General features: G+C 36.8%; 3 protein-coding genes across 10 annotated transcripts in view; 2 read left to right on the forward strand and 1 right to left on the reverse strand.

Moving 5' to 3' along the window:
* Positions 1-8,838: 8,838 nt before the first annotated feature.
* Positions 8,839-43,410, reverse strand: LOC126814363 (lysophosphatidic acid phosphatase type 6). 4 transcript variants are annotated; one of them, XR_007677564.2, is made up of 12 exons: positions 43,033-43,410; positions 35,307-35,441; positions 32,678-32,799; positions 32,166-32,254; positions 31,192-31,350; positions 29,986-30,056; positions 29,687-29,787; positions 28,966-29,055; positions 28,602-28,770; positions 22,798-22,933; positions 19,416-22,147; positions 8,839-15,403 (listed from the first exon to the last, which is right to left on the reverse strand). XR_007677564.2 is itself a non-coding variant. In XM_050539442.1 (12 exons), the coding sequence occupies exons 1-11, from the start codon at positions 43,276-43,278 to the stop codon at positions 22,071-22,073; spliced, it is 1,395 nt and encodes a 464-aa protein (XP_050395399.1). In that variant the 5' UTR covers positions 43,279-43,410; the 3' UTR covers positions 15,446-19,569; positions 22,031-22,070. The 4 variants fall into 4 exon arrangements, 3 of the variants coding, with proteins under 3 accessions (XP_050395399.1, XP_050395398.1, XP_050395401.1); XM_050539442.1 differs by lacking the exon at positions 8,839-15,403 and having other exon boundaries at positions 15,446-19,569; positions 22,031-22,147; XM_050539441.1 differs by lacking the exon at positions 8,839-15,403 and having other exon boundaries at positions 15,446-22,147.
* A 14,906-nt stretch (positions 43,411-58,316) lies between these two features.
* LOC126815757 (neogenin) lies at positions 58,317-92,447 on the forward strand. Of its 3 annotated transcripts, none has more exons than XM_050541667.2 (29): positions 58,317-58,518; positions 61,200-61,505; positions 64,159-64,496; positions 64,698-64,848; positions 65,681-65,788; positions 66,676-66,906; positions 67,070-67,228; positions 67,359-67,483; positions 68,257-68,431; positions 69,414-69,559; positions 70,634-70,808; positions 71,584-71,909; positions 72,407-72,548; positions 74,968-75,069; positions 75,276-75,492; positions 75,689-75,775; positions 78,956-79,290; positions 79,824-79,971; positions 80,625-80,726; positions 80,954-81,148; positions 81,573-81,662; positions 82,413-82,706; positions 82,891-83,001; positions 86,828-86,941; positions 87,650-87,838; positions 89,254-89,373; positions 89,622-89,720; positions 90,838-91,074; positions 92,079-92,447. In XM_050541667.2, the coding sequence occupies exons 1-16, from the start codon at positions 58,464-58,466 to the stop codon at positions 75,726-75,728; spliced, it is 2,796 nt and encodes a 931-aa protein (XP_050397624.1). In that variant the 5' UTR covers positions 58,317-58,463; the 3' UTR covers positions 75,729-75,775; positions 78,956-79,290; positions 79,824-79,971; positions 80,625-80,726; positions 80,954-81,148; positions 81,573-81,662; positions 82,413-82,706; positions 82,891-83,001; positions 86,828-86,941; positions 87,650-87,838; positions 89,254-89,373; positions 89,622-89,720; positions 90,838-91,074; positions 92,079-92,447. The 3 variants fall into 3 exon arrangements, with proteins under 3 accessions (XP_050397624.1, XP_050397623.1, XP_050397622.1); XM_050541665.2 differs by having other exon boundaries at positions 58,344-58,518; positions 75,276-75,488; positions 92,079-92,441; XM_050541666.2 differs by lacking the exon at positions 89,254-89,373 and having other exon boundaries at positions 58,337-58,518; positions 75,276-75,488; positions 92,079-92,444.
* A 34,339-nt stretch (positions 92,448-126,786) lies between these two features.
* LOC126815330 (magnesium-dependent phosphatase 1) overlaps positions 126,787-130,535 on the forward strand; it is a 6,751-nt gene continuing 3,002 nt past the window's right edge. Inside the window, exons 1-5 of one of the 3 annotated variants that reach the window (XM_050540915.2) lie at positions 126,787-127,080; positions 128,029-128,117; positions 128,530-128,590; positions 129,445-129,555; positions 129,819-129,926. In XM_050540915.2, coding sequence (XP_050396872.1) covers positions 128,060-128,117; positions 128,530-128,590; positions 129,445-129,555; positions 129,819-129,926 — 338 coding nt within the window. In that variant the 5' untranslated portion in view covers positions 126,787-127,080; positions 128,029-128,059. Of the gene's footprint in view, positions 127,081-127,263; positions 127,423-128,028; positions 128,118-128,529; positions 128,591-129,444; positions 129,556-129,818; positions 129,927-130,535 lie in introns of those variants that run through there. The other 2 variants (XM_050540917.2, XM_050540916.1) reach the window with 2 other exon arrangements.

Here is a 130,535-nt window from a genome sequence, read left to right on the forward strand (position 1 = left end):
TTCTGTGGAGAGTGTATTATATCAACAAACGTCACGTTTGGCATTGGGTTTGGGGAATTACCAGGGAATTTTATCAAACCAGCAGCCTTGAGACACAGGGCTGCCGACAACCAGTATCGCAGCGCAATTTGCGATACATATTTTGTCCGTTGCTAATCAAAAATTAAAATCTAACGTTTTTGATTCGCAGTAACTGCGAATCAATAATATGCCTGTCATTTTGGATATTGACACAAAGATTTATCCACATTTCTCAACACTTTAACGCGTATAAAATATCAAATAAATTTTATAAACAAAACGGAATTCTCCGTGTGACATTTTCTTCTCGAACTACCCAGACTCAATTCATGATACTATATAATACAGGGACATAACTCTATGAATCGGGACTATTAAACCGGAAATAGGGAATCGAGTAGTACCACTCACGTTGCGAGACATGTCATTTTCGAGTAATTATATCAGTATTCAATTTGAAAAAAAATAAATTCAGTTTATCCCCCACGTATTGTAAATAAAATATAAAAAAATAAATACGTGTAAACGTATTGTAAAGTGAGAAATCAAAGTAAGAATTCCCGTAAACTATTATTGTTTATATCGCGTGCGTCTAGTTAATCGAGATTATTCGTAAAATACCGCGTGCTTCCGATTGAACAAAAATAATAACACACGATAAAAAGCAGACGAAATTGTTTTCTAACGAAGAAATAAGAAGCCACTGCCAAGAATTGGCTCCAGACATAAGGCCTAACAAAAGTCTACATTCATTCAGAAATGTTCACAGCTAGCTGTAGAAGTGCTAACATTCTAAAAAAATCTTAAGAATGAAATCTAATCATTTGCTATCAATTAAAATTAAAATAATCTTGTTATTTAGGTGTTTTATGTTGATTTGAAACTGAAAAACTGCTAATCAATTTTTAAATTTGCTAATCAAATTTGGCAAAATTGGACTTTTTGATTAGCAGTGCTGCTAATCATCTGTGAAAAATTACCGACAGCCCTGTTGAGACAATATCTCTGCTCATTTAGGTATATACACTCTACAAAAGAGGCAATTTAGGATTTTTTTGTAAAAGCGACACGTTTTCCCGTTTAAAGTAAACCGGCAGCCGCATCGCAAATGTATGGGCGTAGGTACATATCACTTACTGTCATACAGCCGAGATTAGATGTAGGGTAACGGAATCCGTCGAGATTTGCCGAGTGATCGTAAGCGGCACAAAAAACTGCGCATAAAATGATGACGTGTACCCGACACGTGAGCCTTGGCACAATAGGCCTACTAGCAATTAGAAATGGAAGCTGACCACGAACTCCGTGCCGTTCGCACAGATCAGGGCAATGAGGACGTACTGTTTTGTGCACACTCGGCAAACCTCGGAAGATTCCGTAAGCCTACATCTAGCCTCGGCTGTATGACAGTAAGTGATATGTGCCTACGCCTATACATTTCCGATGCGGCACCGGTTTACTTATAAGGGAAACTTGCCCGCGTTTAGAAAGAAGTTCTCAAAATTGCGTCGTTCGAAGAGTGTGTAGAATTTTCAGTGCAAATTTGTCCTTGTTTAAAGAAAATCGGATAAACTTGAAAGAAAAACAGCTTCAAACTTTGAAAATTTTGTAAGATAAAACATTCTTCAAATACGTCGTCATCAATGACGTCATTGGTCGTCATTGACAACGCCATTGTAATCCGGGAACTTGAAAGTAGTTCTAATGGCGGACTTTGTCATACAGCCGAGATTAGATGTAGCGTACTGGAATATGTTGAGGTTTGCCGAGTGGTGTTGTGCAGTCAATGGAAAGTTGTACACTACGTCATCGTTTAGTGTGAAGTCGCTTACAACAATAATTATTTTACAAACGGCGTGGTACGGTTGCGCTTTGTAAATTTAACTATATGTTTAGCTAAATATATAATTATTTAGCTAAATATATATTATTTAGCTAAATATATATTATATAGCTAAATATATATTATATAGCTAAATATATATTATTTAGCTAAATATATATTATTTAGCTAAATATATATTATTTAGCTAAATATATATTATTTAGCTAAATATATAAATGTTTAACTAAATATATAAATGTTTAACTAAATATTTTAACATTTAACTAAATATATAGCTAAATATTCATATATCATCAAATCTCTTGCTTTGGTCTTAATATTCAATGCTAAATGTTAAATATGAAAAAAGAGACAAATCAAGAAATATTTATATATATTACGTTAAATATTGAGTTTTTGTTGTATTTTTAGTTTAAATATTAAAAGTGAAAAATTTGCACAAAAGTCGAGATTTAACTATATATATAACTTTAAATTAAATCTAATGTTTTTTGCTATATAAAAAGCTAAATAATTAATTTACAAACGGCGCCCCATAGAAACCCTCCCGAATTGAGAACATTATTAAAAATTTCCACTAAGCAGGGCATCAGAACGTCTTTACAGTGTATTAAGAGTTCATTTTGGATAGTATCGCAAGATGAAGGGACGTTAACAACTGAGGGACGTTAGCCCCGAAGTTTTTCTTTTTATTTACATAATGGACAGTCTGAGGCTATTATCAAACTTAAAACATAGCACCACAGAGGTACAAATAATGGACAGTTTTCTAAAAGAACAAGCTATAAAATAATGGATATATCCAAAGTACACAGGTCTATGAGCTTGCATGAAATCAAGTTCAATGATACATTGGGATCCAATCTCGGCAACTACTGCTTCCTGTCTATATTCAGCTCCATCAAGATTCCCGTCTTAGCCCAGTTTAGGAGCAAAACAGTAGGACGTTAAACCCCATTTCATTTCATTTCATTTCCATCAAGATTATAAATGAAAATGGACTTTCCATATGATTTCAGTGATTCACCATTGGCAGCTTTTATGACGTGTCCAACTGGTGATAACTCTGGTCGATTTGAGATGCTCTCATACAATCTCAATGAAACGATTGTCAACATTGAAACGGTATCCAGGAGACAATAAGCGAGATTACCACAAACCTTAGCGGCTATATGAAGACCAGGTTCGTTTGGTTCACGGAACACCGCTGAAGATATTTGGCTCTTTATCTTACGCCTTCTTGAAATTCCTCTAAATTCAGCTCTCAGGTTGCGACAATGACGAACAATATGTCCTTTTCCTCCACATCGAAAGCATGCCGGCTGGTTACCAAAACTTGCTCCGTCTCTCTCCGTTGCGTCAAATTGGTATATATCTGCTAACTTCTGTGTGACGTTCTTTAGGTTGCTTACCATTTTGGGTCCTTATTTGCTCTATAATACTCTTCAGCTCGCAAATCTCCTTTCGAAGTTTCCCGGTCTCTGATTCAGTCTCTTGCCCGACTTGGTTGTTGAACTCGATTACCTGCATATATAAAAGCTTCATATTCAACTGAAATCTGCATAGCTTGCTTTAAGTTCGATGGTCTTGTTGCTGAATTCTCCAGACCAATTCTCTATTCTCTTGTAGCGAATCAAAGAATGCATCTCGTGCAAGGAGATCTTGTAGCTCTAAAGTAGCAGCAGGGTAGGCTAGGCTCACTTTTCTTCTAACTGCCTGCCCCAGTTCTGGGAGGGTCTCTTCAGTTTTTCTGTGCGTGGCTCTAAGCTATCTGTACACCTGGGTTTGGTTTGGAGGTAGAAATCATTTCTGAGAGCTTCCATTAATCTTTTTTAATTTCTTCGCTCTTCCGTCGGCACCGATGGCAACACAGATTGTACACTGCCCTATACAACTCCGGTCAAGTACAAAGCCTTTTCTGTTTCATCCCATCCATTCAATTCAGCACAAGTCTCGAAATGAATCTAATAATCCATAATAGAGCTCGTTCCATCAAATGGCTGAGGAGTAATCATATTCCTTCTGTACATGCTAGGCTTCCTCTGTTCATGTTCATACCATTTGGTGTTATTAAATTCTTTTATACTGCTGCTCGGTCCAGAAATAAAATCGCGCTCGTTTTTACTGAGCTTCAGCATTTCAGGATATTGTGTGTCTATAATTACTTGTTGATCGCCAGTTCTCACATACTGCAGCTTCAGAGCTGTTCCTTGGAGTCGACATATCCGACTGTTGATATACTAGCTCTTTCTTCTGTTCGCTAAAACCAAGATCAAATCTGAAATTACTCAGAAGTCTGGCTATCTGACTCCATCCGATCTGGCTTGTCGATCTGTATCTCGGGTTGTCTATCTGGATCCGTTTTGGGGTTTGTCAATCTGGATCTCACCTCTGCCACCAGAAAACTTATGTAGTTAACTGGATCTCTGGATAGAGCGGATTACTGTGGTAGAGTGCGCCCGGCTCTACCCGTTAGTTCCGTCGAGGGTTCACTACTGTAGAGGTGTGGGAGTAGCCAACCAAGTAGCTGGCTCAGAAATAGTAACACCAGATTAATCAGCAATGTTAAAGTTCTAAACAATTACCGTATTTAAACATGTTTGAATGTTTATTATTATAGCATATTTATAGTGCACCCTTTCATATAACATGTTCAGGGGCACTTTACAAAGTGACAATGTAAATCACACATAAACAACAAGATTATGGGCATGTTAACGATTGTATACAGAGTCAGTTAAAAGCCTGATTAAATAAATGTGTTTTAAGTTGTTTTTTAAAAGAATATATAGATGTACAACATCTTAAACTAAATGGTAGATTATTCCATAAAACGGGTGCTTGATAACTAAAAGAGCGCTGACCATAAGAGACTAGTTGAACAGTTTTGGGCTTTAAAAGTAGTTTATCTGATGTACGTAATGTTCGGCCAGGTGTATAAAGTTCTAAAAGATCTGAGAGGTAAACAGGAGCTAAATTATTTAAACATTTAAAAGTAAGTAATAAAATCTTAAAATCAATTCGATATTTAACAGGTAACCAGTGTAAATTATACAAAACAGGAGTTATGTGGTCACATTTCTTAGTTAAAGTAACAAGTCTAGCCGCAGTATTCTGTACTTGTTGTAATTTATCTATAAGCTTTAAAGGTAAACCAACTAAAAGTGAATTAAAGTTATCTAATCGAGAAGTGACCAGAGAATTAAAAGGTCACTTAGTGGCCTCTACAGTTACACATTTACGTATTTTACCTATATTTCTAATATACTATTCAAAAAAAGTAGGGGATATTTGATTTTGGGGGCATAATACTAAAATATGCAAATGACTACGAAAAAAGTCACTATAGAACCTAACAGAAGAAACATTTCCAGTTACATGTGACGCCCAAACGCACCAATAGCTACCGCATGGAATGCAGGTGATGCTTGGGATCATCATGGGGGTCCAACCCAAGATTTGCACGACTCTGACTTTGAATGTTACAGTCATTGTGGCATTGAATTCCAGGGTGGAAACATCAGTTTAATTGTTTTAGTGACCAGAAAACAAATTTTGATATGCGTCGGCTTACCCAAAATGAAAGGTTACGTGCCCTTGGCATGCTACAGATCGGCACAACACAGGCGGTTGTGGCGCGGACGATGAATGTTTCTCAGTCTGTCATAAGCAGGCTATGGTCCAGATACCGTGATACACAATCTGTACAGGACAGACCACGCTCAGGTCGACCAAGGGCGACAACTCAAGCCCAGGATCGATTTATCCGTACCTTGGCCTTGAGAAATAGTGTCATCACAGCAAATCAGATCAGCGCTCGTCTTCAAACAGACACTGGTGTGAGAGTGAGTGACCAGACGATTCGGAATCGACTGCATAGGGGTCACCTTCGCGCCCGACATCCTCGCGTGATCCCTTGTTTGAGAGATCATCACATTCAGGCAAGACGTCGTTGGTGTAGGGATCGTCAACACTGGGATAATCGACGCTGGAGCAATGTGATGTTTTCAGATGAGTCAAGGTTCACTGTTGATTTTTTGGACAGACGTAGGAGGGTGTGGCGTCGTCGAAACGAGCGCTTCCAAGACGTTAACGTCAACAGACATGATCGATTTGGGGGTGGTTCTGTTATGGTGTGGGGAGGCATCACTGTTGCTGGAAGAACGGCTTTACATGTTGTTGCAGGGCGTGTTACAGGCCAGTACTACCGGGACAACATCTTGGCAGTCCATGTTGTGCCGTTCGCACGACGTCATGGCCGCCGTTTCATCTTCCAGGATGACAACGCAAGATGTCACAGGGCCAGGATCGTTACAGGTTACCTCCAACAACAGAACATCACCTTGGCCAGCACTGAGTCCCAACCTCTCCCCCATCGAGCATGTCTGGGACATGCTTGGACAGAGGTTACGTCAACGTCAACAACGTCATGCCAATGTCCAAGAACTTGCTGCTGCGTTGCAACAGGAATGGGACAATCTGGACCAAAATGACCTTAGACGTCTCATTAGGAGTATGCCACGTCGGATCAATGCTTGTTTGGCAAACAGAGGAGGATTTACCCGTTACTGACTTGGTTGTGATGCTGTGGTAACTTTGCTGTTTGACCCCGGGTATCATTTTACCCTTATAATGGTCAGTCTGTGCCTTACTTAGTCTAACGATCATTTGGAATAAATCGATGAATGTGAACTTCATTTCATTTTGTCATTTGTTTCTTCGTCAGTTTCATTAGGTGACTTTAATAACACTTAAAAATCAAATATCCCCTACTTTTTTTGAATAGTATATTAAAATAGCACAATTTACAAATATTATTTACTTGAGCTCCCATAAACATAAAACTATCAAAGATAGCGCCAATATTACGAGCAGAATAAGATGAAAATATATCACAATTACCAATAACAACAGTGGGGTTATCTTGTGCAGATTTAATCAATTGATGCCTTGAACCTAATAACAAATATTCGGTTTTATCATCATTCAATTTTAGAAAGTTCTTTGACATCCATTTTCTAATTTCACTAATACAGTTCTCAAGTTGCAATTTTGATAAAATGAAAGAAGATGGACAATTAGGTGTAAATGAAATATATAATTGAGTATCATCGGCATACAAATGAAAGCTGAGACCATATTTTCTGACAATATCTCCTAATGGTGACGTATAGAGGGTAAATAAAATCGGACCAAGAACAGAACCTTGGGGAACCCCAGATGACAAACCAGATTCAGACGACGATTTGCAATTAACTTAAATACACTGTTTTCTACCCACAAGATAGCTCTCTAAAAGATTTAATGCAGAGCCACAAATACCGAATTTTATATTGAAGTCTACGTAGAAAAATGGAAGGGTCCACGTGTCGAAAGCAGCAGATAAATCTAATAAAATTAAAAATGTACATTTTCTATTATCAATTTCCATTAAAATATCATTTGAAACCCGGGTTAAAGCTGTTTCGGTACTGTGAAATTGTTTATAAGCACTTTGAAATGGTTCATACAAACAGTTATCATCTAGATGGGCCTTTATCTGAGAAGCAATACATTTCTCCAATATTTTAGAAATAAAACTTAAGTTAGAGACTGGCCTGTAATTTTTAAAAACATTAGGATCCAGTGTAGACTTTTTAATTAAAGGGGTAACATAAGCTCGTTTGAAAACGTTGGGAATAGTAGCGGATGATATACAAGAATTAATAATATTGGTAAAAACTGGAATAACTTCGTCTAGACAGTCCTTAAGAACAGAAGTCGGAACAGGATCAAATGAACAAGATTTAAGAGCAGACGATTTAATTAGCTTTAAAACAAAAGATTCACTAACCAAGTTAAAATTTTCTAAATAAACAGAATTTTCTAACTTATCAAAATCATGAGCGTTAAAGTCAATAGTTTTATTTAAATCATCAAGTTCAGTTCGTATTTTTATTTGAAAGAAATCAGAGAATAAATTTGCAAGTTCAGTGTCATTATCATTGTCCGGGAGGATAGTACGCTCAGCATTATGGTCCAAAAGGGAATTCACAACTTTATACAGGTCTTTTTGTCTGTTTTCGCCATTTTCTATTTTATCAGAGTAAAATTTAATTTTAGCATCTTCAATTAATTTATTCACATTGTTTTTTAAAGATTTATAAATCTGTTTATGGACATGTAGATTTGTTTTCGGCCACAGATGTTCAGCCTTATTACGGTCCCTTTTGGCTTCTAAAATAGAATCATTAAACCACTGCGTATTGGGACGAATAGTAAATGTTTTCGTTTGAAGAGGAACAAGCGAGTCTAAAATTTCAGCAAGCTTTGAGTGATATTGGGTTGCCTTATCTTGTATATCTTGAATGCCATTGAAATTCGAGTTCACTATTTCCGCTTTAAATTTATTTATGTCAAATGATTTAAACCTTCGATATGTTAAAGTCTTTCTTGTTGGTTGTGGTTTCTGGATCATAAGATTAAAAGTTGCCGGGAAATGATCAGATATTAATTTGTCCGAGACAGAGAGATTATCCAGTTTAATATCAGGTGGATTAGTTATCACCAGATCGAGAATATGTCCACCGTTATGAGTAGAAGAAGAAACATGTTGTGTGAGAGATCTATTATTCAGCATATCACAAAAATCAACCGCGGTAGAGTCGTTGGAATCATCAACATGAAAATTGAAATCTCCCCAAATAATAGTGCAACACTTAGTCATCATCAACTGGTCCAGAAATAATCCAAATTCTTCCATAAACTTTTGACACAATTTGCTATTGGGCGGGCGGTAAATTGTAATAATCCTAGTTTCCTTGAAAGAAAACTGTAGAGAACAATCCAAAATTTCAAAAGAATCAAAACGGTCATGACGGATTTTCTTACACTTAATAGATGACTTAAATATAAGTGCTACACCTCCTCCACGTGCAGCGCGAGGGCAATGTTGTATAGAATACCCATCAGGTACTAAAGCTGCGATTGTCGATGAGTCCGAACAGTCATTACCCATAAAAACTGATAAAGTACAACATACATGTCCTTTTAACCAACATAGTTGTATCAATACAGATTACGTGTAATAACAATACAGTTCTAACTTGTAAAACTATACTTTTATTGTTAATTTACCAATTTTTTTTACAGTAATCCCATGTTACCTCACTAATACAGTAAATTTATAGTATAAAAACATGCAGTGGTATTTTTACAGCGTTTTCACTGTAATTTTACATTTATTTTTAACAGCGTGTCTACGGTTCTATGCCGTCTATGACTTTCGTTGTTTTTTTTTTGCAAAATTCAAATATTTTTCATATATATTTAGCCAGGTATGCCGCTATTTTTTCATGTGTTGCAGGGTGTGCCGTTGGCAAAAAAAGGTTGAGAACCGCTGCTCTATGTATACACTTCATTGGCTCTCAAAATGGCTCTCTCAGAGCTCGACAATCTTAACGCTCCTACAAAAGGGCTCTCTGTGACGCTCCCTATCGGACTCTCTATAACGCTCCTAAAAGGGCTCTCTGTATCGCTCTCTCTATAACCCTCCTAAAAGGGGCTCTCTGTATCGGGGTCAAACTCGTCGGTGAAATCGACTGGAGAAATAATCTCAGTTTTACCTCTGCTGATACAACTCGACTCCCCTGCTACTGGGCAAGACATGTTGTTGTTGTTGTCTATTACAGATTTAACGTCCAATACAATGAATATGATACTATGGACAGGTTGATTTAATTAAATTATTTACACTTGAAAAATTGTTAAAAACACAAATTAAAAAAAAAGCAAAAAAAAAGGGTCCTCGGATACCAAAAGTTCCTTAAAGCACACTTAAAAATTCGCCGTCATGAAAAGAGAGGGCGAGTCATCAGAGCGGATAGAAAAACCCCCGTGGGGAAAAAGAATCCGCTGGCTTTATGCGGAAAAGCGAAGTGCTCGAAGTAAAAACCACATAGCTGGACCCGTAGATTTTTTACATATTAAAAGTGTTCGTCCAATAAGTTCCATATTGTTAAAAATTAATGAGTTCAGGACTTAAAAGTTTAAAAGTTGTAGGCATTACATTAGAGTTTTCCTTGCGTAAAAAAGTTACCTGAAAAGAAAAAGAAGAGTCAGCAGCAACAAAGACAAATTGAACCATTTATAGAAGTAAATAAATTTTTAAACACATGTTAAATTAAATTGATTGATGTGCACTGTCATTGTTAATAATGGTTATGTAGGTCCCTATTCCTGTATTTTGTCATTATTTTTCCTTAGTACATGTATATTATTATAGTAAACTATACAGCAGGCTGAACCGCTCTACTGTCCTATAGCAATAGTTCCTTTTTTGTAACTAGATATGTAGTCCCCTATCTTATTAAAGCATCCAAGTGGCTTAGGGGTCAACCTGGTCTACACAACCAGTTATCTTTCTTTGACTAGTGCTATTTTAACGCAACTAATTTAACAGTTAATTCCCGATTCTGCTATGAAGTTTGAGATAGCTTCATAAATTTTATATGACATATTCCGAGGGGGGAAGAGTACATTTTGGAGGGTATATTGAAGTTTGGCATTTTCCATTAAACGTCTTTTCTTTTCCAATTTATTGTACGCAGTGATAACATGATTAACGGTCAAATTGTGGCCACATTCGCACTTCACTGGGTTGAATTTATGGTCGGTAATTAAATCTTTAGTTCTTAATCTTGTGAATAACACACAAATTTTGCGCGATGGGTGATTAATCTCCGTCTGTAAAACCAGATCGTTGTTTAAATTGAATCTAAACGTATTTGCTAGGGCCAACTCAATTTTCCATTGTGATTTAATTTTAGTTTTGACGATGCTATTAAATTCCTGAACGCTATATTTTAAGTATTCGGTCTCGCAGAGGCCGAGTCCTTTGCGAGCCAGATTGTCTGCGGACTCATTGCCTGCTATGCCAACATGGGATGGTATCCATGTAAATTCTACGGTTTTATTTTTGTTTCGGAGGGAATAAACACTTGCTCGAATATTCTGAACAATTTCTGGTCTAGGTGTTTTTTTGTCATGTATTATTGACTTTATGCTGCTAAGGGAGCCTGACACAATGACTGCTCTTTGAATGGTGGATGACACGAGCCATACAAGGGCTGCGGATATTGCCTTTAGTTCTGCTATATATATATATAGCCTTTTCGATATATTAATATTAAATTATTGGTAGTGTTTGGATCGTGAGACCCGTCCGTGTATATTTTCACATGCGATGACCATTTTCTGTTCACGAATTCCCTTGATAGCAATAGAGCTTGTTGGGGATTTTCTTTTTTCTTGACAACGTTACCTAGGCTTATGGCATAGTTTGGATTTAAAAAAAGTCCATGGGACTTGATACGAAAATACCCTGTCAGTAATCTGATAGTGATCTAATCTTAGGTTTTTTAATAGATATTTGCTCTGTGACCGAACGACTGAGTCTCTGATTTGACATTTCTTTTGAATTTTCTCCTTGATGTTTTTGTACACTTAAATGTTAGACAGCTGTCCCCAAGATACTGTAACTTGGCCCAGTATCTCAATGTCAGTTCGTTTCGCCTCCATTCGAATGATATTTCAACTACTTCCTGCAAAATACTTTCCCTTTTTGTGCCAAATGAAGCTTTCGTTGCTATCCTTATTGCCTGATATTGTAAACTGTCTAGTTTAGCAAGAGCTGTTTTATTTGCACTTGCAAAAGCGACACAACCATAGCCACATATTGATCTTATCATGGACCTATATATCATTAGCAGGGTCGTTTTGTTTGCTCCCATGATATGCCCGTCATACATCTCATTACGTTAAGAACTTTGTCCTCGTTTAACAATATTTTCAATATGTGGTATAAAAGTCATTTTGCGATCAAAGGTCACCCCATGAAGCTTTGCCTGATCTTTAAATTTAATTTGGCTATTGTTCAATTCCAGTTTCATAGATGACACTTCCCTATGATCCCTACAGAAGAGCATGCGTACTGTTTTACTTTCAGATATACGAAATCCCCAGTCATTAGACCATTTCCACAATTTGTCTAAGGCTTCTTGCATTCTCGTTCTAACCGTACCGTAGTTATTCACTGCGTGCCAGATTGAACTGTCGTCAGCATAAACCGCTACGTCAATAAGTTTCTTAATGTAGTTATTAGACTGAAGGTCATTAATCATGATATTAAAGAGGGTGGGGCTTATAACAGAACCCTGGGGTGTGCAATTTCCAGTTCGTATTTGTTGCTTATTGAGAGACCTACATTAACTTGTATTTGCCTATCGCTTAGAAAATCATCGATCCAGTGGAACATTCGTCCTGTTACCCCTAGTCCATGTACTTTTTTGAGTAGGCCATCCACCCAAACTAAGTCAAATGCCTTGGCCAGTTCGACGAATACTGCACATAGATAATTGTTCTTTTTAGATAGTGAAGTCATGATGTCACGCTGTAACCTTACAATATGATCAATAGTGGAGCGCTGCTGTCTATATCCACTTTGGTTTGGACTGATTGATCCATTACTTTCACAGTAATAATTTTGCCACTTAAACCTTTATGCATTTCCTCTAGGCCCGAGTCTAGGGTAAAGGGTGAGTTAATTTCTTTGTGTTCATCTGCAGAGTTACGCGATGGTTTATTGCAATGAAATTCCGACTTTTGTTTTAAGAATTTGTCGTTGTGATTTTTATCGCTACTGCCATCAGCAAATGTTTTTGCTAACAGCTCCGCCTTTTCGCAATTTGCCATGGCTGATTGGGATTCATAATTAAGCGTAGGAATATTTCTAGAAAAACATTTGCCGCTTATTGCGTGTATTTTTTCCCAGACATTTGAAATTTTAGTTTTATCATTAGTACTATCACAGAATGCCATCCAATGCTTTTCTTTTGCCTGTGAAATGACCTGTCTGGCGTTTGCATCGCACTTAGTATACAAAGATTTATTCTCTGAGGACCAGACGCGGAATAGTTTTTTATGTGATTTTTTCCTTGCATTTACGGCTGTTTGAAATTCTGGGGACCACCAAGGTTTTGAGGCGCCTTTAGTTTTCCCATCTGTTGTTCTGGGAATTGAACCTTCTGCTACACTTAAGATCGCACGCAAAATATTATCGGTAAATATATTTTTATATCATCGTGTCTAACTGCGCTTGGGCCGATTTCTTCACAGTAGTGTTGAAAAAGAACCCAGTTTGCGTGTTGAAGTTTCCATCTTTGTTTGCACGTGACTAGTTCTTTGTTTACGTTCGAGTTTATTTCAGTTAAGACTATTAGATGATCACTACCTAGCGTATTATTTATGACTTGCCACTTACAGTTTAAAGCTTAACTGGGAGATGTTAGGGTAAGATCAAGGTGGGTTGCACCCACTTTGTTGCCAGAACCGATATATGTTGGGTCACCGTTATTTAGTAGAACCAAATTAGAATTTTCAATGAAATTATTCAGTTTATTCCCGGCATTATTATTAAGAGGGGGGCCCCAGGTGGAGTGGTGACTGTTAAAATCTCCACATATAATAATGTCTTTAGTTTTTAATTGATCATATATTTTTTTGATACGCTTCTTCCTCAAAGATTTTATACGGATTATAAATGTTAACTACGGTTATATTGTGTTTGTCGGTTGTAGCTAATTCTAACCCGATTACCTCTACTTCACCAGAGTCATTTCTAATAAACTTATATGAGAGTTGTTCACTCACGAATATTGCAACGCCCCCAGAAACCCCTTTTGTGAGATTAATACGATCTTTCCGCAAAAGTGTGTACCCATTACGTTTTGGGCCCTTCTGCTTTGGACCTAATTTTGTTTCCTGTATGCATATTATGTCAATTTTGGATTTGCTAACCAGGAGGTTCAATTCTGTCAAACGTGGTCTGACAACATTAGTACTTATTATAAGTTATTGGATTATTTGACCGGAGAGGTTTAATTCTTATTAATGAGCCAGTTTGAATAGTCGCTAGTATTTTTCTTCTGTATTTTGTCATTAGCTTTAGGATTCTTCTTATTTTTATGTACATGTCCTTTATTCGATGTCGCCTCGGCATGAACAGACACGACCGTTGTTCGTTTGGGTACTTTCCTTTTCAATGGGGATTTGCTTTCCCTTCGTTCGACTGGGTCTATGGTTGGGCGATTGTTAGATACTTTCTTCTTTTTTGCCGCATGTGAGATGTAATCATCATCTGAGTTGTCAGATAACATGTCCTCACAAACCTGAATATCCGATTCAGCTTTCTGAGTATTGTTAACCGCTTGAATAGGGATTGTGCTATCTATTTCTAGATGGTTGTCAATAATAAACCTTTTTGCACTCTGTTCAATAATGTTAATAACAGCTAGAGTCCTTGTCCGTTGAGTTATTTATACAAGTAATTACACCAAGTGTTGGGGTGTAGTAATTATGCGATTTGGTTTATCGTTATCTAGATTTAATTTATCAGTAAATATATTTTGTCTCTCAACGCCCCCTCCTCGTGTATTCCTGGATGACGTTAAAAATAAGTTTGCTTCCTTAAATGAAATGTTTTTAGAGTATTGAATTTTAAGAATTTCTGCTATTTCAATAAATTTGGTGCAAGTTTTGTCAGTTGACTTGTGGTTTTCGCCACAGTTTGCACATTTTAATATTTCAGATGAGCAGGTGTTACTGGCGTGCGAGTCTGAACATTTCTCGCACGCAGTTTTCACCTTACAATGAGACTCATTATGTCCAAACTTTTGACAGTTTCTACATATTTTGACACTGGGAATATACGGGTATACTGTTCTAATCTGAAAACCTAATTTTACTTTTTCCGTGACCTGACGTGACTTGTACGGTTCCTGATTTTTTGCCATCTGGGATTCTATACCTATGTACACTTATTACTTCATACCCATTGGATTGAAGGTCGTCTAAGATTTCTTCGTTTGTGTATTCACATGGGATAGCATGTACAATACCCTGCACCTGAGATAGGGGTGGGGCTATTACCACATCTACTCCGTTTAGTTGTTCGATCTTGCATGCCATTTCTGCATCAATGGCATTTTCAAACGCCAGTCGAACGTTCCCATTTTTCAATATTTTAATTTCGGGAGTGTCTTTTATTCCCCATTTGCTTTTGATTTCGTCGCCGATCGTTTTAGTTTTTGAAAGCTATAGATTTTGTATAGTCTTTTGGCTTAACGATGACCACTTCGGTGTATTTATTAGTGATTAGTTTATCGGTATGTTTACGACTGCCTACCGTTTTAAAACAGTTAGGAAGTGGTGTTTTTAAAACACATTCAACATAGCTTGAACATTTTGTATTCATGGCCGCCATATTGATTCTAAATTGACAAATAAAGTCTTGTGAATAACTCGAAATTTTAATTGAGATTTCGAAGTCAAATTACTGAAACAATAAGCCGCCCGCTTATAATATTAGTAAATGTTATAGGTTGTAGTAAATTTGTACTTAGCTTGTCGTAATGTTGGATTATCTTTGACCTTTAACATCGTTATTTGTTCTTATGGTTCTCCCCAAAACACTCCAGGTCTGCTAAATCAACTACCAATCTGTTAAAACAACAAGGTACTAAAACATTAAAAGAAACAGTAAAACACAACCATCACTTTATTAAAACAACAATATCAATTTGATTAAAACAAAAATGTCAATTTGATTAAAACAAAAATGTCAATTTGATTAAAACAAAAATATCAATTTGATTAAAATAACACATTTTTATAACAAAATCAGATTGATCTGAGTGGTCTCCAAAGAAAGCAATTGTATTAAAACAACCAGCACTTATATTTGTTGGGATGAGTGGGTTTTTAAAAGTTAAGATGAGTGGTCTTTTATCTTGGGATGAGTTGTCTTATATTGGGATGGGTTGTCTTTAGATGAGTTGGCTTTGGGATGAGTTGTCTGTATACCTCCTGAATGTTTCATGACCTCTACAGTGGATACTTGGGTTCAACACAAACTATGTCTGGACAATATACAACAACATTTCATTTTGGGCATATACAATGCCATATGAGCATAAATGCTTAAAATGCATTTAAATAATTATGTAAAGTAAAATAGAATAAAACACACAGATCTGTATTTAAGACTTATTATAACATACCAAACAAGCACAAAAAACAAATACAAATTATTCATGATACTTTAATATTCAGTGTAAAGTCTGTCTTTTTTACATTCTTAATTCACATAACCGTATATGGAATTTCAAAAATAATTTCTTGTGTTGTTTATTGTAGCACATTATAAACCAGGGATGGGGTTTCAAAACCATGCTAGATATGTACATTAATTATAACAATATAAAAACAAGCGGTTGCCATGCAAGATACATTCACATTTTGCAAGAGATGGATATGGAACAAGCTAAAAACAACAAAACAATTTTGTGTACGTTCAGAGGTCATATCCAGAAAGTTACGGTCCGATACGCGCAGGTATTGAAAGGAACACAGATCTTTGGTTTATAAACACATAAAAATTGTGACCTCTAGACGTACCACAACTATTTGCGTACACGGAGCGTTTGTTTTGTCGGGCAGTTTCGGTCCGATTTTCACGAAATTAGAACTCAGCCATCATTAGGGTGTAACAGTGATCTATTTAAACGGTTTTTAAAATCTGATCAAAATTGTGGCCTCTATAGAGACCACAAGTTAAAATCAGGGGCCATAATTTTGGAAGTTCAGTCCAATATGTGCGAATATTAAAAGGAACTGAGATCTTTAGGTCATAAACATATATTTTAAGTTTCATCAATATCGGATAAAAATTGTGACCTCTTAAGAGTGTCCACTAGCTAAAAATGTTATTTTTCATACAATCAGAGACCTTAATCCATGAAGTTACCATCCGATACATGCCAATATCGAAAGGAACCGGGATCTTGGGGAAATAAACCTATATTTCAAGTTTCGTCAAAATCGAATAAAAATTGTAATCCGTAGAGTGTCCACAATCAAATTGTGGACGGATTGGGGCGACGACATCATACGTCCCCATGAACACAGATCTTTGGTTTATAAACACATAAAAATTGTGACCTCTAGACGTACCACAACTATTTGCGTACACGGAGCGTTTGTTTTGTCGGGCAGTTTCAGTCCGATTTTCACGAAATTAGAACTCAGCCATCATTAGGGTGTAACAGTGATCTATTTAAACGGTTTTTAAAATCTGATCAAAATTGTGGCCTCTATAGAGACCACAAGTTAAAATCAGGGGCCATAATTTTGGAAGTTCAGTCCAATATGTGCGAATATTAAAAGGAACTGAGATCTTTAGGTCATAAACATATATTTTAAGTTTCATCAATATCGGATAAAAATTGTGACCTCTTAAGAGTGTCCACTAGCTAAAAATGTTATTTTTCATACAATCAGAGACCTTAATCCATGAAGTTACCATCCGATACATGCCAATATCGAAAGGAACCGGGATCTTGGGGAAATAAACCTATATTTCAAGTTTCGTCAAAATCGAATAAAAATTGTAATCCGTAGAGTGTCCACAATCAAATTGTGGACGGATTGGGGCGACGACATCATACGTCCCCATGAACACAGATCTTTGGTTTATAAACACATAAAAATTGTGACCTCTAGACGTACCACAACTATTTGCGTACACGGAGCGTTTGTTTTGTCGGGCAGTTTCAGTCCGATTTTCACGAAATTAGAACTCAGCCATCATTAGGGTGTAACAGTGATCTATTTAAACGGTTTTTAAAATCTGATCAAAATTGTGGCCTCTATAGAGACCACAAGTTAAAATCAGGGGCCATAATTTTGGAAGTTCAGTCCAATATGTGCGAATATTAAAAGGAACTGAGATCTTTAGGTCATAAACATATATTTTAAGTTTCATCAATATCGGATAAAAATTGTGACCTCTTAAGAGTGTCCACTAGCTAAAAATGTTATTTTTCATACAATCAGAGACCTTAATCCATGAAGTTACCGTCCGATACATGCCAATATCGAAAGGAACCGAGATCTTGGGGAAATAAACCTATATTTCAAGTTTCGTCAAAATCGAATAAAAATTGTAATCCGTAGAGTGTCCACAATCAAATTGTGGACGGATTGGGGCCACGACATCATACGTCCCCATGAAAATGTGGCCGTATAACTGTAACAACCATGCATTTATAAAGACTTTACAACTCAACACATTATCACATATGAAACACATTAACGACTTCCTGATAGTTCTCATTCTTAAATAGTGACTTGCGTCCCTGAAGAAACACTTTTCCAATAGCTTGGCTAACATCGATCTTAATTTATCCATTTGATTTAGAATCATTTGCTCAATAAAGATGATCCAAACATTTCATTTATTGCGTTTCTCATTTACTAAATGCCAGTTAATATACCTTTTCTGATAGTAAACAAATGAAAAGTATTCATAAACAGTACTCTTGAACATTTGAACAAACAAGAATACATGTGCAATGTACTGAACATAACTTGATTTTCCACCTCCTATATACCATCGTTTAGGGATATATTCAAACTAAATAAAATGCTGGTTGAATTGTGTATATTTTCATTAAAACTGACAAGGCACAATCAAAGAATTTTAAAATATCAATGTAATGAGTTTTTAGAAACGTCAAACCTATAGTTAAGATAGAAGTTCTTGTATTTGACATATTTAAAAGAATTACTGGTATATAGGATAGACAAAATTCTAGAATTCAAAACAATATTTTTCATAAATATTTATCAAGATTTATTGATTAAACTAATTATAAGCAGTCATATTTAATTTGAAATCCTATCATTTTGTATGAAAAATCATTTGTTCAATTATCTCCCCTGTTTAGAACACTCATCTAAGTTTGTGAAATGAAATGGGGTTTAACATCCTAATGTTCTGCTCCGCCTGGGCTAATGCTAATGAACACGGGCATAGGCCATACAGTGTGCTACAGCCTACTTTTATATCGAATTTCAACTGCCAAGGGATCTTTTACGTGCACGCCAATGTGTACACAGGATCTCAATTTTTCATCCCATCTGAACGAATAGACAGCTGTCCTTGTCAGGCTCCCCCATCCTACACCACTGACAAGGGGAAACCATACCGGGTCTAACTTTGTTCTCGACTCAACAACAGCATACATGACACATATATAATATATAAAACCACAATAATAGGTTCAATATAATGCTTTAGAGATTAGACTATTTCAAGAAAAAATAATTTTATGATGAGCATTTTAGAATGTTTTCGTAAAAGACTGGGTTAAAATGACTTTATTCGGTCATTTTTAAATACAGGTACTGGTAAAGCTTCTATCAAAGTAAGTTTGTCACTTCCACAATTTCCTAGAATTTCAAATTACATTAAGAACTCCTGACACAGGAAATCATATAATATATTTAATTCCATATCGGTATAACATTAAAAATACACATATATACCTTTTAAAAAGTAAACAACAATATACTCTATATTTAAAAAACAATTATAATAATATAAAATGAATATAAGGCCAATTATATTTTATCTAACAAGATGGGGATGGCACCAGCTGCCCCAACTCACCATGTTCTCAAGGACTGGGTGTTACATCGTATTTTCCCATTAAAAGGTGTCTTTATCCACTGCAGACTTTTTTACTTGATTTCTAATGTTACAAACACATGCAATGGAGATTGAAGTTGAAGCTTTCAGTAGAATAAAGGCTGTGAATTCTATCCTGGATAGAGATGTTTACAATTACTCATGGCAAGGGGGGGGGGGGGGCTATTACTTTGATTGATATGGTACTTTTTAAAATGAAGAGAATGAAATATAAAATGGCTGTAATATGACAAGAGGCAAAGAAGGCTAGACGTTGGGTTTGTTTTGCCAAAGTTACAGATAAAATATTAACAAAATAGTTACTGTCTTTACGGTATAAGGAATAAATATGCAAAGTTCCAAGATGATCCATTCAGAATTGCAGTCTGTAGACGATAAATACAAAAATTGGGTGAGGCTCTTCCCTTGTTATTGAAATGATTGATATGCTGAATTTGAACAAATCTGTTAATTATTGCAAAGTGTAGAGTAATTACAGATAAAAACTAACAAAAAAGTGGGTGTGGTCCCACACGCCTGGGGGTCGGGACATGGACCAAAATAAATATTTGCTATCCTTACAGTATAAGGAATAAATATGCCAAGTTTCAAAATGATCCGTTTAGAATTCTAGCTTGTAGAATAAAAAAAAATACAAACATTGGGCGTGGCTCTGCCCATGGAGGTTGGACATAGACCAATATATACTCTTCAAAAAAAGTAGGGGATAATACAAAACTGCGGAAATGCACTGCTGTTTTTATTAGAGGTAACCATGAACATTAACAGTTCATATGGGCAGCTTATCTGACGGCTCCATTTTACTCGAAAAGAGATACACTGTCAAAAGTGAAAATGGACGTTTTTGATTTTTGTAATAATGAGTAATTGCTCCACCAATCCTCAGACATTCAGCAATTCGTCGTGGCATGCTCCTAATCAACCGTCCAATCCCGATTTGGGGCAATCTGACCCACTCCTCTTGCAGTGCCACGGCAAATTCTTGCAGTGTTGTCGGTTGACATTGACGTCGACGAACACGTCTGCTGATCAAATTAAACATAACACACTAAAGCAAAGATATGCTAAACAGTAAATTTTATGCACGAACCGATCGGAAAGCAAACATGGATAGGAAAAAACCAGCAAGAGGCAGTTTTCATCAACCCTTCCTTGAAGTGTCAACTTTGACAATGAATCCCTGCCACGTGTATGGCACGATTGCGTGTCGCACATGCAGCTCAGTGGTTATGATTGGGCGATAAGTTCTTCATTTGTGAACATGCTCTCAAAGCATGTCAAGTGTCTATGACTATTTATCATATCACAACCTGCATAGGTATTTGCATTTCAATATCCCCTACTTTTTTTGAAGAGTATATATAGGTAAAACCCTATGCTGGATCACTCCGAATTGGATCCAAATCTGTTAATAATTGCACCTGTATATCATTTACAGACAAAATATCAAAATATCAATGGGGGGGTGGGACCTATAATAAAAGATAGGTTGCCAGGCAACGAAACATACGCCCACAGCAGCTAAATCGTCTGGGCAGTCAACACTATTTTTACTTTTGTTGGTAATGAAACATTAATAATACACTAAAATCTGATTAAGAGTAACAACTCATTAAGTAATTATCAAAAAATCATTAGAATTTGTTTGGCCCATGCTGACGTTTAGTATACAAAACATTTAATATCATGGATTTAGCTGTTCAAGTTACCAAAAATCATTAAAAATCAATATACTTGTTCGTCTCAAGACTCTGTGTATCAATCTAAAGTCAATCGAAATGATTATATATAGGCGTAACCACGGTGTAAAAATATAACTATGGTCTCTAAAGCATCCACAAGATTTTGCAAAGTGATTAAGGGCCATAACTCTGACAGTAATTATCGGATAGCGTTGAAAATCAATAGGCTTCTTCGTCTCATTACCTTAAACACTGTGTATAACTTTAGCCTCTAGAGCGTCAACAAGATTTTTCAAAGTGATCAAGGGCCATAACTCTGGCAGTAATCATCTGAAATCGCTGAAAATCAATAGGCTTCTTTGTCTCATGCCTCTAGAGCGTCCACTGCAACCAGCAAAGTTCTTATTTTATATTCATTGATATTATCTAATAATACCATAATGAATTTGAAAAAGGGAATAAATACTAGTACACAAATCACAGGGAATATTGATTATTTAACCTATGGCAATATAAATTATTTTTTTAAATACACTTAAAATACAGATGTGACGTCACCCTTTGATGTTGGTGTACCATTATTTCAAATAATCGTACGGGCAACTTGCCAATCGTACATTATCTATACTAGTGAAATATTGGACTCACGTGACGTATTTCACTATAAAAGCATGTGCGGAGTGTCTGTATTTTAAGTTGTTTAATGGTCTCGTGCTTAAGACATTGCGTAATATATTGTAAAAACACTCGGGCCTACGGCCCTCTTGTTGTTTAAATATATTACTTAATGTCTCGCTCTCGACCATTAAACAATATATAATCATTGAACATTTCAATTTCCTAAGACTAAACTTTTTTAACAAAGTCATAAAGAGCACCGATCAAAGGTTATACCATTTGTTACAATTTGTTATTTTCCTAAAAGATGCTATCATTACATTCCTGCTGGTTTATCAGAGTCTTCTTTATCTTCTTCATCTTCTACTTCATCTTTCTCATGAACTAGCAGAGCTTTATAAAAAAAAAAGGGAGAAAAAATAAATGTACATAAACTAGAAACACATATGGTGAAAACTTAAAAAATAGGCAATTCTTATGTATGAAGAAACAGTTATAAGCCTGAGGGTATCAGAGTAAAAATTGTATAATAGTAATAAATTTATTATCAACACAATATACATGTTTATAGAATTACTAGAATTATAAACAACCAATGAACCAGGCTAGAAATATATGTAATTATAAACAAACAGCCTGGCTAGAAATCTATATAATAAAAACACACTAACAACGTGGCTAGAAATTATATATGTAATAATAAACTCAACAATCAACCTATAGAAACAATAAACATCAAGACAATTGAGGAAGGCATCTAAAAACACATGTAATGACACTAGAAATAATTATTAACTTTTATGTGTCATTACAAATTAGAAAATATCTGTAAACAAACAGCACAGATTATTCAATTAAACAAGAAAAATGAACTATAATTAGTTATGGTCAAAGTTTTAAACTCACATTTTCCAGGAAGCTAGAAACAACTTTGTAAAATCATATATTACTAAATGTTTTTTGTATACTTTTTGTATATTTTTCAAAAACTTTACACTATAGTGACATACTATATCTATGCCATACAGTATGTGTTCCCTTACCATTTGCTATTTCTTCTAATATTTTAGATTTACATATTTTATCATATTCTTTCTTCTCTATAGTCATAGGTTTCATATTCTCTTTAAATTCTTCATATGGAACCAAAACCTTTGTATTTCCTCTTGTAATTTGTTCCTGTAACAAAGATTTATTAAGTTCAAAATTAAAAATAAAATAAAGATGTTTTACGATAAAAATCAAGCATTCTTGTTCCAATATTTCGTTTTAAAGTAGGCAAGTTTTTAACTCAATATCATCCACTGTCTTTGACATTGGTCAATTTAAATCAACATTGATGTTGCTATCTTACCGTGAAAAGATGGGCTTCCGATATCCAACATTTACAACAAATGAAAATTTTAAAATTGGCACATAGAATGCTTTATAGCGCCATTTGTAATGAAGCAACTTGATGAATGAGGCTAAACATACAACAGGAGAATACTACCAGTGTAGAATGAAATAACCAGACGCCAAATACTGCCATTCTTCGCATATTCCTCCGAACATAACTGATTAGAAATTACGGTAAAAACAGAAATGACTGAATGTAAATCAGTTTATATACATTCATATCATAATAATACAAGCGTTGCCACCCATTTGTTTCCATTTTCAGGTGCCAAAGAATAGGTATTTAGCTACTTTAACAAGCCAACAGTGAGGCTGATGTCCCAGGCCGAAAACCCAAAATAAATAGATACACATAATTAATGGCACATTTATTTTTTTTCAAAAGTATCAAGCAATCAAACTGATTATCAACTATACACTAAGTTTCATCACTCTCTATCAGATAGAATCAAAGTTATCCTGTCCCAAAGCATCGACCAATGAAATTGCTTAGCTAAGCTTAGCTTTAGCTTGAAATGTTAATCATTGAACTCAGTCAAGACATTCACTTAATGAACATCTACATCAAGTTTAAAAATTCTACCTCAATTAAAAGCAGAGTTGTTATGTTCCAAAGTCTTGACCAATCAAATTGCTTATCGTTCCTTAGTCAAGATAATGATCAATCAGAACGACAGACCCACCCTAGCTACCATTTAATTTTCGTACGTTAGTTACGTACGGGTAATGATATAATGAATCTATATTCAAGAGTTTCATCACTCTCACTTAATTATAACCAAAGTTATCGTACCCCAAAGCATCAACCAATCAGATTGCTTATCTCTACTTACAGTAAGCAGACAATGTTTATCATCGAACTCCATCAAGGCATTCACCTAATGAACACCTACACCAAGTTTGAACATTCTAGCTCAATTAGAATGAGAGTTTCTGTGTTTCAAAGTCTCGACCAATCAAATTGCTTATCGCTCTGCTTGCCCTGAGCAGAAAATGCTCATTATCGAACTTAGTCAAGGTATGGATGTAATAAAACTATACACCAAATTTCATCACTCTCACTTGATTAAAACTAAAGTTATAATGGTTCAGAGACTCCAATTTCTGTCCTTATAAAAACTGACCCACTTATCTGTCTGATTGCCTCTTCGAGCAATTTTATGAAGTGAGCAATGTTTAGTCCCTCACATGTGGTTTCGGATGTCGCAGCAAGGTATTTTACAAACATGTATTGGTATGTAAAGCCGAGTAAAAAATACTCTCATTACGCACTTAAGACTTTCGTGTTTATTTAATAGCGAACGTGAGCAAAAATTTCGATAGCACTCTTTGATTTAATTTTTGATTTGGGCGATGTGGGTGATTTCGGTACAGAGCTAGCTGCAATAGCTTCGTTTCATTTCTAACTTTCAAAACCATGAGCGTGGCAAGATAAACTCATTACAACATTTTGGGATTTACTTTTATTTAGTGGTTGCCACCTTCGTTTACTTGGCGCTCTTTTTATTTTAGGAAATAAATATTTGCTAGCTCTAAATACGCAGAACTATTTGAGACCGGAAAATAAACGAAACAAATTTTTATTTGTAGTCTTTATTTTCCAGACACTTTTTGGTAACTTGGGTGTAAATTATTTTCATAATCATAGTATCTTATATAATTATTGTGTAGACTTAAGCCTTGATCGACAGACTTAGTTGTTTTTTCTAGATCTGAGACTGAGCCCTGCAAGATGGCGTCCACTGATGAATTGCTATCCAGCACTGGATTGAACAAATACCCCTATGATTTGAGGACTGTAACCAAACTACCTATAGGAAAAATCACAAATAGGCTTATACTAGGCATTGTTAATAAATTCCTGACAACTACGGAGCATCGGTCTATCATAACTGCTTTACATGACGACTGTGTGACACCCCATTTTTTCCGGGGATAGCGGAAATAGAGGGACTCGGATACGATGGCTGATTTAGGACACGCAAAAAAAATAATATTTCGAGCGCTCGAGATATTAAGTCGAGCGCTTGAGATAATTAAGTCGAGCACTCGAATTAATGTAACCGAACACGTCTCAACTGATGTTTTGAATTGTATAATTTTTTGCATAATTTGATGATAAACTTGCAGAATAAAGATATTCGTTTGTTCGTTTTTACAGCCCATCCAAAGCTGCAGTGACGTCGCACCCCCCTCCCCTCACACACACACTCCATCCCATGCTCATCACCAACACTAAATATTTCTCGTTATATTTATCCCTCCCTTTCCAACAAGGGGGTTATATCGCATATTATTATACAAATCAATAATTGTATATCGAGGTTACAGAGTTTTGCTAGGAGAGACTGACATTTCCTCTTATCTAGAAGCTCAGGTCTGATCCAAGGTCATTTATTTCATATGTAGGAACTGATCATTGCCTAATTTACACTGGCGCAAGTGGTGAGATCGTGCTGGACAATCCCCCGTCCCCTGCCGGTCCTTACACCTTTTTCTACACTAGCTGGAGATTCAACATCCTCTTCCACCCACCGGGAAACCTTTATCTTATTAAATTCAGGGTCCTTGCTGTGGGAGGAAACACAAGGACACAGAGTAAAACCACACGATTGGAAGGCATCTCATTAATTTGGAAGGGGGTAGATATAATGGGAACTATTTAGTGGTGCTGATAAGAATGGGATGGAGTGTGGGGTGTATCCCCTTCCAAGTTAAGGTGTGAGTAAGGTTGGATGTGTGAGGGGTTGTTGCGCTTCAAGCTATAGCTCGTCAGCAACCTCGGGATTGTAGTTCTGGGTTGTCACTGGTTTGAGTGTATGTGACTTGATGTTACAGATGATAACGTAGCAGCGGTTATATCTGCATGTTTGGCTGTCGCAGGACGAAAATCTAATTACACTCCATGTGAGTAAATGCTACCATATCACACGAGAGAATGTTGTCCTAATTTTGAATTTGTTGTTAATATATTATTTAATTTCCACTGTAGCATTATAAACAGTTTATATTAAGACATTTGAAGGCGTGGGTGTATTGTTAAAATAACTAAGCGTTTGCGCATGCGTACAGATGTCAAATTCAATCATCTCATGGAGTGTATTCCGTTACTTTGCAACAAGGAAATAAGCTATGTTTTCGGACTGCGATAAAGACTTATTCGTTTCAAGGGCATTACGATTTTTTACACGACCAAGGGACATAACTTGTATTGTGACGAAGAGATAAATGCCTTGATAATGGAAGCCGGGAAGATTTTGAAGCATTAATAACAAATTTCCAAATGGTTATATCCTCAAAAATCAATTGTGGTCAGACGTCTATTGCTGATGAATGAAGTTTTTATGGCAAGTCTTATCATATAATGTTAAAATAATCCTGAAATAGTGTCTGTTTGTTGTAAAATATTTTGAGCATGAACCACTCTACTAAAGTAATCATGTCCCAAAGCATCAAACAATCAAATTGCTCATCTCTGCTTACTCTAAGCAGAAAATGTTCATCTTCGAACTCAATCAAGGCATTGGCCTAATAAACACCTGCACTAAGTTTGAACGTTCTAGCTCAATTAGAAGGAGAGTTATTAAGTCCCAAAGTCTCAGCCAATCAAATTGCTTATCACTCTACTTACCCTGAGCAGAGAAAGCGCATTATCGAACTTAGTCAAGGTATTGATGTAGAGAAACTGTACACCAAGTTTCATCACTCTCACTTAATTAGAACTAAAGTTATCGTGTCCCAAAGCATCAAATTGCTTATCTCTGCTTACTCTAAGCAGAAAATGCTTATCTTCGAACTCCATCAAGGCATTGACCTAATAAACACCTACACCAAGTTTGAACATTCTAGCTCAATTAGAAAGAGAGTTATTGTGTCCCAAAAAGTTTGACAGACACAGACAGATGAACCCATTTTAATACCCCCCTGCTTTCTTCGAAATACGGTGGACAAAAAGTCCAGAAATATACTCTTCAAAATAAGTAGGGGATATTGAAATGCAAATACCTATGCAGGTTGTGATATGATAAATAGTCATGGACACTTGACATGCTTTGAGAGTATATTCACAGATGAAGAACTTATCGCTCCAACAGAACCACTGAGCAGCATTGTCAAATTTGACACTTCAAGGAAGGGTTGATGAAAACCGCTGCGGGCTGGTTTATCCTATCTATGTATGCTTTCCTATCGGTTCTTGCATAAGATTTACTGTTTAGCGTATTTTTGCTTTAGTGTGTTACGTTTAATTTGCAATGAGATGTCTTCAACATGAGAAACGTCTACATGCTATTGGCATGCTTCAAATGGGTTCTACACAGCGATCAGTAGCCAACATGCTTAATGTGTCACAGTCTGTAACAGTAGACTGTGGAACTGGTACCAACAAACACACAATGTTGATGATAGACCTCGTTCAGGTCGTCCTAGAGCCACTACACAAGCCCAGGATCGATACATTCGTACATAGGTCCTGCGAAATCGAGGACAAACGGCCAATCAGCTTTTTGTAAACTTGTACCAAGTTACAAGAATTCGAGTTACACGCAAAACAATTAGAAATCGGCTACACTGCGTGTTGTGCCTCCATTAACTCGCCAGTACATGGTAAACAGGCGTCAATGGTGTAGGCAGCGTAGAAATTGGGGTAATCGTCGATGGGCGCGTGTAATGTTCTCAGATGAGTCCAGATTTACTCTGGATTTCACCGATAGGTGTGCTCGCGTTTGGAGGCATGTAAATGAGAGTCATGCTAACTTTAACGTCAGACAGCATGACAGATTCGGGCGTGGATCTCTTATGGTGTGGAGAGGAATCACCATGACTGGCAGAACGGACTTGCATATTGTTCAAGGAAGGGTCACTGGTGTGTACTACCGTGACCACATCCTGGCACCGATAGGTCTGCCCTTTGCTCAACGTGGAGGTCGACGTTTCATCTTTCAAGATGATAATGCCCGTGCCCACCGCGCTCGTGTCGTGAATGACTACCTTCAGCGTCACCATATTGTCCATATGCCTTGGCCAGCCATGAGTCCTGACCTTTCCCCTATAGAGTATGTCTGGGACATGATCGGGAGACGTGTTCGTCGAGTGAAATGGGGCCGTCAGATAAGCCGCCCATTTTAACTGTTTATGTTCATGTATAGGCAATTGGCCTGTTATTAACATACACTGGTTACCTCTAATAAAAACAGCAGTGCATTTCCGCAGTTTTGTATTGTTTCTGAATATCCCCTACTTTTTTAAAGAGTATATATTCAGAATTTGGTGTCACTAATTTAATAAAAATATTTTTTTTGATGAAAATAGATTTCGCAATATATTGCAACATGTATTGCAATACACTTGGATGTATCGCAATATATTACAATACGATTTTAGGTTGCAATACAAAGCCCTAGTATGAAGTTAATAGTTGTATTCCCAAAACAATAAAACCTTCAATTACCTTTCCACAATACAAGACTTTCACCCAGTGCCGTCCATTACTATCTTCATATAATTCTAGTCTTAGATCTGCTGCAAATGGTGGCCATGTATGATCGAAAATGTCAAAAGATGCCAAGAGAGCGACAAGAGTTGAATCATGGGTAGAATAAAGACACATCTTGTGTTTTCTAAAATATAATCAAACAGGATTATGTAATAATAATATTATCATACAGCTTTATTAGTTCTCATGAGACAATTAGAATTTGAACATAAAAGTATAACATAATTTTGAGCTCAACAAGTGGGCACATTTACATCTACATATATATTTTTTATCGATGGTTAGAAGGTAACAAAAACAACAATATCAACTCAAATACCTTTTGCCCTGTACTGTTTCTTCCATTCTATCTAAATTAGCACCAACTGCCAAACCTGTAGTTAGTCTTAATCCTACTTTTCGCTCTGCTCTAAATAATAAAACCCCAAAAACATTAGTTGCCAGGCAATTAAGGATAAACCCCCAAGCAAGCATTGTCATCTGGGGTGTCAAACTGGTCCTACAGTGGATCTTACTCAATCATCTTATAATTGGGAAGGGGTTTGCATATGAAATTGAATATATTCGTTTATTGAATCAGATTTTAATGAGAGGTCATCTCTAATACAATCATAACAATACAATAGCTGCGCATATATCATAGATGCTTGCAAGTTTTGAAAATACAGAGGTTGTCTGTGAGGTCAGTTACAATCTTATAGGTAGGTTTACTGTAATAACTGAAATAAAATACAACTAGGTTTGTTTTTTATTTGAAAAACCCCACTCTGTACAACATGCATGTGGTTTTGGAGTAAAAAATCCCACAATCCTGATTGTCTTCTTCCTGGATTATAACTTCACAATCATAGCCTACTTTATGATTAGCTGAAAGATCCCGGTAAACTTTGTATTTAAAACCTTGAAAACTTTAGCTTACTAATTAATGATGATCAATGACATTGAGTAAGTATTTACAGCTTATAGCAATAATGCTGTATGCTTACATAGATCTAACATATATAAACTTAAATTAAAAGTTAAAAATATTACAAACTTACTCAGATTGTCCACAAAAAGCATAGTACATCATCTTGATAGCATTTTTTTCAATCATATCTAGAAAGGGTTTTATAATATTTGGCATGGGATAACCATGGGTCTGTAAAATAAAAAAAAATAGTGTGATGAGTGTTTAGATGGGTTAATTCTGAGGGGAAGACTCTTAGAAAACCTTTTCCTAGTGCTGTACTTGAGGCTCTGTGGTACGCAGAAATATAAATTTTCATTTGTCCATAAACCCAAACAAATTAAAGCATTTCCTATATACATTCTATTTACAAGTGAACAGTATTCTTACCACTCTAGCAACAATATCATCTCTTACAAATATAAAGTTCAATTTTCTACTACCATGTTCAGAATCTATACCTGAAGTAGAAAACAAGTATACAATCATTTAATATACGACAAAGATTTAACATTGGGATTCCCTTAATATTGCAAGAAATCCAGAAAAAATTCTATATTCAGTTTAGAAAACATTCCTTATTGGAGTAAACCATAATTCACTAAAAATAAAATAATACCTACACCACTCTAACTTGTGATTGGTTTCGATTAAATTCCCCTTTAATGACTAAAGGTGTCATGACTGTTATGTAATCAGCTAGATATTTTTACACATCCCTTTTATTTGATAATGATTTTTATTACAGTAAACTTTGCATAAGTAGGATCTAAATGGACTGACCAATTTTATCTGAGTTATGCGAAGATCCGAGTTAGCCGAAGATCTAGTTCAGCTCTGAACGTAGGTCTCATTATCACACTGTACGTTCAGGAACCGTCCTATTGAACCCTGGGCAACTTTTTACTGCTAAACGGTGGTGTGTCAGTCTCTGTGAATGCCTGAACAATGCAAAGGAACATTTTAGTGAGAAAATAAGACCTTGCTTACCTCGCTAGAGTCAGTATGTGGGGTGGGGTACGGCTTTACGTAGCTTGACCATATAAGATGAAATGAAATTTAGGTAAGCTGGGGTGGGGGAAAATTAGAATCGTTGAAAAGCGAGAAACTTCAGTCAATTATTGCTTTGCCTAGCCCAATTACAATCAAATTTTTTCAAAAATTCCAAATTCGTTTCGTCTTATATGGCCAAGTTGTGCGCTGCCCTGTATTTGGATTTCAATGGCGTCAGCCAGGCCGTTTGCCGGAGGGTGACATATTTTTTACAGCATGTTGTGAACATATTGCCGAACCGACTTAGGCGAAGGAAAAAAGCTGGAATTAGATCAAATGGACCGAACATTTTGATCCAAGTTGAACGAAGATCCAACTTAGGAAATCTGATAAAAAAATTAATAAATTTAATAAAAAAAACGTGCAGGATCAAAGGGTCCCAACAATTTCATCTGAGTTGAGCGAAGATCCGACTTCTACAAATCCGACTCATGCAAGGTTTACTGTATTTGATAATGATTTTTCATTACTTGACAATGATTTATCATTACTTGATAATGATTTTTCATTCATAATTTGTATCACTATTTAAATAGATCTTACCAAGTATATTTTCCAGTTTTTTCCTATCTTCCTTAAAGCCAGGAATATCATCAAAATGTATCATGGAAGCATGATTTATCTGGCGTACAACTGGACAATTATGACCATTAGGAAATAATATCTCCGATTGTGTACGAGATACTGGGATAGTTATGGGACCTGAAAATATAATAATATTGGTAAACCTTAATCAGATTTCTGTATCTACTTAGCTCTTGTTTGGAATCAAATTCTGAAGAATACTTCTGTCCATTTCAGAAGGTCATTTTTTTACAAAATTGTAGTCTACAATAAAAGAAATAATGCTACCCTCTCGAATAACACAATATTTATGGATAACAATTACTATGGTTTATTTCACTGCGACGTTTCAACAAGATTCCACAAGTCGTTATCAAAGTGAAATAAACCATAGTAATTGTTATCCACAAATAGTGTGTTAAGGGATTCGATTATGTTCCAATTACTACTAAATGCCATTCAAAGAATGCTACCCTCTGTTCAGACATTTTTTAAAGACCACATCTGAACACTGAGTGATCAATTATACATGAGGTTAATACAGAATAATGATGGTAGTTTTTGTTATGGCCTTTTAACTCAAAGATGCATTATGTAAAAGCGATAAATGTTCCTATTGCAGATCCTTGTTTTGTCTTCTAATGTTATAATGGATTAGAACACCCGGTGGATTCCAAAATTTAACAATAAAATGGATAACTGAGATGTAGTATTATTATTACAATAATAAACACTCTACATCACATCTTGTCAAAACTTCAAACACTTATCAGTTCGCTTAGAATAAAGGAATTTGAATGAAATTTTCAATATATTCATTTTTAGGATCTATTTTTGAACTATTATAGCAAGAACGCTCTGTATCTAAATCGTACGTAATGCATCTTCAATCAATGTTTTATTTAAAAGAATATAATCCAGAATTTTAAATTATTAATAAAGTAAATAGTTACCTTTGGCATTTAATTCTTCACTACCATAAAGACCAGCTAATACACAACGTAGAGATGCTATAGTACGATGTATGTTAGTGGATCGAACACTAGAATAAATAACAAATTCCACTTAAGACACAGTCATAATAAGAGAAAGATATATATACAGGCCAAACAGATAATATTTATTTAAAAAATCTGAATTTTTTAAAATTTTATCTTTTTGCTTTTATTTTCAAAAGGGTTATTGCGCACAAAAATAAAGGTATTCACAGTTTACAGACATTCACTGTTTATAGACATTCACCGTTTATAGACTATAGATATTCACTGTTTATAGACATTCACTTATATAATTATTTTAACACAGGAAATATGAACGCAGAACGCATAATAATTACTGGTAATGAAATGTTTTTATGTGATGACGTGGTGGTATTTAAAAACCAGAATACTTTTTTTTAAGGCCTTACAATAATTGATAACTTACTTTTATTACATCTTACAATATTTAAATTAAGTAAACTTACTAAATATCATCTGGATCAAATTCTCTAGGAAGAAATGAAGCATAGTCTTGTCGCATATTTCTACCTAAATCAAACATCTGCTCTTGACCATAACATGTTAAAGAACCAGGCAGACCTCCACCCTTTAAATAAAAACAGTCGCTGCCAGGCCGGATACGCCCACATTTTGCAAGAGATGGATAGAGAACAAGCTAAAAACAAACACGATTTTTTGTACTATCGGGGGCAATAATCCAGAAAGTTATGGTCTGAAATGCGCAAATATCAAAAGGGACTGAGATCTTTGGAATATAAAGGTATGTTTTAAGTTTCATCAAAATCGGATAAAAATTGCAACCTCTAAAGGGTCCATAACCCTTGTATTACATACTTATACACAATTTGCGTACAAAGAGCGGCCATTTTGTCAGGCACTTTCATTTCGATTTTCCCAAAATTCCAAAAAAATCAGGGGCCATAATTCAGGAAGTTACGATCCGATATGCACGCATATTGAAAGGAACCAAGATCTTTGGGTTATAAACATGCATTTCAAGTTTAATTAAAATCGGGTGAAAATTGTGACCTCTAGAGAGTCCACAACCTTGATATACCATATTTTTACACTATTAGCATACGAGGGGCGGCCATTTTGTACAGAAGTTTTGGTCTGATTTTCACGAAATTCATACTCAACCATCATTACAGTGCAATGGTGATATATTCAAAAGTTTTTTTAAATCGGATAATAATTGTGACCTCTAGAGAATCCACAAGCTAAAAATGCAATTATTCGACCAATCAGGGACCATAATCCAGGAAGTTACGTTCAGATATGTGTGAAAATCAACAGGAACCAACACCTTTGCGTTATAAAGATGCATTTCAAGTTTCATCAAAATCGGATCAAAATTGTGACCTCTATTTGCATACAAGGGGGGGGCCATTTTGTCTGAAGTTTTGGTCCGATTTTCACGAAATTTGAACTTGACCATCATTAGGGTGTAACGGTGATATACTATAAGGTTTTTTTTAAATTGGATAAAAATTGTGACCTCTAGAGGGACCACAAGCTAAAAGCACGATTTTTTGTACAATCAGGGATCATGATTCAGGTTGTAACGATCCGATATACGTGAATATCGAAAGGAACCAGGATCTTTGGGATATAAACATGCATTCCAAGTTTCATCATAACTGGATAAAAATTATGGACTGTAGAGGGTCCACAAACTTGATATACCATATTTTTACACTATTTGCGTTCGAGAGATGGCCATTTTGTCCAACAGTTTTGGTCCAATTTTCACGAAATTCGAACTCAACCATCATCAGGGTTTAACAGTGATATATTCACATGTTTTTTAAAATTGGATAAAAATTGTACAATTTTCGTACAATCAGGGGCCATAATTCAGGAAGTTACAATCCGAAATGCGCGAATATCGAAACGAACCAGGACCTTTGGGCTATAAACATGTATTTCAAGTTTCATCAATTGAATCAAAATCGTGACCTCTAGATGGTCCACAACCTTGATATACCATATGTTTACACTATTTGCATACGAGAGGCGGCCATTTTGTCGGGCAGTTTTGGTCTGATTTTCACAAAATTTAAACTCAACCAACATTATGGTGTAATGGTGATGTACTCAAACATTTTTTTTTTAAATCAGATAATAATTGTGACCTCTAGAGCGTCCACAAGCTTAAAACGTGATTTTTCATACAATCAGGGTCTATAATCCATGAAATTATGGTGCAATACATGCCAATATCGAAATGAACCAAGATCTTCGAGAGATAGACCTATATTTCAAGTTTCGTCAAAATCCGATAAAAATTGTGACCTGTAGAGTGTCCACAAACAAATTGTAGAAGGACGGATGTCTGAACGGACAGGGGCGACGTCAATATACGTCCACATGAAAATGTGGGCGTAAAAAAAATGATTCTTCGTACAATCAGGGGCCATAATTCAGGAAGTTACGATCCGATATGCGCAAATATCGAAAGGAACCAAGATCTTTGGGTTATAACAATGCATTTCAAGTTTCATCAAAATTAGGTAAAAATTGTGACCTCTAGTGTGTTCACAAGCTAAGAATGATATCTTCCGTACAACCAGGGGCCATAATCCATGAAGTTATGGTCCGATACATGCCATTATCGAAAGGAACCAAGATCTTTGGGAGATATACCTATATTTTAAGTTTCGTCAACATCGGATAGGGGGTTGGATGACCGAATGGTTAGCACGTGCATGCTGTTTCATAACGTCTGTCATTGAGTCAACTGGCGTGGTTTCATGGGTTTTCTCCGGGTCCTCCGGTATCCTCCCACTGCTAACCATGTGTTGGTCCCGAAATGACCTAGTTTGTGTCGAGTGGACGTTAAACCCCATTTCTCTCTCTCTCTCTCAAAATCGGATAAAAATTGTGATCTGTAGAGTGTACAAAAACAAATTGTGGACGAACGGACGGACAGGGGGGACTTCATAATACGTCCACATGAAAATTTGGGCTTATAAAATATAGATAGGACATTGTTAGGCTACCAGCAACATTTAAAAGTAATACAATTTCAACGGATCATCAGTGAAGTATCAATGATGATCTACTGTCACTTCAAAATTGTTGTTTAGTTACCTTAAGCCTTCTTTTTTCGTAACTTCTTTGAATAGGTGAAACTTCTGGTTCTCCTCCAGCATCCAGATCAACAACTTGAATGTCAAATAATGTCTTTGTTACATCTCCTAATATATCGTTTTCACTATAACTGACCTAAAATACATATTGCAGGCCTTCACGTCAATAAATTCCTGGAGAGTCAAACCAGCGGCTGCCAGGCAGGATACGCCCACATTTTCGAGCGATGGATAGAGAACAAGCTAAAAAGAAAGTGATTTTTCCTACAATCAAGGGCCATAATTCAGGAAATTACAATTCGATATGCGCAAATATCGAAAGGAACCGAGATCTTTGTGTTATAAACTTACATTTCAAGTTTCAACAAAATCGGATTAAAATTGTGACCTCTATAGGGTCCACAACCTTGATATACCATATTTTTACGCTATTTGAGAACGAACGGCGGCCATTTTGTCTGTCAATTTTGGGCCGATTTACACGGTGATATAATAATACGATTTTTTAAATCGGATAAAAATTATGACCTCTATAGGGTCCACAAGCTAAAAACGTGATTTTTTGTACAATCAGGGGCCATAATTCAGGAAGTTACAATCCGATATGTGCGAATATCGAAAGGAACCGAGATCTTTGGGTTATAAACTTACATTTCAAGTTTAAACAAAATCGGATAAAAATTGTGACCTCTATACGGTCCACAACCTTGATATACCATATTTTTACGCTATTTGAGAACGAACGGCTGCCATTTCGTCTGTCAGTTTTGGGTCGATTTTCACGAAATTCAAACTCAGCCGTCCTTAGGATGTAACGGTGATGTAATAATACGTTTTTTTAAATCGGAATAAAATTATGACCTCTATAGGGTCCACAAGCTAAAAACGCAATTTTTTGTACAATCAGGGGCCATAATTCAGAAAGTTACAGTCCGATATCTGGAATATTGAAAGGAACCGAGATCTTTGGGTTATAAACTTACATTTCAAGTTTAAACAAAATCGGATAAAAATTGAGACCTCTATAGGGTCCACAACCTTGATATACCATATTTTTTCACTATTTGAGAACGAACGGCGGCCATTTTGTCTGTCAATTTTGGGCAGCCGTCCTTAGGGTGTAACGGTGATATATTAATACGTTTTTTTAAATCGGATAAAAATTATGACTTCTATAGGGTCCACAAGCTAGAAACGCAATTCTTCGTACAAACAGGGGCCATAATTCAGGAAATTACGGTCCGATATGCGCGAATATCGAAAGGAACCAAGATCTTTGGGTTATAAACTTACATTTCAAGTTTCAACAAAATCTGATTAAAATTGTGACCTCTATAGGGTCCACAACCTTGATATACCATATTTTTACGCTATTTGAGAACGAACGGCAGCCATTTTGTCTGTCAATTTTGGGCCGATTTTCACGAAATTCGAACTCAGCCATCCTTAGGGTGTAACGGTGATATAATAATACGTTTTTTTTAATCGGATAAAAATTATGACCTCTATAGGGTCCACAAGCTAAAAACGCGATTTTTCGTACAATCAGGGGCCATAATTCAGGAAGTTACTGTCCGATATGCGCGAATATCGAAAGGAACCGAAATCTTTGGATTATCAACTTAGATTTGAAGTTTCAACAAAATCGGATAAAAATTGTGACCTCTATAGTGTCCACAAGCTAAAAACGTTATTTTTAATACAAACAGGGGCCATAATCCATGAAGTTTCGATCCAATACATGCCAATATCGAAAGGAACCGAGATCTTTTGGAGATAAACCTATATTTCAAGTTTCGTCAAAATCGGATAAGAATTGTGACCTGTAGAGTGTCCACAAACAAATTGTTGACAGACAGACAGGGGCGACGACAATATACGTCCACATGAAAATGTGGGCGTATAAAAATTGTGACCTCTTTAGGGTCCACAACCTTGATATACCATATTTTTACGCTATTTGAGAACGAACGGCGGCCATTTTGTCTGTCACTTTTGGGCCGATTTTCATGACATTCGAACTTAGCCGTCCTTAGGGTGTTACGGTGATATAATAATACGGTTTTTAAAATCGGATAAAAATTGTGACCTCTATAGGGTTATAAACTTACATTTCAAGTTTCAACAAAATCGGATAAAAATTGTGACCTCTATAGGGTCCACAACCTTGATATACCATATTTTTACGCTAGTTGAGTACGAGCGGCGGCCATTTTGTCCGTCATTTTTGGCCCGATTTTCACGAAATTCGAACTCAGTCGTCCTTAGGGTGTAACGGTGATATAATAATACGTTTTTTTAAATCAGATAAAAATTCTATACACTCTTAAGACCAACTAGAAATCAGCCTGATTTCTTCTTGTTTAGGAATTTGACCTCAAAGATAATGGAAGTTTGTTGAAGAGAATCCTGTCATCAACTTCTCAAAGATAATAAATTGTCGCCCAATTATTATCTATTTAGATGGTGCAGTGTATAAGTGTCATATTACACTGCTCTATATTTAGAATATAAAAGCTAGATGATTTGGAAATCAGGTTCTGTGGGATTTTCAATTGAAATTAAAATTAAAAATGAATAAGAGAATAAAAGAAAATAATCCAATTGAATGTAGAAATAAACAAATTTAATAACAATTTAATAAAATAATTATATCATGAAAATAAAATTGATTCAAATATTACATAAAGTAATAATTAGCTTATTTAATTAGATGTAGCATCTTGTTTTAGCCAGGGTATACAAACATAAATTTCAAATTTAAACCAAATCGGCTAAAAATTGTGACCTCTACACTGTTCACAAGCTCAAAACGTAATATTTCGTACAATCGGGGGCCATAATCCATGAAGTTACAGTCCGGTACATGCCAATATCGAAAGGAACCGAGATCTTAGGGGGATTAACCTATATTTCAAGTTTCATTGAAATTGGATAAAAATGGTGGTGGCTTGCCAAACTTAAATCACATGATGTCATCCAACGATAAAACCATCCGAAACAGGCAGCCTTTTTTTTATGCAATACTAAATAGATCTTCTAGAAAAAAAAAACAAACTTCTACTTAATGTAGTTTAATGTAAAACTTCAGATATGGTGGATCACGTTGTACTTAAATAAGCAAAACTGTCAATATTTTCTTCAAAACAACGATTGATTATTGTTATTTGTTACATTTCTGCCACATCCAACTGGCTTTTCTGGACATTTTAAAACGGAATAGGGTTGACGTCTTTACGTCATGAAAGTGGGGCTAAATATATATCACATACAATAGCTAATCAAAATAGAGAACCTTTACGGGTCACGCATGACAAATGCACTGTAGTTATATGAATGTCCATATCGATTTTGATAAAAACACTGCTTGATTTCATAAACTTTACTGACAATATTTGCAGATACCGAAAACAAAAGTTGTCTCATTACATTGGGCTGTATATGTTTAATTAGAACTAATAATAGTATAAAAATTAACTTATATTTAAGATTAAGATGTTACATGCTTTAAACATACATTATACAAGAGCTAAATCTGCCTTTTGCAAGTCTTTATTTAGGCTTCAGATGTTATAGAATTTAATAATTAGACCTTTATTTACGTAGCAATTTTCTTAATCAACTCTTAGACCCTCGGATGGCTTGGATACAGCTTGGATTTAAACAGTCGTCCATTTAAAATTAAATCAACAAGCCAACAGTGAGGCTGATGTCCCCCGCCGAAATTGCAAAATAAATAGATGACACATATTAATTAATCGCACATTTATTTTTTTCACTTAGTTTCATCACTCTCTATCAGATAGAATCAAGATTATCTTGTCCCAAACCATCGACAAATGAAATCGATTAGCTCTGCTTAGCTTCAGCTCGAAATGTTAATTATTGAACTCAGTCAAGACATTCACCTAATGAACATCTACATATACATCAAGTTTAAACATTCACCTAATAGACACCTATGCCAAGTTTGAACATTCTACCTCAATTAGAAGGAGAGTTATTGTGTTCCAAAGTTTCTACCAATCAAATTGCTTATCACTCTGCTTACCCTCAGCAAAAAATGTTCATTATCGAACTTAGTTAAGGTATTCATATAATAAATCTATACACCAAGTTTCATCAATCTCACTTAATTAGAACTAAAGTTATCGTGTCCCAAAGCATCAACCAATCAAATTGCTTATCTCTGCTTACCCTAAGCGGAAAATGCTCATCTTCGAACTCCATCAAGGCATTGACCTAATCAACACATACACCAAGTTTGAACATTCTAGCTCAATTAGGAAGAGAGTTATCGTGCCCCAAAGTATCAACCAATCAAATTGCTTATCTCTGCTTACCCTAAGCGGAAAATGCTCATCTTCGAACTCCATCAAGGCATTGACCTAATAAACACATACACCAAGTTTGAACATTCTAGCTCAATTAAAAGTTATCGTGTCCCAAAGCATCAACCAATCAAATTGCTTATCTCTGCTTACCCTAAGCGGAAAATGCTCATCTTCGAACTCCATCAAGGCATTGACCTAATCAACACATACACCAAGTTTGAACATTCTAGCCCAATTAGGAAGAGAGTTATCGTGTCCCAAAGCATCAACCAATCAAATTGCTTATCTCTGCTTACCCTAAGCGGAAAATGCTCATCTTCGAACTCCATCAAGGCATTGACCTAATAAACACATACACCAAGTTTGAACATTCTAGCTCAATTAGGAAGAGAGTTATTGTGTCCCAAAAAGTGTGACGGACAGACAGACGGACGGACAGACGGACAGACAGACGGACAGACAGACGGACGAACCCATTTTAATAGTCCCCTGCTTTCTTCGAAAGGCGGGGGACAATAAATGGCGGAGCAAGCTAACATTTACCGTTAGTCACTAATGTCACTACCGGAGACTGGTGATGAAAGGCCTGCCAGGCAAGTTTACCATAGCCAATGAGAATGTTACTTGATGACCGAGAATATGTGGGTGGAGTATATCGTCTGCAATTCTCGTAGACGGTGCAGACTGCCGACACAGTTAATGCCTATTTCTAGTCCAAACTTCCAACAGTGACAACTCCGTTCAGAATAAAGTAATTTGACTGAAATTTTCAATATTTTCTTTTTTTATCATCTATTTTTGAATTATTATAGCAAGAATGGCCAACTCTTTATTAAACTCTTAAACATGCATTATGCAAGAGCTAAATCTGCCTATTGCAGGTCTTTCTTTAGGCCTGAAATGTTTTCTAAAGTATTAATTAGACATTAATTAACTGATCCAGGCCTTAATCAACTCTCGATGGCATCAGATTTCTCCGATATTAAATAGATTAGAATGGTTCAGCGATACTTTGATTTAATCAAATATGGGGGACCGAGACTTAGCTTCGATCAACCAGTACGGTGGTTGAAATTATTGCACACGTCTGTCAAACCTTCAAAGGCTAATATCTTCGCTTGCAATAGAGTAATTTGAATGAAATTTTCAAATTATTCATTTTACATCATCTACTTTCGAACTATTATAGCAAGAATGGCTAGTTCTTTATCTAAATCTTACATAATGTATCTTTAAAGGAGCTAAATTGCTAATATTTGGGACCTAGAAATTGACACAAATGGATCGCAACGCATATAATAATTATTTTTAATATGAATGTACATAAACTGATTTAAATTCAATCGTTTCCGTTTTTACTCTAATTTCAAATCAGTTATGTTTGGCGAAATACGCGATAAGTCTCAATAAAATGGCAACCTCTAGCGTCTAGCTATTCCAGTCTACACCAATAGTATTTATTGTGCATGCTCTCCAGATAAGAATCTGATGTCACCGTTTGACACGACTTGTGGAATATGTCTAGCCTCGTTCTTCTAGTCCCTTGTTACAAATGGCGCTGAAATGCATTATGGTACACGATTCTTGTACCAACGGTAAAATGTTTATTTTGTCTAAAATATTGGATATCAAAAGCCCATCTTTTCATGATAAGATAACAACATCATGGTTGATTTAAATTGACAAATAATTTGTGTTTTCAATTTTGATGGCTTTGAAAGATATTGAGTTAGAGACTTAGCTACTACTAATGTATCTTTAATAAAGAAATTAAGTTTGCCAGGTGAAACTAAATGCATCCTATGTAGCTAAATGCATCATATTGCAGCTATATAAAAAGTGATAGGAACTGTCAGCGGACATCGTCCGATCGGAGACAGTTCCTAAACAGGGCTGCCGACAACCAGTATCGCAGCGCAATTTGCGATACATATTTTGTCCGTTGCTAATCAAAAATTAAAATCTAACGTTTTTGATTCGCAGTAACTGCGAATCAATAATATGCCTGTCATTTTGGATATTGACACAAAGATTTATCCACATTTCTCAACACTTTCAACGCGTATAAAATATCAAATAAATTTTATAAACAAAACGGAATTCTCCGTGTGACATTTTCTTCTCGAACTACCCAGACTCAATTCATGATACTATATAATACAGGGACATAACTCTATGAATCGGGACTATTAAACCGGAAATAGGGAATCAAGTAGTACCACTCACGTTGCGAGACATGTCAATTTCGAGTAATTATATCAGTATTCAATTTGAAAAAAAATAAATTCAGTGTATCCCCCACGTATTGTAAATAAAATATAAAAAAATAAATACGTGTAAACGTATTGTAAAGTGAGAAATCAAAGTAAGAATTCCCGTAAACTATTATTGTTTATATCGCGTGCGTCTAGTTAATCGAGATTATTCGTAAAATACCGCGTGCTTCCGATTGAACAAAAATAATAACACACAATAAAAAGCAGACGAAATTGTTTTCTAACGAAGAAATAAGAAGCCACTGCCAAGAATTGGCTTCAGACATAAGGCCTAACAAAAGTCTACATTCATTCAGAAATGTTCACAGCTAGCTGTAGAAGTGCTAACATTCTAAAAAAATCTTAAGAATGAAATCTAATCATTTGCTATCAATTAAAATTAAAATAATCTTGTTATTTAGGTGTTTTATGTTGATTTGAAACTGAAAAACTGCTAATCAATTTTTAAATTTGCTAATCAAATTTGGCAAAATTGGACTTTTTGATTAGCAGTGCTGCTAATCATCTGTGAAAAATTACCGACAGCCCTGTTCCTAAAGTAAAGGAACTATATTAAAGTACCTAAGTCTCTAGCTCAATATCATCCAAAATCTTCAACATTGAAAACACGGTTTATTTGTCAAATTAAATCAACATTCATGTTGTGATCTTACCGGAAAAAGATGGGCTTTTGATATCCAATATTTAAGACAAAATAAACATTTTACCATTGGTACACGAATCGTGTACCATAATGCGCTTCAGCCCCAGTTGTATCAAGAGACTCGAGGGACTAGGCTAGACACATTGCACCAAATCAAATGGCGTATGTAGACTGGAATAACCAGACGCTAGAAATTTGCACTCGCTTGAGACTGCTGGCTTATTTCGCCGAACATAACTGATTTGAAATTGGAGTAAAAACGGAAACCATTGAATTGTAAATCAGTTTATATACATTCATACTACCGGTAAAGTATTATATGTGTTGCGACCTACTTTTGTCAATTTCTAGGTCCCAAATGTTAGAGATTTAGCTCCTTTAAGTACCTGTGCTAGGCCTACAGGGGAGTAGATTTATTTATTTTTTTTTTTGGGGGGGGGGGGGGTAACAAATTGAAAATCATATGACTGTTACCTCTCCTAAACTTGGAACTACATGTATAGGAGTCCTTGCGCCATGTCTGAAATACACTTGAACATGTTTTAATTTCAGATCACTTCGACCATTTAAACCTGCATTATCATCATTATTGTTATTCACATTATTATTATTGTCAAATTCCGAGGCCCGAACAAAATTAAAATGTTTCTTAAAAAAATAACATATCCCTGAACTTGTTGCTATTGCGCCTGAAATTTTAAAACCGTTATTCCACTGCATGGTTAATTTCTCACTTCACTGTAACGTCAAAAAATGTCACATAAAACTTCAAGGTATTAAAATAAAAGAAACCTTGAAGTACACGCGTGTTTACAATTCGAAATCCCTTTCTATCTTTAAAAGCAGCAGATAGATAGCGGATCCAAGGGAAGAAACTGATGCAATCAAAATAGTCTCGAACACCTAGAGCATGTTGAATTCTACGTAGATTCTTTAAATTGCGAAATATCGGTATTTAAATTGAGTAACATAAATTAATGTTAGAAAGTTCCTGGAATACCAGTCAAGAAACAATCATTTTAGGCGATGTTATTATTGATTTGTGTAACAGTGTAACTGTAACACCAACATAATGATTATTGATTGAACCGACCTTCCTTTTACAGATTCATGAAATTTCGTTTTAATTACCGGTAGGGCCTACTCTTTTTATCTGAAGAAAGAATTTTTTTAACTAGAATGACATGGCTCCGAATTTACCGGATAGATGGATGAAAAATGGATAAATTTCAAATTTTATTATAATAGTTGTGGCGCTTTTATGAAATATAAATTCATTGAACATAGGCGTAGGATCTCGAGATATATAGGCGCGGTGCAGATTCGGTGAACCGTCCATTTTTCGGGTAATATATTTCCGTTTTTCAGGCACAAACATCAGACTGAGAATGGGGAACATTAAGTTGTTTTTTGCTTAAATTGTAAATTTATATTGTTGTGTAATAGTGTAATTGATTAAAAATAAACAACCATCACAGTTTTGTGGAAAATTCGTTTGAGTTTATGATTGATTCATTGTGAAAATTCGGGTGACAAAGAAAATTTTCGGGCAAATCTGTAAACTATTGAACAAGTATTTTGCGCCGTTTTCACAGTAGCCTACCTAAATTTTCTGACGAAATTGTTTGAGGAAATACATGTATCAGGTTAGGTCTAATTTTTAGAGGTGTAAATTCTCTCTTCGGATATACTAACAGACTTCGAATGATTCTTCAATTCTTTAATATACCGGAACATAAATATACATAACATATATCGTCATACAGTACTGACAGGCCAGTTACCGCATTTAGTAAGGGATCCTAACTAGTGACTCCTTCGATGTACAAATTTTGTTATATTTATGGAAAATCAGATAATAGGATAAAAGCAACTGTTGTAATTAAAACAGACATGTCGATAGATGAACAATGCATAACCTGTTAAACAATATGATAATCAACAAAAACAATAGATGGAATTAACGTCGTTACCCAATGACGGCTTGAAAAGTGGTGACAGGTTAACGACTTGCTAGCCAGTTGATCTTAAAGTGGTTAATTTAAAAAACATTAATTGTCTTAGCGATTGGTAGTTCAGCTCTGAACGTAGGTCTCATTACACTCGCCCTGAACGTTCAGGAACCGTCCTTTTGAATCCTTGGCGAAAAAATTTCACTTCCCAGTAAATTTTACTGGACAACTTTTTACTGCTAAACGGAAGCGTGTCAGTCCCTGTGAAGGCCCGAAAAATATAAATGAACATCTTAGTGAGAAGATAAAACCTTGCTTACCTCGCTAGAACCAGTACGAGCGCACAACACGCTGTTAAAAAATACGTCCCCATCTTCTAAACGACTTGATAGGGTAACGCACAAATTTACGAATTCGGCCATATAAGATGAAATGCAATTTAGGTAATCCTGGGGTGGGGGGGGGGGGACATTGAAATCTTTGAAAAGTTGAAAATCAACGGCCGAAAAACTCTCCCTGATTATGAAACCCGGGGGACGTGGATATGATTCGAATCTTGGTGCGATGATTCGAATCTTGGTGCGATGAAAGGAAAAACTGCAAGAGGAAAGAAACCAGAAACGAAATAAATTCGTTCGGCGGACCGCTCAGCGCGGAAGTGGTCTGAACGCCGAGCAGTTTAACCAACATCGAGTCTTGCTTCGCAGATTGACTAATCCGCGAACACGACCCGACGTCAAACAGCGACTTCTCAATCAACAAGGTGGTGCCTTCGGTGTATTTATTGCTCGGTATGTCACTCACAGCAGCTTTAGCCCCCTTGGTATCTAAACTATGGGGGTGGGGGGGGGACAACAAGGTGGTAACCATCCCTTCCTTAGAGCGCACGGTAGAGCGCGCGCTTTTGTCTCCGACGTATCTAATATATTTGGGGGATAACCTGTTGAACAGAAAGGTATAAACAGGAAATTGGAGAATGGCACCGAGCTCAGCCATGGAGACACTGCGGTATCTATTGAACACTGCACCTAAAGACCGCCTTCTGCTGGAGACCCAACCCATCGTCGACGGTGTGTGCGAGTGTATTGGAAACCTGATTCGTGGCGACGTTCCTGTGACCAAGAACGAAATCAAGTGCTTGAAAAAGAACGTCCCCTTGTTACGACGTTTGGGCACGTCTAAAACACCCTGGAAGACACGTCGGCGACTTCTGAAGCAACAAAAAAGGTACTTCTTCACCCGGTTGTTCCGGTCATTTCCGAAAGATGAAATTCGCCAAGAAAATGAAACTGGTGCCCTACGACGAACCCACCGACGTCAGACCCATCGAAGTCAGACAAGTCGAACCCGCGTACGATCGAGATCCACTGCAGCAGGCTGTCGAGAATGTTCACTAAGACATGCAACACGTGTTAAACGATCCCACACTGACCGACGAAAATCAAATGTAACGGTACGGACAGTTGGGGTCACGGTGGCTAAGTGGGTAAGACGCTGGCTCGCTAGCCTGGAGGTCGGGTGTTCGATCCCTGCATTGACCGAGAAAGTTCATCCAGATTTTCCGGCGTGGTTCCCCCTTGTCAGTGATGCAGGACGGAGGGCCTGACAAGTACAGCTGTCTAGTCGTTCGGATGGGACGAAAAACCGAGGTCCCGTGTACACATTGGCGTGCACGTAAAAGATCCCTTGACAGTTGGAATTTGATACAAGAGTGGGCTGTGGTACCGCTGTCTGGGCAAAATTTCCCTCATAGCACACTGTATGGCTTATGCCCGTCTTCATTAGCCCAGTTCGCAGCAGAATAGTAGGACGTTAAACCTCATTTCTTTTCATTTTTGTTACACCGTTATCAAACGATGCAAAAGAAAAGAAAACAGGTCATTCCCTTGTCGGACGAGAAAATATCCGACCAAAAAGAAGAAGGGGCAACAGCCGTGGTCTCGGAGACGCCCATCCTAGAGTCGATCCACGGAGTCTTTCAACATCGGGATTGCCTTTTGTTGAAACACATGAAAGAAAAAACACCTTGGTCGTGGAACGAGGACTTGGAATTGCTTCGGGATGGAGTACCCGTGCCCAGGGGTACCCGTGCCCGGTACCAATGCCATCGAGATCGTGAACGATTTGGTTCGTCGTCGAAAGAATACCCAGGTTCCATTGGGATGGTTTGGCGTGATGCAAAGTTTAAAGGCCATGAACGTACCGCACGAAGCCATCGGCAATCAAGAACTATGGAACGTATTGTCCACGCCATCCTAACGGATCCCCGTTCCGCCGCGACCCCCGCGAAAGAAGAAAATCTCAGGTACGGATACCCCTACTACGAGTACACCCACTGGGCGAGCCAGATCTACGAGTACACCTGTTCATAGCCTGTTCATATGGCAATCTACTGAAACATGGAACAAAAGCTGAAGAAAGTCTATTACGACCCGAAACATTCGGCCGCTTTCGGTGGAGTCCTGGGTCTCTCGAAAAGCTACTGGCGTGTCCTTGGATAAAGTCAAGCCATGGTTGAAACAACAAAGGGCGTACACCTTGCACAAACCACTGAAAAAGAAATTCCCCACCATCGTGGCTGGATAGGTCATCAGTGGCAAGCCAACTAGAACGATATGTCCGCGTTAGCCCAACAGAATGAGGGATACAAGAATTTGCTGTGCGTCATCGATGTGTTTTCCAAGTACGCTTGGTGTTGCCCCTTAAAAACAAGACGGGAGACAATTTGGTGGACGCCTTTCGTCGAATCTTACAAAGTCGACAACCCGTACGACTTCAAACGGACAAAGACACCGAATTCCTCAATCGAAAAATGCAAGCTTACCTGAAAAAGAAAAAAAATCATTTTCTCGTTACACACAACGTCGAAACCAATGCCAGTGTGGTGAAACCATTTCAATGGACACTGAAAGAGCGCATGTGGTGATACTTTACTCATCGACAAACACAATGGTACATCGAGGTGCTAGACGAACTGGTTCGGGCTTACAACGCCAAACGACACCGTACCATCGGTATGGCGCCCAAAGACGTTCGTCGCGAACACGAATGGATGTTGACAACACCTCCACGCCCCATCAAAAAGAAAAAGAGAACAATGAATATCGGCACAACCGTACGCTTGACTTTACCGAAACACGGTGCCTTCGATAAAGGTTACTGGCCGAACTGGACTCTGGAAACATTCAACGTCGCACCCAACGTCGATCCCGGTTACAAACCTTTAGACGAAAGAGGTGAACCCATAGCGGGTACCTTCTATCCCGAAGAATTACAAGCGTACCCAAATTGGTGAAATGGCTCGGCTATCCGGCGAGTTTTAATTCCTGGATCGATAGGACCAGTATCCAAAACGTATAAATGGACGATCACCTACACAACACGGTCGGCCTACGCGTTCATCCCTGGGATAATTCGAGCGAAGAACCCGAACAAAAGGTATGCCTGGAACGCCTAGCTACATGGACTCATCGTACACCCCCCACCCCCAGCGAAAAAAATAGTCGGTCGCAAAATAAATGCAGTCGGTCGCAAAATAAGTGCAGTCGATCTCAAAATAAGTGCAGTCGATCTTTAATGCGTGTAGTACTAGCCAGTGGTTACTATATCCACTTTACGGCAAGTTCACGCCAATCTGGTTGAAATTAATTCAGCTATCTTCATTCAAAGTCGTAAAAATAGACCTCCCGTAAAATAGGCTTTGCCAATTATCGAAAACACTCTTAATCCCCTCAGGCGCCAGTGACGTCACAGTGACCGAATGCATATTCGGAATGTTTATTCCTTAATTACCTATATAGAGCCGGCGTGTGTATTCTTTAACGCCTGAAGGATTCCTTAATCCCCCTAATTAAAAAAAAAAATCACTCACCAAACGGCACCAGGAACTCCATGTATGATCCCGTGCAATTTTCGCGCCGTAGTTTAACCTCATTTACTACTACCTGAACATCCCGTTCGTCACCCTAACTCCAAATATCCCCCGAAGCGCGTGGTGGTCTTGGACATTGTCATTCCTGACAATCGCACCAGTCACGTCCTAGACAATCTGTTCGTAAACGAAAGCCTGCCGAGGAGACTGATCGTGGACATGGTAGGCAACTTGGCCTACGACGATGCAGAAGAATACAAAGTCGAGTTCACCAAAGCCTACCTGAACATCTTGTTTTAGTAATCGACCAGTTTTCTTAAACATAAGAATTTTAGATTTACCAATATTTAATGAAAGACACCAGTCTTTGCAAAGGTCGTCTAATTTATAAAGTTTTGATTGTAATCCATTTTTACTAGTAGATAAGATAATCACACCATCAGCATAAAGTAAGCAATGGGTAATGCTGGGTCAAAGAGGTACTGGGTCAGGGCAGTTGGAAAAGTAATCTGGCAAATCATTAATAAAATTTTTAAAAAGGTTAGGGCTTAAATTATCGCCTTGTCTAACTCCGAGATCCAAGGAGAAAGAATCTGTGAGCTTGTCCAACATGAATTACCGTGTCAAACGCTTCTCTGGAGTCAATAAAACCCGCAAACAGTTTCCCCTCCTTTGATTGACAGTATTTTTCTGTCAGAATTTTTCAAATGAATATATGATCTGAAGTTCGATGATTTTTAGAAAAGCCAATTTGACACTCATGTATGATGTTGTTAATACATGGAAATTTATTCAATCTGTTATTTAGCACCCCATTAAAAAGTTTACCCAAATTACTAGTTATAGAAATTCTTCAATAGTTGGACGGATTATCCTGTTCACCACCTTTATGCAATGGCATAATACAGCCATCAGCCCAACATGATGGATAGGTTGATTGCAAAAGACACATATTAAATAATTTCTCGAAGCATTTCCCTAACCTAGACTTGCTACTCTGCAACATTTCATTGCAGATTAGATCTATACCGGTGGCCTTATTGTTTTTAAGTCAGAAATGGCTTTATTAACTTCATCTAGAGTACTTTTTATTTATAGTTGGTTGAAACATTTCTGTTTCTCTATCTGAGAAAGTTCAAGACCAAGTATTTTGATACAATTAAGACACGAAAGTGATCAAACTATGTCTGTGGTTTTATTTGGTTATCATTGTTGGTTTTTGTCCCATCCCTTAATTCTGAAAGTAAATTCCAATAAGATTTTGGGTTGGTGTTATGTCGGCACTGCGTATCAACTGCAGAAGGCCGGACCAGAATATGGCGTCGACGTGGCCAGCGTTATTCTGACCAATGTGTCATTGAACGAGACTCATGGGGAGGTTCAAGCATACTGGTTTGGGTGGAATCGGCCTGAACCAGAGAGTGGGTCCTGTGGTGTTCCAAAATCTTGGTCCAGGTAGAGAAGGCGGCATCACAGCAGTGCGCTACATCGATCAAGCTCCCAGACCCCACGTCATACCATATTTCGCACGTCATCGAAACAACGTTTTCCAGCATGACAACGCCCGTGCCCACACCACCAGAGTTACTCGGGACTTTCTAACTTTCTACAGTAGAACGGTGTCAACTTTATGCACTGGCCAGCCCTTAGTCCTTAAACCCGATTGAACATCATTGGGGTGAAATTCAGAGTAGACTTAATAACGTCGTACCGAGACCAAACACACCCGATGGATTGCACTAGGCTTTTCTGAGAGTGTGGTTTCAGGTGCCAATAGCGTTCATCATGCGTCTGGTCCACTCCCTGTACATACCCTGCGCTGCTGTTATTGACACTCGCGGTGGAAATGAAATGAAATGAAATGGGTTTAACGTCCTACTGTTTTGCTCCTATACTGGGCTAATGAAGACGGGCATACGCCATACAGTTTGCTATGAGGGAAATTTTGCCCGGGCAGCGGCACTATCGCCTACTCTTATATCGAATTCCAACTGCCAAGGGATCTTTTACGTGCATTCTAATGTATACACTGGACCTCGGTTTTTCGTCTCATCCGAAGGACTAGACAGCTGTCCTTGTCAGGCCCTCCGTTCTGCACCACTGACAAGGGGAAACCACGTCGGAAAATCCAGATGAACTTTCTCGGCCAATGCACCCGACCTCCTGGCTAGTGAGCCAGCGTCTTAACCATCTAGCCACCGTGGCTCCCACTCTCGCGGTGGACACACCAGATACTGGTGTATAGACTGTGTACAGACTCTAAACCTTCACGTAATGCCATGGAATTGTGATGAATTAATCACTAATGTGTCAACATACTGTTCACAAAAAATTGCATTGATCCATTTAGTAAGTCGTTTTCTAGAATGATTTGATTAAAGTGCCTCTCTGATTTTGAAATAGTACTGACGGGTTTTTTTTTTGCTGTTTAGTATATAATTAATGAAATGATTAAACATTCCTCTAGTATTCTTATTGACCACTACCTCAAGTTCTTTAATCTCATTCTCTCGTCTGGACATTTTCCGGACAAATGGACAGAGTCATATTTAATACCTGTCTATAAGAAGGGAGACATTCATAATGTTAATAATTACAGAGGAATTGCGTTAGCTAGCTGTTTAGGCAAAACGTTTTTGGCAATTATTAATCAACGACTCTCCGAGTACCTAGAAAACAATAACATTCTTGATAAATCCCAAGGAAGATTTAGACCAGGAAAAAGAACAATAGATAATTTATTTATGTTAAAGACTATTATTAACCGAAAATTATACGAAAAGAAAAATTTGTATCTATGTTTTGTCGATTTCAAAAAAGCATTTGATTCAGTATGGCGAGCTGGACTTCTCTACAAATTAGTTAAACATAATATAAACGGTAATGTATATAATATTATACAATCGATGTATCATAAAACAACTTATAAGATAAAATCTAATGATAAATTATCCGAGGTAATTTCTTCGACGGTTGGTGTCAAGCAGGGTTGTAACATGAGTCCAACCCTGTTTAATATATATGTTAACGATCTACAAAACTACCTTCAAAAATCAGCTAGCACCCCGCTGCTTAATGGTCAACCGTTATCCCATCTTATGTTTGCGGATGATTTAGTTTTATTGTCCTCTAATGAGGCTGATCTACAGAATCAATTAAATAATTTATCCGAGTTCTGTTCCGATTGGCAACTGAAACTTAATCCAAATAAAACAAAAATAATGACGTTTCTTAATTCTAAAATAAGTAAAAAGCAAAATTATATATATAAATTTTATTTTGAAGAATTTGAACTCCAAAATACCGAAACGTACAATTATCTTGGATTAACGATTACTAATAATTCTAGCTTTAAAACCGCATTTTTTGACCAAATGAAAAAAGCCCGACGAGCGTGGTATGCGATAAGACAGAAACTATGCTGTATTGAATCCCTGCCCTCTACAGTAATGATAAAACTTTATCATTCTATTGTTAAGCAGATAGCCCTTTATGGGGCAGAGATTTGGGGTTCATACGTTATCAAAAACAAAAACATAATTAAGATTGACAGATGGGATAAATTTGAAGAAAACAGAAGTACGATCAACATTTGTAATTCCATTCGCAATATGCCTAAGCGTGCTAGTAACATGGGATGTCTAGCTGAATGTGGTATCCATCCACTATCTCTGGACATATATCAGCGTATGCTTCTTTACTTCAAAAGATTCTTATCGGATAATAAAAACAAACTCCTAGACACGTCATTTGTAGCGGATTATGAACTTTCTTGTAAAACTGCTGGTTCAAGAAAATCATTTTGTCATAGCATAGGGATTTTAACCAGATATTTTGAACTTGAACAAAATGACCTAAAAAATAGTGACATAAAATCTGCCACTGAAAAGAAATTTGTCGATCTTTTCCTAATAGTTACTGATCAACAAGAAAATTCGCAATCGATCCATAAACTTCGGACGTATGGAAAAATTAAGCCAGATTTTTATGCGATACCGTTCTATCTGCACTTCGTCAAATCGAAGGCCCATAAAATTGCGTTGACTTCGATTAGGCTTAGCACACACCATCTCGAGATAGAGCGTGGTCGGTATAAAAATATTCCGCCACATGCACGTTTATGTAATCAATGTAATAATAATGAAATAGAAGACGAATATCATTTCATATTTGACTGTAATAAATATAACAATCTTAGAAATTCAAAATTTACGCCAATTTTCAAAAGCAATCCGCACATCTCGTGCAATATGATTAATGTTTTAAATCCCCCAAACGAAATTGCCAGTCAGGTTGCTTCATATATATATATAAGTGTCTCCAAGAAAGAGCATCAGAGTTACCTGTTAACCAACACCCCAGTTCAATATAATATGTTTATTATACTAATACTTACGGTAGAAATAGTTTGTTTATTTTTCAGGCTAGTTTAGATAATTTTCGTTTTAGTTCTATACTGATTCTCATTATACCGACCATCTTTTAATGCTTATAGACTTGTTATATCACATTTAACATCCATAAAGGATCACCCCAGATGTTATGTTACAATTGTATGATTAACTTTTGTTTAAACTGTGTATGCTGTCCTTGGTGGATGCAATGATACAATAAAATCTTATCTTATCTTATCTATAAAACAAAACCCAAGACCCCCCCCCCCTCCCGAGGTCACAAATAACAATACATCTGCAGTTGAATGTCTTACTACTCTTCAAGAGAGATAAGACTAGCAACAATATTGCTTTAACTGTAAAAAATACTATCCTAGAAATGTTCTTACTGAAGTTAGACTTTGGCCCAATACCAAAAATGACACTTATAAATGCATTACGGATTTTAGTAAACTAGATATTTTACATAATCAATATTCTTTCAACAGGAGTAATGATATTAAAGATAATGTGGAAATAGATACACTACCTAAATTCCACAAAAACCCAGTAAAATTCGGGTACATAATATCCTCTAGCAACTGCCAAACAAAACCATTGGCTAAAACAATTACCAAAAGGCTTAAACTATGCTAAACCCAACATTAATAGTGATTTCATAATTGATAGAAATAAACCCATCGTAGAAACTTTAGATAAATCAATCAAAAACTTAATGCAAAAACAATAGAAACAAAAGATAATTTGGAATGGTTTGTGGATTACGCTTTTAATGAAGCTTTCAGGAAAGGCAGAAACTTGATGATCATTTTCTCAGAAGATGCTACATGGATTACAAAACGTCGCAATGCCGACACTGTAGTTTTTGATAAAGAAAAGTTTCAAAACATTATACATTTTCTAATTGACAATGCCATATTTGAGGTTGGGGATCAGATAATACAGCAAACTATTGGTTTACCAATGGGAACTGATCACGCCCCATTTATGGCAAACGAACATTTATATAAATATGAATTCTGCTTTCAGAATCATAAACGAAAATCGGATTACAAAGTAGCTACAAGTTTAAACTATACCTTCCGATTCATTGATGACATAACACCTATCAATGATAACGGAACTTTCAACAAATATAAATATGAAATATATCCCCCAGAACTTATACTATTCAAAAAAAGTAGGGGATATTTGATTTTTAAGTGTTATTAAAGTCACCTAATGAAACTGACGAAGAAACAAATGACAAAATGAAATGAAGTTCACATTAATCGATTTATTCCAAATGGTCGTTAGACTAAGTAAGGCACAGATTGACCATTATAAGGGTAAAATGATACCCGGGGTCAAACAGCAAAGTTACCACAGCATCACAACCAAGTCAGTAACGGGTAAATCCTCCTCTGTTTGCCAAACAAGCATTGATCCGACGTGGCATACTCCTAATGAGACGTCTAAGGTCATTTTGGTCCAGATTGTCCCATTCCTGTTGCAACGCAGCAGCAAGTTCTTGGACATTGGCAGGACGTTGTTGACGTTGACGTAACCTCTGTCCAAGCATGTCCCAGACATGCTCGATGGGGAGAGGTCGGGACTCAGTGCTGGCCAAGGTAATGTGGTGATGTTCTGTTGTTGGAGGTAACCTGTAACGATCCTGGCCCTGTGACATCTTGCGTTGTCATCCTGGAAGATGAAACGGCGGCCATGACGTCGTGCGAACGGCACAACATGGACTGCCAAGATGTTGTCCCGGTAGTACTGGCCTGTAACACACCCTGCAACAACATGTAAAGCCGTTCTTCCAGCAACAGTGATGCCTCCCCACACCATAACAGAACCACCACGAAATCGATCATGTCTGATGACGTTAACGTCTTGGAAGCGCTCGTTTCGACGAAGCCACACCCTCCTACGTCTGTCCAAAAAATCAACAGTGAACCTTGACTCATCTGAAAACATCACATTGCTCCAGCGTCGATTATCCCAGTGTTGACGATCCCTACACCAACGACGTCTTGCCTGAATGTGATGATCTCTCAAACAAGGGATCACGCGAGGACGTCGGGCGCGAAGGTGACCCCTATGCAGTCGATTCCGAATCGTCTGGCCACTCACTCTCACACCAGTGTCTGTTTGAAGACGAGCGCTGATCTGATTTGCTGTGATGACACGATTTCTCAAGGCCATGGTACGGATAAATCGATCCTGGGCTTGAGTTGTCCCCCTTGGTCGACCTGAGCGTGGTCTGTCCTGTACAGAGTGTGTATCACGGTATCTGGACCATAGCCTGCTTATGACAGACTGAGAAACATTCATCGTCCGCGCCACAACCGCCTGTGTTGTGCCGATCTGTAGCATGCCAAGGGCACGTAACCTTTCATTTTGGGTAAGCCGACGCATATCAAAATTTGTTTTCTGGTCACTAAAACAATTAAACTGATGTTTCCACCCTGGAATTCAATGCCACAATGACTGTAACATTCAAAGTCAGAGTCGTGCAAATCTTGGGTTGGACCCCCATGATGATCCCAAGCATCACCTGCATTCCATGCGGTAGCTATTGGTGCGTTTGGGCGTCACATGTAACTGGAAATGTTTCTTCTGTTAGGTTCTATAGTGACCTTTTTCGTAGTCATTTGCATATTTTAGTATTATGCCCCCAAAATCAAATATCCCCTACTTTTTTTGAATAGTATATATTAAATAAAAAAAATTCTGGCACTATAAATGCAACTGTTCTTGACCTGGATATTAAAATAATTAAAAATAAATTTAATGTCGGTATTTTCGACAAAACAGACAAATTTGGCTTTGAAGTAGTAAAATACCTGTCAATTTATAGTAACATACCAGATATCACGCTACATAGTGTTTTCTATTCAAAAGCATTACGATTTTTGACTATATTTAACGATAAAGAACTATTTATTTCCAGAATAAAATCTCTTTACTCTAAGTGCTCTGCCAAAGGCGGTACACAATTACGCATTTTAAAAGAAATTTGTAAACTTCCATTTCTTCAAAATACCAAGTTTGACATTTCTTATAAGTATATTACCGAATACATATTGGATAATGATCCAATTTAATATTTATTTTAAATTTTCTGCACTTTCCTAATCCTATCTGGATTATCGACCTTATTTTATGCCTTTATATAAATACATGTTCATAGTACGATTTCGTCAGCGTACCTGTTTTGCATTTCTTGTAGGAATTTACGTATTGTATTTTGAGCAATTACATAGTTGAATAATTCCGATTAGTTCCTTTTTATTGTGGTTTTTATTACATTTTCAAACCTTGACGTCTTAGCAACCTATCGCCTTTTACGTCACATCATTCAGTCAGCAGACGGCTCTCTTTCGAGACGCTTTACATTTTCTCATTTGCTTCTTTGTATACAGTATTGTTTGTTATTTGACTCTGTTTTTTTTTGTGATAAATGGAACATACGCCCTAAATATATTCAATCCCTCGATTCTATTGAATACTAAAAATGTTTCTCACTTAACTTACAATTTTTGTTTTTTTGGACTGCCTGTGTTTTTTTTATACATTTCACCGATACGGTTACTTGTATAGGTAATTTTTACTTCAATATGTTTACATTCATATTTCTTGTACATATAGCAGATCATGACTCATGCTGGCATTACACAATGGTTTCTCTGGGTTATCTTAGATTCAATGGATTTGTGATGAGGTCATAATAATTCATCGAAATCTATCGTTTATTACCATTTTAGGCGACCGAGCTTTCTAGAATCGTCACTTGGAAACTTCTAGAAACCATAGAAACTTCTGGAAACGGTGTTTAGAAATAATTGGAAGGTTCTGGAGGGTTCTAGAAAAAGTTGGAAAGTTTTAGAATTTCCTAAAACTATGTAAGTCGGACCAGACTAGTCCGAGAGCAGAACTCTCTCAGCACTTCGTACAGAACTTGCTCAGCACTTCGTACAGAACTTAACGTTTTTCGTGAGTTTCTGTTTGAACCACATGGCCTGGGTTCTCGATTTATTGTCATTTCGTGCTGTTGCACTTATTGTGCTGTTTTGAGCGAAATTATCTCTTTTACATTGTGCTGTTCTTAGAGACTTGATCTCTCTGTTGTAATCCAAGTTTAGGATTACTGGTGTAGATTTTTACCAGATTATACTGATTCAAGGATTATTCATCCTGTCAGTTTTGGATCATCAAGTTCCTGTGTAATTCTGCCAACCTAGGAATTACTACGACAGCGCCGAGAAGACATATGTAAAGGACTGTTTACAAACTACTACCTCAAAGCAGTAGAAACACCGAGAGCAGAGAAGATTTCAACCGAATACTGGTAAAATTGGACTGAATACTGTGAGTAATCCTGTACATTGATTCTGATCAACGCTGTTATATTCATACTTCTACTCATTTGTCCCAATATCATTTGATCCAAAAAATCGGTTGTGTAGATTTGTTTGTGAATCTGTAAACTACCATCGATCAGGGCCGTAACTAGCTCAGAGCAACGAAGGGGGGGGGGGGGTGTTCTCAGGGGTGCTGTAAATTGACGGACAATGTATATCTATGGTCGACAATTTTTTCACCGGGGGGGGGGGGGGGCGAAACTCGATAATCGGAGATTGTAACAGATTGTTTTGGAGGGCTACTCAGAAAATAACATTTACATTATAAAACATGTTGTATTGCCTTGTTCGCTCCTGGTGTTGGCCGAGAAAATTCCTCTGGATTTTCTGGAGTGATTTCCCCTTATCAGTGGTGAAGGATGTGTACACATTGACGTGCACGTAAAAGAACCATTGCCAGTTGGAATTCGAAATAAGAGTATGACGTAGCACCGCTGTCCAGGCAAAATTGCCCTCATAGCACACTGTCTGGTATATGCTATTCTTCATTAGCCTATAGCCGAGTCCTACTACGACAAGGACCGATAGGAGGATTTTATTTATGTCAAGATCGCCTAAAGTATTGCAAAAAGTGACCGACAAGAAAAGATAAGTTATAGATATGTATATTATACACATAATATCTAAGCCTTTAATGATTTCGTAAAATATTCACAAAATCACGGATAAGTGAAATTGACGAAAGAAAGGCGCTTGTCGGTGATTAGAAGGATCGACCCATTCGGTGCTTGAAAAATAGGACATTAAACCTCATTTCATTTCATTCACTTGTTGTAAAATGGGATACCATTTTGAGCGTACTTTGTTCGGATTTATATTGTTACAAGAATTAAAATGCACGCATCTTCCATCTTTAATTATAACTCGTATATCTATATAGATGGTTATCTTCAGCGATAAGTAATTATCTTATAAACATGCTCATATCTGCCATCTTTTGTTGTCTTACCATTAACACTTATATCATAGTCTGTTAGCTTGGTTAGTTCTCTTTCACAACTTATTTACATCGACTGGCTCCTTTATCGTAATACTGAATGGATTTCAAGTGCTCCTTGTAAACACACAGTTTCCACCTCGTTTCCGATTGTCCTAGTAACCTTTTAGACATTTCAAATTGCAGGATATATACAGCTTCCCAGTTACTTCACAGCAATACTAGAACTGTTCTTTAATCAGTAAGATACGTTTTTGGACACGAAGTTTATGAGTTGTGCAGGAATAACCGTTATAATTTAATAGGCAGCTAATATATCTATTTACTGACGGAAAAGTACGGGTGATGGATTTACATATCTACCAACTATTTATTGTATGTTTAATATTGTTGTGTGTCGGTAAGATTTCATATTATATTATTTTTATACTCATACACAATGCACCCCCCCCCCCAACGCCATGATCATAAACAAAGTCTTGATTGTCAGTCATTTTAATGAGTGACGTCCATTTTAACCGATTAGATGGCGTGGATAGTATAATCTGTTCAATATCTCAACCATCCGATGTTCTAGATTATAGACTCTTCGTGTGAATAGATGTCGAAATAATAATTCGTAAGACCTGCAATAGGCAGATTGAGCTCTGGCATAATGCACCTTTAACTTGTCATTTTTATGTTTGGTACATAAATAATATACACTTTAAATATGAAAAAGAAAACCCTAATCCCTGGATAAAAAAACCCAACAATAATTACAAAATATATTTATTAAACCCTTAAATTAGAAGGAAATGGAAACGGGTAATCCACCGAATTTCATACTGACATCATGGATCATTGTAAGATTTATTGTAAAGACATTTTTGACAGGTAGGACCTACTATCGACTGTTGTTCAAACTGTGTCACTATCGACTGTTGTTCAAATTGTGGTAATATCGGCTATTTGTCAAACTGCGACACCATCTACTATGGTTCAAACTGCGATACTATTTATTGCCAGAACTGCGGTACTATCGACTGTTGTTCATACTTCGGTAATATCGATTATTGTTCAAACTGCGGTACTATCGACTATTGTTCAAACTTCCTTTCGTAACAAGAGAATGTATTAAACTAAGTATACCAGTACAGGTACCCGTGATTGCCAGAATGCCATACAATGTAAGAATACACAAATAAATATCCCGGATCTCACTGGGTACATATACCAGGGGTCACACGTTCAGGATCTTCCAGCTGCATGAATACAGTCAAAAGATTTAGCAGAGAAAGACCCCGTTCTTGTCACCAGAATTAGTGGCAGATATTCCTAGCAACAAATCAAACATTGAACTACTAAAAACATTTTTTTATTATGAAGATGAAGAAGAAAAAATAGATACAAAACAACCAAAAACAGAAATGTTGTATCCTGAAGTTAAGGTGCAAAAACCAAAACATTGATGTTGCTCAAAATAGCAGACGACTGAATCACAAAGTACATAATCTGTGAGATTAAGTCGGAATAGATGATCACGGAATTTTTTTTAAATGGAAATTTGATTACCTCCTAGAAAAAAATTGTAAGACGATGATAGAGAAAACAGAAGAACACCCCCCCCCCCCTACCAAAAACAATGCACATTTAAATCAGTGATTCTCAACCAGTGTGCCGCGAAATTTTGAACGGTACACTAAGAAAATGGGTAAAACCACGTAACCCCAGTTGAGTATTCACTGGTGTCTACTGGTAAGTTCATAGCTGTGTTTTTCTTTATTCAGTTTGAGTCATTCTATGTGTCTTTGACTTGAATGTGTTTACGGTTGTATGCCGTCTATGACTTGCCATGTTTTTATTTTGCAAAATTCAAAAATTTTTCAATATATTTAGCCAGGTGTGCCGCTATTTTTTCATGTGTTCCAAGGTGTGCCGTTAGAAAAAAAGGTTGAGAACCACTGATTTAAATTTATACTATTGTTCGATTATTATTTTTGACTCTTTTGTAATTAAAGTTATAAATTTTTAGTTATCTCCATCTTTCTTTCCTTTTTTTGAGTTTTTTTTTTGTTGAAAAAGCGAAATGAAAAAAAAAAGGTTTTTGACATCTGTTTTTTTTAAAGAGAAAGCTACATTCTATTCGAAGTCATTTAAAACTACACTTGATTATTGGAGGTTTTAGCATTAAACAGCAATGCCAGTATCGATACGGCTATAATTCTTTTGAGTCAAGTTTTAAAAACTATTGTGCAACATTTATATACAAACTGATCTTATTGAGAACGAGTGGTGATTAGTATAACAGTAAGAAAACAATCCCATAACAGCAATAAACAAAATAGGATCAAAGAACAGAAATAGCTATTGAATAATATTCTTTAACCTTTTATATCTAAAAACGGAGACTGGCGTGGTCATCGCCAAGAGGAGTTTCGGTTAGGTTTGTGTTTTAATATAACATATTTTATAGTCTCCTCGTGTTGACGGAGAAAGTTCCTTTGGTATTTTCTGGTGTGGTTTGCCCTTTTCAGTGGTGAAAAATAGGGGACCAGGGGCCTGTTTCACGAAATTTTAACTAAGATAAAATCCAAATTTTAGTAATTTGATTGGATAAAATTAGATTTGATTTTAGTGCTTAGCCAATCAAAATTGAAGTATCTACTAAAATTTGGATTTTATCTTTAGTTAAGATTTCGAGAAACAGGGCCCTGGCAACGAACGTATACACGTTGACATGCACATAAAAGAACCCTTGACAGTTGGAAAGAGATAAAAGTAAGCGTCGTTGTCCGGGAAAAATATTCCTCATAGCATACTACATGGTGTAGGCCTATGTCCGTCTTCATTAGCCCGGATCATGCAAAAAAAGTATGACGATAACCCCATTTTATTTATAAGATAATATTTTAAGAGAAAAGTGTCACCCATGGTGTTCTTATGACTGCCACGAATCTTGTAATTTGTGTGGCTTATCCGATGCCGTTTTCAAATACAAATTCAACAATCGGTTTGTTAAATTTGCCAGCTATCCATTTCGGGTACATGTATATTGTTTTTATTTGGTATAGAACTAACTTGATCTTATATCTATTCCAGACGGAAGTCGTTTATCGAAACCCCGCAGACTGAAAACAAAAGTTATATCTCCTACTGCAATAAAAGTACAGTGGAAAGATCCCAATAATCATAAACTTGTTTCAAATTTAATATATAAAGTGAGGTACTCTAAAACACGTAAAGGGAAGGTGTATAAAACTATAAATACCAAAGATAAGAGTATAGTTATAGAGGAATTGAAGCCAAATACAACTTATCAATTTTCCGTGCGGGCCCAGGAAGGCAAGGGTCGTGACAGAGTTAGTTCGTGGAGTTTGACAGCATTAAATAAAACCCTGAAACAAGGTAAGTAAATATAAAGAATAATTTAATACAAGGATGCATTAAAAAAAACTTTGTAAAAAGTGTAGTTGCCTGGACTTGATTAAAATCCTGATCTAACCGGTCAATTAAATCTCGAAACTTAATAACACACTCGGTAATTGTTGATAAAGTACTAAATTATTTAGAGCTTTAAGGTAAACATCTTTATGCGCAACTGTCTATCAGTGCAGTATTATGACGTGTACGTGTTGGTTTAGGAGCTCCAAAGTTGAATGCGAAATAAATAATGTTCAAATGTGAGTTATATAAAACCCCACTATTGCACACTGCCTCTGGGGTGCGCATAATAGATTCTCCGACGCTCAATGTTGTGATTCTAACCTGTCAATTATAGGAATATATTCTTGAAATATTGCGGCTGTCACTTTTCTAATAGTACGTCCAGGGGGACCACAACAAATCTTTTGTGCTGACAGACTGAATACAGAAATTATATTAATACAACACTACTAATGTTTGCTACTCAAACTACCATTAAAACTTATTTCCTCCATAAAGAGGTTGCTTCCGTTAAAGCTCCATTATGTTTATAAATTTTACACATACTGTATTTACATATTAGAAGTATTTATGTGATGAATTTCTATTGAAAAGACTGACTCACAAGTCCTTTGACATACTCTCGGTGTTGAATATATATCTGTTGGTTATTAGTTTACGCTATTGCAATAGGGTATTCAAAGTCGAGGTCAATAAATACAAAATAGTGTAATATGGCTGAGTTTTATCAGGGAAACGACAAGCATCACTTATACTACAATACTAGGCAAACACAGAAACACCATTGTTATTGAAATAGATCTGTGATGATAGAACCCACAGGCAGTTCTTTGATGAAGGCGTTAGATTTTAACCACCAGTCTCAGTACCAGCACTTTGGGTGTCAGTAATAGACTCTTAAATCGTATACATTCTAGTGTAGTGGGTCAACTGAGAAATAAGTATATTGACGACTGAGGTATACTATTACATATTTACGGAAATTAACGACGCGATATTTAAAATGGTAATATTTGTCGTATAGTTTGAATGCCATCAGATTTCTGGTTTCGGTCGGTATTGAGTTTCATATCCAAATGAGTTACTCAATTGTCGATTGCGTTGTTGTCTTTAATCTCTAGCTTACCTAGAATGATTGCTAGAAAGATCCATTTTTATCTTGCAAATGAAATGAAATGGGGTTTAACGTCCTACTGTTCTGCTCCGAACTGGGCTAATGAAGACGAACATACGCCATACAGTGTGCTATGAGGAAAATTTTGCCCGGACAGCGGCACTACGGCCTACTCTTATATCGAATTCCAACTTCAAGGGATCTTTACGTGCACGCCAATGTGTACACGGGACCTCGATTTTTCGTCCCACCCGAACGACTAAACAGCTCTCCTTGCCAGACCCTCCTTCCTGCAATACTGACAAGGAAGAACTACGCCGGAAAATCTGGATGAACTTTCTTGGTCAATGCACCCGAACCTACATGCTAGCGAGCCAGCTTTTTACTCACTTAACCACCGTGGCCCCTTTTAATCTTGCAATTCTGACAGAGGGCTTGAATAAGGAGGCATGAGTACTAGTAAATTAAACCTATATTATCACTGACTCTTAGAGGTATTCAATGATGCATGTACTACATCATCTACCTACGAATGAAATTGAATTGTAGAATGGCACATAGTTATTACCCATAGGAATAGCAGTTACCTCCATGGGGAAAATCCCTTTTCGAATTCCACGCACAGCGGTGCATCTTTCTTGAGAACAAAGTGATTTTTAACAAAACAAGTAGAGGTGTATTGCACAATTGAACTTGATATCAACTGGTTTTATGTTTAGGAAAGAAAACACACGGTGAACTAAATCGTTTAAAGGGGCTAAGTCGCTAATATTTGGGACCTAGAAATTGACACAAATGGGTCGGAACGCATACAATAATGTAATATGAATGTATATAAATTGATTTACATTCAATCGTTTCTGTTTTTACTGTAATTTCTAATCAGTTAGGTTCGGCGACATACGCCAGTATTCTCAATCGAATTTCAATCTCTAGCTTCTGGTTATTCCAGTCTACGCCGATAGCATTTATTGGGCATGCTCTCCAGATAAGAATTTGACATGACTTGTGGAATACGCCTAGCCTCGTTTTTCGAGTCCCTTATTACACATAGCGCTGAAACGCATTATATGGTACACGATTCGTGTACCAATTGTAAAATGTTTATTTTGTCTTAAATATTGGATATCAGAAGGCCATCTTTTCCCGGTAAGATCACAACATCAATGTTGATTTAAACCGACAAATAAGTCGTGTTTTCAATGTCGAACATTTTGGATTATATTGAGTTAGAGACTTAGCTACTTTAATTGTGCCAAGACAGCAACTTTACGTCCAACTTTCCTAGTAGGTATTTGGGACCTTTAAGTATTGACGCCACTGTTGAATAAATATTATCACAGTATTTCTGACATCACTCCATTATAGATATTTTTGGACAGAGATTATGTGGAGCATAGAAAAGACCCAGCTATATAGCATTCCTTGAAGGTTTTTGTAAAGCTTTGTTAGGACTGCACATGGCCTGTAAAATTTCTTGTTCGATTTTTCTATTTTAAGTATCTGGCACGGCTTCAAAGCTAAAGGCTGTTCCTTTGACATCCACGTCTATATTACTGACATGGAAATTACCTCCCCAAAGAAACAGAACCTCTGGATTTTATGTATTATGGTCAGAAGTAGACGAAGATGCACGGGAAAGTCGAGTAGCGGTTTCCAAGCAATCGAATTCCTCACTCTTCAGGGACTTGATACCAGATTGCTTGTACAGTTTTCGTGTGGTAACGTTAAAAGCAAACGGTGTAGAAAAGAGCACACACAAAATATATGCGCGTCCATACCAAGCTCGACCTGCTCAAGCACCCCGAAATGTTTCTTTTGCGCTTTTAGAAAATTCGGTAAGTTTAAGTATGAATACACCTTTAACTGTAATGTACAGACATCGATTTTCTAGTCATATATTGGGTTTTTACGAAATACAAAGCGCTTCTAAGAAGGAAATTGTGCTCTTTAATATACTAAACTTGACAAATAAAGGCACCATACATTAAAATGCTGATGGTGCGAAAATTGTTTTCTGTATTATCATATTTCAACAGGTATTACAAGTGACCTGGTTACCCCCACCAGTAAGACAGAGACATGGTACAATATTAAGCTATAAACTACAATATACCAGAAAGGGGGCTAGAAGGGGTGATATATGTACTATAACTAGTTCTGATAAACCACGGATATATAATCTTACAGGTAATTATTGATCTGTTGTTTACCTTAAATATGCATTATGTAAGATTTAGATAAAGGGCTGGTCGTTCTTGCTATAATAGTTCAAAAATAGATAATGCAAAATGAATATTTTGAAAATTTCATTCAAATTACTTTATTCTGAGCTAAGTTATTACTGTTTGTAGTTTTTACAAGATGTGTGTATTAATTGTTTATTATCGTAACCGCGGTACTGGTTATTCGAGACTTAGTCTCGCTTCTCGATTTTTTAAAATTAAATCATTGAATGGCCGAACCATTCTAATTTACTTAAAATTGGAGCCATCCGATGGCCGAGAGAGTTGATTATGGGCTTGTCGTGTTAATAAATGGCTAATTAATAATTTATATAAAATTTTGAAAGGCGTAAAGAAAGACCTGCAAAAGGCAGATTTAGGTCTTTAATAACGCACCTTTAAAAGGGACATAAAATGGTCACACAAAGGTGCTATGTACATAAAGAAATTGTTTACCACAAATATCATTAAATTTCATTCATAATTCAAAGAAACGTCTCTAATCAAATATGGACCTGCCCTAAAAACAATTTTGACATTTATATAAAACACTCTAAATTTTCCCAGTGACATATCAGTGACCATATGTTTATTAGGAGTGTGTGTCATATCAATATAAATTCGAGTAAGCCATTAGCCAATAATACACCTATATAATAATAAACAAAGGTTGCCAGCTTATGTAAGAAACCGGGTTCTCAAATAATGTATTTGTTATTGTGGGAGTTTATCTAGTAATCTATAATAATACTACAGTAGGCCTATGTTTTATACGGACATTGCTTCTTTTACTTCAGAATTAAGACGAGGTGAGACATATCGCATAAGAATTGCTGCAAGAACTGTTAACGGAACAGGACCTTACTCTAAATGGGCACCAATAGACATTCCCCTGAAGTGGAAAGGTAGGCTTGCATAACCGAGAACTATGAAATTCAATCCATGTCTCTCCAATATAGTATACAGCGAATGAATCGGATGATCCACTGAATTAATATACGTTTACTAAATTACAATCGTCATTGCTTATGGTGGTATATTAGATTCAAAATTCTAACGTGATGTCGTCTAATCTCTAACTTCTATTCATGTAATTTTTAACTTCTATTCATGTAATTTCTAACTTCTATTCATGTAATTTGTTTTATCCAACTTCTTTATTTTTATTTGTTCAGTCTTAATTTGAATTCTATTTCATCTTGTTTCTATTATTTAGACGAAAAACTTCTTCATTGACGCTGTACACGTTTATGAACATCCAATAAATTTAGAACTTTTACACTTCTGCGTAGCAACCATCATTACGAAGTCGTTTGGTGTCGACACTACATGCCCAGTTTGGTGATTGAGCACCTGATCGGGACCACTATGTATGGTTTAATGTTCGAGAGCGAGACATTAAGTAATATATTGATACTGCACGAGGCGTTAGCCGAGTGTTATTTCAATATATTACGCAATGTCTTTAGCTCGAGAACATTAAACAACATAAAATACAGACACTATCCCACACGTGCGTTTCAATGAAATACGTCACACGAGTCCAATATTTCATCTAGTATAGATAATGTACGATTGGCAAGTTACCCGTACATTATTGAAAATAATGGTACGCCAACATCAAAGGATGACGTCACATCTGTATTTTAAAAATTACATGAATAGAAGTTAGAAATTACACGAATAGAAGTTAGAAATTAGACGATAGCATGTTAAAATTTTGAATCTAATATACCGCCATAATTGCTTACGTCTGTTATTTTATCAGCCAATTGCATAGTGATTCTTCCAGGGAGCCGAAGAAAATCAAGTAAAAAGAACCAAGCTGATCAAAAACAGAAAACGATACCTATACCCACAACGACCACGGCAAGATCACCTAATGATGGTTATCCTGAGATGCCAGAAGGTTTAAATGCCACAGCTTTGTCTAGTACCAGTATAAAACTAAGTTGGAATATACCATCGTCGCCAGCCTGTTGTCCTATTGTAGCTTATACAATACATGTTACCAATCTCGACAGTATGTACATGTGTTATCTGTTTGACTAAAAGAAAACCTTGAGACTAGATATGTATCTTTTTCTACTTTTTCGCTATGTTAAAATTGATACTCTGGACAAAACATATCCACGCAACACTCGACTCAAATAATATTATGTAAAGTGTTGTGATTGATATTGCAGACCTTAAAGATGAAAAGGAGTTGGTTACTGGACCAAATACAGTAGAAATCATAGAAGATCTTGATCCATCAACCTACTATGGTTTTAACGTGACAGCTTTTAATACACAAGGCGTTAGTCATGATTCAGAAGAAATAATACAGAAAACAAAAGAACCGGGTAATTAATTGAATAATGTCCTACTTCCTTTGAAATGCAACAATCTTAAAAATAAATAGAAATGGAAAGTTTTTTCTAGTCACGTTAAGTTTTATTTCTTGTAACCCATGTTTTACTTCTAATGTTTTAGTTCCACCACGGATTGTAAAGATTAACCATTCTGATTCTGTAGAAGGTGGTATAGTAAATATAACATGTATAGCTACTGGTGACCCTTTACCATGGGTATCATGGCATAGTACCAACTCTACAGCAGTAAGTAACATTGAATACAGTTTAGAATTCAATAACATATATATATATTTACCGGCAATTCATGGAGTGCAACTACCCGCTAGAGCATATTTATTATATAACTAATTTGGGGTTTTGGACAAACTTCCAGAAATCACGTTAAATCGAAATGATGTGTAAACATCTGGGCTAGTCATTATTTCGACGATTTAAGCGTATGATTTGATATTAGGAGAACAAGCTTTAGGCTTTGAAAAATAAAAAACTGAGCATTCCATTTCTTTGCAATAGAAGGAGAACGCCCCGTGTATATATAGTTTTTTAAGCTTGTATTGGAATGAAAGCCCACAACTTCACACTTAAATTTAACAGAGATCAATCGACCTACAACTCCTTAAGCCAATTCACGCCCGTCAAGAAAGAAGCAATTTATAAGTTACTTCTGTAGCAGTCGGCTCAACCATGTTTTGTTAAATTTAGCTATTGCTCTATTAATTGTATTAAATTTGTTCAGTAAGTTATACTTTTAAATCGCCGACTCGGATCGATTATCATTCTTATTTATTTTACAATATATTGTCCACTCATGTGGGGATTATAGCGTCTCGTCTAATCTCATTCAGAATAAATATAACAATATCACGAAAACTACAGTCTATTTACTTTACAGGACTATACTCATTTAAAATCATTGTAATCAAATACTCTAAATCAATATACAACGATATGAAAATGTCCATAGATAATATTTATTCCAAGTCACATATAACGGATAAAATCTTATTGGATTTTAGTTTGCCCAGACACATTCTGAGATTAAAAGTTTCAATAATCGTCAGCCAGAAAAGGGAACTAATGAAATGACTGTCATGTTTCAAGATGTTAGTACTAGACAAGCTGGTAAATATATGTGTTTAGCCAAAAATATAGCAGGATCGGTCAACTCTACTTTAGATTTACAAGTCAATGGTAAGTGGACAATCAATAACAGAAAACTTTATCTGACAACAAAGAGAACAAATTCATTAACTATTGTATGCCATTTTTGTACCATTTAATACTTTAATATACTTATTCATAGAGCATGTCTTCAAAATATTAGTGACTATAATAAATAAAACTTCAACGATAAAGGGTGGCTTGATTTTACATGCAAACATTTCCGTAAATGGATCTCACTACAACTACCACCGCCATTCTTTAGCCGATTCAATGAGTGAGGTCAGAACGACAAGTTTTGTTAGAATTGCGTCAGTATTAGTGTCTAGCTGCGCCCCTAATGTGATGTCCAGGTTAATAGCAAAACAATTACGCTTTGAAAATATATTAATTTTTGAAACTGAAACCAATGCTTAATTACATCAATTAGCTTGTTCTAATTACATGTACATGATTAATTGTGATCCAGGCACTGTTTTGACCTCAAACAAATTTAGAACATTCTCTCAACTTTAAAAATGATGCGAATCCAACACTTGTGCCCCGATCGCTTTTCCCTAGTGACAGTTTCCCATTGTTTAACATTAGCCCCGATAGGACAGGAACATTATCCTTACATGTAAAGTCGTAGATAATTTCCTCTAAATGTTGGCTATGTTGTCGCCGAATATCATTATTCAGATTTAAGAACCCCATGGTTTTATACAAAACACTTAGGCATCAAATTTCTGGAAATTATCGAAGCGGGATAAGTGGAAGCCATATTGAAATTGGTTTCCAGTAACACTAGTGTTGTCTGAAGCCCCTAGCTGTAATTATCTCCCATTTTGCTGGACACTTTATTTGAGATCAACAGTTTAAAGTTGTTTGTGTTATATTACATCAAAAATACCTACTCTAACACTACTTTTAGTCTCAACCGTTGTTAAATTGTCAGTGATAGTCGTTTCATTTCAAGACATTTGTTGTTGGTTATTGTATCTGGTTTTTTTTAAAAATTTTTATTATACAGTCCCAGTAAGATTTACCAAGATTGAAGGTGGTATTGCTATGATAGAATCGTCTGTAAATCTGACATGTGCTGCGAGTGGTGTCCCTTTGCCCTCAATAACTTGGTTAACTCCAGATGGTTTGGAAGCCTATACAGATGAGAGGGCTGTGAGTAACATTCCACGGGGACCATTTCATGAATAACCTGACAGTGGTTCTTTACTAGATGTAAATCTCTGCAATCACGAGATAAACAATATTTGTAGAGTTACCAGAGAAGAATTTTCTGGAATTTTCTAAGTCTTCCTTCTGGTTTTAAAGATTCTGTCAACTTGTTTGATATTAAATATTTCGGGAAAAAGAACAATAATTTGCAAATAACTGAAACACGAGGAACTGAGTTTAAAATTGATCTTATAATTTTCGGCTCCCCAAACTATGAGTCCATTGAATATCTTGGGCTGTATAATACACCCCACGTATCATTATAGCCTACTTTTGTATAAGAATATTACATACTATGGTGTGCTATCCACACAAGAAAAGCTCAAATCTAGCGTCTATTCGTTTCTATTTCTATTCTCATATGTATAGTAATCAGTTGCTGTTACCTTAATAAACAGTGTACTTAACGGTATCGTCGAATACTATAATACCATTATAGCCACATTCTTCAAATGAGAGGGTAAATTAAACTTCCCCAATTCAATTAATAATTCATTTTTTTTTGATACTTTTAACGTTAGCACATTCACTAGGTTTTAATAAAATCACCGATAAGAACCGACAAGGGCGGTTTGTTGTCAGTAGCTCCCACGGTGTTACATTCTACGCATCAAGACCAAAATTTCAATGATTTGATAAAAAAAAACCCATAATAATTGGAATTTTGACAAAAGCGTTCCTACTAGTTACCGACAAGAGTGGTTTTTTTATTTGTTTTTTTTTCTTTTGGGGCGGGGGGAGGGGTAGTAGCGCCCTAACTATTACAAAACGTGACCTACAAGGAAATATATGGTAAAAATTTTAAATTTAATTAAAAATTAGAAAAAAATTATGGATAATTGAAATTTTGACAAAAACGGTCTTACAATATAAGTGAAGACATGGGTGGTTTTCAACTTGAACTCTTGTCTTGAGAATATGGTATAGCTCATGTCGGGATACAGACTCCGCGTTGATTTCAACTAGAAACTGCATTAATCCTTCATACTTTCTTTTGTTTTATTTTGGAAAAAAAAGACTATATTTGAATGGATTGAACGCGAATCAGAGTATGAACATGTTGGTACTTTGGAGGTTTTGTATAATGTTTTACGTCTAGAGGATATTGTCATGGCGGATGGTGGTAACTATACTTGCCTAGCACAGAATGATGTCAACTTCTCCAGGAGAAAAGCTGAACTACAGATTGAAGGTAAGTAGCTAGGCAGACTGGCTTCCAGTTAATAGGAGTACATGTACTAGTTATCCCATAATACTATTCTAATTTGAGTAAAACTCACTTCTTCGGTGGACTTTTACACACGTCACTTAATTGACGTGAACATCCGATTTGAGCCAGCGAAAAGAGATTATTTCCACCAGATCTGAACGGCAAATCACACCACTACGTAACGTGGGATAATTCCGTCAGAATTTAAACACGAAATGAAAATAAAACGAAACGAAGTAATAATATTGCACAGTCTACATAATAGGCCGCATAGTCTGTTGTGCTGCATGCTCTGTGCATACTCTAAACCCTAAGAAAGCTATATGATGATCTGCATTTTACTTAAGAGTTACCGGAGCAGATCGGCGACAATCTGATTTACTAAACATTGCCTTTCTAATGACAATCTGTGAAAATATCAGATGTTTAGACCAACTGGTTGTCCATATACCCCACGTCATCGACGTCTCCTTGCTTCGCAAATATATCATTTTTAACCACTTTCTTGATATAAACAATGGACGTCATACAGTCACGTCGCGATCTTTAAAATGAGCGTTCAATTACTTGAAATTGAATATATTTTATCATTATTTAAGACAATGCTAGAAAAATTATATTCTTTCAATAATATATATGTATACTATACTAATGTACTAGCAGTAGCTAGGTATCTTATAGCATTGTCGTCCTTTATATAATTCCCCCGTGACGCCCCACATCTACACATGATTTGCAATTCTTCGAATATTTTCAGTTCCGCCTCCACCACCAGTGTTAAACCTGCAGGTCTTTCCTGTATCACCTTCAGTAGTTCTAGTTTCCTGGACGAGACCAGAATATAATTTTACCATTACCTCTTACAAAGTTATTTATCGTAAAAAGGAGTCTGGAGTAGAGGAATCTATTGATACTATGGAACAGTCGTGTCACATCAGCGATCTCACAGCGGATAAATTATATAAAATTAAAGTGTTAGCTTTTAACAAAGGACACGGAGATCCGAGCAGAATAGAAATCAGAACTCTGCGAAACAAGAACCTACAACCAGCCAACGTTTCCGCCGTTGCCCTAAATACCTCGGTAAGCATACAAGATCGTTCCTGAACTATTTATACAAATAATGTGAAATTTAATAATGTACTTGGTTAACATATATAATATAGGTATACGCGGTGAGTTAAGCGGTGACTCTCTAAACAGAAGGTCTCGGGTTCGCACCCTGTGTTGGCCGAGGAGGTGCCTTGGGATATTCCGACCTGGCTTTCCATCGTTCGAATGGGACGGTAATCCGAGGTCTCGTATACACTTTGACGTGGACGTAAACGAAGCCCTGACAGTTGGAATTCGAAATAAGAGTAGGCTGTGGAGCCTCGTAGCACACCATTTCATTTCATCTTCATTTCTTATATAATATCAAATTATGGTTGTTAACTTTCATTTTGTATGTATTTAGTGCCAAGTTGACGATGAGCGTAATACTCACGCCTATCTCAAAGAAAGAAAGGTGAAGGCGCCCATACACCCACATATGCAACTAAAATTACTTGTCATCTATGGAAGTAGTCGTTCTATTTCAGATAATTCGACTTGATTGGGAAGCCCCCTACGGTATCGACAGAGTGTATATAAAAGGCTATTTTATATACTATAGAAAAGAGAATGGTTCTAATGAAGAGAAATTATACACCCATGGCAGCAGAAATAAACAATTCCTTATAGGTAATAGCCTATTCATATAATAAAGACATTATACTTAACAAAAAACAGTAGTTGCACTGTCTTTCAAGTGCACATAAGATGGCCGACATTACTTTTCGGTATAGCCAATGGTTACTATTGCTACATTCGTTACCGCTTGGAAATATCGTGTTTCCCACTAGGAAATAGTAAATACCACACTTGTCGTGTTTGGACAAGTGGGAAAATCAACATGGCTGTCATTATCCATTCAAGGATTATTAAAACTCCTAATCTGTGAAATTTAAATCGCTAAAAGGAATATCAGTCCAAAGACGTATCCGTTCGGTTCAGTATTTACAAAGATATGATGAATTGAAAATTTATTATCGTTCGGCATCTAATGCACACGATAAAAACAAGCCAGTGTAACCCTAAAATATTGGTCAATCTTTTGATGGGCTTATTTTAAATCCAATTTAATTCAAGCTAGAATATATCTATTTTGGTTTAGTTTTCTTAATTAAATGTTAAATAATCAATCTAAGAACAATTTATCGTACATTAAGCCGTGAAAAATTAGATAAAGTCTATTGTCGATTAGCGGCACGGTCAATTAGCTTAGCATAATTAATTGTTACGGTATGTAGACATTTTAAATTCAAAGAAACGTAGGACTTTAATCCCGAAAAGACCTAGTTTGTGCCGATTGGGCGGTAAACCACAGTTACTGAAACATTTGTGTTGATATAGTCCGTACGGTCCTAAAACCCGAACTGCCGTACGGTACAAGAACAAGTTAGTACAAAATGGAAAGACGGGTATTTTTCTCGTTTTCTGTTTAATGTATTTCTTGTCATTGTTCGGAAAATGTATCCCAATATGTAAAATTCTATAAATCACGTATTCAGATAGATATACACATCCACAACAAACAAATAACTACAAAAATAGTAATTTACCGTTCAAAACGTTCAACTTTGTAACTTTGGCTGCCATATTGTTACGACATATGTCGTGAACTCGGTATATTTAGCTACGCCAGTTCTCAAGTAGAAATCATGACTTCCGAACCAGTTTTTATAGTTACGAACGCTATTTACCAATTCGTTAGTCGTATTTTCCATAAAACCGAGGAGTAACGAATACAGCATAAATCCACTTTACGGCAAGTTCACACCAATCTGATTAAAATTAATTCAGCTATTAACGTTTAAGTATCCGGCACTCCAAAACGCTTTCAATTTTTCTATTACGACCTTAATCCGATTGATTGGCTAGTGACGTCACAGGGACTACACATAGTATATACATTATCTATACAATATATCACTGTCTGTACAATATATCACTGTCTATACACACCACCAGTTGACTAGTGTCTATTGAGGGTCCAATTAAACATACATTATGCAAGAGCTAAATCTGCCTATTGCAAGTCTTTATTTAGGCTTCAGATGTTGTAGAAATTATTAATTAGACCTTTATTTACGCGACAAGCTCAAAATCAACTCTGTAGACCCACGGATGGTTTGGATACAGTTTGGATTTAAACAGTCGTCCATTTAAAATTAAATCAATAAATGGCGGAACAAGCTAACGTTTACCGTTAGTCGCTGATGTCACTACCGGAAACTGGTAATGAAAGGCCTGCCAAGTGAGGCTACCATAACCATTGATCATGTTACTTGATAAACGAGAATATGTGGGTGGCGTTATCGTCTGTCAATCAAACGATCGCCAATACTCATACACAGTGCAGACACAATTGATGCCTATTTCTAGTCCAAACTTCCAACAGTGACAATTCCGTTCAGAACAAAGTAATTTGACTGAACATTTTCTTTTTTATCATCTATTTTTGAATTATTATAGCAAGAATGGCCAACTCTTTATAAAACTCTTAACTAATGTATCTTTAAGGAATAAACATTCCGAATTCACCGTGACGTCACTGGCGTCTGGGGGGATTAATAGTGTTTTCGATAATTGGCAAAGTCGTTTTTACGGGAGGTCTGTTTTTGCGACTTTGAGTGAAGATAGCTGAATTAATTTTAATCAGATTGGTGTGAACTTGCCGTAAAGTGGATATAGTAAGAATTGGCTATACCTACCGAAAATTTATGCCGGCCATCTTATGAATATCTTATACTAGTGCAATGTCATAAACAGCTGGCTTCATCGTTAAGTAATTCCAACCTAACTTCTAAAATAAGATATTATTGAATTTAAAAACTAGGAGATACACACTTCCTATTTCGAATTTAGATAGATGTTATTGTGCAATAGACATGCCCTGAGATCATTAGGACCCAAGATGTTAAGGAATTAGTTCGTAATGAATCACCACAAACTAAGAGGGATGTTATTGCCCAAAAGATGATGAATTTCAGCCAATCCGAATCCGAATCGATGAAATTTCAGATTTGTGCTGCAATAGCCATAAACTATTATATTTCAGGTTTAGGAAAACAAGATATCTACTTTTTACGAATTGCAACATTAATGACTTGGGGTGATGAATTTCCCTCTCAGTGGATAAAAATAAAGAAATCGGCCCAAGGTTTGTATATAATATATTATATCTCTAATAAATTTGATACAGAAGAAGTATGTTTCGAGAAAGAAAATATATGTCGCATGTTTACAAAATATGTCTAATATGCAAATTTGTATTACATTATTGTATGTACAATCCACTTTCTACCATTCAAACATTGGGCCAGTGTATGATAATAGATCTTATGCTTTTTTGATATCTCTCAACAGAACTGCTACCACCTCCAGAACCAACCAACGTGTTCATTACTCCAGCCTCCGAGAAAGTTCGTATTACCTGGCAGTCACCTGTCGGTAAAGGACAGGGTCTGAAGGATTTAAAGGGTTATAGAATTGTGTATGGACCAAAGGACGACACTACTGCCAAAATTAAGAAAATTCGGGTATCCAAATTTGCTACAAGGCACACAATAACAAGTCTCCGTAGGTATTAAATTGACGTGTTTCAGCCGAGTAAGAAATCAATTGTTGGATTGCAAGGGTAGTATTCGTGAATGTTAGCTAGTGTTATAAGAACATGTTAACAAAGACATCTTTTTGTAAGCAGTATTTTGATATATAATTCACTAACCCAGATGATCTTTAATTTAGATCGTTACATCTTATAATACTTTCTCTTATAGTTCCAGGGACGGCTTATATTATATCTCTACGGTCATTTAATGATTATGGCGAGAGTTCTCCGATTTATCTACGAACTACTACAAAAGGTTGGATATTTATTTTCGTATGGGCGTATATGAAATGTGCCTTTTTGAGGTGTAAAACTCGAAATAATTGGGCTGTACTGTACTCTTGTTCCCTTTTTGTTTCGGGTATTGTTTACATTAACAGTACACTCTAACAACATCAAGCTAGATTGTTCACTTATATTTCAAAAATTAAAAATATGTACTATTTAATGTAGAAATTGTTATGTAGATACATTCCCGCTTAAAACTGGGTGATTTGATGATATATTTGGACTAAAAACATATTCAATCTAATTAATCTGGGGGGAGGGGCTTGGATGGCCGAATGGTTAGCACGTGCGTGCTGTATCATAAGGCCTGTCATTGAGTCGACTGGCGTGGTTTCGAACCCCCGGTTGTACGTGACAAGAAGTAGGGTCGCCTGCCCAACCTCGTGGGTTTTCTCCGGGTCCTCCGGTTTCCTCCCCCTACGCGCAAGCGAATTATTGAAATAAAATTAAACCATATGTTTGTCCCGAAATGACCTAGTTTGTGTCGAGTGGACGTTAAACCCCATTTCTCTTCCTCTCTCTAATTAATCTTTCGAAATTTTGGTTCAAATCCTTCTCAAAACATTATATTCGCAAGGGAATATCCCTGCTATAAAAATATATATTAAAAGAGGTCAGGTTTGTTTTACGTGACTTGGCTGACGCGGTACCTAGCAACGGGAGCGAAGCAAGAGGAGAATTCATTGCATATACAAGGCGATGTTGTCTTTAATCGCTGTTCATTTATTATAGGTATCGAAGCCTAATTAAATTCTCGGATTATCCACTGCCCACGCCTTTTTCCGCGGTTTTTATCCCAGAACCTGTTGTACGCGTAAGCTTACCATCTAGTTTATCAAAATATACATCAAACGCTCACAAACACTGAGAAATCAGACAATCTTCGCGTGCAACCTTTGGCGTCACTCGAGCAGACATCCCTAATCGTCGCGTTGCCGGTGAGGGAAACCATTACATTTTTGTCCTGTGTGCGCTCCATGGGGAGGTTTTCTAGTAAGATTGGATGTTTCTACTTTCCATATATTATCCCAAAATTGTCATACTTTTATTGGAAATAACCACCCGATAAATACTTTTCTGGGAGGTTTCTACGACAAATATATCAGGGTTATTATTACTTTACTATCTGAGAAAAATACAGGTGGCGAGATTAAACCAATAGAAGCCATTCAAAATTAGAAATGTCCAGAACGTTTTTATTAGTAAATGTATATATACTAAACAGCAAAAAAAAAAACCCCAAAAAAACAACGTCAGTACGATTTCAAAATCAGAGAGGCACTTTAATCAAATCATTCTAGAAAACGACTTACTAAATGGATTAAAGCAATTTTTTGTGAACAGTATGTTGACACATTAGTGATTAATTCATCACAATTCCAAGACATTACGAGTAGGTTTAGAGTCTGTACACAGTCTATACACCAGTATCTGGTGTGTCCACCACGAGTGTCAATAACAGCAGCGCAGCGTCTGTACATAGAGTGGACCAGACGATTGATGAACGCCATTGGCACCTGGAACCACACTCTCAGAAAAGCCTGGCTGTGTTTGGTCTCAGTACAACGTTATTAAGTCTCCCCTTAATTTCATCCCAAAGATGTTCAATCGGGTAAGTCCGAACTAAGGGCTGGCCAGTGCATAACGTTGGCACCGTTCCGCTGTAAAAAGTCCCGAGTAACTCTGTCGGTGTGGGCACGGGCGTTGTCATGCTGGAAAACGTTGTTTCGATGACGTGCGAAATGTAGTATGACGTGGGGTCTGAGACCTTGATCGATGTAGCGTACTGCTGTGATGCCGCCTCCTCACCCTGGACCAAGATTTTGGAACACCACAGGACCCACTCTCTGGTTCAGGCCGATTAAACCCCAAACCATAAGCTTGGACCTCCCCATGAGTCTCGTTCCATGACATCTGCAGTTGATACACAATACCGACTCTCATCTGTGAACAGAACAGTTCTCCATTGCCTGTGTCGCCAGTTCTAGTGTTGTTGGGCACACTGTAGACGTTCATGTCGATGGCGAGGGGTGATGGTCGGTCCACCGTAAGGTCTACGGCAATGAATGTTATCTCTGGTGAGATGTCGGCGCACTGTATCGGTACTGATGGGTCTTCCGTGTGTTCCCACTGTCTGACGTGCTGTCTCAGATGCCTGTGTGAAGGGATTCTGCACGTGCTGTCGCACAACATGGCGGTCTTGCCGCCTTGTGGTAACCCTTGATTACAATTCGGGGGCGATCATCCGTGGTGTTGGTGGCCCGAAAGCGTTGCTGAAGCCTGTAGATGGACCGAACATTACCCTGGAAGTGATTGACAATGGCTTGGGCAGTGTGGCCAGCGTCGAGTCTTCCAAGCGCCTGGTTCCTCTGATCTGTCGTGAATCGTGGCATGCTGCTGACGTTGTAGTGTGGATGATTCAACCAGGTATGGGGTGTATTTTATAGGGCTGATCCCGGTGAACAGCATGTGCAGTATGAGTTACATGAAAATCATGGAGAACAAATTACCATTTCAGAAGTCAGGTTGCTTTTTTGAGAACATTTCCTGGGTTCAATTCTGTGTTTGGGAAGGAGCCATATTGCTCAGGTACAGTTGGAGGTGTGGTCACAAATATACAATAAAAAAACAATTGGCAAGTTTTATGCAATGCGTCTATTCAGAGTAACATACCAACGTGGCTTTAAGTATGCAAATTAAACACCAAAATGTACTGAAATAGACCAAAGGCTTTGCTTGGAAGTTTTAATTCAGAATAATGATTCGTTTGGAAATATTAGCTTTTAATACGATTGAATAAATGAAATGAAATGAAATGGGGTTTAACGTTCTACCGTTTTGCTCCGTACTTGGCTAATGAAGACGGGCATACGCCATACAGTGTGCTATGAGGGAAATTTTGCCCGGACAGCGGCACTACGGCCTACTCTTATATCGAATTCCAACTGCCAAGGGATCTTTTACGTGCACGCGGGACCTCGGTTTTTCGTCCCATCCGAACGACTAGACAACTTTCCTTGTCAGCCCCTCCGTCCTGCATCACTGACAAGGGAGAACCACGCCGGAAAATCTGAATAAACTTTCTTGGCCAGGGATCGAACACCCGACCTCCAGGGCGATTGAATAAACCCACTTTATATTATTGCAGCAACGCGACCAGGACCTGTACAGAGTGCATCAGCAACACCCCTCTCATCGACCACTATTTTTGTATCATGGATAACACCGACTAAAGGTCAAGCTACCGATTACCACGTTCGTTACTGGCGACGCTTTAAAAACGATAAGCAATCCCAATGGATGAAAGCACCACAGACCAACATCACCGTGAAAGAACTAAGGAAATTCAGAGAATACAAATTTGAAATTATACCTTATCACGAAGGTGAAATTGGAGAAAGCACGGTTCTGTTTGCTAGAACTAAATCGGATGTACCAGATGCCCCTCCAAGAAAAATCAAAATGAAAGCAATAAATGCTACGGTGTGTATTTGTTAGTGTATTTTCTTCGTATTAGAGACCGTTTTTTTATATAGAAGGTTGTGTGATGTTTAAAATTTGAAGTTGTTATGTGTATGGTCATTTGGACTAAATAATTAATAATTTGATATTTCGTTTACTTTCTAACTTTTATGTTCAACACAACTCTCAGAAAACTCAGATAATGGTTGTGAGCGGAGGTATGGCACCTCACAGGAATGGGTATAGGAGTTGGTATCAGTGACCGCCCTTGTAATAGTTTCAAATAGAGCTCGAACAAGTGGAATCATCGTTAGCAAGAACAGATTGTTTGCGAAATGATAGCTAGTTCACCAGTCCTTTCCACATAATTATTTATGATTTCATTTTATAAATCAATATTCAAATGACTGGAAACCATATAGTTGCTGCATAATACATCCCTATTTAAAGAATACTTTATCATATTTATAAAATGTTCCATACAATTTTTGATGATATCATGAACATTTTCCAAACAATATCTTTTGATGATATCATGAACATTTTCTATGCAGGCGATGCGGATAAGATGGGACGTTCCACCTAAAGCATTACAGAATGGTAGAATAACCGGGTATAAACTAGTATTTAAAAGATTTAAATCTAATCGCCCTCTCGCTACATTTACCGTAGATGGAAATAGAAAGAACTATACGTTTTATGGTATGTTAATAAAGTTCTTAAATCTAATTAAGTATTAAATTTTGAAAATAAGACTGGCATACTGTTTGTGTGTTTTAACAAAACAAGTACGATCGTACTATCGATCAGGAACTAACTCTGGTCCATATTGTTGGATGAAGTCCAAAAATCTAATTCACCAAATCGATGCAGAATTGTGCAAAGAAGAAGCATGCCAATTTTCATGTCGATCGGACTTGAATTGACGGAGCCTTAGGCGTTTTCAAAGAGCGTCACCCCAAGAAGAAGAACAAGAACAGGACGAGTAGCGGTTAGCGACCAGTTCCTGGTCACAAAAATAATGAATAAAACAAAAAAGAGCCTGTGGTAACTATGGTAGTAATCGGTTTACAACCGTTTTCGACCCACCTTCTATGTGGTGGATTTAATCAGGGTTGCCGATCCGTATGACCAATTCCAGCATATAATTTAAAGTAGACTTGGCTGCTGTGCCATGTGGTGTCCTTTTATATGGCGACAACCAGTTTAAGAGAATACAATCATTGAAAATGAGAAACACACATAACTATTGTCCAAAGAACTCAAAATTTTCATAAGTGTTTATATAGACTTACACGTTTGTTTGTCTCGACGAGTATAACTTGTTTTCTTAATTTGTATTTATTTAAACACAGGCCTCGAATCCAGTATGCAATATAAAGCTAGGGTAGCTGCTATGACGATACGCGGTACAGGTCCTTACTCCAAGTGGCACTCCGGAAAAACACTAGAAGTTGGTATGTTTATTTTTCTCATTAAATGAATGATTTGAATTTCTTTCAGTGGATATGTTCGGTTAAATAAGTGAATTAGAATGTTTCCAAATGACTAATTTTAATGGTTTATACTTACACAGGCACACATTCAAGATGTTTAGTGTACATTCACGTCTGGTTTTCACAGATTAATTACAAATTATTTTATCTTAATATAATCAAAAATCTCAACGCATACCATGTTTCAGAGAAGCTACCACCGGAACGACCAGCTAGTCTAACGTTACTAAGTACAGAACGATCTATTCATATCAGCTGGACATTACCCAGATATACAGGTGCTTCTATTGATGGTTATATATTAGGATATGGCAGATATATACCAGAAGTAAATCGTCAAATCTTACCTTCGACATCTTTATCACATGACATCAAACAATTACGTACGTTGTTTATTCTACTCTATTGTTATTATATTAAAACACTTTAATGGTTGGGTATTCAATATTTACATGTACATGTATATCTTCCATACCAATGCTGCCCCCCTACAATTAGCTCCGCTTGAGAACATCGACGATTTTAGTTGAAAACAATAAATAATTTGAGAAGTAGTTATTCCGCTTCCATTTTCATAATTAATGAAATTGATGAAAGTGTATAATATGTGTATGAAAGAAGTAAAACGCGTTTGGTCACTCTCATTCCCGTTAGCTTTCTTCATTTTATTGAGGAATGGTTTATAAATAACATATTACACGTTTTATTTATATTAAATATATCCAAATTCGTGAACAAAATAACATCTAATAGTAGTAAATTATCTATATTATTTGTAATGGTCATCAGATATTTGTTTACATTCAGGTGAGAATACAGAATATATCATCAGTATCCGAGCTTTCAATAAGTATGGCGAGAGTTCAGCAACATATGATTTTATCAAAACCAAAGAAGGTAATGTATCAATAAAGAATAATTATCCAATATTATAATGGTGAACAGATTAATAGTTACGTTGACACTTATTGTCAGTGTTTTAAACCTAAATGACTAGAGTTGGTTCGTATCAGCAAATCTGTAAATTTCATATACTAAAGGGTTCACTACCACACTTCGATAACACTTCAAATTTTCAATGAAATAAACAAGTCGGAAGTTATATGGGACTAACCGACTTCCATTGAAAGTATGATGAAGTCATATCAAATATGCAAATTAGGTTTCCACGAAACTTCTTTAACTATTCAATAATCTCAGTTAGAATCTCCGCTGAAATTGAAAATGAATGCCCCTCCGTTCTCACTTCTGCTTTTTAGTCATTGATGTCTGTAATAGTTCAACAACATGTTATCACTTCAACTTACATTAAGTGCTACAGGTGCGTGTTTTATCTCTTCAATTCAACAAAATGTTTATCTTTTAAGTGAAAACTCTTGCATACTTCAACAGAGTGTATTTATCACTTCCGTTAAAGCCCTTGTACACTTTAACAGTGTGGGTTAGGAAAGTTCCGTACTGACGATTGATTCCGGGTGTGTTTCCATTTGCTCTTGTTTCAGTAAACGTATCGCCAAAAAAACATCAATTCGATCATGAATTCGTAAGACCTTTGACCTAATTCTAATAAAAATACCAATGCCAAGTTTCATGGGAAAAGTTCCACCCACAGTGTCATTTATGACTCGTGTTATGTTTTTATTTCAGTGCCATTGAAGTTAGAACCACCAGAAATGATCAAGGCCATAACACTCTCTTCAACATCTATTGGCATATATTGGATTGATCCAGCATTAAATAAGTTCCGGAGAAGAGATAGTAGGCAGTACACGTTACGCTATTCTAGCGAATCTGATACAGATTATACATATCGTAATGTATCTAAACCGCCCGTTATACTCGACAATCTGCAAGTACATACTAAATATGAATTTGCTATAAGGGTTATACGGGGTACAGATTTTAGTAAATGGAGTTTACCAGTATCTAATACGACATTCGGTAAGTATTTTTTAAATCATTTGATGAAATAGAATAATATATATATATATATATATATATATATATATATATATATATATAATTTCTTATGTTGAAAATCATCATAAGGATATTTGTATCACTACAAATAGCCGTTTTATAAATTTTATCTATTTTATTGATTTGGGAATTATTTTACCATTAGTTGAACCACCAAAATCCGTCCCCATTAAGCTGGGTGTAACGGCTACAGAAGAACCATCTAAGTTGACTGTTTCGTGGAAACCGGTTGAAGTTCCTGAACAGCTTACAAACCGTAAGAGAACAATTTCATTTTTCATTAATAGATGTCCTCAATTGTCCTATTTCTTTAAAAATAAATAATTAACATGATGATTTGTAAACCTTTAGTAGCTTACTCTTATCTACGAGAGAGAGAGAGAGAGAGAGAGAGAGCAGCCACTCGACACAAACTATGGTTCAACTTCTTTCAATAATTCGCTTACGCGCAGGGGCGTAAATGGGGGGGGGGGTGCAGCGAAAAAAAAAGTCAGTCGCAAAATAAATGCAGTCGGTCGCAAAATAAGTGCAGTCGATCTCAAAATAAGTGCTCACTGAATTAATACAAACAATGTCAAAATAGAAGGAAAAATCCCAAATTTTATGTATTTGCGTGAATCCGTGCACCTAAATTGCATACGTCACGCTACTAACCTTGTCAACTTTCCCCCAGGGGAAAAAAAAATAGCCGGTCTCAAAATAAGTGCAGTCACTGCAGTCGATCTCAAAATTATGCATCGGCGACTGAACAAATGAATTAATGAGGTAAACAAATAATGTCATAATAGAAGGGGAAAACCTCAAATACTTAATATACGTGCACCTAAATTTCTTACGTCACACAGTCCGTCTCATAATAAGTGCTCACAGCAGTCGGTCTCAGACTAAATGAATCAATGAGGTAAACAATGCCAAAACAGGAGGGAAAAATTTTGTGTGAATGCGTGCGCCTAAATTGCAACGGTATAGTATGAAATAACCTAGTCAACTTTTCATGTTTGAATAAAAAAAATTCCCTGTTATGAGTATGTTGGTCTAAGAAATTGAGAGAGCTTGTTACGAAGATTTTGATAACTTTAATTATATTATTGATTGTCATACGAATAACATTAATCGAAAAGTTGGTAAGTAGTTATCGGAAGCATAGTTTGTTTTAGAAATACGTAAAAAATCTTTAAATTATGAAATGTTAAGGCGATCTATTGAACTTAAGAATTTTTACGTATTGCATATTTAATCCCAGTAGAAATTAAAACGTATTTTACTCATGTTGTAAGTATTTTCTGACCATCAGAATTCTGCAAAACCTTTCCCCAGATCCCATAGTCCAGTAAATGACATTTCAGAGACCAAGTAAGCACCCGCGTGAGACAAAGTCCCCTCAGGCCAAGTCCCAAAAAATTAAAAGCTCAGTTACATAATCTAAATTTTTTCGCGACTACGGCGCTCAATTCTAATGTGTAGAATTGTTCTTTCTACTCTCGCAAAACCGACGAAATTGACGGACGGGCCTCAAGATTCTGTCGGATTTCTTATCCTCTCGTTAAGGAGAATTTGGTCCCATTTGTCATGACATTGGCTATAATTTTTCAGGCCCAGTCCCCAAAAATTAAAAGGTCAGTTACATATCTGAATGTTTTTCGCGCCGGCGCCGCTAGATTCCATTATGGCATCATTCTTCACTCCTCTGTGGCCTTATACTCCCCCAGCACTGTCATGTTCACGGTTATAGTGAACAGCCCAGTTAGTAGTACCACCGGTGCGTGGGTCGTGGGTCGTCAGACTGTACAAATGTTCTGACAACTCTGGCAAAACAGGCGGAATTGACAGGGGCAGATTTCGAGATTCTGTCCCATTGACTCCTATTTCTGGTTCTCTTGTTCACAAGAATTTGCTCCCAGCAATGACCTCAAGTGACAAGATATTGGTTCAATTTTTCCAAATTTTCTCAGGTTGCCCAGTGTTATAGCCACTGCCCCTAAGGTTAACATAAATTTAATTACAAAATCAATAACAATCATCATATTATATGACATATACTTTATGTCAACTTGAATAAAACTGTTTTCCAACGAGATAACGATCGGCGAACAATTATAGCCAATACGATCTATGTTCTACCGGGACGCCCAGTGTTATAGCCAGTATTTTGTTGACATTCATTGTTGGGTGTGATTGTGGATGGCGTCCTAGATTTGGAACCGCCCCACCCCACCCCCTATTCCCAGATTCAAGATCAGCTGCTGGCCTCTAGAAAACTATCATAGTACTTTATTAACAGTATTAATATATAAAGCTTGTATAAAAAGATATAAAACACTCTAGTACTGTATTACCAGTATTACTTTATGCATCTAAAGCTTGTAAAATAGATTTATCGACAGAATTAGCATATTATACAAATGTTATAACAGTATTAATATATAAATCGTAAAACACTTTATGAGCAATATTATCATATACAACTACTATAATACTTTATCAACGGTATAAATATAAATTTAAAGCTCGTAAAATACTTTAGGAACAATATTAGAATATACACATATTATAATACTTTATCACTAGTATTGATATATAAATCTAAAGCTGGTAAAGTACTTTGTCATCAGTATTAGAATATAAACATATAGAACATCACATGTATTAAAATATAAAAATATAGAATATCATCAGTATTAAAATATAAACATATAGAACATCACCAGAATTGAAATATAAACAGATAGAATATCACTAGTATTAAAATATAAACATATTGAATATGACCAGTATTTACATACGAGGGCTGGCAGAAAAGTTTTAAGCCTATCTGTAAAAGATCTGTACAAAGTCAATGGTTTCCATTTATTTTTCTACATAGTCCCCTTCGTGGTGCACACACTTTTGCCAACGATGTTGCAAGGCCTGGATGCCGGTCAGGAAGACATTTTCTTCTTCAGCCCAAGTCAAATTATTCAAAGCTCACATGGCATTATCAGTACAAGGGAAATGACAACCGGATAGTTCCTTTTTCATTTTTGGAAACAGGTCTCATCCATGGTTACAAATCTGGCCAAACCATTATCAGATTACCACGGGACGCCAGGAATCTGACACGTTGTTGATCCACTCTCAAGAGATTTGGCACCCATCTTGCAGAAACTGTTGTCATCCCTAACTCGTTGGCGATAATGTGCTCAACCCTCCCATGAGTGGTCAAACGTCATTCAGCAATCCCCATGTCATGCACCCGGGTGATGTTTTCTTGAATGGTTACTGTTAATTGCCTTCCAGGTCATCGTTAAGGCTATCTCTGCCAAGCTTAAATTCCACAGCACACTTCTTTACTGTGGAAAAGGAAGGGGCATCATCTAAAGTGGAAACCATGTCGGACGGCATGTACCTGTGTTGGGGTTTAGTCTTTTCAGTTGCAGGTACTTGATGACTGCCCTATTGCCAGTTTTGACAATTTCTGGTGATTTCCTTGGGTAGGTTCACAAGATGGTCTGGTACAAAGACAATAATAACACTACAGTTGCAGTTCGTATGTCTATAATTCATTCCATGATGGTAATTGTTGGTGGCAAAAGTTTGTTAAAACCCAACTGATCTATCCTTTTCAGACTTAGAACATTTCAACCATCCCTCATATAGACCTACAGAACACGTAACAGTATAATTATATAAACCTTTAGACTAGAATATATAATGAAGGGTATTAATATATATAATGTTTAAACCAATAGAACTTATTGTGTATTCGGTATTTGAAGATAAAAATTGAATTAATCAAGCACCATGCTGTAAAGAATTGAACCGTTTCCATGTCTGGAAGATTTAGTTAAAAATATTGGGTTTAACAAGGCTAGGTGAATAAGAATTGTATCATAGTATTTACGTATATTGAATTAAGTGATAAAAAAGCTACGAAAAGTTACATAGACATGATTGTCCAGACACTTATGCATAAGTATGTTTGGTAACGTTCCTTATTCCACGTGATAATTAAACGTTTGTAATTCGTCGAGATACGATACGTGCAGAGAAGTAGTATAATATGTTTCTAATATACAGTAATAATATATATGTTATTTGTACAGAGGACCATTCGCAATCGTCACCATATGATGTAGTTATATCGCAACATGGAATAAGTCATAATACAGTTGATATGACCTGGTCTAAACCTCGACAACCTGATGGAAAACTAACAGGTAATAAAACCAGTATAATATGTATGTTTGAATACTGTACTTATACCAGATCTACTACTGAAGTAACTGAATTTCTTTCATAATCCTTCTCATTATCTCATTCGTTGAAGACCCTTTTTGGATTTATTTAAATCACCCCAAGAATATTATCATATGGCACATCTAGTATTTTAGACAACAACAAAATAACCTTTGAAGGAAAAATGCTATTCCATCATTTATACCCTAGCCCTGAATATCATTACTAAACTCTGTCATTTGCGTGAGTCAATTGAAAACAATATGAACGGAGAATCTGTCAGAATACTCTATACTTTAAAGGTTCTTGTACTATCTTATATATTTCTGGCTGTATCTGTATTGTGCTTAAACGCGACAAGAGAATCATTGTAGAAACGTAGCTTCTTTTAAGATTCAGTAATTGCTTTTCATATATTTTAGTTTAATGACAAAAATTCGCAAGGCAGTTAAAGATAAGTTTATCTAGGCATATGGTGATTTCTATGCAAGAAGCTGGCCTCCAACTCCACCGGACAACTGGAGAATGGTGTTTCTTTAAAAATGTATCACGTTCATAAAGTTGCTTGGGACTAGAAAATAAGAGATTCTAGAGTCTTCCACTCAATATTCACAAGTTTTATCCATTGAAATATATCTTAGATGTTATCTTTAAACTCTAAATGTATGACATGATTAATTATTTTGCAGGTTACCACATTTCATATACTAGTAGTAAAGGTGATGATTTAATTAACTGGAGGAGAATAGAAACTACCAATACAATGGTTACTGTAACACAATTACAAGAAAACACAACCTATTATTTTAAAGTACAGGCATTATATACAACTCATGCTGGATATTTCTCTGATATGGTTAACTTTACAACAAAGACTGGTAAATTTTACAGCTTTATTAAAAAATATAAACCCATAGATGTTGAACCCAATCTGATTAAAACACAGATGGATACAGAACAAGCTAAAAACAAAAGCGATTTTTTGTACAATCAGGGGCTATAACCCAGAAAGTTATGGTCTGAAATGCGCAGATATCAAAAGGGACTGAGATCTTTTGAATATAAAGATATGTTTTAAGTTTCATCAAAATCGGATAAAAATTGTGACCTCTAAAGGGTCCACCTCGTTTGTATTACATACTTTTACACAATTTGCGTACAAAGAGCGGTCATTTTGTCGGGCAGTTTCATTTTGATTTCCCCGAAATTCGCATTCAATCTTCGTTATGGTGGAAGGGTGATATATATAAACGGTTTTAAAATTGAAAAAAAAACTTGTGACCTCTAGAGGATCCACAAGCTAAAAATGCGATTTTTCTAACAATCAGAGGCCACAATCCCGGAAGTTACGTTCGAATATGCGCGATTATAATTGTGACCACTAGAGGGACCATAAGCTAAAAACGTGATTTTTCGTACAATCAGGGGCCATAATTCAGGAAGTTACGATCCGATATGTGCGAATATCAAAAAGAACCAAAAATCTCTGGGTTATAAACATATCTGTATTTATTGTTGTCACTTTCCCATTCGTGTAATGCGACACTAGTTCTTATTATAATACATTAATTTATTGTCATGTTGTAACCTTTACTTGAAGAATAAATAAATAAATAAATAAATATAAACATGCATTTCAAGTTTGATCAAAATCGGGTGAAAATTGTGACCTTAGAATGTCCACAAGCTATAAAACGTGATTTTTCGTACAATCAGGGACAATAATCCATGAAGTTATGATCCGATACATGCCAATATCGAAAGGAACGGAGATCTTTGGGAAGATAGACCTATATTTCAAGTTTCGTCAAAATCGGATAAAAATTGTGACCTGTAGAGTGTCCACAAACAAATAGTGGACGGACGGACGGACAGGGGCGACCGCATAATACGTCCACTTGAAAATGTGGGCGTATAAAAACACGAAACGAAATATATCCGTATTTTAATCAGATTGATATTGAACCCATTGTATTTGAGAGCATAGGTCGTAAAACTCGCCTTTTGTCAACTTTAAATTTTTAAACTGGTAACTCACCATGTGCCTCAAACCCAATAAACGTGACTTGTTTTAAGACAGGAATATATTGATATTACTGCTTTCAATTACATATTTTATTTTGAACGCACTAACAAGCGATTGGAATTTTGGTGTATCTTTTTACATTTGTTTAAATGGTCGTGGCCTGTAATCAGCATAGTTGTCTAATAGTATTATGTTCCTAGCTTATATCTGTGTCAGTTTAGAGAGATCTGTCTCATGTTTGAATGAATTGATGGGTGTAAATTTCAGGAGATCAGAACTCCGATCAGAGAATGCCAAAGACGAAAGATTACACCATGACGAGCACAAAATCCACACCCAAGAACATAATAATAACACCTGATACTGTTTCAACACACCGCTACACGAGTAAGTGTTCTTTAATGGCTATATGCATTATGCCATTTTTAGATGACCGAGACTAAAGAAAACATGTCATTATTTTAATTAAAATTCAAGGACCGATTAAATCCATTATACCACTATAGCTTGCCTGATCTCTTAACCTATTTGATGTCTTAGGTATATTTCATCTTACTCACATTTTGTTTAAACCGATATCAATATAATACCACAATACATGTAATACCAAATGCAGATTGAACGTAATCTTTCAGAAAGGCTAGATCCTCGTCTACAGGGAGTACCAAGAGTATCAGTGATCACCAATACTACTGACCAGAACGAGCCAACAAGTAAACGTTTATACACGAAAGGTAATTGATTCATGTGTACATTCAGGGGCGGATACAGACTCACTATTTTTATTGCCATCTTTTGTAAAAAAAATAAAATATACCTTCACTACAATAAAACTTTTCTTGGGATAAACACTATTTACGATATTATCCTCATCAGTGTATTTGTCAATTCTATATTTACAATGGCACACTCTTCATTTATTTATATGTTTAACCAACTAATCTGGACTGTCGGAACAGTGCTTTTGTTCTGGTTTCAGAGGTTTTTAATTATGATTCAAAACGACCCCGGGCGTGGGCCGACCATTTGGAAAATTAGAATTTAACTACTGTTTTAAGAAAATTGTTTCGCATCGCTCGGCTCGGCTGGTTGTTTATACGTCATGTCAACATACAGTGTGCTTTTATATACTAACTTTGCCTGACCTGTTGGGACACATAAAGTATGCAGTTAACTTACTATTGATTGTCCAATATATTATATTATATAAAATGTTATAAAATCTAAAAAGGCACATTCAACATATAAAAACGTAAAAGTATATGTGTATATATCAAGATTCAAAGAACTAGAAAAAAAATATTAGGCTGGGTCCGCTTAAGGTTCTTATTTTTCTCTGAAAAATCAGAAGAAAATGTCCCAAAGATTTTGTCAATAAACTTATCCACCCCTGACACGTATGCTTAAAATGAACGGTACGATAATAGCAACACTATGCGAGGTCCTCTCTTGATGATGACGGTTATGACATTTCACAAATGTGTTGCCGTGCGGTGACATAAATGTGTCGCACATATTCTGGAGTTAAATATAAGGTCTACGGTGATACTGAACTGGTGGACGCAATGATGCATTATTAAAAGAACATTGTTATATGCAGTGGTGTATTGAGTTTAAAAAAAAAAGAAGCGAGAAACCGCATTTTCAAAGTGTTACTCATACCTTGGTGACATTTCGGGCAAATAAGCGAATTGTACGTTTGGATTTACTTGAAATAGCGATGGAACTTGTTCCTGTTTCAAACAAAGCAGGGAGACGTCGTTGTCACGCCTTCCCAAGCATTGTACCACTGGTTATATTATTAAAGCTTATTATAGGCCAACCTTTAAGTTACTTTTCCTTTTTTTTCAGATTCCCTCTCAATAAAAACAACTGTGTTACCTGTATATGAAGAATTGTTACCGCCAGTAAATATAACATTAACCAGTACAAACTCTAGTATTACTGTTATTTGGACTCAACCTCGCCATACAAACCATATTACTAAATATATAATACAATATGGTACTACAGACTCACAACAAATACAAACAGAAGAAGTGGAGAAACTGGAAGCCACAGAATTATCAGTGATATTGTCCAATCTAGGTATAATCCGACTTGTCATTCCTCCACGTCAGGTACACCTGGTTGAAATGTAAATTCCAGTAACGATTTTTTTCGGTCAGTCGGGTAGCTTCATACTTATTCAGAACTCGATTGAAATATCTCACCCAGAGCCCTTTATATATTCCAGATTTGATCGTTCCAAAAATTATAAACAGTTGAATATAAATATGAGAATCACCAGTATTCCGTAATTTCATTGTAAACGCCTCCACCGAGATTATTGTGGATTCTCCAATGAAATACCTCATTTGTATTTGATGATATAAATTGTTGTTGTAGTTCAAATCTACATTATGTAATAGGCATGTATAAGGCGGGAGGTGAATGGTTAAATCATCTTAGGGGAGACTACAATCTGGTTAAAACACAGATCCTATATCGTTTCCTTTTTATAGTTCCAAATTTCGTTTTACCTGTCTTTACTACGCTTGGTGTAGCACACTGATCCGCAGTGAATATTTGCTTGGCCGCGACAATCACTGATAAGGATGACATTGATGCGGCTTAATGAGCTAGAAATATTAACTTTTTTCCTGCGACAAATTAAATTCTAAAACATTTTTTGTATATATTGGAAAATTAAATAAAGGCGTTTGACGTGTTTGTAGTTAAAAATTATTTCCGATTTAGTGTAAATGGGTATTAAAATGACTAAAATGCAGCATTCTCTCCGAAGCAGTTATGTCTTATGTAAACAATGCACGCGCCATTCAGCCAATGATTCACACCGCGTGCTGTGACAGCACGTGTTAAGGCAGTCATCTATGACAGAGATTTTATACGAGACTCGTAATTCTCTGTGAAACAGATTGTTGGTGTAGGCCATCGAAAGTATAAGAAAACGAAACGAAATATAGATCTGTATTTTAATAAGATTGGGGAGATTATGGCCAATAATTAATCATGGATTAGGTTATTACCGTTCATGGGATATTCGAAAGGCGATTGAAGAAATTGTTAGATTATATTCTCTTTTTTTTCAGAAGCGACCACGACTTATACTATCATTATCCAATCAGAAGGTTATAATGCAGTGAGTGACAGCGTTTCCAAGACAATCTCAACCAAAGACTAAAATTATCAATTCATATATTATTAGATAAATAGATACGCTTGTACTAACTGTAGATATAGATAAACATAGAACCAATTTGTGGAGAAAAAAAATGAAAATAAAAAGATAAGAATGTGTTATTGTGTAACGGTAATTTAACATTGAAAATAAACCTGTGTATATTTTGGGAAGCCATATTATAGAAGAATATTGTGACGTTTGTTTGAATATTTTTCATTCATTAAGTAACAATTTTATGCCAGATTACTCAGAAATTAAATGATTAATGTATCGATAGAATACTTGTATTAAATCGCAAATAACACCCCAGTGATATAGATTGTTGGGATAAAATGCAACCCAAAGCCCCGTCTTTATTAGCCCAGTCGGTGCAGAACCGTTTTATGTCCTGCACTTCTTTGGTCCACAGCCTAGCTTTTGTGTTCAGAGAGAGAGAGACAGAGAGAGACAGAGAGAGAGAGGGGGGGGGGGGGTTAACGTCCACTCGACACAAACTAGGTCATTTCGGGACTAACATATGGTTCAATTTTATTTCCATAATTCCCGTAGGGGTCTTTAGCAATGGGAGGAAACCAGAGGGCCCGGAGAAAACCCACGAGGTTGGACAGGCGACCCTACTCCTTGTCACGTACAACCAGGTATTCGAAACCACGCCAGTTGACTCAATGACAGACTTTATGATACAGCGCGCACGTGCTAACCATTCAGTCATCCCCCCTCTCGTCATCAGAACAGTGGATTATGGCCAGATTGTACCCATAATGTTTTGGTAGATATGTGTTGGTGTAAACACTATATATCGACAGGGTTCGTCTTCTCATGGCCGTAGCCTCTGTTGCGTGTCGACAAAGGGAGGTAACTCTGGAACGGAAGGTTGCGGGAGGCTGAATATCAAAGGAACCCAATGCTATACACCAAATTTGATAAAGAAATTGTTAAAAACTGTATCGCGTTCACAAGGTTTCCGTCTGATTATCGATAGGGTTCGTCCTCTCGTGACCCCACTGCTTCATACCACATTTGAAAAAAAAATCGCTTAAAAAGTATAGTCGCAGAACGCTGAATATCGATAGGGTTCCTTCTTTTATGACCCCAACGCTTCATACTTTATTTGAGTAAAAAAAAATCGGTAAAAAAAACTGCAGTCTTTATCGCGTATCGCGTTTATAATTTTTACGGCAAAACGGAAGGTCCTCTTATGATCTAAATCATAAATGCTTCACACCAAATTTGAAAGGTATCTTTTAAAAAAAACTGTAGCCTCTATCTCTTTCACAAGGCCTTTTGGAATAGTGTATTTGACTCCGGAACGTAAGGTCACGGAATTATCGATAGGGTTGGTAATTCATGTCGGACGGTTGGTCATACAGAGAACGATGAAAATGGATAGGTTCCATGCTCTAATGTTCCCAATTCATCCCAATAGGGGACATGCTCCTGATTATCTAAATAGGATAAATGAATTATGAAGTCCATGCCAAAATTTATCTTTAAGAATTTTATCTTTATTACAATACGTTGAACTCTACATGCCCAAGATGAAATCGATTCAGAATTAGTCTGTTTAGGAGTGTGTAACTTATTAAGTAGAACTTCTGCAGAACGAATATCGCCAAATAATGGATCGAGTTGACTGAACAATTCCTCCAAAGACTGTGGATTTAAACCAACAAGAAAATCCGCTGCAGTACCCATGGATGCCCTACGAACAGTATTAATAATAACATGTGTGGAATGTGTACCTTCTTGCTGTAAACTAAGAACCTCTAATTGTCACTGTTTATATGAAACATCACCCTTATTACCATCCCCAGAAAGAGTAGATAATCTAGATGTTGAAAAAGCAGGTGTCAAATATATTGGGGGCCATGGTGGATTTGAATGAACAGGCTGTCTATAAGTGTTTGACTGATGAATAGTGGAAGTTGCTTGAAATGACGGAGGAATACCATGTGAACCAACATTAGTGACAGTAGAAAAGGTAAAATTAGGTTGAAGAATCGGCCGTGGGGTGAAAGTATAATTACCAGGAATGTAAGTGTCTGATGAAAAATTGAAATAAGTTGAATACAAAAAATCCCCAAAATTATACAACTAGAAATCGAAACTTTCAAATAACAAAACATCTAAGTGAAATGATCAATAGTAAACAAACTGAAATACCACAAAGTTAGCTAATTAAATTAAAGCTATGTCCCAAAAAAAATAATAAATCCAGAAGACAAGTCAAACAACACAAGGAATATATAATATAAAACACAATCTGACGAAAATAAATCACCAACAGATAACAAAATCACAAGTCAAACGATTAAACCTTATCTGGTTATAATAAAACAAATCTAAATACCAACAATATACATACCACAATTGATCAATTTAATTCAAAGTACGAATATTATAAACCAAATGCATTCAAACGACAACCTCAGAACGAAATTTGATAATGTTCAATTCATTAAATCACAAGGACAGCCATCTAATCTCAAACGCCTCCTAACCAAAGCAAAATTCAATTCATCTATCACAAGGACCGGCTTTTATGTATCTAAATGCCCGGATCTTCGATGTAAATGTTGCGACAATATTACGCCAAATAACAAAATAATATAATTTTCCTAAGTTTACATTTAGTGTCAACGACAATATGAATTGTGATACAAAAATCTCATATATGTCTTGATTTGCAATGGGTGTCTAAATTTTTACATAGGGGAGACGTCCACGCATCTAGGGGATAGAGTACGCAACCATCGACGGGATTGTAATATTGAAAATGGGCTCTTATTTGTAAATAGATATATCTTTTCCAAATTTTCCCTTTTTATAAAATGAAAATCGCTGACGCCAGGAAAAGGAAATTAATGGAAAACCATTTTATTAAAAAATACGTTCCTCGACTAAATAGTCAATAAGTAACAATTCACCATTAGCTTCATTAATTTTCTTAAATCTATCCCATGATTATCCCCCACTCATTGTTCATAAATTGAACCCATGTACAGATTAAAGGACAATATTGATGCCAGTCATTATCACATATGTGATAGAACTAGTTAAACACGTTCCAAATATTATTTTATCACAAAGATCATTGCTACGATAGATGCATAATCAATGCTTCAACAATCGGAAGTGACGAACGCAAAAGGAAAACATGAGTTATCCCTCTATATAACTGACTGAAATGACGAGTGATAACAGACACATGGGCTAATTTCTGCTCACTAATAATTCTTTCGAAGACCAAAAGTTGTTATATGAAACTGTAAGAGTATATCTGACAATTCAAAAAAGTAATTGAATATCATTAGATAAGAGAACACGAATAAAATAGAAACAGTCCGTACATTCACGCGTGTTTATTCATTCTATCCTTATAAAAACATGGTAATGCACGGACTTTTTCTATTTTTCTTTCATGTTCTCTTATCTAGTGACAGTCAATTTTTTTTATGAATTGTCAGATATCCTTTCACAGTTTCACACAACTTTTGGTCTTCGAAGGAATTATTAGTGGGCAGAAATTCGCCCATTTACCTGTTATCACCCGTCACTTCAATCAGTTATATAGAGGGATAACTCGTGTTTTCCTTTTGCGTTCGTCACATCCGATTGTTGAAATATTGATTCCACATCTATCGTAGCAATGATCTCTGTGATAAAATAATATTTGGAACGTGTTTAGCCAGTTCTATCACATATATGATAATGGCTGGCACCAATGTTGTCCTTTAACATACGTGTGTACATGTTTTCTATTAGTTAACGATGTAACCATAGACAATGGTAACTATAGCCAATTAAAACCAGTGTTACTATGTAAATATGTATAAATATACTATACTGTCCATCTTTATATAATGACATTATTCATGAATAGTCCCAAGACGGACGAAAAGTACTTTAAAATGTTAAAATGTTATTAAACCAGTGTTGAAATCAGTTTGTGTCGGCATACATTTTTTTATCTTTTCATCATTTACCGTGAAACAAAGTAGTGCAGCTTTGCGGTTGTGCTAATAATTTTGGATATATATGCCTAATTATATATATAGTGTACCTAATAAATGACCAATAGAAGTTAAGAAATAGAGAGATGTTACATGCACGTATATGTGTAAAAGTTGTTAACTAATAGAACAATAGACTGTAAACAAATAAAATGGCGGTCCTGTCATTAGGAATCTGTGTCAATGTCGGTAGGTCAATGTCACTATACCCTACCACTAAAGAGAAAACTTATTCAAAGGGCAAACTCATTCAAATGGCCAAACAAAATAAATTATGTTTACTACTATGTAATTAAATTATCTAAGTAAATATACTCTTCAAAAAAAGTAGGGGATATTCAGAAACAATACAAAACTGCGGAAATGCACTGCTTTTTTTATTAGAGGTAACCAGTGTATGTTAATAACAGGCCAATTGCCTACACATGAACATAAACATTCATATGGGCGGCTTATCTGACGGCCCCATTTCACTCGCAAAGAGATACACCGTCAAAAGTGAAAATGGACGTCTTTGATTTTTGTCTTAATAATGAGTAATTGCTCCACCAATCCTTAGACATTCAGCAATTTGTCGTGGCATGCTCCTAATCAAATGTCCAATCACGATTCGGGGCAATTTGACCCACTCCTCTTGCAGTGTTGTCCGTTGACGTTGACGAACACGTCTCCCGATCAAATTAAACGTAATACACTAAAGCAAAGATACGCTAAACAGTAAATATTATGCAAGAACCGTCAGCAAAGCAAACATGGATAGATAAACCAGCACGCGGCAGTTTTAATCAACCCTTCCTTGAAGTGTCAAATACTCTCAAAGCATGTCAAGTGTCCATGACTATTTATCATATCACAGCCTGCATAGGTATTTGCATTTCAATATCCCCTACTTTTTTTGAAGAGTATATGTAAATTATTTATATCATAATCGCGTTAAATGTATATATGTCAACTGTAATAGGCATATACCTAATTATATATATGATAAATAGGTATAAATAAGTATGTTTTAATATAAGAAAACTTTTGGATAATATTGTGTATTCAAGCGTCCCAAAATACACACACACAGTTAATGCCAATAAATGGAACTTATAATATTATAACAACCATTTCTATATTTACATTCAAAAATATAATATTAACCCCCACAAATGTTAATGACTTGGCCAAGTATAAATTGAAATAACTTAACTTACAGATTACAGCGCTGATTCCGCGAAATAAAATCCAATAAATACACAAACACAAAACACAGATCACACAGATCAGACTATCCCCCTTTCCAAGTCGTGGGTTAAATCAAAAGAGACAAGACAGGAACACAGTCAAACAGTTTATTTACAATACACAGAACACGCACACAGGAACAAAACAGGTAATTATTTACAAAAGAAGAACAAGTAGAAGAGCACTGAAATAATAAAATAACTAAATTAGCAAATATATATACAAAAGGATATAGTTTAGATAATATATGGCTTCTAATAACTAGTAACTAACTTAGAGATATATTGCCTATTACAGGTTATAGTAAAGCTACATTTCCTTTAGTACGGATCCGGTCCGGATCCGGTCAGGTTGCGGATACGGAAAAAAACACTTTCATAGAATTTTAGTAAGAGTGTTTCCTTATGTGCGGGTTCTGTTTTCAGTGTCCGGGTTTCGAATCCCCAGTTGTACGTGGCAAGGAGTAGGGTCGCCTGTCCAACCTCGTGGGTTTTCTCCGGGGCCTCCGGTTTCCTCCCACTGCTAAAGACCCCTACGCGCAAGCGAATTATTGAAATAAAATTAAACCATATGTTAGTCCTGAAATGACCTAGTTTGTGTCGAGTGGACGTTAAACCCCATTTCTCTCTCTCTCTCTCTCTCTCTCTCTCTCTCTCTTTCAGCGTCCGGTATGGTTTTTCGAAACGGACCATGTAGCGTTCGGTACGGAAACGCATGCGGAACCGTGTCCGTAAACGCACATAAGGAAACACAGTTTGGGTAGCCCGCACGGGAAAAAGCTAAAAATAGGTTTTTTCTTCTTTTACGAACCTTGACAATGCCGGTGCCATTTTGAAAAGTGGGCCCTTCCGCTCGAATAGCCGCATATAAGGATACACAGCCTGCGGATACGGAAAAAATCACTTTCATAGAATTTTAGTAAGAGCGTTTCCTTATGTGCGGGTGCGGATACGGTTCTCTATTCGGCGTCCGGTACAGTTTTTCGAAACGAACCATGTCGCGATCGGTACCGAAACGCATGCGGAACCGTGTTCGTAAACGCACATAAGGAAACACAGTTTGGGTAGCCCGCACGGAAAAAAAGCTAAAAATAGGTAGGGAAATTCCAATTTTCGCCCTTTCTTGGACACGTGTTCATGGAATCAGAAAAAGAAAAGATGAAAATCGAAAGAAAGGACACAAAGAAACTGATTGAACTTGTACGTGGACATCGATGCCTGTATGATGCAATTCCTGAACGAGATTATTGAATGCTCCTTGTTCCTTTCGTCCTTCCAAAATAGGGTGCACCCACCATCGGTGTTTCCTTTTGTTTTTCCTTTTCTTTATCAGTATGTATGCTGCAGCCAATATTATCAATGTTTTTTCTTCTTCTACGAACCCTATGCCAGAATAAAACAGTATTTAACTTATCAAGGAATTGTCTTATTTTATATTGTCATGTCAAGTTAAACGAATATAAATCTACCTTGGTTAGTGAAATCGGTGCCGAGACAGAAAATGATGCATCCAAGATGGAGATGTAAAAAAAAGTGACTAAAGGTGAAACAGGATGTTAGGACAGTAGCTAAGTTACGGAGAACTACTCACTCCAAATAAGGTAGAAATTGCAGATGACATGGAAAGACAAGACTACAAGCTATGTGAAGTGTCTAGTTGAACAAGACATTTGGCCGATTCGGACCACGACAAGCGTCATTCGGACCATTATTTAAATGATGAGAGAATTTAAAATATGTTTGCATAATAAATACTACCGAGTATTATCAAATTGTAACCCAATATCAAATAGCCTCATACCAGTATAATTACTGCAACGAATAACCCATATCAAATAGCTGCATATCTGCGATAATTTGTAATGAATGAAGTTGAAATAATGAAAGATTGTTCTTTGTATAATATTTGAATCAGTAAATATCATTTTATGGGTGCGAAATCAAATAATTCTTAAAATGTATACCGTGGTAACAAGACATTTGGCGATCAAATTCAATTCCTTTACAAACCAATATTTTATTAAAACATACACATATTTAAAAAAAAAAGCGGTAAAATACATATTTTATTAATACACATTTCAAAAGGTTTCATATAAAAATCCAAAATTGAAATGTAAAAATAAGAAACAAAAGAATTATTTACAAGCTCTATTACGATTTAATTTACAGTTGGACCATAATATGTTAAAACATACACATATTTAAAATATTTCATATAAAAAGCAAAAAAAGCGGTAAAATACATATTTTATTAATACACATTTCAGAATGGTTCATTTAAAAATCCAGAATTAATAAAATACATATATTTCAATTAACAATGTAAAAATATAAAAAAAACAAACAATTATTTACACAGTTGGACCATATATATGTGCTGCTTTGTTCAGTAGACGACTTGTGGTAATTTCATTTTCGCAAAATTTTCTCCATAATTCGGATGGCCGAATGGTTAGCACGTGCGCTCTGTATCATAAGGCCTGTCATTGAGTCAACTGGCGTGGTTTCGAATCCATGGTTGTACGTGGCAAGGAGTAGGGTCGCCTGTCCAACCTCGTGGGTTTTCTCCGGGTCCTCCGGTTTCCTCCCACTGCTAAAGACACATTCGCGCATGCGAATTATTGAAATAAAATTTAAAAAAATAAACCATATGTTAGCCCCGAAATGACCTAGTTTGTGTCGAGTGCATGTTAAACCCCATTTCTCTCTCTCTCTCTCTCTCTCTCTCACGTTATCTTCTGGCAATGTTCTTTTCAGTTGTTCAAACGCGGGGGTATGTCTGTAGCAGGTAACAAAGGGAGGGCAAAAAATTTTCTTATCATCTTAAAAATGCTATCTTTCTGGTTATACGCAGTCTGAAAAACAAAATTCGATATCAATAACCAAGAATTCAAACTAAAATTAAGGATAATATATAACCTATTATGTTCTGAATTTTTTATATTAGCACAATGCAGTTAAATTTTATGATTGTATCCTTTCCTGTAAACTATTTTCTTGCATTTTCCTCCATAATTCTTGTACAAAGAGGAAGACGCAACCATATATCCTCGGTTCGCCAAATACAGATCGAAGACCTTGCCAGAGTCCTGATTCAAAATCTACAACAAATGAGGTAACTGACGGATCAGGTAGAAGTTTCCGAACAGCTTTAAACACCTAAAAAAGAAATCATTATAAAGTAAAGTCCACTCGACACAAACTACCCACATAACAATATGATGTTAATTTTACATTACATTTACGTAAAAATGGTCAGTCAGTTTACCATCATTTTGCTCATCTTTTTAACGATAATTTTACGTCAGGAAATGACGTTAATCTAACGTAAACTTTACGTCATTTTTACGTTATATTTACGTCATTTTTACGTTATATTTACGTCATTTTCTGACGTAAATCTAACGTAAACTTTACGTCATTTTCTGACGTAAATCTAACGTAAAATTTGCGTAAAGTTTACGTCATTTTCGTTAGATTTACGTCAGAAAATGACGTAAACTTTACGTTAGATTTACGTCAGAAAATGATGTAAATATAACATAAAAATGACGTAAACTTTACGCTAGATTAACGTCATTTCCTGACGTTAAATTGTCGTTAAAAGGATGAGCAAAATGATGGATATCTAACCGACCATTATAACGTAAATCTAACATTAAATTAACATCATTTACGGATGCAATTCTAATGTCAAATTTTGATGAGCATTAAAACCTTCAAAATTATTCATTATTCGCCGCAGTAAATGGGAAGTACATTCAACCAATAATCAAATTTTCCTGACCCGTGGGTGAGGCTAAAAGTTGAGTGGTCCAACGTGTGCGCTTTAGATCATAAGGTCTGTCATTGAGTCAAGTGGTTTCTTTCCACACCCAACTTGAACATGGGTTTTCTCTGGGTCCTCCTACTACTAAAGATTCCTGGTGCGGATGAATTATTCAACTTGAATTGAATCACTTAGTCCCAAAGGACAGTTTATGTCTATTGGATGTTTTACCCCACTGCTCTCTATCTACCCATAACCAGTCAGAATTCTAAATGTATTGCACAGAAAAGTTAAAAATCTAGCAGAATTATATGACAAAATATACTACAAGTATGTATACATATACTTTATTTAAAAGACAAAAATATAATGTTATAAAATACAAAATACACATTTAAATATTAACAGTTTTTATCCACAGCTGTTTGAGAAATGAAGACGGGCATATGCCACACAGTGTGCAGAGCTATGGCGTACTCTTATATAAAATTCCAACTGCCAAGGGATCTTTCACACACACACACTTGAGTATACACTGTACCTTGGTTTTTTTTGTCCCTTCCGTATGACTAGTCAGCCATCCATGTCAGGTCCTCTGTCCGGCATCACTGACAAGGGAAAATGTTCAAGAAAAAGGTCTACATTAGCGCTATGAAAGTGTTGATATGCATATAAGAAAGAAAAAACTGGGATATTGACCAAATTGGGCCAAAACCTATAGCCTCTATCTTATTTGCTCAAGGTATTGATGGAATAGGAGTTAACTTTGGAATGAGTGAAATGAAATGGGGTTTAATGTCCTATTCCGACAGGGCTAATGACATGGAAATATGCTATACAGTGTCCTATTATGGAATTTTATCCAGACAGCGGCGCTAAAGCCTACTCTTATATCGAATTCAAACTGCCAAGGGATCTTTCACGTGCGAACCAATGTGTGCACAGGACCTCGGTCATTCGTACCTTCCAAACGACTAGACAGCTGTCCCTCCTTGTCAGGCCCTCTGTCCTGCACCTCTGACAAGGGGAGGAAACCAAGTCTGGAAATCACGAAGAATTTTCTCGGCCGACACTGGAATGGAATGTTGTGGAATACTGAATATTGATAGGTTTCGTCCTCTCATGATTCCAGTGTGTAACACAAATTTGAAAAAGATCAATTAAGAATAAAGACAGCATCTATTGCATTTGAAAAAAGGAGAATTAACCAAGGAAGGCAAAGTCCTGAAAAGCTGTATATTGATAATGCTTGTCCTCTCACAATCGGAATGATTCACATTTCACACCCAGTGTACGGACAAACAGGGCCAAAATTGATATGTGGGTGTATAAACAAAGATATATACTACACCAATATTACATGTGTTGCAGAATTGGTTTAACACATTTCAAATATAATTGTAACACGGATATTTGCAATGGTTGATCCATGACAAAAGATTTGAAATATTTTGAAGAGACGCAAAAGGTTACGCCATACAGTGTGCTATGAGGGAAATTTTGCCCAGGCAGCAGTGCTATGGCCTACTCTTGTATCGAATTCCAACTGCCAATGTGTACACTGGACCTTGTTTTTTTTTTCCCATCCAAACGACTAGACAGCTGTCCTCGTCAGGCCCTCCGTCCTGCATCACTGACAATGAGAAACCACACCGGAAAATCAGGATGAACTTTCTCGGCCAATGCAGGGATCGAACACCCGACCTCAAGGCTAGCGAGTCAGCGTCTTACCCACTTAGCCACATGATCCCCCCTTGGCCTATGTATATGTAGAGATGAATTTTGAGCTACCTTTATATCTTTCTATTTTTAAAACCTGCGACAAGTATATTTATATCAAGGATGTAACCCTCTATCAGTTAACCCGTCACAGATTGGTTGCATTAGTTCAAAATATTCGTTTCATATCATACCTGACCTTCAAATCCAGGAATTGTAGCCACAACGGGGATCACGTTGGTTAAGTCCGTAAGACACTGGCTATCTAGTCTGGAGGTCGGGTGTTCGATCCTTGCATTGGCCGAGAAAGTTACTCCAGATTTTCCAGCGTGGTTCTCCCTTGTCAGTGATGCAGGACAGAGGGCTAGACAAGACAGCTATCTAGTCATTAGAATGGGACAAAAAAATGAGGTCCCATGTACACATTGGCGTGCACGTACAAGAGCCCTTGAAATTAGAATTCGATATAAGAGAAGGCCGTAGTGCCACTGTCCGGGCAAAATTTCCCACATAGCACACTGTATGGCGTATGCCCATCTTCATTAGCCCAGTTCAGAGCAAAACAGTAGGACGTTAAACTTTCATTTCACTAGCCACAGCTCTGTTTTCTTTCACCAAAGGGGGGGGGGGTGGATGGCTGAATGGTTAGCGTGCGCGCGCTGTATCATAAAGTCTGTCATTGAGTTGACTGGCGCGGTTTCGAATCCCCGGTTGTACGTGGCAAGGAGTAGGGTCGCCTGTCCAACCTCGTGGGTTTTCTCCGGGTCGTCCGGTTTCCTCCCCCTGCTAAAGACCCCTACGCGCAAGCGAATTATGTAAATGAAAAATTAAACCATGTTAGTCCCGAAATGACCTAGTTTGTGTCCAGTGGACAGTAAACCCCATTTCTCTCTCTCTCTCTTTCACCAAAGGGGGGGATCAAGTGGCTAAGTGGGTAAGACGCTGGCTCGCTAGCCTGGAGGTCGGGTGTTTGATCCCTGTATTGGCCGAGAAAGTTCATCCTGATTTTCCGGCGTGGTTTCCCTTGTCAGTGATGCAGGACAGAGGGACTGACAAGGACAGCTGTCTAGTCGTTATGGGACAAAAAAACGGGGTCCCGTGTAGACATTGGCGTACACGTAAAAGATCCCTTGGCAGTTGGAATTCGATATAAGAGTAGGCCGTAGCCCCGCTGCCCAGGCAAAATTTCCCTCATAGCACACTGTATGGCATATGCTCGTCTTCATTAGCCCAGGTTAGGAGCAGAACAGTAGGACGTTAAACCCCATTTCATTTCATTTCTTTCACCAAAGACCACATAAATACTTCATTTAGCACTTGTCATTTGAAACAGTTATAGCATAAGTCGATGTTGAGTATAAGTCAAATTGCCAAATTTTACATTTTTCCGACCTACATCCATAATTAAGTAGAGGCGGTATATAAGACTAATGTTTATCCTAGTCTAATACCGTGCCGGTGTACCCCGAAGAAAAGTTGGGCCATATAAATAATGAGGGTCTGGGACAGTTGTCAATAACACTTGCATTTATAAACAAACATGAATAGTGATGACGAATTAGGATTCAATAAAAAAAACAACATAGATATGGCCCATGAAGAGAGAAATTTTACAATAAAAAAAATTAAGAGTGTTGGATATTTAACTGACAATGCAATCAAATGGATTTTCGGAAATGGCATTCTTATATAAATTTCATGGGCGTCAACATCTTGTTTTAGGACTAGTTACCTCCCTTAGACTTTGTTTATGATAATGTAAAAGACCGGATAATCTAGCCTATGACCGATTATTCTCAAATGTTGACAACGCAACCACCAGATATTCGTAGAATATAGAATATTTTTTTCTAGATGATAGAGACTAATAATATGCCAATATTGAAATGTGTGCATAAATATGGTATATACTTAACTACACCAATATTATACCTATGTCATAGAATTTGTTACACACATTAAAAATATAATCTTAATAGAGATCTTTGCTATGGTTGATCTATCAGTAAAAATTGGAAGATTTGTAAGGAACGCAAAAGGTTATTGTTTACTGGCTGCAGCAGGGAGCAATAACAGGAACACAGATGATTTTCAACTCACTGATACAACTCAGTTTAAATTTTAAGCCAAAGAGCTGTTATATAATACTGTGACAGGATATCTGCTCTAAACTAACTAGTCATCAAAGAATTGACTGTCAAAAGTTCAGACAGAAAGTATTTTAGGCCTACAATGCTTGTAAAGCTTTGGCCTACATTCTGATGATATTTGTGCTACCATAGATACATATATATTTATATCATTACATTATGTGACAAGTAGTAGTGTTTGGCAAGTAGTAGTGTTGTCTAACTTTCATTATAAAGCCCATATAAATCTTTTTAGAACTTCTTTGTCATTACTGCCACCACGGGTGCTCAAATATACATGTAGGATCTGTAAAAAAAAAAATAAATAAATAAAAAGCAACTTTATACTCCCCCAAAAAACGATATTGGGTTAAACGGCCTACTGTTCAGCTCCAACTGGGCTGACAGCCAACCTACTGTGGATCTGTAATGAAATGGGGTTCAACATCATACTGTGCGGCTCAAACTGGGCTAAAGAAGTTGGACAAATGCTTGAAAGTGTGCTATGATGAAAATTTTGACTGGACCGTGTGTACAAAAGAGCTTGGTTTTTTGTCCTATCCGAACAACTGTACATTAGCCCTTACCAGCCCCTCTGTCTTGCACCAGTTAAAAGAGGAACCATGCCAGAAAATCCTGATGAACTTTCTTGGCCACCACAAGAATAAATAAGCAGGGGAGTAGGACTGAAACCTTTATGTACAAGTATGTACGGGCAAACTTGTTATTTAATGTTATATCATATAAATAGGCCTATGTATATAAGCTTAAAGTCTTGATTATCCATTTTTCAATTAAATTAAATCATTAACATTAACCGCCAGTGTTTGAATATGTGAACATCTCGAGCACCCGATGGCATTGAGACTTGATTATAGACTTAGCAAGTTAATACATTAAAATGTCTTATAAAAAAATTTAACATTTACAGTCTCAAGAAATACCTACTTAACCTACGTACAATATATAGATTTAGCTCTTGCATTATGCATTATTAAATTTGCAAAAATATCAGTACAATAACAACAAAAAAACCCAACCTGAAACACCCATAAAAATGTTTAGAAAATACTACATGTACTTATATTATAATTAGCACAGCCTGAATTTTAACAGTCTACATCATTAATAAATTCGTTATGTGTTTGATAATTTTTGGATCCAGATTTTTTAAAAACAATTTTGGAACCAGTATTACTTTCGATAACTTAAAGCAATGTTGATTTTGTTTATGAATAGTATGGTTTACGGACAATGTAACTGCATCGTGTTAAAAACAAATACTGACTGTCTGATATACAAAGTTGCGTGCAAACTTTTTCCACGGCCAGATTATTTTTTTATGAACATTAGATCTATCGGTATACTGTCAACGGAAGTTCGCATAAAAAGTGCACTTACCTTCAACTTTACTTTGCTGAATCCAAAATCGTGTGTGTATGTGTGGAATAGCTTTATTTAACTTTAAATCACGGCATCATTTCTTCTTTGGGAAAAATAATAAGCTATGCCGCCATTTTAAATCCCAGAATTCCGTACGTTCCGGTCAAACGAACAAACAAAAAATATTTAATAAATAATTGAAGCAATTTTGATAAATAACAACAATAACCGTAACCTATAAAAAAAATATTGTAATGTGAATAGAAATAATATGATATAAACCGATTTAAACACAATCATCAACCGTGAACAGATCGTGACCTTGACCTTGCCCGAGACGATAAAAATATATTTGTACATCTACATGTATTTAGGTCTAAAAATGGCGACTGTTCGTTTGAAAGGCCTGTAATATTTCTGATAATGAATCTATTCATATTATTTGTTTGTATACGCTCTACCATATTTTATATGAGGTTACATGATTACGTTATATTAAAAGAATAATCAAATCGGGTAATTTTAATTTATATTTACTGGTGAAAGGATCATTAATTTTATATTTACTGATGCAAGGTACTATATTTAATAAATTTAATTATAAAAACACTTCATGCATAGTCGGCCTAGGTGTGGACTACTCCTAACATTTGGACAGTGATAACCTTTTAGTAGAGAACAACTTTGCTTTATGAAACAGTTTCCGACAATCAATCATTATTTGTTTTGTCAAATATTTGGGTATCAAAATTGAGAGAGAGAGAAATGGGGTTTAACGTTCACTTGACTCGATGATACAACAAAAAACACAATTACTATTTTAATTAAAGCGACATTTCGTTGAGGGTTCTCTCAACGTTTTCAAGTAAATGATGCTCAATAGTCAATGGGTGCACTCGTCCGCTTGCCAGCCTATCTTTTATAGTCCCATTGGTGCAGAAAAGTAGGAAAATTAAATAAAATTAAATGAGATTAAACATCCTACTGTTTTGCTCTGAGTGAGCTAATGAAGACAGGCATACACTATATACAGTGTACTATGACGGAAACTTTGCACGGATAGCGGCACTATGGCCTACTCTGATATTGAATTACAACTGTCGGAGTGTCTTTTACGTGTATGCCAATATGTACACGAGGACTTGATTTTTCGTATGACCCGAACAACTATACCTTATCCCTTGCCAGATCCTCCGCCCTGCCACAGTCCATAGAAAATTTCCGTCATAGCACTCTGCATTGCGTATGACTATCTTCAATAGTCCGATTGGTTCAGAAAAGTATAAAAATGAATTTTAAATGGGGTTTGAACATCCTACTATTTTGTTCCAAGTGGGCTAATGAAGAAGGGCATATGCTATAATGGTTAAAATGTTGTGATTTCGGGTTAAAATGCCGTGATGTTGGGTTATCGCCTTACGAAGGGTGATATCAGTCACCATATCTACTGGGTTTCTTTAATACTCATATTTATAGTATTTTATAGAGTCAGACTAGTGGACTAGTGAATGCACGGATTAGTGCACCCACAGACTAGTGAACCCGCAGACTAGTAATTGGTAATGATGGAAAAGTGTGTAAAGACATGTTTTACAGGTTGGCGTGCACTTAGAACTATTGGTAATGACTATATGTGGAAATGCTGCTCTCCAGGCAAAATGTCTTTCCTAGCACTTCTTCATTAGTAAGTGCGGTAATGCTGCTGTCCAGGCAAAATTTCTGTCATAGCACATCTTCATTACTAATTTTGATAAAGCCATGGTGGCTAAGTGCGTAAGATGCTGGCTCGGTAATCCGGAGGGCACGTGTTCGATCCCTGCATTGGTGGAGAAAGTTCATCAGGATTTTCCGACATGGTTTCCCCTTTTCAGAGGTGCAGGAACAAGGACAGTAGTCTAGTCACTCAGATGGGACAAAAAACCGAGGTACCATGTATACATTGGCTTGCACGAAAAGATCCCTTGGCAGTTGGATTCGATATTAGTAGGCAAAATTTCCCTCATAGCACATTGTATGGTATGTACCTGTCTTCATTAGCCCAGTCGGAGCAGAACAGTAGGACAATAAACCGATTTCATCAGGACAAACCTACATGAGGAAAAACCTACATTTCACAAACTTAGTAATTAGTAACGGGGGGTTGGATGGCTGAATGGTTAGCGTGCGGGCGCTGTATCATAAAGTCTGTCATTGAGTTGACTGGCGTGGTTTCGAATCCCCGGTTGTACGTGACAAGGAGTAGGGTCGCCTGTCCAACCTCCGGTTTTCTCCCACTGCTAAAGACCCCTACGCGCAAGCGAATTATGTAAATAAAAATTAAACCATATGTTAGTCCCGAAATGACCTAGTTTGTGTCGAGTAGACGTTAAACCCCATTTCTCTCTCTCTCTCTCTCTAGTAATTAGTAACACACTAGCTAGCAAATGAGGGGTTCTGCTCCTAAACTGAGCTAATGAAGATGAGCATACGCCATACAGTATGCTATGAAGGAAATTTTGCCCAGGCAGCGGCGCTATGGCCTACTCTTATATCAAGTTCCAACTACCAAGGGATCTTTCATGTGCACTCCTGTGTGTACACGTGACCTCAGTTTTTCATCCCTGACGAGACAGCTGTTCTTGTCAGGCCCTCCGTCCTGTATCACTGACAAGGGGAAAACACGCAGAAAAATCTGGATGAACTTTCTCAGCCAATGCAGGGATCGAACACCCGACCTCCAGGCTAGCGAGTCAGCGTCTTACCCACTTAGCCAACGTGATCCCCATGTTGGTCGAGAAAGTTCCCTTTGTTAGTAGTGGTGTAGGACAGAGGACCTCAAAAAAACAGTGTCTAGTCCATCACGTGGGTGTGCACGTAAAAGAACCCTTGACATTTGGAATTTGAAGTGAGAGTAGATCATTCATTCATTCGTTTTCTCTTTGTGTGTCACCTAGAGACCGCAACTATTAAAGGAGCTAGATCTCTATTCTTGGGCACTTAGAAATGGATACAAAATGTAATGAAATGAAATGGGGTTTAACGTCCAACTGTTCTGCTCCGAACTGGGCTAATGAAGATGGCCATACACCATACAGTGTGTTATGAGGGAAATTTTGCCCCGACAGTGGCACTACGGCCTACTCTTATATCGAATTCCAACTGTCAAGGGATCTTTTACATGCATGCCAATGTGTACACAGGACCTCGTTTTTTTTATCCCATCTGAACAACTAGACAGCTGTCCTTGTCAGGCTCTCCGTCCTGCATCACTGACAAGGGGAAACCACGCCGGAAATCTGGATGAACTTTCTCGGCCAATGCAGGGATCGAACACCCGACCTCCAGGCTAGCGAGCCAGGGTCTTACCCATTTTAATGACTAGACAGCTGTCTTGTCAGGCCCTTAATTGTTAGTATCATGACATTAAACTGACATTTGTTTTACGTTTTACAACTAATATCAGGTTTATGTTAGAAAACTAACGTTAGATTTATGTTAGAAAACTAAAGTTAGATTTATGTTATAAAATTAACATTAGATTTACGTTAGAAAACTAACGTTAAATTAACGGTTAAAATTATGACATAAAACTAACATTACATTAACGTTAGAAAACTAACATTATATTAACGTTAGAAAACTAACGTTAGATTTACGTCAGAAAACTAACGTTAGATTTACGTCAGAAAACTAACGTTAGATTTACGTCAGAAAACTAACCATAAACTAACGGTTAGAAACTTGATGTAAAATTTACGTTAGATTAACGTTAGAATTATAACCAATAATACATATATAATTATTATGTCTGAATTCCGACTATATATCAATTGTTAGAATGTGCACACACTTGTAATGTTATTTAATCAAGAAGTATTCAAAGGGAAAAAAATTGGTTAGTAATCCGTCATAAAGTTTACGTTACATTTACGTCATTTTCTGACGTAAAAGTAACCATAACCATTATGACGTAAAAGTAACGTAAATTTAACCAAAGAATTTTACCATTATTGGACGCTAACCAAAATCTAACCATAATGACGTAAACTTTACGTAAATCTAACCATCAATGTTAACTGGGTAGGTCATTTCTGGACTTAGAAGTGGGAGGAAACCGGAGGACCCGGAGAAAACCCATATCAAATCAAATAAGTAGTCTCAATTACAGAAATGTAGTAGAAAATATTTACCACAGCGCCCACATGCAGAAATAGTAAATGTATTCTTACTTCATGTAAATCCTTCTTTCTTTTTCCTGACATTAAAATGAAACAAAGGGATAACTGTTTTAACAAAGGCATGTATAGATAGTAACTGGTAAAACGGGTCTCTCACAACCTAAAGTTTAAGAATAAGAAAACTGGTTAATTGTTATTGAAGGAGCTAATACACGTATATTTGGGACCTAGAAATTGACAAATGGGCAGCAACGCATATAATAATGTAATCTGAATGTACAAACTGATTTACATTCAATTTTTTCCGTTATGTTATTTTGTCTTAAATATTGGATATCAGAAACTCATCTTTTCCCTGTAAGATCACAATTAAATGTTGATCTAAACTGACAAATAATTCGCGTTTTCAATGTGGAAGACTATTGGTGATATTGAGATTTAGCTACTTTAAGACATTTTTTTTAAAAGCAGTATGATAGAGACTAAGAGACAAATATACCAAGTTTTTGCTCGATCCAATAAATCTAATTTCTTTTCTGTCGCAAATATCAAATAACGTTTAGACCCAGAAATAACATCACTTTGAAAGAATGCCTCTTTAAAGTTTTCTTCAAAAATTTAACTGTAAAAGAAATTTTTAATCATGAATTAGTTCAGTGGGGCAAAGGAAATGAGCTAATGAACAGTAATAAAGAATATCTATTCAAATCCTGAAATGTAAAACCATCTTCCATCTGCAAAAAATAAGTGAGATAATGAACGGTAGTTATTTTAAAGGGGCATTATGGAAGATAAGATTAAGAGCTTGCAGTTCTCTCTATAATATGCTGTAAATTTCAGTCAAATATTAGCGATTGAATTTTAGGCCTAGCCTCGATCAGTCGGCACCATAGAAAAAAACATTAAGTTTTTTTTCATGTTAATAAATGTATAATTAATAGTTAATAATATTTCAAAGAAGGATCTGCAATAGGCAGAATTAGCACCTGCATAATATATGTTTAATCCTGAAATTTATAATTACACAATTCTGATACAATGCTTACTTCAAAAAAGAGATCGGTGGGATCTTTGAGTCATTGGGAAGCTCGGGCACGATTGCAAATCCGAAAAAGAGTATTTTCACTTGGTCGGGATGCTTCTGGCAAATCTTTACTACTGTGTTTAGTTAGAACTCTTCTTGTTAATTCATGTGCAGTTTCAAACTTATCTGCACTGTCGACATTTTTCAGCTGAAATGTTCATAAAAATGACTAATGTTTACTATTAAAGAAAGACCGAAGACAATTCTGTTTCACAATATTACAATTGCACAAAATAAAGCATCTGACAAGCATATTAATAAATCAAGCGCATAAATTTATCAATAAAAATATTACTTACTTTACTTTTAATTTTGACAGCATTTAAAATACCAGGTTGAGCTGTATATGAATGTCGGTTGCGATGACCGTGAAGTTCTCACCATTTTGCTTCACTACATTCAATGGTACCATTTTTAAGAGTTCTCTTGTATACATATTTATAACCATAACTAGATACTACCATCGGCTTCCCGCGTTCAGACCCTTTCTCTATGAACGCAAATGCTTCCAGGATGGGCTGGTCAGGAACCTCGTCGATTACAGTGTCGTCAATAGATCTACAGAAAAAAAAATGTCATTAAAAATGGCAAGGGAACTGACGTTTTACAGCTTTAATTTCAACGAAGATATGAAAACTACGGAGAAAAGGACAAGTTTTATTACTTAAATTCTTGATCTTCAATTGGTAACATTTTCTGAGCTCGTGATACATTAAAGGCATCATCTTCTATAGGTGTTAGATCTGGTAAATCAGTTGATACATGTAAATCTGGCAAGGGAGGTGGGAATCTGTAATGAAATTAAAGTATGATCATTAAATATTAACAAAGTATTAAATGGCAAGGGGGCGGGAATCTGTAATGGAATTCAAGTATGATGATATTAAATATTAACAAACTATTAAATATTAACCACGTAGTCTAACAATTACACGGGGAGGGAATCTGTAATGGAATTAAAGTATGGTCATATTGAATATTAACAAAGTATTAAACATCATCCACGTAATTACATGTAATTACAATCTGACAAGAGACGGGAATCTGTATCTACAATTAATGAATTTATGAAAACGTTGCCTTACAGTTGGTGTTAGAAAGGGTTGGGTGATAAATAAAATCTTTTTTTTTATCATCACTCGCTATTTTTTACGTTATCGATTTGTGTTAATATTTTTTATATCAGAAAAGACTCGTTGGAGATTTATTTACCTCAGGGAAGCTTCTTCTTCAGCAAACGACAATCTGCTACTTTCATTTATCGGTATTAGATCTGGTAATAAATCATCAATATAGTTAACATCACATACAGATTCTTGGGTTCTACATTCGCTGTATATAAACTCAAATACAGAATCGTTCTCTACAGCCCGGTTGTATTTTTGTGGTGATATCCCTAAACATAAAAGACATGACATATCACCTTTCATATTCCACTGTTTAAAAACATTTTGGATATATTATTGATCTAGTCTGAAATGCAAAGTGTTTCGTAATATCATGTTTGTCTAATTAGTTCATACTCCTCGCAGTGTTTCGTTTGATTAGAGCTAATCCCACTACTCACTGCTGTAAAGAAAGCAAATTCTTGTTCTAAATTATGACTGGTCAATAGTCCGATTAACAACAAATAGCTAACTGCGTAACAGCACCAAACAGAGCTCCAAATTGGACCAAATATGTTTACATAACGTTACGTCATGACTCACGATTTTATTATGCCCAATTAACCAGTGCATAGCAGAATATTGCAGAAAAACTAATTGTGTGACAAACAAGGCTATCAACTGTCAACACGAATATAAATAATCTAAACAATATTGTTTTGAGACGAACAACACTTTCACCCTTTTTAATACCTTAAATCACTGTCCAAAGTTTTAGGAAAGGCCCCTGATTAAAAGAAGGGATGTCATGTTGCTGTGTTTGGGGATAGATTTGATTGAACGGCAAGAACAGACACACTCCCTCAAAAGCGCAAGTATCAGAAGCTAATCCAGCAATGGCCAGAGAGGTATTTCTCGGGCCATTGCTTCAGGAATATCAATTAGTTATGTCAATAAGATCCCTTGTGTTTCAAAAACAAAAATAAAACAAGCAAATTTAACACTCCTGTATTACATTTTCTGTGTTGCCAACCTCCACACACATCATAATCAATGGCAAGGTGGTTCTTGTATACTCTCTTCTTACAAAACAGACAAATTGGGGCAGGCATCTTGAACCAAGTTTTAAGGAGCAATGATATGAGCAGTGTGTGTAATAGCTTTATTTAACGTCCGCTTCCACCGAAGTGATATCGCAGACAATTACATGTTTATATATACAAGGTGAAAATATTTATATATATATATATGTACAGAAGACAATAAATAACAGGGCGTGACGTGATATAACAGGTGCAAAAATAAATAAAGAAGTGTCAGTAGAGACGATCACAGACATTAACAGACGAATTTATGACAAAACAGACATGAATATGGACGAACATTTAGACAAGCATAGACATTTACATACGGTCATTTTGACAAAACAGACATGAATATGGACGAACATTTAAACATAGTGACATAGTATGTACATATATATATTTCTTTGGGTCGTTTTCGTCGGTCTGGTCGATTTTTCTGGTTGAATAGCAGAGCGGTGCAACTCTTCCTTGAGGCTTGTTAGTGAGTGTATGGCCTGGTCCATTCTTCCTTCCATTGGTTTTATTGTCCAGTATGGTGGTTGATTTCGTCTTTAGTTTGTTATTCGTTCCTTTTGTTTAATGGTTCTCTGAAGGAAGAATCCGACACCGGAAAAGAATGAAAAGAAGAAAGAGAGTATCTGGTCTTATAGTGGTTATGTTTCGTCTAGTAAGGCTTCGTTATGGGTGTGGGAAATGTGTGTGTGTGTGTAGGGGGGGGGTAGAAACTAATAATAAACTAATTAGGTAGATCAATAATGAATAGAATAAAATGAAATAAAATACGGTAAAGTTAAGTAAAGTAATAAATTCAATATGGCACTCTTAATCGTATATTCATACGGTTGGACGTATATATAAAGTTAGTTTAAAAATGTTCTTTATTTCAATTTCATTTGTAAGTACAATACAACATTATAAGAAATTACATGGATGTACAATCAATCGTCATTTAAGTATATATTTGATATAATTTAATAAGATGGGGTGCAAGTTGGTTTGCGTTACCCTCTGTTTGTCCCCTCCAATAATTTTAGAAAAAAAAAGTATTTGTGATACGTTTCGGTAATCAATACCTTCTACAGTGATTAAATCCCACATTCCCACTCAGTCATAGACTTGCATGTTGTAGAGTCTGGCTGATTTCTTACCAAGCCCATCCTGCTGTAAACCTACTATAAACAATAACACGTGAACCACTTTGGAGGTGATTTTTACGATCTTCAAAGTTTTGGGGTATAGGTCAACGCGGCCAGAATATGCATTCACTTGATACACTCACTCCGTTTGTTTGACATTTCCCTCTCTGTTCGGATAAGCTGGTGATTTGGCGACGAACAGTATCTGGTCAGCTCCATTTATCTCGACGACCAGTGTCTGAAATGCTGTCAGGCTGCATTTCCGGCAGTCTATGTCACAAAATATCGTGGCGAAAATATTCATTCACTTTGAGTCACTCACTCCGTCCGTTTGACACTTTCCTGTCTGGTCGGATAAACTAGTGATTTGGCGACAGGCGGTATCTGGTCAGATCTATTTATCACGACGATCGGTGCCTGACTGAATACTGTCAGACAGCATTTCCCGCAGTCTATTTTTCAAAATTTCCTGGGGAAGGTCTCCCATTTGGCGCTCGTGATTGGGCTTTGTTGCGGTTCGCAAGTCCGTTAGTTTGACACGTCTTTACCTCAACGATAGGTGCCTGAAATACTGCCAGGCTGCATTTCGGGCAGCAAGTTTTTCAAAATTGTCTGGAGGAGACCCCCCTACCCCTAGTTGAAGCTCGTGCCTTTGCCCCAGCTTCCCCCTCCGACCACCAACGGCTGGTGCCGCCACTGATTGCGCACCACCCTGTTTAGGTTGTTTTAATTGGTTTGTGCAGGACGGAACGTTTCCTCGTGGGGACATTTTTGCGCCCCGACCTGCTCTGTGTTTTTTAATTAATTAGTTTAGTTGCCAGATGGGTTACGCTTCTGTCTAGGAGACATTTTACCGTACTACCTGGCTTACGCATATCATTATACATGTATATGTTTTGTTAAACCTATTTCTCCAATTAAATGCCAGATAAGCGGAGAGGTCCAGTATCTATCATCTGGCGGTGGAGAGAGGAGAAAGTTGAGACAAAGTGTTCTTCCTTTCCCTATCAGTTTGTCAATCATTGATTGGCGTTTTTTCTTTAGTTGATTGCAGTCGATCAGTAGGTGTGAAGTGGCTGCAATGTTTCCACACGGGCATTTGATGGGTATATAGGTGTAGTCTTTGACTACATCTATTGTTTTGAGCCTCGTGATGAGTTTGCATATTTTGATTGAGGGATAATTATTGTAAACCTTGTCTACAAGATTGCTATCTATTTGACAGCGATGGGTGTTTTCTTGTTTTAGACGGGATTTTCATCCATTTTTAATCTTCTCTTTTGCTATGCTTGCAAATTCCTGACTGCTATAATCTAAATTGTCTATTTCATTTAGTGACAAATCCTCCTTCGCTAGCGGGTCGGCCTGTTCGTTGCCGAAGATGTTGTCGTGGGAAGAGATCCATGCAAGGATCACCTCCCTCCCTCTGGTTTTAATTTTATGAATGTGGTCCCTGACTTGGTGGATTAGGATCTGCCTGTTTTTGGAGGAGTTCGATTCTATAGATTTGATGCTACTCAGAGAGTCAGACAGGATTACGGCGTTTTGGTGCGTTTGCATAGCTAGCCATTCCAGTGCAGTTTTAATGGCCATCAGTTCTGTGTATGTGGTGTACACAGAACAGTGTTCTGGTAGCCTTTCGCTGATGTTCAGCTTTACTTTAGGTATGTATATGCCGTATCCCGTTGCTCCCCTTGTAGAATCTTTTGAACCATCTGTGAAAATTTTAAGATGGTCACTCCATCTTGAGTCTAATAGTTCCAATGCTAGTGCTCTAGCCTCTGTTGGGTTATTGTGTTTATTTGTGACTTGACTTAAGTGTTGGTGGTTGGATCACTTAATTGCCAAGGTTGGGTGTCGGGAAGGTTTGTGTCTGGATAATTGTATTTTTCAAGTTGTACTTGTTTAAGATGTCATTTGACATTTGCTCAAATGTCACGGGCCTAGTGGTTGTTTTTTCTAAAAGTAAAACCTATTCGTTGAAATTTGCTGAGGCAGTTGAATGTTGGGCATCATTGTTTTACAGTTTGTAGTTTACCCCAATATTTGAGTGAGAGTTCCTCACGCCTGAGATCAAGCGGAAGCTCTCCCATTTCGTGTAAAAGGGCAACGTTATTGTTCCTATGGCTGCTCTAGTCGCCAGTCTTATGGCTTTATTTTGCATTTTGTCTAGCCTACTTAGTTGACTATCGTCCGCGTTGGCGTACGCCAGACATCCGTAGTCGATAACCGAGCGGATGAGTGATCTGTATATTAGCATTAGAGTACTTCAGTTGGCATCCCAGTGAGTCCCTCTTATGTATTTCATCATGTTGAGCGTTTTGGATGTGCGACTTATTATGCTATCGATATGCGGCTTCCAAGTTAGTCTTGAGTCGAACGTCGTGCCAAGAAATTTGGCCTCTGTTTTGAATTCTAATTTTGTGTCGTTTAGATTTAAATCAATTTTCCTATTGCTATCGGTTGGGTGGAACAGCATTGCACCGTCTTTCCCTCTGATATTTTGAATCCCCAGTCATTGGCCCACTTGGAAATTTGTTGTAGTGTATATTGAAGTGATTGTTTAATTTTAACTATGTCCTTAGATGCTTTCCAGAACGATTCTGTGTCCTTTCCTCCATAGCTTGGGAGGTCATTTATCTTGATGTTAAATAGTATTGGACTGATAACGGATCCTTGCGGCGTTCCATTTTCAATTTTGAACTTTTCACTCGTGCAATTTCCTACTCGTACCCTGATATGCCTATTTTCAGAAAATCCTCTATCCACTATACATTCGGCCTTTGACTTTTGCCTTTTGGAATTTATGCAAAAGACTATCCACCCACACTAGGTCGAAAGCTTTAGTCATATCAACAAAAATTGCACAGAGATATTGTTTGGCTGTGAATACCTTGGAAATGTCATGTTGCAGTCTAATGATATGGTCTGCAGTAGAAGACCTGTCGGAGCGATAGCCACTTTGCTGATTTGTGATGACGTTATTACTTTCACAGAAGTGCTTGTGTCTGTTTGCAATAACCGTTTCTAAAGTCTTGCATAGAGTTGATTTAAGACTGACAGGACGGTAGGATGTTGTTTCATTTTTGTCCTTATTATGTTTATGCAGAGGGACAACTGAAGCAGTCTTCCAATCTTGTGGGGGTTTTCCTTGGGACCATGAGAGATTAAAGATATCTAGGACTAAAGCCAGTGCTTTCTCGGGTAGATTGTTAAGCATTGTGTATTTCATACAGTCTAGCCCTTCTGCACGGTCTCGTTTAGCCCGCAATGCTTTTTTCAGCTCATCTATAGTGAGGGGACTATTGAGATCTGTTTCGTCATCCTTATCTTCATGCACTATTTAGCTCATATTTTTTTAAGAACTCATTTCTATAAGTGAGTAAAGGTATATTTTGTCTTACTTTCTTTCCTGTAATGCCTGATATCTTGTTCCATACCGTCTTCATGCTTGTTCGATCATTGAGAAAACTACAGAAGTTTTCCCAGTTTTCTTCCTTAGCCTGGTTGATTTCTCTCTCCGCAGAAAAATTTGGCCGCGAGGTAGTCAGATTTAGTTTTTTCGTTCGACCTACGTTTGTATTTTCGTAGGGCCGATTTGCGCATGTTGACTAGTGTTTGTATCTGGTCTGACCACCAAGGTTTGGGGGACTTTCTAGTTGTTTCTTTTGTTCGGGGAATGGATTGCTCTGCTGAACTGATTATCGTCTCAGTGAGATTATTTGAAAAAATATCAATGTTTTCATGCCTTATTGACTTTGGATCCCAGCTATTGCATAAGTTTTGGAATAATTCCCAGTTCGCCTTTTCCATTTTCCACCTAGCTTGACATTTTACGCTTTCTGTGTTGGCGTTGCAAGCTATATTGGTATGGATTGCTACATGGTCGCTGCCTAATGTCTCGTTCCCTATTCCCCAATTGCATTTGGGGAACAGTCTTGTTGACACCATTGTCAGGTCTACATGAGTCACTTTCTTACTTTGTTTCCCAACAAAAGTTGGTTCACTGTCGTTGAGTAGTAGAAGATTGCTACCTTCATGTACTCATATAGTTCGTTCCCTTCTGCGTTGTTTGTGGGTGAGCCCCATCGTTCGTTCGTTCTTGGTGTTTAACGTCTGCTTCCACATAAGTGATATCGCAGACAAGACATAGGAGAGCCGAAGCTGATTCCTGTTTTTTAGAATATGATTTTGCAATCTTTCCATTTGGCCTTAGGGCATGGATTTGGTTTAGTGGGAAGTTCTTCCCTTTATTTAATATAAAACATATCGTTTGGTAGATGATCTCGTCTGCTTCTGGATTGGTAGATATCATCGTTTTAGTGTTTAGGTGCCAGGCCCTTCTTATCGTGGCCTCCCCTTACTCCACTATCCCACTCTCTGGGTTTGGTATCAGTTTTATTTGCGGAATAGTGTTTAGGTGCCGAGTTCGTCTGACCGTAACTCCCCCTTACTCCACTATCCTGCTAGTTTGGAAGATGTCATCTTTGTGGGATTTGTGTTAAGGTGCCAGGCCCGTCTTATCGTGACCTCCCCTTACTCCACTATCCCACTCTGTAGGTTTTGTGTCTGTTTTTGGTGGAATAGTGTTTAGATGCCGAGTCCGTCTGATCGTGACTCCCCCTTACTCCACTATCCTGCCAGTTTGGTATAAATCCCCTATGTAGTTTAGTGTTTAGATGCCGGGCCCGTCTAACCGTGACCCCCTCTTACTTCACTATTCTACTTAGTCCAACTGTGTCCATTAGGGCGTGGATTTGTTCGAAGATTTGCAGTTTCAGATCTGGTCTCGGGAAGAGTAGGTTCTTAGTGTTGAATGGTATGTTGTTGGTCTCCATTGTTCTCACTAGTTCCCTTCTCTCCTCCTCGTATACCTCGCAGTCTACCAGGACATGGTTGGTGGTACATTCTTCTCCGCACTCACAGATGATGACTTGGTGTTTGTAGTCTCGCAGCCGCTCTTTCACCCTTAGCTTCGATATAAGTCTACAAATATCTCTTCTAGGGTGATTGAGTGTTGTCTTTGTGTAGATCTTGTCATCCAGCCGGAATCTGTATGTGTCAAGTTCAACGAGATTTAATTCCCAGATTGAATTGACCTGTCTTTTGACCATACTGTAGATTTCCGTGGTGCTGTAGTCTATGGTGCGGAGTGGTGCTGTGTCCTTGAGACCTTCATTAGCGAGTCGATCTGCCTCCTCGTTTCCTCTAATGTTGACATGTGATGGAATCTACACGAGTTCTACTTTGCTTCCCTTCTCTATAACCCTCTGGTACAGCTGCCTGATTTCCAAAATGACTTCTGGTCTTGAGTCCGAGTTGTCATTTTGGATTGAAATCAGACTGCTCAGAGAGTCGCTTGGAATGACGAACTTACTAGTCTTTTGATGGGAAATCCATGATATAGCGTCACGAATGGCCACAAGCTCTGCAGTGTACACCGAACAGTTATTGGGCGGTTTCCTGCTTATTCCTAGTTTCCCATTTGGCAGGTATATTCCAAACGAGCTGGTGCCCCTTTCAGGATTGCGTGAGCCATCCGTGTACACATGGTCAGTCATCAGACGGCCAGTTGTCTTCCAGGTGTTCTAGAGAGAAAGCACGTGCAGCAGTGGGGTTGTTTTTCTTGTCAGTTTTCTGTAGTAGATCTAGATTAACCGGCGGTATAGGGAGCGTCCAAGGGGCGATCGCTGGGGGGTCGTGTTCATTTATCACGAGCTCCCCCAGTTGCAGTTCCTTGATTGTTTCCCTGATACCCTGGCCGAAGCTTTTCTTTCTAGGATCTCTTACATATCTTGTCTTTTGTAGACTGACAAAAGTAGGGAATCTTTCGCCCAGTTGCGAGATCTTGGCCCAATACCTTGTCGCTAGTTCTTTTCTTCTTAGGGATAGGGGCAACTCCCCGGCTTCCTGTAGTAATGCCTCTCTCCTAGTCCCAAGCCCTACGCCGGTCACAATACACAGAGCTTTGTATTGGATGGTGTCAAGCTTACTTAAGAATTTTGGCGCACAGTTCATGAAGGCCAAAGAGCCGTAGTGTAATACAGAGCGTATTAGAGCACGATACACCATCATTAATGTAACTCTATTGGCACTCCATGTGCTGCCCGTTATTTTCCTCATTAAGTTTGGGATTTTGGTGCATCTATCTACAGTCTCGTCGATGGTGTCAAGCTTACTTAAGAGTTTTGGCGCACAGTTCATGAAGGCCAAAGAGCCGTAGTGTAATACAGGGCGTATTAGAGCACGATACACCATCCTTAATGTAACTCTATTGGCACTCCATGTGCTGCCCGTTATTTTCCTCATTAAGTTTGGGATTTTGGTGCATCTATCTACAGTCTCGTCGATGTGCGGTTTCCAGGTCAGCCTTCGGTCAAAGATTACGCCAAGGAACTTGGTTTGGTCTTTAAACTCGATGGTTTTCCCGTTCATACACAGAGTCATTCTGTTTATCCCTCTATCCCTGCTTACAAGCATGCCGACTGTTTTCTTCTCCGAGACTTTGAATCCCCAATCGTTTGCCCATGCCATGAATTTGTCTAAGGCCTTCTGCATGTTCTTTTGTAGTTCACAGAAGTTCCTCCCTTTCCTCCATATGGTACTGTCATCAGCAAATTTAGCTAACTCAGTTTTGGCGTCGAGATAGGAAGATTTCTGTATGTCGTTGATCATGATATTGAAGAGAGTGGGACTGATAACCGACCCCTGAGGCGTGCCATTTTCTAATGTTTGCTCGGCACTCAGGAATCTGTCTACATTCACTTGTATCCTTCTATCGCTCAGAAAGCTTTTGATCCACCGAAACATTATGCCCGTTATACCAATACGTCCTAACTTGAAGAGCATCCCGTCTAGCCAGACTAAATCGAAAGCCTTAGTTAAATCTACGAACACGACACATAACAGGTTCCCAGAGAGGAGTGCCTGCGACATGACTTGCTGTAGTCTCACCAAGTGGTCCGTTGTTGAACGCCCTTTCCTGAATCGGCTTTGATTTTCGTCGATCAGTCGGTTGCTCTCCAGATAGAACTGTAGTCGTATGTTAACCATTGTTTCCAAGGTTTTGCACAGTGTGGATGTCAAGCTTACTGGTCGATAGGACTCTGCCTTTGTTCTCTCTTTACCTGGTTTTGGAAGAGGGATGACGTTGGCTTTCCGCCATTCTTTGGGTACCTCTCCTGCCAGCCAGGATGTGTTGAAGAAGTTTAGTAATATCCTTTTGGCATTTCTAGGCAGATGTTTGAGCATCGAGTACTTTACTTTGTCCTCACCAGCCGCACTATCCTTCTTGAGGGAAAGAGCCTTGTAGATTGATTGGTTTAGCCCCTTCATTAGGTTCAATTTCTAATGAAGGGTGCTGTGAGTAAAAGATTTCCTTTCTCTTCAGGAACTCTGGTGATTGGTTTTCGTCCCTGCTTGCGTCAGCGAAAGCTTTTGCAAGTAGATCTGCCTTTTCATTGCCGTTGGTAACGTACTCATCTCCATTCTTTAGGTTTGGTATGTTGAATGATCTGCGCTTCCCGTTCATGGCGTTCAGCTTCTTCCAGACGGCACCTGTTTGCGTGTTTTGATTCAACGCATTACAGAATGTCATCCAGTGTTCGCTTTGTGCCTTCCGGATGGTGTCTCTTGCGGCGTATTTCAACTTCAGGTAGTTTTGGTGATTGACTTCATTGTAGTGGCGTTTCCGTAGGCGTAGTGCCTTCTTTCTTTCGTTAACCGCCTTCTGACATTCTGGTGACCACCAAGGTTTTCTAATCCTTGATTGCTCTCCAGAAGTCTTGGGAATGGAGTCGTCTGCGGCTCCTATAATAGCACTCGTGATGTTGGCTGCGTACACGTCGATGTTGGCATCGATGATGTCTTCTTCTTTCCACCCAAGGCAGCCTACAAGGAAGTTAGCCCAATCAGCCTCTTTTATTTTCCAATTGGGTTTCCCGTTATAGACTTCCCTGGTTGTTTCACATTGGATGCAGAGTTCTATCAGTAGATGGTCGCTGCCAAGTGTTTCATCTTCGTGTACTTGCCAGTCGCAGCGGTTTGCCATACCAAGCGTACAGAGCGTGAGATCCAGGTGTGAAGGGGGGGCATTTCCTCCAACAAAAGTACGGCTCTCGTCGTTCAGTGCGCATAGGTCGTTCTCGAGAGCTTGTTTTGGTTCCACCACCGGTTCTCTGACTACTTTTGCTTCTCTCTCCTTGTTCTTTACTTGCTGGGTTGCCTCCCTAAAGGTAAGTTTATCTTTGCTTTGCAGACGTAGCGCTGCTTTGGTCGCTTGTATTCTTGGGCATTGCGGGGAGTTGGCTGCGTGGCTGCCCTACACTCAGCCACCCTTACAGTTTCTGGCAGTTGGCGCACTGCCTCACCCTCTGAACATAGGGGTGGGTACGGCGGTTGAGGTACCTTTCTTGAAGGATAGGGCAACGCTTCCCTGATCCTTCCCCTGGGCCACATTAAACCGATATACCTCGGTAGCATGGTACCCCCTCTCTGTAAGATCTTCCAGAATTTCCTCCCCGGTATATTCGGCCGGTATCCCATGAACAACCACCTTATCAATAGACAAGGTGATCGGTTCGGACACCGTCACGGTCATACCGAAAAGTAGGTTCTGGGCCAGCGCTAGGTCCATGTCAGACCTACTTTTTAGGGCAAGTCTAACATGTTCCGGCACTGTGATCTTTATGTCGGGTATGTTGATAAAACCCAACTTACTCTTCAATTCCTTCCCCACGGCCGTAAGTTTGGCTCCTTGGAAGGACTTACCTTCCAGTGGCCTCACAAGTACGACGTGGGTCTGTTCTTCTCTCCTTTTTGTCGCAGGAAAGAACTTTGGTGCAGGGCTGCTTTTAAAAACGTCAGCCATTGACATGGGTGAGCTAGCCTCTGTCGCCATCGTTCTTATGCTGCCGAAAAGTAAAATCGAAAACAAAAGGAGTGACTGAACAGTGTTGGTTAAGGATGTATTCTGTCGTTAATTAATGACGTAAGCTGATATACCTGTTGTTACCCCTTTCCACAAAGAAGCACTAGTCAATCAGTGTAATTAATACTAATTAACTGTGGGTTCCTATTGCTTGTATGGGTGTACTTAACAGTTATCAGGCTTATTAGCTATAGAAATAAATTAGCTTGTTATTGTTTTAAGAAGCTTGTGACGAGTTCAGTCAGTTGATTGGCTTGTACACTGAGCTTCTTTGTTAGTAGATGATAGAAAGAAAAGTGAAATGATTAAATAGATACAGAATAGAGAAAAATAGAAATAATTAAATAAATAAATAAAGACAGGAAGGTGGTATATAGAGTTGAAAAAAGGGGCAAAAAGAAGAAGTAACAAAAAAATAGATTAGATTAGGAGTGGAGAAATATGAAATAGAAGGAAAATTTAAGAAAATTAGCTTATATCTAATATATAGAAATAAGGTAAAAATAATATCCTAACAATATCCTAATAATAAAGCACTGAGGAAGGAGGTAAGGAAAAGAAAATAAAGTAAATTAAAGAAAATAAAGTAAAATAAAATAAGATAAATTAAGAATGCAAAATATAAAGAAAATAAACCTTATACCTTGTGAAGGTATAAAAATAAAAACAAAGACAACCTTAAATCTATTTTTGGACTAGATGATCTTTGTAGTATCTAGTGGTCTTTCTGGGTTTGAGAAGTCTTTTTGAAGTCTTAGCTAGGCTACTTTATCTGAGATAAATTTAGTCTATAGCTTTGGAGCTCTGGTGCATTAGGTGTTATCAGTACGAGTACTATGGTGACGTTTGAAGTCCCCACAAATGATAATGTTTTCTCCTGGAATTTGTTTAATAATCCTATCATAGGCACTCGTCTTTGTTTTTGTGCCTGTTGGATTATAAATATTAACTATAGTTAGAGACTGATTATTGCTGATGGCGATGTTTATTGCCATAGTTTCTACTTTATTTGTCTGACTTACTTTCAGTGGATTGAAAGGGATATTATCTTTTACATAGATAGCAAGCCTACCGACACCTCCCTTTATTACACCTGGTCGATCATGCCTCGACATTGTGTAGCTGTCAATTTAGATGTCATTGTTTTTAGGGGACAGTTTGGTTTCTTGTACACACAGTTGTTGTTAGTTAGTTGTATTTTACGTCCGCTTCCACCGAGGTGATATCGCATATACACAGTATGTCAGGATTGTTTTTATAGACATATTGTTTGAGTTCTATTAAGCGAGGCTGTAACCCATTTACATTGAGTTGTAATGTCGTGATTGGCTTCGCCATTGTAATGGACAATGATTTGTTGTTTTAGTATTATTGACTCGCTTATAATACCTCGTAGCTATTACCTACACTTTTTGTCCGTAATCATGGGATTTACTCTATGCCTGAGTGAATTTTCTTCCTCTTCAGAAACAACTCTTTCCATTGTTCTCTTTGGGGTTGATTTTGACCGGCTTCTACTTCTATCTTTTGAAGTTGGTGTGGTGGGAGGGGGCATTGTATTTTTATTTTTAGCCGAGTCCTTCTCTGCTTGAGAAGGTTTCCCTTTCGTACTTAAATTTCCGTGTACGAAATATTCGACACATAGCTCAGTATGGTCTTCCCTATTTCGGTGTTCCTTTGTTCTACCTCCAACTGAACCCAATCTAGCGATGTCTCGACAGAATTAAGCGGGCAAAGTCTTCTGCACTTTTAAATTGGGGTGTAGTATTTGTCGAAATCTTTTACAACTTCTTCCCTGCTGGGAGTAGTGGTTTCCGCTGCTTTTTGAGGCTCGGTTTTGTTGCTCACATGCGCCGTTGCCTCTTTGTGGGATATTCCATGCGTGTATTGCATGGTTAGAATGGATTTGGTATTTAAATATTTGGGGCATTTCGGCGAATCAGCCCCGTGATTCACCTTGCAGTTGACACATTTTGGATGTGCGGCCCTATACAATCTTCTGTTTTGCGGGTATTTCCACATTTACCGCAGATAGCTAAGCTCCTGCAGAATTTCTCTAAATGCCCCATTCTTTAGCATTTGGTACATCTTTTAACCATTGTGGCTGTCAGTAAGATTTGAGTAATTTTCATGCAGTAATATAGTACATTTTCCACGATGCTACCTGTTTACTTGTGTTAAAATGGAGTCTATAAATATATTATGTTTATTTTCTGAACAAGGTAGGATAAACATTTTGATTGTTTTTATATACATCATATTCGAAATAACCGATTTCCGTTATGCTCCTGTATTGCTGGTATTAGTTTCAAATTTGTATGACTTATTGAAATTAACATAAATTTGTTTAAACTGTATTTCTATAAAATATAATTACACACAATATTTATATAATGGATTCGGATTTCCGTTATGCTACTGTATTGCTAGTATTAGTTTTCAAATTTGTATGACTTATTGAAATTAACATAAATTGATTTAAACAGTATTTCTATAACATATAATTACACACAATATATATAATGGATTCAGTAACAAGCTATGGAGTTTATAAAATAAAATAAAAATGGCATGTTTAAATTGCATAAAACGTATAATGATTTACATAAGATTTTAATCTTCATTAAAATGAGATAATCTCTGTTATTACAGTCGCCGTGACCAAACAAATATGGAGTATTTATAAACATAAATAGCGTACATAAAAGCACATAGTTACGCTATAGCCTAGAAAAAAAACCTTTAAACTTAATTCAATATCAAAATCTCAGTTTCTAGTAATTTTTATCGTGTGGTCCGAATCAGCATCTTAGTGGTCCGAATCAGCCTAGTGGTGGTCCGAATAAGCCTGAGATTTGGTCCGAAACAACTTTGACTTTTGGCCCGAATCAGCCATGGTCCGAATCAGCTTGGTTTCCCTCGATGTATGTAGGCTACTTTTCTATTCGACAGGGACTAGCTCAGAGATCAGTGCTCACAGTACAGAGCTTTAAAATAAACCACGCCAAAATGATGAATTGATCTGACGTTTTATTTATTTTATATTATGGTTCAGTAAGCCGGAATCGTTTTACTAATATTAAACCTCAAACTCCCATTCCACTCCAGCACCCGGATTCGAAATGAAGTTAGCAAGCACAGTCGAAGCGACAATATTCATATACCAGGGTAATAAAAAAAATCATTAAAAAAATGCCCTCGTTACGTGCTTTATATTTCATGATATACGATATTGGCTATCCATTTAAATGGATTGTAAAATTGACTGCCATCTTTCATGGGGCCGTAAATTTGTATTAAATATTTTTTCAAGCACTCATAATGTTTTATACCATACCGGTTACTACTATCAAAATATATATTTTGGAATGCGGAAGCGATATCACCACGGTTAATTAGCCTACTGTTTCGTTTTGGACAAAAACTGTCAGTTCAACAGTAAATCGGTACTAGTAGTAGCTAGTTCGGCAAAGACTCAATCTACAGGCGTAACCATTTTATTTCAAACAGGTTTTGGTATCAAACCATCAAATTTAGTTATCCCAATTTTTCATTTCTATTCCAACATTTTGATTTATAAGGAAGGAATTGGGTTAGCCCTATGTGCTATTTCGATATGTAATAAGTAATGGGTCTATCTCTATATACGATTCTGTTTTTATTTTCAAAGATTAAACAGATATCGAATATATCTATTTGCTTACTAATTTAGTTTAAGTTTTGGCCTACGGTGTGTCGAACACAATATTGTTTAATCTCAACACTGGTTTATTTAACATCCCACAAACTTAATCAATGTCATAATATTCGGACCAAAATTAAAGAGATATATAGCAATTATAACTCTTGTCTTAATTTTAGACCACAAGTGGCAGCAAGAATTCCATGCCTTGAAATGTTTAAATTCGAGTATGGAATTAATAAACAGTATTGATTTAAGAAGGTATAATCGAGATTAGATCAGCAATTAGCTATTTGTTATACTATGGAAATAGAAAGCTGCAACTCAGTTATGGCATAAACAAATCTTCTCCCCATTCACGTAATTAATAGAAATGCATGCTAATATCTATTGAATTATACAAGTATTCATTTATTGATTTGTATAATACACAGTCAAGGTAGATGTCCACGGAATTTGGAATTGATGCATAAAACTACTATGTCTCAACAGATCAAGCCCAAGTTAATTGTTTTTGATTTAGGTAAGTTGAAGGGATTTTTGATGTTTTTAAAACAACTTTTTTTTGTGACTATTTATTTAAAGGTTAACTCAAATCATTCAAATATTTTAAATTTCGAACGACGTTTACTATGTTCTATATTATGGTTGTATCACGAGGCAGGGTCTTGATGAACTAATCTCTGACATAGATATTATCATGTGGTAGGTTCACATTTGTTATTGATGTTGACATTATGATTAATTTTGACTCTGCATTAACACTGATATATAGATTGTATGTGCTGTTCTGTGTTTTAGTCTGTTATTTTACTGTAGTCATAACTCATCTATCTATATTTTGTATTACATGTAAGGAACAATGGTATACGAGCATTTATTTATTTAATGAAATCAACAAATAAAACAATAACCTTTTGAAACAAATATTTCAGATTATACATTGTGGCCATTTTGGGTTGATGCACATGTCTCTCCACCGTTCAACAAACATAAGTAAGTCACATTTTTTATTTGTAGTTTTACTCTAAACGTGTATTTTGTCCTCCCGCCTTTCAAAGAAAGTCAGGGACTATTAAAGTGGGCTTGATCCTCTCACCTCTGTCAGTTTGTCTGTCACACTATCTTATTAAGGCAGAATGTTCAAACTTGGTGTAGGAATTACTTTGGGAAATGCCTTGACGAAATTCGATCATGAGCATTTTCTGATTTGCCGATGATTTGGAATAGATAACTCTGATTCAAACTGAGTGAGAGTGATAGCATTTGGTGTAGAGTTACATTGCGTCAATACCTTGACTAAGTTCGATGACGAAGATTTTTAGCTTATACTAAATAAAGATAAGCAATTGGATTGGCTTAGACTTTGGAGCATAATAACCCTGCTTCTCACTAGAGTAAACTGTTGTAGATGTTCATAATGTGAATGTCTTGACTGCATTCGGTGGTGAGCATTTTCCAGTAAGGCTAAGCAGAGATAAACAATTTGATTCTATTTCAATCGGGTACTTGGCTTCCCTTACATTAATAGTTCAATACCTTGACTATGCCCTCAAAGTTTTATCGAACTATACAATTTCTTGTGTCTACAATAATAAATACTGAAATATCTCCAGTCGCACTTATCCCCAAGTAGCCCTATAGTCCTGGACTCTTCTGACTCCCCTTTCTAATTATCAGTCTTGGTGCTAAAATTGATTATCACATAAACAAAAGTCTCTAACATTATTTATCTCTAAGTCTTATTCTGATCTTTTGGTTGATTCCCTTGTGTAACTTGTTGCTGTTGTTGCTGCTACTAATACTAGGGGTAGGCATGACTAACACCCTTACATTTACTATTATTTCAGAGATGGTAAAGTCTATGATCGTGATCAACAACTAATAAAGTATTATAAAGATGTGCCTGGTATGTTACATAGGTTACATAATGACGGATATACTTTAGGTGTAGCATCAAGGTAAGTTTGGAAAATACCCACACATTTTTTAAATCTCAAATACAAGATAGAGCCCATAATCGTCAGCCCTTTTTGTATAGACAGTATTTGAAGCCAATGGAGGATCTATTATTTGTCCTAGATACATTACATATTTTAATTGTCTTCTTTTTAAAATCGTAAAGATTCCATCATGGCATTAAAATATTCAGAAACTTAATGATATTATCAAATACTTATAATGTAGTTGGTTATATTTTTGTACCAAACTATACTATTTCCAGAACACAAACCCCACCTGAAGCTCACAAGTTGGTGGAACTGTTTGATTGGGACAAATATTTTAAATATAAAGAAGTCTATCCAGGAAATAAAATAAACCATTTTCAACAGTAAGATTTTGTGTTTATACGAAGGACCGGGAACTGAGCCCCGAGCGTTACTCATTTTGTTGTTCTTTATAATTGGGGCTTCGCTAATTCAAGTATCACATGAAACTTGGTGTGATTGATCCTTGAACAATGCGCATTGATTGACGGACTGTCACAATTACAAGATGGCCGCGATGAGTGATAGTTTCTGGTCCATGTGTACACTCGCAATTTCTTTTTATAACACTTCAGGCAATAGTTATGTAATTTGTATAGCACCTACAACTCAACTCTAAGTACAACTTCAAAAAAATAAAGAAAATCACAACAGTGATAAACCATTGTAGCCCAAAATGGAAATTTCTTTGATTCTGATTGGTCGAAAAGTGGCGTCGAATGAGTATAACAGTCCTCTAAATTTCCTGGGCGACTCACTGCGAATGAATATTTTCTGGGTGCTAGACTCTGTTTGCAGTGGCCAAGAATTCTACACCTCAAAACTTTATTCTAGGAAATCTTCATGAATTTTTTCTTGTATGTCATCAACAATGAAATTCAACCATTGGCTTAATGAAACACTCACCTGAAACACACAAAAAAAACAAAGTTAGTGAGTGTATTTGAAAGATA

Source organism: Patella vulgata, chromosome 3, assembly GCF_932274485.2.
Source record: "Patella vulgata chromosome 3, xgPatVulg1.2, whole genome shotgun sequence".
NCBI classification, from domain to species: Eukaryota; Metazoa; Mollusca; class Gastropoda; family Patellidae; genus Patella; species Patella vulgata.

What these genes read in the sequence shown, in the direction of transcription:
- LOC126814363 (XM_050539442.1), bottom strand. Translation starts at nt 43,278, where the DNA reads ATGCAGTGGAATAACGGTTTTAAAATTTCAGGCGCAATAGCAACAAGT. An exon ending in ACGAAAAAAGAAGGCTTAAG is followed by an intron (nt 32,800 to 35,306) that starts GTAACTAAACAA and finishes TTTTATTTAAAG; the next exon opens with GGTGGAGGTCTGCCTGGTTC. An exon ending in TTTGATCCAGATGATATTTA is followed by an intron (nt 32,255 to 32,677) that starts GTAAGTTTACTT and finishes TATTTATTCTAG; the next exon opens with TGTTCGATCCACTAACATAC.
- LOC126815757 (XM_050541665.2), top strand. Translation starts at nt 58,464, where the DNA reads ATGGATTTACATATCTACCAACTATTTATTGTATGTTTAATATTGTTG. An exon ending in TTGCGCTTTTAGAAAATTCG is followed by an intron (nt 64,497 to 64,697) that starts GTAAGTTTAAGT and finishes ATATTTCAACAG; the next exon opens with GTATTACAAGTGACCTGGTT. An exon ending in ACGGATATATAATCTTACAG is followed by an intron (nt 64,849 to 65,680) that starts GTAATTATTGAT and finishes CTTTTACTTCAG; the next exon opens with AATTAAGACGAGGTGAGACA.